Genomic DNA, 144,179 nt, shown 5'->3' on the forward strand with positions numbered 1-144,179 from the left:
AGGTTAGTCTTCCGGTGGAGTTCCTATCCCCTTCAAGGTCCACAATTCTTCCTCCTATTCTTCCATAAGAATCCCTAGGCTCCATCCATTGTTTGGTTGTAGGTGTCTGAGTTAGCTTCTGAGTGGAGCCTCTTAGAGGACAATATACCCCTGTCTGCAAGCATAACAGCATATCATTAATACTCTTAGAGTTTGGTGCTTGCCATGGGATGGGTCTCAAGTTGGGCCAGTTATTGGTTGGCCATTCCCTCAGTCTCTGCTCTACCATGCCTGTAATTCTTGTAGACAGGATAAATTTTGGGTTGAAAGTTATGTAAGTGGTTTGGTGTCTCTTTCGCTCTACTGGGGTTCCTGCCTCGCTACAGGAAGTGGTCTCTTTAGGTTACATATCCCCAGTGTAGTGAGTCACAGCTAAGGTCACTCCCACATTGATTCATGGGCATCTCTCTTATCCTAGATACTCCTCACCCTCGTCAGTTGCAGATTTTCATTCATTTCATCCATCTCACCTGTCCTTCTCTACACCTGATCCTGAGCACCTCATTCCCCTTCCCACCCCCCATCACTCTCAGTTCCTTCCCTCCATCTGCCTCTTATGACTATTTTACTCCCCCATTCTAAGTAAGACTCCAGCATTCTCACTTGGGGCTTCCTTCTCGTTTAGCTTCTTTGGGTCTAGGAAGTGTAATGTGATACCTGTATTTTATGGCTAATATCCACTTTTAAGTGAGTAAATATCATGGATGTCCTTTTGGGACTGCACCACCTCACTCAAGTTCCATTCATTTGTTTGCAAGTTTCATGATTTGTTTTTAATAGCAGAATAGTATCTTATTGTATAGATGTACCACATGTTCTTTACCCACTCTTCAGTTGAGGAATATCCAGATTGTTTTGAGTTTCGGGCTATTACAAATAAAGTTCCTATAAACATAGTTGAGCAAGTGTTTTTGTGAGATGTTAGAGCATCTTTTGGGTATATGCCCAGGTGTGTAATAGCTGAGTTTTGAGGTAGAACTAGTCTCAGTTTTCTGAGAAAATACCACATTGATTTTCAAAGTGGTTGTTCATGTTTGCATTCCTACCAGCAACAAAGCAGTGTTCCCCTTGCTAACTGTGGAACATTTTTGATATGCAGTAAAGTCCAGTGCACATGAGAAGACAGAAAACCCAAATCTTTTTAAAATGAGAAATTGTAGATATTTTTCTCATATGGAAACCTCCATCACCTGAAGAAGTATACCCTACATTAGAACCCCTTGATGTCAGGAATAGCCTCTTCAGTCTTGCATAAATGTCTCTTGCCTAGCCAGGGATTTAGACCATCAATGACATCCCTGTGCTATTAAGCACCTGTTTAGCCTGCTCAGGATTTTAGAGTGTGGTGAATATTATATCTGGCTTAGCATAAAAAAGAACTATACTTTGGGACATATACCTAGTGAGTGATTTATTCACTGCCTGTAATTGATGGGTGATGGTGGTATGCAGGAAGAAGAGCAGGACATATATGTGAAAATGTATAGACAGAAAATGCCTCTAAGAGTGGGGTGATAGAATCTGAAGAGAACACACCAAGTAGGTAGACATGGCCCCCAGTTGATGGATGGGGCCACCTACCCATCTCAAAACTTTTGACACAGAATTGTTCCTGTCTGAAGAAAATGCAGGGACAAAAATGGAGCAGAAACTGAGGAAAGGCCATCCAGAGACCACTCCAACTTGGGATCCATTCCATCTGCAGATACCAAACCCCAACATCATTATTGATGCCATGTTGTGTTTTTGACAGGAGCCTGGCATGGCTGTCCTCTGAGAGGCTCTACCAGCATACCACCAAGACAGATGTAGATACAGCTAACCATTGGACTGAGCTCAGGGACCCCTATGGAAGAGTTAGAGGAAAGATTGAAGAAGCTGAAGGGGATTGCAACCCCATAAGAAGAACAACAGTACCAACTAACCAACCCCCCCCCCCATAGTTCCCAGACACAAAACCACCAACCAAAGGGCATATGTGGCCTAGTCTGTGGCCCCCACTACATACTGGTCTTGTCTGGCCTCAGTGGGAAGGGATGTACTTGGTCCTGTGGAGGCTTGATGCCCCAGAGAAGGGGGATGCTAGAGAGGTGAGGTGGGAGTGGGTAGGTGAAGTGGGAGTAGGTGGGTGGGTAGGTAATAGAGCACCCTCTTAGGGGCAAAGGGGAGAAGGAAGGGGTATAGGGCTGTGGAAGAGGGACCAGGAAGAATGATAACATTTGAAATGTAAATAAATAAAATAATTAATAAAATAGAAAGAAGAAAAACTTCAATAAAGGACAATGTTGGGATAACTGGAAAAACTGATGACCTGGGTATTAAATAAAAGTATTGGTTCAGTAGAAAGAAAGAAAGAAAGAAAGAAAGAAAGAAAGAAAGAAAGAAAGAAAGAAAGAAAGAAAGAGAAACAAACTGTATAGGCAAATGATAGCCCTTAGAGAAGGCTCAACAACTCCTTATCTCTGTCCAAGCACACCTGGGTTGTTCTGACTCAACAGGACAGGTGTGTTCTTACCACGGGATTTCTTTTCCTTTTGGCTATGCCATTTCCTCTTGATAAGATTCTTCATTTTGGCCTCACAGAGTTCTTCCCCCCAGGGTCCAGTCTTATGAGTCATAGAGATTCCAAGTGGCAAATGATGTATAGACCCCAGCAGATTAGTGCTCTTTGTCAGTACCCAAACAAATACTGCTGTTGTATTCTGACCAATTTGTCCACATAACTTGAGGAGTTACTCACAGGGGATACAATTCTGTTTGGGGTGGAGTTTGGTGGTCATCTTTTGGAGCTGAAGACTGCATGTCTACATTGGGAAGACAGCAAAATAAAGAGCTTTTACATTCAGGGATAAGAAAGAGATGTAAGACCAGAATATGAACTTAGTCATATGTGAGGAGCTACAGGGATGGTGTGTGAGTAGAGACACAGTGTGCCTAGGTCATCATATAGTCATTGTTTTATGGTGAGCAAGAGATCAGAACTTGTTATTCTATCCTGCTCAGTGACCCTACTTTCTCATTCATTGGAGTGTTGGAGCTGGTGAATGTTGTAGTAAAATTTAGCTGGTTTACCTATATTCACAGAGTTGTGACAAGTGGATTTTAACCACATAAAAGGTTGGGTTAAAATGTCAAGAACCTCACCAATCTCTTATGGTCTATTGGCTCTAGCTTTCCCATTGGTTTGGTAGTAGAGAAGGCTAGAGGGATGGTAACCTCAGAGATAACAGGGCACATAGAGATATTCACCTACTCAGTGTTTCCAGGTTCTTCACACTGCCTGAAAAAAATTCTAGGAGAAGTCAAGAGAAAAGGATATGAGGATGGGAAGTCAGCAGGATACTGAGGTTTAAGAAGACATAAAACTGGGTAGAGGGAGGATGTGATAGGGTCCTGAAAGAAATTAGATTAGGGGAGTGTGGACCAAATTATCAAAATATACCATAAACATATATAAAATTCTCAGAGAATAAATAAAATATATTTAAAATAAGATTATTTCATGAAATATACAGAGGAAGAATGTGTCCAAATATTTTATAAGGCCAATATTACAATATCACACAGATAAGAAAACCAACCAAACATACACATACAGGCACAAATTGCAGAGTAATATCTCTGATGAGTAGACACGAAAGTTCTATTACTAATTAATTAATATTAATTAATAATAAGTAAATAATAATTAATAATTTGTTATTAATAAAATAATTACAAAATGAACTCAAGAACATGTCAAAATGAATATTAATCATGATTAAGTTGGCTTCATTCTAGTGATTCAGGAGTTGTTAGAAACACAAATAAATAAATAACTACATACATACACACACACACATACATACATACATACATACATACATACATACATAAATTTAATAACATAAATGTATTCTAAGATTGAAATGACTTGATTATTTCAACTGACACAGAAAAAGCATTTGGCAAAATCCAATACCTTTTTGTAATAAAGACCCAAAGCAAACAGAATGGTGGGAATATAACTCACTATTAACAAGCCTACATATATAGAAAAACTAGTACCATCCCCCTTACAAGACAAAGATTCCCACTGCCTTCACTCCTATTCAGTATGGTGCTTGAAGTCTTGCCCAATATACCTGATGAGAGAATGACAAAAATATGAGATATAAAAAGAAAAACCAAAGGAATCAAAGTTTCTGTATTCTATTTGCAGAATATCTCCACCAGAAAACTCCTAGATGACAAACATCTGCAGGAAACAAAATGAACAACTCAGATCAGTAATTTACAATAATGGAAGCAGACTGAGAAAGAAATCAGAGAAAGAGACTTCAATCCTCCAATTCACAGTGAGTTCACAAACAAACAAACATAATGAAACAAACTTAATCGAAGAAGAAGAAAAAGAAATCTCTGAGATACCAAAGAAACAAATTGAAGATTCTAAAAGATGGAAAGACTCCCACACTCATGGATTGCTGAAATTAACTTTGTGAAAATCACCACTTGTCTTAGTTAGGGTTTTACTTCTGTGAACAGACACCATGACCAAAGCAGGTCTTATAAAGAACAGCATTTAATTGGAGATGGCTTACAGGTTCAGAGATTCAGTCCATTATCATCAAGGCAGGAACATGGCAGCATCCAGACAGGATGAGCTGAGAGTTCTACATCTTCATTTGAAGGCTGCTAGTAGAATACCAGTAGGCTTCCAGGCAGCCAGGAGAAAAGCCTTAAAGCCCACCCCCATAGTGACACACCTACTTCAACAAGGCCACACCTACTCCAACAGGGCCACATCTAATAGTGCCACTATCTGGGCTGAATTTATACAAATCATCACACCATCCTCCTAAAAGCAATATATGACTTCAAGGATGTACCAATTAAAATCCCTGTGCCATTCTCCATAGATATAAAAATATTAAAGTTAATATTGAGACACCAAAGACCCTGGATAACCAAAGAAATCCAGAGGGGTAAAAATGCTGCTGGATGTATCACCATCCCTGATTTGAAGTTACACTACATAGTCATAGTAATAAGAAGAGCATGGTACTGGCACCAAAACAAGACACATAGATCAATGGAATTGCTTACATGGACTAGAGCAATCACTGGGTGCTTGTACTGGGGAGGTAATTTTCCTCAGTGATTAAGGAAAGGCTGAGTTGCCCATGCTCTAGTAAATAACTTCCCTCACTCATACTCATTCAAGAAAATTTATTTAAGTACAATGAGTCTCATATTAATGCTAATATTAATATTACATTAATATTAATAAATAATGATAATAATAGGATTGTCCGAATTGCTCAGTAGATAAAATTACTTACTGCTTAGTCTGACCATCTGGATTGTTCCCTGGAATCCATGTGATAGAAGAACAACAATTCCCACAGGTTTTCCTCTGCCCTCTGGACCTGGGCTGTCTCATACACACACAAAACAAATTTTTAACAAATTAAAAATATATGTTTTTGTTAAGGCTTGTTGATAAGAAGGATTTGAATTTAAGTAGAACCAAGAGTTGAATGAGAAAGGGTAATGGAAAGTTATTTTAAAAATCAGAAAAAATGAGTATATATGTTTATAAAAATATCAAAGAATATACATTTTAAATTGAGATGCTTTATTGTATTGTATAGAGCAAAATACTCACCTAAGGAATAAGTGAGGGATCTTAAGAGAGTAAACTTTACAGTTTTCTTGGTGGACTTTGTACAAACTCTTAGGAAAGTTGCAGAAAAGAGCAGGAGTTATTTATTGACTAGTATTAACTGCCAGCAAATACCTCATTTCAGTAGTGTGTCGAGTGATGACCAGAAGGTAGGAAGTCATTTCCTGTCAACACAGTCTGCACTGTGATCTCACATCAGGACAATATTTGATGTGTAGATGTGTAGACTGTGTCCTGCCTTCACATTCCTTGTGATTTGTTGTGTCTGCCCTTTCACCTCGACTTGTCTCTTTGGTGAAACCAGTTTCAGGCCTTACCTTGGAAGCTGCTGTAGTGTGCCACAGTCATACAGTATAGCCTTTTGTCCACACATCTTTACTTGTAAATGTTCATTGCAGTGAGTCGCTGGTCTGGTTTGAGGCCTCTGGCTTCTGCTATACCATCAATATTGGATCCTCATAGGGACCCTTCTTGAATATCCTATTGTTGCCCTGTGTCATGGAGATCCTCCAGCTTTGCATCTGCAGAACCAGCCCTTTCACAAGCTATAGAAGCTCAAAGATGGGATAGATATTGCAGGGTGGGCCTACTCAAAGTTCTCTGTGTCTGATCTGTGTCTGAGTGGCAGCCAAGTTGTTCAGCCTGCCAGCTCTCCAGCAATCACACCAAAAATCCCCTGTTCTCATGCCCATAGGGCTGACTTACCCTCACCTTCTCCACCAGCGTTAGGCTTTAGCTTTTTAAAAAGTGTTGTTAATCAAAATAGAAGTACAACACTTTCTCCCCCATACCTGTTTCCTTATATCAGCCCTACCCAATTACCTCTTATAGAACCCCTCCCATCTTTCCTCAACTTGATAGACACTTTATCTTTGATTATAAATGATATGTATATGTGTGTACACAGATGTGTGTGTGTGTGTGTGTGTGTGTGTGTGTGTGTAGGCATATACTGAATAGATACATACATACACACACACACATATACATGCACTGCTGAGTAATTTTCTGTTGTTAGTGTGTGTATGTTTTCAAAGCTGGTCAGTTTGCATTGAACAAACAATAAGAGAGCTCATCCTTAGGTCCAGTTAATTCTCATTCTCCAAGCAGTCATTAGTTGCCTGTAGATCTTCATCTACAATGAGACCCTGTGGAAAAATTTCCCTTCTACATTAACATGTCCATTGATATGGCAATTTTTCCACTCTTGGTTATTCAGAAATCTCTTGGGGAGACTGGTTCACAGCAGACTTCCTGGTAGTCTGGCTCTTTTAATCTTTCTGTTTCCTCTTCTGTAGTGTTGCTTGGGCTATAGGTGCAGAAGCTGTGATGCAGGTGTACCTTTTGGGGCTGGGATTCCCACAATCTATTGATCTCTGCATTGTATCCAGTTGTAGTTGTCTGTGATGATCTCCATTTGCTGTAAAGAGAGGCTTCTTTGGAGAGGGTTGATAGCTGCACTTGTCTGTGGGTATAAGGATAAGATTTGAAATACAGTGAGGAATTATGTTGGTCATTGGTTGTGAGCCTAGCCTTTAATGGCTGAAGCATCTCTCCAACCCAGTAGGCAGTTTTCTAAGTGCCAAGACAATACCAGCTCCAAGAAGCTGCCTAGACTTCCAATGCCAGGCATGATTCCTCTCCTGTTGAGTGGGTCTTAAATACAACTGAACAGCTTTTTGGTCACTGATATGTGAATGTTAAACAATTGATTGTGTCATGAAATAATACATCATATTTCATGGATAAGATATTATATTTGTGTTCATATGTTTGAAACAGAAGCACAGAGTGTCCAAGAACTTTATACACCTATGTGCCATGTATTTTCATATAACCTATATATAATTTAATTACAGTAACTATACAATGTAAAAGTTACATTAAAGCACATTAATACATTTAAGCATCATATTTTTATACAATCAAGATATGGATAAGTGTGATATTAAAGTAACAATACCTTGAAGTTTTAATGGTAGTAGCTTTGAAAGTAAAACAACTCCCCAAAAAATGGAAGTCATGGTAAAAATATCACATTGATTTTTGGTTTTTTAGTTTTTAATTTACTGTTTTTCTTTTATTAAAAGCTCACAGTACCCAAGATACAACTCACAGACCACATGAAGCTCATGAAAACGGATGACCAAAGTGTGGGTGCTTCAGTCCTTCTTGGAAGGAGTAACAAAATAGTCATGGGAGCAACTATGGATACAAAGTGTGGAACAGAAACTGAAGGAGGGGTTGTCCGGAGACTGCCCCACCTGGGTATCCATCCCATGTGCAGTCACCAAAGGCAGACACTGTTGTGAATGCCAGGAAGTGTATGCTGACAGGAGCCTGATATAGCTGTCTCCTTAGAGGCTCTGCCAGAGTCTGACATACACAGAGGCTGATGCTCACAGCCAACCATTGAACTGATCAAGGAGTTCTCAATGGAAGAGTTAGAGAGAAGACTGAAGGAACTGAAGAGATTTGTGGCTCCATGGGGAGTGCAACAATACCAGCCAACCAGAGATCCAGGGTCTAAACACCAGCCTGGGAGCACACAGGGAGGGATCCATGGCTCCAGCTGTATATGTAAGGGAGGATGGCCTTTTTGGGCATAGGTGGGAGAGGAGAACCTTGGTTTAGTGAAGGCTAGGATGTCCCAGTGTGAGGGAATTCAAAGGCAGGGAGGTGGGAATGGGTAAGTGGTGAGGGGCACACCCTCATAGAAGCAGGAGGAGGGGAGATAGAATAGGGGCTGTCTGGGGGAAGGAAATGGGGAAAGGAGATAACATGTGAAATATAAACAAATAAAATATCCAATAAAAAATATATTCTTTCCTCATACAACATATCCTAATTATAGTTTCCTCTCCCTCCACTTCTCCAAGGTTCCCATCCTCCTCAGCTCCCTTATAGATATACTCCATTTCTGTCTTTCATTACAAAGAACAGGGTTTTAATAGATAGCAACAAAACACAATTAAAACAAAATAAACAAAAGTGATCACATTGAGGCTGGACAAAGCAACCCAACAGAAGGAAAAGAGCCCCAAGAGCAGGCACAAGAATGAGAGACCTATTCATTCATACAATGAGAATTCCCATAGAAATAGTAAGCTGAAATCTATTGTAAATACTCATAAGACCTGGTGTATACCCATGTGAGCCCTGTACTTGCCACTTCATTGTCAGTGAATTCATATGAACCTTGCTTAGTTGATTCAGAGAGACTTGTTCTCCTGGTGTCTCTATCTCCATGAATCTTGCACTCTTTGACCTCCTCTTCTATGGGGTTCCTAGAGCTCTGAGGGGAGGGTTTTGATAGAGACATCTCATTTAGAGCTGAATTGTCTTTCCAAGGATTCTCTGTGTGTAATATCTGGCCATGGGTCTGCATCAGTTCCTGTCTGCTGCAGTAGGAAGCTTCCCTGGTGATGACTGAATAAGGTGCTGATCTATGAGTATGAGTATACTTTTAGGAGTCAAATTTGTTGATTTTTTTTTTTAGAGTAGTAGTTTTTGGTTTTACCCTAGGTCTCTGAGATATCTAGTCTCTTGTCCTTGGTCTTCCAAGCAGTGTTGAATATGGGTTTCATCTCATGGAGTAGAACATTGGTTGACTACTCCCTCAAATTCTGTGCCACCATTGCCTCAGCGTATTTTTCAGGCAGAACAGATTATAGGTAAAAGGTTTTGTGGCTTGGGTGGTGTTTTTGTGTCTCTTTTGGTAGCCTGCAGAATACCTTCCATCAACAAGAATACTAGAAAGTAGAAGTGAAGGCTCCATGTGGACACTAGTTTGACTTCTCCATGTTCAGTGAGTTATGTGTGTGTTACCCTTAGCAATGGGACCCTGCTGTCGGTTTGTGGAGAGTAAACCACTGTTTTGGCAACACCACTGATTGTTTAGGGATTCCCATGGAATACAGTCAGCCAACATCTCAACTGAATGCAACCCAGTTCCAATACTAGAAGCCCAATTTGGTGACAAGAGTTGGCCTGTTGGGACTCCATATCCTCCAGTATTAGAAGACCTCATTAGGATCACCACCATTTATGTTAGGAAATTATAAAATGAACTTGTAACTTGAGCTGATTGTGGCTTTTAAAACCCTGGAGATGGACCTTGTAAATCTTGTAAGTTTCAGAAGTTTTCTGAACCTTGTAAATATCTCTTATTACACAAGTTTTGGAGGAAGTTCCAGGGATGCAGTTCTTTAGGTTATCACCTAGGATGTTGTGGAATTTTTGGATGGAATGGCTACTTAGAGTCACTCATTCTCTTACAAATAGCCCTTTATCCAAGCTTAAGTAAGCAACACAAATAAACTCAATAGTTTGAAATTCTTAGCTTAGGTGTAATCATTTCTTTAATCTGCCCCTAGTGCTTCTTCAAGTACAATAAGCTCTTGTCTCCCTGTCTACAGAAAAAGCACAAAATGTTGGTCCTGCTGGCCTCAGAAATATAACTTGAGTTTTAGTGTCTTTACTGTCAACATTCCATCTAACAACATCATTTGTTTTTCAAATTCAATTCTTGGATCATAAGGGACCAGAAGTAGACCACAACTCTTAAAGTTATAGGAATTGAGGATTTAGGATCACCCAGAACATGGTCTTTTTAATTAAAATGCATGATTCTCTAGTAAATTATAGGCAAAAGAAAGTGAACTACTGTTTAAGAGAAATTAGGTCACAATTTCTTATTAAAATATATATAGGAATTGAATAATTACTGATTTAAAATATCTAGGTAAACTATATTCAAGAGTAGGCTATAGCTACAGAACTCAATTGTATGGAGTCCTGTAGTAAGAGGAGAGGGTGCTTGATGTCACGTATAGATGGATATGTAAATTTTATGGCAGGGAGTAGACTGAGTCTCAGTAGATTGAAAATTGTTAAGAAGATTATGACTAGACAGACCTACAGGAGTCTTGCTGTTGGCCATGTGAGGAGACATAACCTCGAGCATAGGTGGGGAAAGAAACTCCTGATCACGTAGGGAGGATCACATAGGTAAGGACAGAGGTTTGTGCTAAACTGACCTAATAGAGTTGTTGGCTGAAACAGGATGATACAAAGAATTGCACAGACATGCTTCAAGCTAGATTTAGAGACCTTAATTAAGACAATATAAGTGTAATTTAATAGACTTTGTATAAACACATCTCCCAATGACTTACAACAATAGTGTCTTACTCTCTCTAGCTTAAGCATCCATCACTGTTTTTTCTTTCATTACTAATTCTTTGGGTCAAATTTAGACCTTGTGCATATTTGATAGTGTAGTGGGGATACGCATTGTATCTTCTTTTTCCATTTACATGGAAAGCAACCAAATGTTCATGAAATATACAGAAAAAACTTTAGTGATAAATGTTCATGAGATATTATACAGAAAAAATTGGTGTTTCTATGTGTATCAGTTACTATTCTGTTGATATGATGAAACACCATGACCAAGGCAACTAATAGAAATAAGGGTTATCTCAGTGTATGAGATACCTAATCCTAATTCCAATGAATTAGGGATTATAATAAGGGGAGTATCATGGCGGAAGGTAGCAGACAGGACAACTGAAGCACTGACTGAGAGTTTATAGCTTAAGACACAAACAAGCAGAGAGAGCACACTAGAAATGAGTACTTTTAAATTCTTTTAAATGCTCAAAGACCACATTTAATGATGTATTTCTCAATGTGTGTGTGTGTGTGTGTGTGTGTGTGTGTGTGTGTGTGTGTGTATGTGTTTTAAATTTGGGAGAGGGCATGTGTGTGGAGGTCAGAGGATCAGAGGACAGCACATGGGAGTCAGTGGTTTTCTTCCACCATTGAGTAACTTCAGGCCACCAGGCTTTGTGGAAGATGGTTTTGCCTTGCAAGGTTTATCTTGCAGGACCACTGTTTATATGTTTTAATGGACTTCTAAGGGGCTAGTGTCACTGAGCCCTTACCTACAATACTTAAGATGGTAACTTTCAAGCAATTCATGCATCACAGAATGAGAGTGATAGGTCACACAGCATTTCTGGGTGGTGCTCAAACAAGTCTCAATCAGAACAATCTGTAAATTATGATATGTATTAAATATGTAAATTACAATTAAGTTTTGAGTGAATGGTAAAAATATTCATTGAAAACACTGTGGAAGTGGCAAGGTAGTTGTTTCTCCTGAAAAGAGAATGAATCCTATAATGAATGTGTGCTCTCTCTCTCTCTCTCTCTCTCTCTCTCTCTCTCTCTCTCTCTCTCTCTGTGTGTGTGTGTGTGTGTGTGTGTGTGTGTTATGCTATTGAGAAAACCACAATGATTTGGAACATTTCTGAGCCTGTTTAAAATAAAAAAAAATAGATTCTTCTCTCATACAATAGATCCCACCCACAGTTATCCTTCTCCTCACTCCTCCCAGCTTCTCACCACCTTCCCTCTGCCCAGGATCCACTTCTCCTCCATTTTCCTTCAGAAACTATCAGGCCTCCAAGAGATGACAGCCAGACAGGACAAAACACAACACAGTAAGACAAGACAAAAGCCTTCATATTAAGGCTGGACAAGGCAACCCCATAGGAGGAAAGTACATCCCCAAAGTAGGCAAAGGAGTCAGAGATACACTTGCTCCCACTGTTAAGAGTCTTATAAGAACACCAAGCTGACAGCCATAACTTATACACACAAGGCCCCATGCTATGCTCACTGCTTTAGTCTCCTTGAGCCCATGTGAGCCCTACTTAGTTGATTCGATGGGCCATTTTCTCCTGTTTGTAAATCTTGGATTGTAATAGTTATTGTTTATGGTGGTTTACCTGTGTTTTCTTCTATCAAAAACACTCTATGTTCTCCCTGTTTTACATTTTAACACTGAGGTTTAAGAAGTGTCCTAACTTAAACCTCAACATGAACATGAGTTTTCCATAAGCAAAACCCAGAAAGAGAAACTGAAGAAATTTTCATATTACTCATTTCCCTTATCCATTTATCAGCAAAGCCTTTTAGTAAATGATTTGTATATCACAAATCAATCACTAAAGGTGTGAGAGGATTAAGAATCTCTGAGTGAGGAGACTGGGAGGAAGAATCAGCAGTGGAAGCATCTTAGCAGACCTTCATCTAGCCCTTTCATCCCCTTTCCCACCCAAGGATTTGCCCTTGACTATCTGTTCTTTGTTTCAAGACAGCCTTACCCTAACTATTCTCATTATTTATTATTATTATTATTATTATTATTATTATTATTATTATTAATCCTTTTTATAGTCCAGTCTTCATCCCCCTCCTGCTCTGCACCCTGACCACTCCCCATCCCATACCTCCTCCCCTCCATCTCCAAGAGGATGTCCCCACCTCCATACCCCCACCACACCAGACCTCCAGACTCCCTGAGGCCTCAAGTCTCTTGAGGGGTAGATGTATCTTCTCTCACTGAGGCCAGACCAGGCAGTCCTCTGCTATATATGTTTTGGGGACCTCATATCAGCTAGTATACGCTATCTGTTTGGTGGCTCAGTATCTGAGAGATCTCAGGGGTCCAGGTCAATTAAGACTGTTGGTCTTCCCGTGGGGCCGCCCTCCTCCTCAGCTTCTTCCAGCTTTTCTAAACAACTTTTATGTAACTTTGTTTTACTTTTATGTGTGTTTTACCTGCTTCACTGGTGTGTCTAGTGCTCAAAGAGGAAAAAATATAGAACATTTTATCCCATGAAACTTTAGTTAAAGACAGTTGGGAGCTCCAAGTGGGTCCTGGGAACTAAACCAGGTCTTCTGCTAGATCAGAAAGTGCTCTTAACTGCAAAGCCATCTCTCTATCCACTCCCTTAAGTGTTTTTGTGAGACCCACCTGGATCCAACCCAGATACTGGGGAAATATTCTAGTGCCTGTATTTCCACCAAGAGACATTAGACTTGAATATGCTGACTCATACTGCTCCAGGGTGTTTCTTGTTTCACATCAAAACCATGATTGGACTGAAAAGCCGCTCAAAATTACCTAGAACCACTTTTTATTAAACAGGCCACAAAGCACACCATCAGGGTCCTAAATGAGCCAAGGACTTCAATGCTCATTTCCAACCTTTCTCTAAAACTGACTCTTACAAATCTTCCCCATAGTCCACTGCAGCAATGCACACTTCATCTTTCAATTTCGTAAATGCCTGGAGTCCTAGAGCCTAGGGCCCAATGGTGTCATCAACACAACCAATCATAAAGACATTATGACTTATGGGTGGTGCTTAGTAGCCAGAAACTAGGGATTTAAAGACTGAGTGGTGTGCAGCTCAGCTAGATTCTGGATCTCCAGGAACCTCTGAAGAGCTGAATCAGTGGAGTGCACAACACAGCCTTGGACATCGCAGGTAAGGCCCTGGCTCTACCAAAGCAGGTTGGAAACTGGAGGAGTGCCCTGGAGAAACTTCCTGGAGAGTGAGACAGAATAAGAAAATCTTACCATCAGGAACCTTGGTGTAGAGAAGCAGAGAAGGATGAGTGGAAGATCCAAAGAGCTAACCGGGCCACTCAGGCATGCAATTTAATGCTAAATCCCTGTGAGTGTAAGTCTGAGCCTTGTCACAGGGAGTGTCAGTTGGATCCCTGAACAATGGCAGCCCTACCAGTTAAGATCACTTTTTCCCATACCAACACAATTTAAATCCTCTGTGCAGAAGGAATACCAGGCAGCAGGCTTCTGACTTGGCATCTTCTGGTCGAGTTAAATAAAAGACCTAGAAAGTCTTGAGCTGAGAATCCTGGGAGTGGTCTCCTTTCTACCCAACTGCATGACCTTGTGAACCCCTTTCTCTATGTGGCAGTGAGTGTAAACTCAGGAGCCACAGTGACAGTGGTGGGTCAGAGGGATCAGCAGATGCTGTCATTCCTAGTTTCTCCAGGAAGGACAGACTAGACTCTTATCATTTAAGAGGGGAGACTCCAAGACACAGGATAGCCCCTGTTGTATAATAGACAGGAAGATAATGTTCAACATCCTTCAGATCTCGACATTTCATTAGTCTTTACAAATCCTAGGCTGACTCTGCCTTAAGTCCTCAGTTACAGCATTATCTTTTGGAATCATGAGGTATATGAACATCCATCTGAAAACTGAAGCTCACACTACTTAACTATTTCTATCCCTAGAGCCATGAACAGCTACTAACAAATACCTCGGTTCTTCAAGTAAACCACATCCTTAGCCTTTTCCACATAGTTTAGATAAATACTTGACATAGTTCAGTCTTGATCCACCATGGGTGCCTTAATTTCTCCATTTAAAAATAGTAGCTTTGAAATATTTAGACAGAGATTTCTTTTTTTTCCTCTAGGTACTTGAGACATGACTCCTACAGTCTTCCTAGTCATCCTGTGCCTGGGAGTGGCCTCAGCTGCTATAGTCTCTGATCCCAGTTCGGATGCTGAATTGCAAGAGCAGAAGGTAACATATGAGGAAACTGACAGGCTGGTTGATCACATGGGAAATATCCAAAGGGCTCTCAAAGAGAATACTCCTTGCTACTAGGAGGAGATAGGCATAAAAGAGGTCATAAGGGTCAGCCGTCACCAAGGAGTTGCTTAAAGATGTTACTGTGTATGCAAGGTAGCCGACATTTCTGAAATGCAGAGTACAGAGAATGGCTAGCTATAGTGTTCTGAGATCCCTCCGCATGGCTCTTCTTCACCTGCCACAGCACATCTACTTGGAGGGCTTGAGTGTAGAGTTAATGTGAAGTAAATACTGTCATTTGTGATTATTTCTAGGATAAAAAAGAACCCAAAACAGTGTCGTGGGATGAGTTAATAAAGGCTATCACACAGCGCAATGGAGAAAATGATGAGGATGTGGATGGTCTCAACATAGAAATGAGTGCCTTTGGTGAGCTGGTAAGTGTGACTGGGACATCTTAACTCTTGCTCTTCACCTCAGATCCTTACAGTTAGTCTGTTAATTATCAACATTTTATTTGCTTTTCCCATGAAGGCTGATGAAGAATTCATAAAAATAGTCACTAAGATTCTTCAACCAAAGTCTGGAAAGGAGAAAAACCAAACATCCGAATTTGAGGATTTGGAAGAGAGTGGGGATGAGTTTCCTGACCTGGATCAGGTAGGACAGTGTCACATTCCCACCCTCAGTTATCCACAAGGAATCCAAGGAGGAACTGAAGTCCTCATTTATGTCAGCTATGGGACAACATGCAGCCCACTGTCTGAGTATTCTGCTCTATGAATTGTTGACATGTGGTTGTGGGTGACTACCTTTCCTTCTTGCTCGTGGTACATGTACCACTTGCGGAGTTTTAGACTTGGCTACTGCTCTTGAAAGGCAGAAGTTCCAGGGGAGGTACTATGATAAAGCCACTGGGCTACGTTTGTTTCTAATTAATGAGACATGTGCTTTCCTTCCAGCCAGAGTAACACGAACAGCAGTATAAAGTTAGGCAAGGAGTGAAACAACCACTGTGCCATTGTCTAAGAGATGTCTGCCCCAACATGTGAACTGTCTGATGGTGAAAAAGAAGATCTGAACTGGAAGAGGAGGCAAACAGCAGCAGGGGCCTCCCCAACTAAGTAGCCAGCCCCTGACGTGTGGATCCCACACTCACGTCCCTTAAGATCCATACTGTCATATGAACTCCAAGGCATGGTCACACTAATAAAACCTTACCAATACCTTAACCCATGCTCTCAACTCATTTGTATTAATGACTCTCAAAATAATTTTTAAATTTTACTTTTAAAAACAATATACAAATCTATGTCTTTAAAATAAAGCTTTATTTAAAAGGCAGTGTTCTGGTTTCTTTCTGGTTTTGCGGAGGTAAAATTTTAGGTGGTTAACACACAGTGCTGTGTGAAGGCATAATTGACTATGTGGTGGTATTTGGAGAAGAGTGTGAGTGGTCTTTTTAATGTAGAATCAGTATTCTCTCCTTGATTAAGTTTTGTTTCCAGAGTCTTAGGTGCACTCCCTTAACAATGGTCTGAAAATCTATTTGGAAATTGCTAGAATTTAATGACTTTAATCCACATGAGTTTGATAAGTAAAAATTGTTTGCACTCAGTGCAAAGTGACCTCTCCTTATTCTGTTAGGCCTCGCTGCACCTGTGCAGGGGACCTCCTTCTACTTCATTTTATGAGATTCTAATTATATCATCTGCCCGTTTCTTTCCTCCTCACAAACCCTCTCATATACCTCTCCTTTCTCTCTCCCATTTTACTGCATCTTTTTTAAAATTAATTGTTGTTTCATGTATTCTGAAGTATGTAAAAGCAAGGTGCTAAAGTCAGTATAATGGTAATTTTACATACGTTTTCAGATCTGACTTTTTGATATCGAATAACCAATTGTTGAGTTCTTCCCTGGGGAAAAATATTTTTCTCACAGCATTCATGAGTTGCTAGCACTTTTATGATATATCCTAATAAATGTAAAATCATTAATGTGAGAATAATAAATAGTATTTATAATTAAATTATATCAAATATTTATGAAACATAGCAGAATTCTTGCTGTTTTTTGAGCAGTAAGAAGTTGTCCTAGGCAGGCAGTGGTGGCGCAACCTTTAATCTCATCACTTGGGAGGCAGAGGCAGGTGGATTTCTGAGTTCGAGGCCAGCCTGGTCTATACAGAGAAACCCTGTCTCAAAAAAACAAAACAAAACAAAAAGGTGGGGGAGGAAGTTGTCCTATGTCTCTTAAGTCTTGAGATTTCCTTAGTCTGTGCCTTGAGTCAGATTAGAAGTACTAAAAAGGTTTTCAAGATCTGTGAAGAATTGTGTTTGAATGTTGATGTCAGTAGAGTGCTTTTGATGGGATAAACATTCTCACTATACAAATCCTAGCAATCCATGAATATAACAGAGCTTACCAATGTCTTCTTGAATTTCTTCAACAATTGATGATTTTTTTGCCATCTACTCCTTTTGGGCATTATTTCTTCTTTTTATTGTAGATCTTTTTTCTTTTTATTGGATATTATATTTACATTTCAGACTTTATCCCCTTACCCCATTCCCCCGCACCCAGGAACCCACATCACATCCCCCCTCCTCCTGTTTCTATGAGGATGTGCCTATACCTACACTCCCTCCAACCTCCCCACCCTTGAATTTCCCCCCACTTAGTATCCAGCCTTCATGGGACCAAGGATCTCCTCTCCCACCTATGCCTGGCATGGCTATCCTTCCCTACATATACAGCTGGAGCCATGGGTCCCTCCCTATGTGCTCCCAGGCTGCTGGTTTAGACAAAGGGAACTCTGGTTGGTTGGTATTGTTGCTCTCCTCATGAAGCCACAATCTCTTTCAGCTCCTTCAGTCTTCTCTCTAACACCTCCATTTGGAACCCCTTGATCAGATCAATGGTTAGCTGTGAGCATCTGCCTCTAACTATGTCAGACTCTGGCAGACTTCTAAGGAGACAGCTATATCAGGCTCTTGTCAGCATGCACTTCCTGACATCCACATCAGTCTACCTTTGGTGACAGCACATGGGATGGATACCCAGGTGGAATGGTCTCCAGACAGCCCTTCCTTCAGTTTCTATCCCACACTTTGTCCCCATATTTGCTCCCTTGAGTATTTTGTTACTTTTTCTAAGTAGGACCGAGGCAGTCACACTTGGTCTTCCTTCTTCATGAGCTTCATGTGGTCTGTTAGTTGAATCTTGGCTATTTCAAGCTTTTGGGCTAATAATATCCGCTTATCAGTGAGTAAATACCATTTGTGTTCTTTTGTGATTTGGTTTACCTCACTCAGGATGATATTTTCTAGTTCCATCCATTGACCTAAGAATTTCTCAAATTCATTATTTTTAAAAGCTGAGTAATACTCCATTTTGTAAATGTACCACATTTTTTGTATCCATTCTTCTGTTGAAGGACATCTGGGTTCTTTCCAGCTTCTGGCTATTATAAATAAGGCTGCTATGAACATAGTGGATCATATGTCCTTGTAATATGTTGGAGCATCTTCTGGATATATGCCCAGAAGTGGTATAGCTGTGTCCTCAGATAATGCTATGTCCAATTTTCTGAGGAACTGCCACACTGACTTCCAGAGTGGTTGTACCAGCTTGCAACCCCACCAACAATGGAGGAGTGTTCCTCTTTCTCCACATCCTCACCAGCATCTACTATCACCTGAGTTTTTGTTCTTAGCCATTCTGACTGGTGTGAGGTGGTATCTCAGGGTTGTTTTGATTTGCATTTCCCTGATGACTAAGGATGTTGAGCATTTCTTAAGGTGTTTCTTGGCCATTCGAGGTTCCTCAGTTGAGAATTTCTTGTTTAGCTCTGTACCACATTTTAAAATAGGGTTATGTGGTTGTTTGGAGTCTAATTTCTTCAGTTCTTTGTATATATTGGATATTAGCCCTGTATCGCATGTAGGATTGGTAATAATCTTTTCCCAATCTGTTGGTTGCCATTTTGTCCTATTGACACTATCCTATTGACAGTGTCCTTTGCCTTACAAAAGCTTTGCAATTTTATGAGGTCCCATTTGTCAATTCTTGATCTTAGAACATAAGCCATTGGTGTTCTGTTCAAGAACTTTTCCCCTGTGCTTAGGTATTCTAGGGTCTTCCCCACCTTCTCTTCTATTAGTTTTAGTATATCTGGTTTTATGTGAAGGTCTTTTATCCACTTGCAATTGAGCTTTGTACAAGGGGATAAGAATGGATTGATTTGCATTCTTCTACATGCTGACCTCCAGTTGAGCCAGCACCATTTGTTGAAAATGCTGTCCTTTTTCCACTGGATGGTTTTAGCTCCTTTGTCAAAGATCAAGTGACCATAGGTGTGTGGTTTCATTTCTGGATCTTTAATTCTATTCCACTGATCTTCCTGACTGTCTTTGTACCAATACTATGCAGTTTTTATCACTACTGCTCTGTAGTACAGTTTGAGGTCAGGGATGGTGATTTCCCCCGAAGTTCTTTTATTGTTGAGAATGGGTCTCTCTATCCTAGATTTTTTGTTATTCCAAATGAATTTGCAAATTGCTCTTTCTATCTCTATGAAGAATTAATTTGGAATTTTGATGGGGATTGCATTGAACCTGTAGATTGCTTTTGGCAAGATGGCCATTTTTACTAAATTAACCCTGCCAATCCAGGAGCATGGAAGATCTTTCCATCTTCTGAGATCTTCTTCTATTTCTTTCTTCAGAGACTTGAAGTTCTTGTCATACAGATCTTTCACTTGCTTGGTTAGATTCACTTCAAGGCATTTTATATTATTTGTGACTATTGTGAAGGGTGTCATTTCCCTAATTTCTTTCTCAGCCTGTTTATCCTTTGTGTAGAGGAAGGCTACTGATTTGTTTGAGTTAATTTTATATCCAGCCACTTTGCTGAAGTTGTTTATCAGGTTTAGGAGTTCTCTGGTTGAAGTTTTAGGGTCACTTAAGTATACTATCTTATCATCTGCAAATAGTGAAATGTTGACTTTGTCCTTTCCGATTTGTGTCTTTTTGACTTCCTTTTTGTTGTCTAATTGCTCTGGATAGGACTTCCAGTACAGTATTGAATTAGTAGGGTGATAGTGGGCAGCATTGTCTAGTCCCTGACTTTAGCGGGATTGCTTCAAGTTTCACTTCATTTAGTTTGATGTTGGCTACTGGCTTGCTGCATATTGCTTTTACTATGTTTAGGTATGTGCCTTGAATTCCTGGTCTTTCCAAGACTTAACATGAAGGGATGTTGAATTTTGTCAAATGCTTTCTCAGCATCTAGTGAGATGATCATGTGGTTTTTTTCCTTTGAGTTTGTTTATATAGTGGATTACATTGATGGATTTCCAAATATTGAACCATCCCTGCATTCCTGGAATAAAGCCCACTTGATCCTGATGGATGATTGTTTTGATGTATTCTTGGATTCAGTTTTCGAGAATTCTATTGAGTATTTTTGCATCACTATTCATAAGACATATTGGTCTGAAGTTCTCTTTATTTTTAGGTCTTTGTGAGGTTTAGGTATGAGCATGATTGTAGCTTCATAGATCAAATTGTGTAGTGTTCCTTCTGTTTCTGTTCTGGGGAATAGTTTGAAGAGAATTGGTATTGGGTCATCCTTGAAAGTCTGATAGAATGCTGCACTAAAACCATCTGGTCCCGGACTTTTTTGTGGAGAGACTTTTCATGAATGCTTCTATTTGTTTAGGGGTTATAGAACTGTTTAGATGGCTTATCTCCTTCTGATTTAATTTTGGTACCTGGTATTTATCTAGAAAATTGTCCATTTTATCTAGATTTTCCAATTTCATTAAGTATAGGCCTTTGAAGTAGGATCTGATGGGTGTTTTTAATTTCCTCAGTTTCTGTTGTTATGTCTCCTTTTCAGTTCTGATTTTATTAATTTGGATACTGTCTCTGTGCCCTCTGGTTAGTCTCCCTAAGGGTTTATCTATCTTGTTAATTTTCTCAAAGAACCAGCTTGTTTTGTTGATATTTTGTATAGTTCTTTCTGTTTCTACTTGGTTGATTTCAGCCCTGAGTTTGATTATTTCCTGCTCTTGGGTGTATTTGCTTCTTTTTGTTCTAACACTTTCAGGTGTGCTGTCAAGATGTTAGTGTATGCGTCCTCCAGTTTCTTTTTGTATGCACTTAGAGCTATGAATTTTTCTCTTTGTACTGGCTTCATGGAGTCCCACAAATTTTGGTATGATATGTCCTCATTTTCATTAAATTCTAAAAAGTCTTTAATTTCTTTCTTTATTTCTTCCTTGACCAAGTCATCATTGAATAGAGAGTTGTTCAGTTTCCACATGTATGTGGGCTTTCCATTTTTTTGTCATTATTAAAGACCAGCCTTAGTCCATGGTGATCTGATGTGATGCAAGGGATTATTTCAATTTTTTGTATCTGTTGAAGCCTGTTTTGTGATCAATTATATGGTCTATTTTGGAGAAGGTCCGATGAGATGCTGAGAAAAAGATATATCCTTTTGTTTTAAGATGAAATGTTCTATAGATATCAGTTAAATCCATTTGGTTCATAACTTCTGTTAGTTTCATTGTGTCTCTGTTTAGTTTCTGTTTCCACAATCTGTCCATTGCTGAGAGTGGGGTGTTGAGATCCCCCACTATTATTATGTGAGGTGCAATGTATGCTTTGAGCTTTAGTAAAGTTTTTTTTATGTATGTGGGTGCCCTTGCATTTGGGGCATAGATGGTTAGAATTGAGAGTACATCTTGGTAGATTTTTTTCTTTGATATGAGTATGAAGTGTCCTTCCTTATCTTTTTTTATTATGTTTAGTTGAAAATTAATTTTATTTGATGTCAGAATTGCCACTCCAGCTTGTTTCTTGGGACCATTTGCTTGGAAGTTTGTTTTCCATTTTTTACTCTGAGGTAGTGTCTGTCTTTTTCACAAAGGTACATTTCCTGTATGCAGCAAAATTCTGGGTCCTGTTTATGTATTCAGTCTGATAGTCTATGTCTTTTAATTGTAGAATTGAGTCCATTGATATTAAGAGATATTAAGGAAAATGATGGTTGCTTCCTGTTATTTTTGTTATTAAAGGTGGAATTATGTTTGTGTAACTATCTTCTTTTGGGGTTGTTGGAAGATTAGTTCCTTGCTTTTTCTAGGTTGTAGTTTAGCTCCTTGCATTGGAGTTTTCCATCAATTATCCTTTGAATTGCAGGATTTGTGGGAAGATATTGTGTAAATTTGGTTTTGTCATGGAATATCTTGGTTTCTCCAACAATAGTGATTGAGAGTTTTGCTGGATATAGTAGTCCGGGCTGGCATTTGTGTTCTGTTAGGGTCTGTATGATATCAGTCCAGGATCTTCTGACTTTTATAGTCTCTGGTGAGAAGTCTGGTATAATTCTTATAGGTCTGCCTTTATATGTTACTTTGCCTTTTTCCCTTACTGCTTTTAGTATCTTCTCTTTGTTTTGTATACTTGATGTTTTGATTATTATGTGACAGGAGGTATTTCTTTTCTGGTCTAGTCTATTTGGAGTTGTGTTGGCTTTTTGCATATTTAAGGACATCTCTTTCTTTAGGTTAGGGAAGTTTCCCTCTTTAATTTTGTTGAAGATATTTACTGGCCCTGCAAGTTGGTAGTCTCCACCCTCATCTATACCTATTATCCTTAGGTTTGGCCTTCTCATTGTGTCCTGGATTTCCTGGATGTTTTGGGTTAGGAGCTTTTTGCATTTTGCATTTTCTTTGATAGTTGTGTCAATGTTTTCCATGGTATCTTCTGCACATGAGATTCTCTCTTCTATCTCTTGTATTCTGTTGGTGGTGCTTGCGTCTATGACTCCTGATCTCTTTCCTAGGTTTTCTATCTCCACGGTAGTCTCCCTTTGAGATTTCTTTATTTTTTCTACTTCTATTTTTAGATCCTGGATGGTTTTGTTTAATTCCTTCACCTGTTTGATTATGTTTTCTTACAATTCTTTAAGGGATTTTGGTGTTTCCTCTTTAAGGGCTTCTGCCTGTTTACCTGTGTTTTCTTGTACTTCTCTAAGGGAGTTATTTATGTCCTTCTTAAAGTCCTCTATCATTATCATTAGAAGAGATTTTAATTCTGAATCCTGCTTTTCTGGTCTGATGGGGTGCCCAGAGCTTGCTATGGTGGGAGAACTGGGTTCAATGATGCCAAGTAACTTTGGTTTCTGTTGCTTACATTCTTGCACTTGCCTTTTGCCATCTGGTTAACTCTAGTGCTACCTACACTCACTGTCTCTGACTGGAGCCTGTGTTTCCAGTTATCTTGCTTGTGTCAGAACTCCTCGGAGTCGAGATATCTCTGTGATCCTGTGATATTGAGCTCCAGCTGCTCTGAGTGCAGTGGCTCCTCTAGGATGTCTCAGAGTAAGGTGTCTTCATGGGAGCAGACCAGCTAGGTGTCTGTCCCTGCCACAAGGACCAAGAGAGGGGCAGAAGAGGAGTGGCATTTTGCAGGGGTGGGGTTTAGGTGCCTAGTGGGTCATAAGTGCCTTCTGCTCTCAGTTGTAGCTCTGGGGCATAGGGTAGTGGGAGAGTGTTCTTACCAGTTGCTCTGAGTGCAGCGGCTCCTCTAGGATGTTTCAGGATATGGTGTCTTCACGGGAGCAGACCAACTAGGTGTCTACCCCAGCCACAAGGACCAAGCAAGGGCTATTCTAGATCTTTCAGTTGTACTACTTAATTATTACAATAAGATCACTCAAATTTTTATGTAAGCACTTGGTGCTATGAGCTTAGTGCTCTTAGATCCACCTTCATTTGTGTCCCATAACTTTGAGTGTGTTATATAATTTATTTAAATATAATAACATTTTGATTTTTTTTATATCTATCTTGACCCATTTTTATTCACTAGTAAGTTGTTAAGTTGCCGTAAGTTTAAAAGTTTTCTGTTGCTTTTGATATCCAGCTTTCCTCCATGGTGCTCAGAAAGGATGGAGGTGTTATTTCAATTTTTTTTGTACATCTATTGAAAATTGCTTTGTGTCCAAGTGTATGGTCAGTTTTGGAGACTGTGGCTTAAAGAATGTCACAGAAAACTTTAACCAAAGACTACTATACCTTGACCACACACTTGAAGAGCTTCCTTTCATTTTAATTGTATTGCAGACCTAAGCTGTGTTGCTACTATCTGTGTATATCAATTCTCTACTTAGATTTTTATCCAGTTTGACTTGGGGGATCATATGCATTTTTTAAGGAAAGCATTCGTTTATCCATCCAATTCTGCCTGTAACAAACATTCAAAAATCTTCAAATCTCAATTATCAGTCAGACAAGAATTCAGTACACCTCTGGAGAACATCAGAGGAAAAGGGCCCTGCATCTACTGATTTATCCTTTCATTCGATAATAGAAACAAACTTTTGATCACATATAGAAGTTTATATCCTTGGTATTGTCTCAGCCAGAGCAACTGTAATTTTTTCTGACTTTTGTTAATTCTGTTTTGTAATCATATGCCCAGCTGTGCTTGCCAGAGTAATAGAGAAGTCCACACAGCAATTTCCTCATGTCCAGTCAAACCCTGCAATTGTCCTATCAAGTCCTTCAGGCTACATAGCTTAGTATGTGTCAGGCATGTGTTGTTTGGTTTGGGCAACTCTAGCACTTTTCCTAAACACTGTGAAGCCCTGAGCTGAGAACGATGTTCGGTGGAGAGATAAGTGTTTCAGACTACTCTGTTTTGGGGTGGTTATTTCATCCTTTCTGAAATGCTTCTGTTTGTTGTAAGCTGTGCTTGTCAAGCAAGACAGGCACAGACAGTGCTTGATGCTCTCCCTACAGATGCAGAATCTGAGGCAGGACTGTGAGACACACTAGCTGTCCCCACTGACTTCATCCTACCATAATTTTGTTCTCTAGCAATTGTTAACTATAGAAAACAAGACATCCTGTGAGTCCGGAAAGCCACATCCTGTATGATTCAGATTGTGCCTGGGGGTCTCCTTAGTCTCCACATGTTTCCTGTCTGTGATACTTAACTCACTAGTAAAGCTGGCTTGTGACCTCTGCTCTGTGGGCCAGGCTGAGGCTTCAGAAAAGAGCTAGCCCATACTCCAGGCAGGAAAGGGTGGAGCCACAGGCTGCTCTGCTCACGCACCACCAGCCTCTTCTGTCAGTTGCTCTTCGGAAGCCCTGGAAAGCATAGTTCTGGTTTCCATCTGTGAACAGAAGCTGCAGCACTTCAGGGGAGCAGAGACAAGCAAGGTACACAGGCTCTCCACCCTGCTAACAGATTGTCTACAAACTTCTTAGCTCTGCCCTAGTACCTGAGACTTCTGTTTCTTAGGTTTTATTTTTCTGTCCTGTTTTTACTTTGTTTTCTTGATTGTCTGTCTCTTAGGTTTTCCTTATGATAATAGAATTACGTCTTCACTCTCCTCCCCTTTCTCCCTCACATCCTCAGAAGTACTCTAATACTTTTTCAATTCTGTCCTCTTTTTTCATTCATTGTTATTACATACATATATGCACATACATATATATTGCTAAATATAGTCTAGACAGTGTATATAACATTACTTGTGTGTATCTTTTGGGGCTGACCATGGTGTTGGACAACTACCCATTCTCTAGGTTTTGGGGACCCAAATAGAGCTGTCTTTCTGCTCATCCTCTGATTGGGAATGGCCTCAGCTGCTCCATCCCCTGATCCAAATTTGGATGCCAAGTAGGAGAAATGGAAGAAGAAATTTGAAAAAATCTACAGTCCGGTTGGTAACATGGGCACAATCCAGAGGGATCTCAGAAAGAAGGGCTCTTGTTTTTGAGAGTCTGTGGGCAAAAATGTGACATAAAGACAAGCCATCACTAAGGATTTGCTTAGACACACATTATGAACTCAAGATGAGCAGCATTGAAGATCCTCTGGGTGAGGAGAATTGCTGGCATCAGTGTCATGAGATCACGTTCTATGGCTCCTCTGTCACTACACACCATTTCCTCAGCTTGTGTGTGGTGTTAAGATGAAAAATGCTATCTGTTGTACTCATTTCCAGGATGAAGAAAGACACAGAAGAGCAGTGTGGGAGGAGACTAAGAAGAAAATTGAGGCACACAATGCAGGTTATAAGCAGGGAAAGACCAGCTTCTACATGGGCCTGAATCAATTTAGTGACTTAGTGAGTGAAATATTGATAATTCTGTTTCTTCACTTCACTTCTTTACAGTTAGTCTCTTGGTTTTCAATGTATTCTTTGCTTTTTTATGAAGACTCCAGAAGAATTCAGGAGAAAATGCTGTGGAAGCTCAATGTGTAGAGGAGAAATGACTGGTGATTTGCCTGAGCCTGAGGATTTGGGGGAAAACAGCTCTCTGACACCTGGGAGGGATCAGGTATGACAGAGTCACACCACCCAACCTCAACTGCTCACAGGAAGCCAAGAAGAAATTAAAGTCCTCACTTGGGTTAGCTGTGAAACAACATGCAGTTCAGTCTTTGACTAAGTGTTCAGCTCTTTGAAATGTGGGGAGAGTTTTTATTATGTTGTGGCTGACAACCTTTTCTTCCTGATTGATGTACTGTAGTTTGGCATTGAACATGGTGAACATGAAGGCAAAATGTTCCAGGGTGGGTGTTGTGACAAAGCCACTGTACTGCAGCCATTCTAATTAATGTGATGTGTGGTTTTATTCCAGCCAGAGTAACAGTTGTGGCTTGATTGTAACATTAGCATACCCTAAGAGTGAAGCAAGCACTCTGCCATTGCCTTGGGAGTCTTCTGCCTCCTGATGGAGAAGCTCAACTGCAGGAGGCAGCCCAGCACACTGTCCAGCATGTGCTGTGTGCAGTGCGACATTGAATTCATGTAAGATTGACGTGGTGACGGTGCTGTGAACACACTCACCCTAATAACGCATTGCCAATTTTTAGCTGTGAAGTTCTTTAAATGAGTCTCATGAAGATCTTTAACTTTCACTTTAAGAAAATGAATATATACCATGATGTCTTAAAATTAAAGCTAGATTTTAAAAATCAGTATTCTGCTTCTTTCTGGTTTTGCTTCAATAATTTTTATGTGTATAAACACATAGTTCTACTTGAACTTATAAGGCATGGTGTTCTAAGAGAAAGGTGCATGGCTCTCTCATTATGGAGTCAGGTTTCCATTCTTAGTTGAGCTTGTTTCCAGGATTTTGGAGCCTACTTTTGACAATGATTTGAAAGTCTATATTAATTTTCTGGGATTTCCAATAGTTAATTCCCATAAATTCATAAAATATAAATGGCAACTGAAAAGAAACTCAGTGCAGAAATGTCACCTACTGCCCAACTGCCCTGTTCCTGAGCCATGAGTCTCATTTTATGCAGACATATCAGTGACCTGTATTATTTACTGTGACAGCATAGGATCCATCTACAGGATGAGTTTAGTCTATGCTCAAGTGACCCTTTCACAACCCAAAAGAGCCCAATCATGCAAAATAGTACAGAGCCATCACTTGCTGCAAATTATTTCATTACAAACCTCAAAACTCATCATATTCCCAGAAGTGTTCAAACCTTCTGAGCTCAATCTTTTTCTTAGACCATTAACCGTGACTACCTGCAAAATTAAACAAATAATACCACATTATAGGCTTCTGATAGATAAATGCATGAAGTATGAATTTCCAATCCAAAGGGGAATTATTGGGGACACAGTAAGGAATGGCAAGTCCAAGACAAGACAATAACTCATAGGGAAAAGACCATATACTAAATACCATGGCTGACTCAGACAGCTGAGTGTCTAAGCTATGATCCCTGTAGGCCATGTAGACTCTTTCTTAGTCTGACTCTTTCCGTGTGTTTACCTTTCTTTGGTGGATATCCACAGCTCAGGCCTCACCACCTCCTGTGAACTCCATTGCAAGTTAGAGTTCACCTTCCCAGTTCAATGAAGGGCCTGTCAATGAGTGCCCAACCTAAGTGTCTCTCTGAACCCATGACTCATTAAATTCAGATTTTTCATTTCTATAGAATCAGTTCTTCACAAAAATGCACTGCCTGCTTTTCAGACACCTCAGGCTAAAGCTTAGCACTTTTGGACCTTAAATTCATCAACTTCTGTGTGATGATACTAAGGACTCATTTCCTTCCAGTGTAGTTTTGCAGAACACCCTAAAGGCACAACAACCCACCCACCCCAATTCTCCTATAGTCAGAGGCAAATATTTGAGTCTATATGGCAGCCACTCTCATGTCCAGGATCTTAAATCTCAACAATGAACCTTACAAAGATATATGGATACTTACAAGAAAACAGAATATTTATTGAATTAGCCAGGTTCTTGTAGGTGTATTAGAAGTTAGACTAGAAGTATCCAGTCATGCCTCTCATGCTACCTTTCCTAGATTAACCTCTGAAATCCCTGCCTCTACTCTTCTGTATTCTCCTGCCTCATTACTTCTAAGGACAAATTGAGGCTGTGGGGTGTGCTCCACAATTCAAACCACAACAGTGAGTAACACCAGTACATTTATTACAGTTCCTCTCTGTGATGGAATGTTATCAAGGATTGCCCTCCTTTATACAGAGTACACATTCCTGGCAAAGAATACATAGCTGAATTATATGCACAAGTCCACCATTTCTAATTCAATAACCAGTTGGTGTGCTTTTTCTTGGGAAAGACTATTTTTCCTGGTGGGATTGAATCTTCACTGTCCTTTCTGAGTTTACTTTGGCTTCTCTACTAGTGTCATGCCTGTTCAGCTCATGTTTGGGCAGCCATTTTGGTGAGACTTCATGGGTATAACATTTGACATTTCTAGGAGACATGGTCTCACAGAAAACGCCTTGTTCTTCTGCTTCATTTTTTCTTTAAACCCTCTATTCTGCAATGATCTCTGATCCTTAAGAGTAGGTATTGTTTTGTAAGTGTATCAGCTGGGACTGGGATTCAAAACTCTGCACATTGATTGCTGTTCCTGTAATAGTCCCTGTCTTTTGGAAAGAAAAGTTCCCTTGATGAGGGATAAAGAAATACACTTATGGGACTGTTTAGATCTGTTAGTATATGATAATTATTAAAATATAGTTAGTAATTATGCTGGTTTAGTAAATTGTGATTGCAGATTCTCCTGCAATATTCATGACTTCACTAACCTTGGATAGCTAAGTGTTCAATATCATGCATGGATTTCTTCTTGAATGGATCTTAGATTCAATTAGGGAGCAGCTGGGTATCTCCAATATATATGTGCTATTACTGCACCCTTAGGGTTATCTTGCCATGATGCTATATTGCTGGGAGCCTCCTGGCCCAGAAAGGGTAGTGGCAGGGACACAGAGTAGGACTCTGGTGATGGCTTTAAAGTCTGAGGATCTCAGGCTTTTCTCAGCTCTCTAACTGTACTGAAATGCTGATAACTTCTAAAAAATCCTAAAAACATCTTGCTCTTTCAGAGGATAAAAAGCTGCTGGTTTAAGATTGATACCTGTAGCCTAACAGTTGGCGGGGGGTGCAGAGGCAGGGGGTTTGGGGGAGAAATTAAGTAATGTGGCCTTTGTTCTATCTCAGCAGGAAATGTTTGGCTCTAACTTTCAATCTGCTAGTCAGAAGTCACAGGAAGAAAAGTGGACACTTAGGAAGTGGTTATAACATTTATTACTAAGTTGTAAAAAGTTTCCTATGAAAGCTATCTAAGAAGAAATGCAGAGTTGAGGCTTAATAATGGTATGTATGTGTGTCAAGTTGACAAGGGGTAAGTTGGTTTTGTGTGTCAACCTGACACAAGCTGATTTATCACATAAAATGGACCACCTGTTGAAGAAATACCTCCAGGGGATCCAGCTGTAAGGCATTTTCTTAATTAGAGATCAAGTGGGGAGGGGTAATTGTGAGTGGTGCTAACCCTGGTCTGGTAGTCCTAGGAGGATCTATCTATAAGAAGGTAAGCTGAGCAATGCATGGGAAGAAATCCATTAAGTAGCAACCCTCTATTGCCTCTGCCTTAGCTCCAGACTTCATGTCTCTGCTCTGTGTGAGTTCCTGTCCTCCAGGATGCAGATACAGTGGAGGCAGTTGTCTGTTGGAGAAATATGCAAGGTGGAAATTTTTCTATGATAGTAGAGTTGACTGGGAAGAAGGCCTAGATGCTGCCTTGTGGGTAGAAATTACAGGTGGCGGGGTGAACAGATCAGGTGGAGAGCCCTCAAACAGATTCTCCTGAGGAGTTAGAGAAGGGAATGAAAGAGCTGAATGAATTTGCAACCCCATAGGAAGAACAACAATACCAACCAACCAGACTCCATGGAGCTCCCAGAAACTAAACAACCAACCACAGAACACATAGAGGGACCCATGACTCCAGCAGCATATGTAGCAGATGGCCTTGTTAGGCATCTGTGGGAGGAGAGGCCCTTGGTCCTGTGTAGGCTGGATGCCCCGGTCTAGAGGAACGCTAGAGCAGAGAGATGTGAGTGGGTGAGTAGGTGAAGAAAGACTAATGCAGGAGGAGGGGGGAGAAAATATGGGTTTCTGGAAGGGGGGCTAGGAAAGGAGATAGAATTTGAAATATAAATAAAAAGAATATCCAACAAAAATGGCAAAAAAATAGAAGCGGTTCAGGACCTACGGCTAAAATCTCAGGATCCTCAGCAATAGGTTCTCTCACGAGTGAACCGCAGATGCTCGCCACAGTCAGAACGCCTGTAAGTGCTGGGACTCGGAAGGACTGGACATACCCACTATGCCCTCAAGGAAGTAACCAACCCACGGTGCCAGTGGCTCTCAGGCACCAGATAAAACTCACAGAAGCCTCTACTGGCGTTTTCTATAGGCACATTAACAGATTTTTTCCACACTTTAACATTTGTCCCATATCGAGTTATAAAACAAAATGAAAAATAAATAAATATAACAATCTCCAAAAAAAAGAAAAAGAAAAGCAGAAGGATCTTAAGCTGGTAGGGCCAGGGGAGAGGAACAAATTCTAGTAAGGTAAAAATTCTTCTATGGGAAAAAATTCTTCGACACGAGAAGAATGAAAAATTTCTCTATCTGCTCTATCTTCTCCTCTCTTTGTCCTAAGTATACATCTTTCAAAATACATGATCACATGTTACAAAGTTCATCACAAGTTCACACAAAAAAATCAAATCATAAATTGAAATAGAAGTTTACAACAGAGAATGTTTACATGCATATCCATTAGGAGTAATTATCTGGCTGAACATCCATCACCTGTCACAGCTCCACAGGTTGGCGGAAGGTTTAAAACCATATCTAAGTTATTAGTAAAGTTTTGTATAGATAAACTCAGTCAATATTTTATCTTCTGTCCTGGAACCTATAATAAATCGTTAGTTCCCTTTTTATGACCTTTGGTTAATTGTTTACAACCTCCTGGAATGTGCTCTGAGTAGGAGAAAGTCTGGTTACATCTAAGAGCAATTAACTGATAACACTTGGGAGACTGGCAAGAGTTCTCATCACAGTTTTGACTATCAAGAAGGAACCTAATAGCAATCCCACTATAAAAGAGCTTAATAATCATTGATATAATTTTAGGAATTATTATAGGATTATCATTAAAAACTTAAGAAGTCATCTATTTGTCTATATAGAATCACTACAAGATAATACATCTTTATGGATCTGCAGAGATCTGCTCCAAAGGAATGTGCTTTGTTATATATGTTTAATATATGTTTATATATATATATATATATGCTAAATATATATTTATATATTAAATATTTTAGATATATATTATATATTTAATACAAATATATTTAATAAATATACATTTATATGTATTTATTTATATTTAGTGATTGTTATATATGTTTAATAATAACAGGGAAAGGATATTAAGAGCAGGAATCTTTCCTAAAATGAATCCCTTACAGCCTTGCTTAATAAGAGTGGACCTGTCACAGAAAATACCATGTGTTTTATTTGTAATTTATGGATCACATCCAATGGAATAACTATACATCAAACACATAGTAAGGGAAATGGATAGAAAATTTGGTGAGAAAGATACTCAGAGAATAGGTATTCTTACTAGAGTAGGTAAAACCCACTAAAGGAAAATTATTTCCTTCAATTCCAGTCTAGAGGATCTCTTGTATAGTTGGACCTTAATATTCAATTTGAGCAGGTCGATTATCTATCCTAGGGACCATCCCTCTGGGACTCAGGACGACTTCTCTGGAAAGCAGTTCCTTCTTAAGCTATGCTAAGAAACAAAAAAGAGTAATTATCTCTTTAATGAGATAAAGACTCCACTTTCCAGAATCTCTACTCCATATCCCAGTGGCTCACAGAGCTGCAGCTCACAAGCAGCTTTGCATTTCTGGATGAATCATACAAAGAAGTGTGACTTGTCCTTTTCATTTTTCAAGACTATTCTGATGAGAGTTTAAGCTTCTGGGTTATATTCTCAAAGCTATAAGTGCAGGAGCATAGACAGGTATCTCCTGATTGAGGTACATCCGGAAGACATGGAAGTGTCCTGGATTCAAAGACAGAAGGGCATATATCATGAAGGCACCTTTTTCCATTTTTATTGAGTCATTTTGTATAAACTCCTCATTGATAAGCGAGAATGTGTGTTTGGTTGTAGAATCACCAGAATTGAAAACATGTTACAAATCAATATTGTTTCTGGAAAAACAGTAGTATTTCTATGTACTTTAAAAAAAAAAATTTAAAAATAAAACCTGAATAGAAGAATTGTTGATAAAAAATCTTCTACTTTTTTACTCTTACTGCAGCACATTTTTGTGAAATTATTATTATATATTATAGGCTAAAGAAAAAAGTGAGGATGGCGTATAGATTAATCTTCAAAGGCATGCTTACCAGCCAAAACTAAACACCATTTTACAGCATATTCTGTAAAATCCTGGTTGCAGTATCATCCTAGTTAGGTTACTATTGCCATGATAAAACACTATGAACCGAAGTTAACTTGAGAAGGAAAGAGTTTATTTGGCTTATATATTCTGAATCACATTCCATTGAGACACTAAGGATAAAATACCCTATAGGCTTGTCTACAGCCCTATCTTAAGGCTAACATTATCTAAGATGATTCTATCGTGTGTCAAGTTGACATAAAACTAGACAGTTCAAGACAGCTCCTGAAATGCAATCTATTGATAAGAACATATATGCACCGACAATTATATAAGATTGCCAGATAGCCATAACTAAACTACTACAGATTTATAGTAGAAATACATTCAGACTAAAGTGCAGTGTCCTTCAACATGCAAAAGTTGCAACATAAAATATGAGCAGACACTGACAAGGCAGATCATTGTACTAACCCCAGTGCTCTCTGATGCTAAGGAACTGGGGTGATATTGCTATTCACAAAAGCATGACGCCATCCAACATCAAAGATATAAGAAGAAGGATTTCAAAAATTGGTGAGAAAGATATTCAGAGAACAGCTATTGTAATTTTTTCTGCCTGGGTTTCAAGCCCATTCTGATGAGATTGTAGGCTTCTAGGTTATTTTCTTAAAGCTATGAGTGAAGGAACGTAATGTGAATTTCTCCTGATTAAGGTGCATCAGGGAAATGTGGAAGTGTCCAGCCCAGAGGACCTCTGGCATAGATAGACATGTTTAGACATGACTTAGATTTTCATAATTTAACAGAGGAAGAGTCTTAAAGAAAACTGGTTAGTAGAATAGGAGAATCATGTCCTAACAATGGAGAAGTAAGAGTAACTGGGGGAGGAGATGAACCTTTTGAGAGGGTTGAGAGGAAGGGAAAGGAGACGCATGAGGATGTATGACCATGCTGAGTCTGTTTCTCTGATTCTGCTTTGTTTAAAACTTTTTGTTGATTCGGTCACATTAGTCATATTTCCTTCATCTTTGTGATCCAAGGCTGGTACCTTATGTGTACCTAGTAATGAATTTGTAATCTATTTTCTAATTGTCGGGATTATTTTATGTGCTATTGTTCTGTTCAGAAAATCTTAACCTACACTTATATCTGTGTGTACATTTGGGAGATTTGATTATTACTGATGTCACATTCAAATAGTATGTAGTATCTAGGCCACAAATCCCTACCTGCACATTCCTTCTGGATCTGTGGTTTGAGATTTTATCATTTCTTCCCTTCCTGTTTTTCTGTCAGTTATTACTTCAGAACAAACACCACCATTGGCATGCTAACCTTCTTTTAAGAATTTAATTGTTTTTATTTACTGATTGAGGTGTCTGTTTTATTGTTTGATTCTTTCATTGCTGGCTGCTGTGGGATTGAATTCAGTTTGCTGCTACCAGAAATGTAGAAGTTGGATACAGTTCTTCCTCCCAGCCCCATGGTCCAAGAAATAAGACTCATACTTAAAATATATTTATAAATACCTTGAAGATATACCTAGATTCTTTTCTGACTAGATATAACTTAAAATATCTCATTTATTTTAACCTATATTCTGTCCGCGTGACAGGTTACCTGTGCTCAGGTACCATGTGTTTGTTTTCTCACGTCTACCCTTGCCTGGCTCTATCCCAGAATTCTTTCTGCTTCCTGGATGTCCTACCTCCTATTTCCTGCCTAAGTCATAGGTCATAGGCTTTTTCATTGACAGGAGATGCATCCTGATAAAGTGTGAGGCATAATCTCCTCAGAGAAGTCACATTATATAACTATTGTACCTGGGTCATCAACCATGATTTTCTGTGCTCTGGGGCTATTAGTTAACATCGTTGTCATAGTCACCTGTACTAATGTGTGCAGAAAAATGAGCATAGAATGGAACTTTTTATTTCATAGAAAACAAGGAAGCCCTAAAGTTCTACTGATAAAGTCTAATGATACTCTAAATAGATATACATGGAGCATAAAACTAATGCCTGTTGTCAATGAAAGCTTACTTGAGTCACACACAGTAGAACAGCCTCTATAATACCATGGAGCTTACAATGGCTAGTTGTTCTACAACACAGAAGAAAGCCTATGTGTTCTTCCAATGAAAAGATGAGGCAGACAGTCTTTAAGGTTCCACACTAAAGACTTGGAAGGGGAATGATAGAGGAATCCAAGGTGTTTAAAGAAGACATGTAAAAGCAACTTGATAAACTTAAAGATAGAAATAAATGCTCAAGTGATATACAAGAAAACAAAAATATGTGACTGAATAAAATGGTGAAGACAATTCAGGATCTAAAAGCTGAATTTAGTAAAACACATACACACACACACACACAGAGAGAGAGAGAGAGAGAGAGAGAGAGAGAGAGAGAGAGAGAGAGAGAGAGAGATGCTTAAGAGTACTGTAGCTGAAATGAAGATCACATTGAAAACCTCAACAAGCAAACTAGAAAATTCAACAGAAAGCCTTAGAAGTAAAAGGTGAGGAAAAGACAGAGTGTCAGAACTGAAGATAAAGTAAAACAACTGGATCACTCAAGCAAAGACCATGATCTTCTTTAAACACATGGAAGGAGAATACAGAAATTGTGAACCACTATGGTGAGAGCAAATCTTTCATTACAGGAAAAAAAAAAAAAAAAAAAGAAGGAAAATCCAGGTCAAAGGCATAGAGCAGATCTCTGAAGAAAGAGACTGAGAAATCTCAAAGATGGAGAGATCTCTCATGCTCACAGGTCAGCAGTATTTATATTATGGAAATGATGATTCTGCAAAAAACACTTTACATTCGATTCCATCACAATCCAAAGCCCAACAAAATTGCCACAGCAAAATATAAGTTGTAAGTTCAGTGTCTATTAAAAAAAAAAAAGATCAGGTTAGTTATTGCTGAAGTTTAGGCTACAAGTTCTCATTTTCACTTCCTTCTTGGTCTGTTGTTTCAGATCAACCCCATTCTGTTTTCTGGTCAGGCTCAGTAGCACTGAGCTCAACTCAGCTGTGGGTTAAACTGAGACACTGTACTAGAATATAGTGACTCAGTGAACTCCAAGATATTTTAAGCAAAACCACTTTTTCTAATGTGAAAATCAAGAGTTGGGCTAAAATTCAACACAAAGTTACCTAAAAACTGTTTCTAGAGCCACTCAATAAACAATGTCAGAACTTTACATCTAGTTCGCTACCTTCCTTGACATTAGCAGTGTCTGTGGAAGCCCACAGCTTCACCCCAAGAGCAGAATGGCATAAGATTTCAGTACATGCCTGGAGTCCCAAGGTCTGGAGTCCCAGCTTACTCACTAACACAGGGAAGCACAAAAAGAGGATCTCAGGGGTGGGGCTTCCTATAGAAACTAGGAATTTAAAATCTGAGTACAAGAAATAAAGACATAGTGAGACTTGAAAGACCTCTGAAAACCTAGGTCTATGGAGCTCATCTGAGTAGCAGCAGACATTGCAGGTGAGGCCACCAAGCCTGTGAAGGGAGATTAAAAATCCACACTAGAGCCGGGCGGTGGTGGCTCACACCTTTAATCTCAGCACTCGGGAGACAGAGGCAGGCGGATTTCTGAGTTCGAGGCCAGCCTGGTCTACAGAGTGAGTTCCAGGACAGCCAGGGCTACACAGAGAAACCCTGTCTCGAAAAAAAAAAAAAAAATCACACTAGAGGAAGACACTGGATAGACCCTTAGGGAAATACCTCCAGAATGACATTATGTCTCCAACTTCTGCAGCCCTGATCATCTGGAGCAAGGGTAACAGTTAAAAAAATTAGGAGATAAGTGGGTCCCTTGGGGACCCAGTTCTGTGTCAGGACCCAGTGAGAAAAAGTCTGGGCCTGTCCACAAGGACTTTCAGGGCATCTCTGTTCATCACTACCATGTCCTTCTCTTCCTGTACCAGACAGCATCTTGTTTATTATCACTAAACATGCTCTGGTCTTATCTAGCATGTTCAGAGAGGAATGCCAGTGCTATTGCCTTGGTGCAGCTTTAACTGGAGTGTTGAGAACCTAGTCTTGAGAGTAGCCTGTTCTTATGCCTCATTTACACTGGTATTTCTGGCTTCCAATGTCTTCCCTATGTGACCCTGTTTTATATTTCAGAATTGGGTGGTAGTTTAGAGAAACAGCCTCAAGTGTGGGACAGAAAAGTGTGGAACTATTAGATGGAGTTGTTTTCAGGTTCTCTACAAGGACATTTGAGTCAAAGTTCATTCCAAAAGAGAAGGTCCAAGACACAGACCATTTCCTGCTGTGTTTTATGCAGGAAGAGTACACTAAGTGGGCCAAATCTTTGGATTCTCCTTTTCTGAACTTAGAATCAGACATCAAACTAGAAATTTTTGTGTCATTGACCTCACTGTGATTTGTTTTATCTTGAGTTAATTGTATCCTAAGTTATTAGTTAAAGTTTTAATCTTTTGAACCACAAGGAACATCAACCTCTGTGTGATGACCCAGCTTCATAATGTTCTCACACTGAACACAGACCAAAGGAAAAAGAGCAAAATAAAGAGAACAAGACCCAATTCGTGGTTTGATGTTACAAGAACAGTCTTCTGAATACTGAAAGAGAAAGTTGATTAGCTGTTTACAAAAGCAGGAAGTGTCTGTGGAGCACAGGCACTTACCTGAAAAAGCCCCTTTGGAAGAGAGTGTGTGACTCCGCAATTGAAAGCTTTCTAGTTAGTGAGTAGTTTCTTACTTTGAGTGTAATCTGGAAAAGTATTTAATCGTAGATGTTTGATTGACTGATTTATTGCTTTTGATATTTGAGAGACTGTCCATTTATTTTGTCCAAGGCTGGTTGACTTGTCTTATATGCTTAGTTACAATTTGCTGTTGGGTGTTCAAAAGCATGTAAGTGGCTACAGATTAACTCTTTGATTTGGTTTAAAAGTCAACTGGAACTCCATATGGGCTACTCTTTATGAATTAGGAAGACTCATCTGGATCCCTAATTTTTTTCTTCACCACCTGTATCATCACAATGAGATCAGATCCACCAATACTGTGGCTTCTTTTGCACACTGTAAACCAGCTGGTGTACAGTCTTTGGAGAATCCATGGCTTCTTTCATGGGGAAGACTGGTGATTACCAGAGAGTTCCCACCATCCCTTTAGCCTTTCTTGGCTGACTTAGAAATAAAGGGCCCAATTCTTGGCTACCCTTTATGACATAATTTCCTTATAGGTGTAGGTTTCTAAGCTTTGGGGTTTTACATCAAGAAGGACAGCTTTAAAAGCAATGGTTGGAAATTCTGTTATATCTAGAGAAATATTGAGAAAGAACTCAACCATTTTTACATAAATCTTGTTTTGGGTAAGGTTTTGGTAAGGTTAAAACCTAAAGTTAGCAAAATCACAAGTAATGATCTCAATAAGGCACTGGTTCTCAATCCGTGGGTCATGACTCCTTTGGGGGTCAAAAAAACCTGTTCACAGAGATCATACATACATCAGACATATTGTATTGTAATTCATAAGAGTAGCAAAATTACAGTTATGGAGTAGAAACAAAAATAATTTTATGGCTTCCTCATCATAAGGAAGTATATCAAAGCATCAGGTCCCAGGACTAGGAAGATTGAGAACCATTGTAATAAGACATTTGTTTTTGTTTTTGTAAACCCATTTTTAAAAATGTTACTATAATAGAATGCGTCCCAGGATCTGTACTCAAACCTGCTCTCACCTTAACTATGAATTAAAGGGAAAACACAGGACTAAAGTATGGTTAGTCACAAGGCAACACCAGATTATTTTAGTTTAAAACTTCTTGCTTTAAGAAAAGCATGCTAGGGCAAAAATCCACACAGAGTTAGCTAGAACCTTTGTTTCCTGCCCTAACTGCTTAGCACTCTTTGACGCCTTATCTAACGCACTGAGACTCGCTGCTCTGCTTTCCTTTAAAAGGTATACCTGTACCTCTTTCGATGCTGTCATGACAGCTCACACCTAAATTCACAGAACTGAGTAGGATTCCGCATCAGTAAGTGCTGAGGTGACAGTACACTACTGTGTACTGAGGTGCCTACACTGTCAATTGCAAGTCAACAGACACAGAGCCATAGACTTGGAATTTAATGCTTAGTTCTTGTGCAGTTGAGATGGATGATAGTAACCCAGTGACCCCTGAAGAACTAAGTTGAGTTAATTTTCAGTGTGTGGGAGGGCATCCTAGATCAGCCTCTCAGCCCTGCAGAAGCTGTTTAAATTGACACTGGGGAGGTACCCTGACATGGACCTTACAGAATCAGACAAAAACATTAGGAATGAGAATATCAGTAGCATTAGAAATTCTAGTATAGGAAACCAGAGAGTATGGGTAGGGCATTTCAGAAGGTAACCAGACCTCTCACAGGATTAGGATTAGGGTTGTACAGGATCACTTTAACTCTGGGCCCAGGAACAAAACATGATTGCTGTTTCTTTCTAAACCAACTTCAGCACCTATCTCTCCCTGCACCAACAGGGACGATCCTTTGAGCATGTAATCACAAGGTCAAATCTTCTGGATTCATCTGGTATTGGCAAAGTTGGCAGGTGGCATGCTCCTAGTTAGTCACTATCTGTACTGCTTAATAAAGATCTTGCAAAATGTGAGCGTAGAAGCCTGAAAATGGTCTGCCCATGTGCCTCTCCTATACTGCTGGATCTGAGGTCTATGTAATAAATACATACAAAACTGAAGGTAATGGAACAAAGCTGCTGCAGTGTGTTCTTTCTACTAAATGGAAAATACATTCTTCTTCCAGCTGGGGTGAAGAATGGGGCATGAAGGGGTACATGAAAATCCCCAAAGACTGGAACAACCACTGTGGAATTGCTACATATGCCACATACCCAACTGTGTGAGCTGAAACATGAAGCTAAGGAAGAAGTGGTCTGGGTACCACACTTACAGAGGAGGGATTCCCCTCCACAGAAAAATCAGTATCTACTATGTGACCTGAGTCACTGAAGATGTGGACATTTTTACATTTGTTAATTTCTACTCCTTACTTCTATAAAAGGCTTTACAACAGCAACTCCCTCCACGGCCCAAAAACTAAATAGATGAACTTTCATTTGTAAAACGATGTACCAAGTTACATCTTTAAAAATAAAGCTTAGGTTAAAATAACAGTAGAGCACCATTACACTCATACCTAAACCACAGAAAGACCCAACAAAGAAAGAGAACCACAGACCAATCTCTCTCATGAATATTGATGCAAAAATACTCAATAAAATTCTCACAAACCGAATCCAACAACACATCAAAACAATTATCCATCAAGATCAAGCAGGCTTTATCCCAGGAATGCAGGGATGGTTCAATATTCGGAAATCCATCAATGTAATCCACTACATAAATAAACTCAAAGAGAAAAACCACATGGTCATCTCACTAGACGCTGAGAAAGCATTTGACAAAATTCAACAACCCTTCATGTTAAAAGTCTTGGAAAGATCAGGAATTCAAGGCCCATATCTAAACATAGTAAAAGCAATATACAGCAAGCCAGTAGCCAACATCAAACTAAATGGAGAGAAACTTGAAGCAATCCCACTAAGATCAGGGACTAGGCAAGGCTGCCCACTCTCACCTTACCTATTCAATATAGTACTGGAAGTCCTAGTTAGAGCAATTAGACAACAAAAGGAAGTCAAAGGGATACAGATAGGAAAGGAAGAAGTCAAAATTTCACTATTTGTAGATGATATGATAGTATACTTAAGTGAACCTAAAACTTCCACATGAGAACTCCTAAACCTGATAAACAACTTTAGCAATGTGGCTGGATATAAAATCAACTCAAACAAATCAGTAGCCTTCCTCTATTCAAAGGATAAACAGGCAGAGAAAGAAATCAGGGAAATGACACCCTTCACAATAGCCACGAATAAAATAAATTATCTTGGAGTGAATCTAACAAAGCAAGTGAAAGATCTGTATAACAAGAACTTCAATTCTCTGAAGAAAGTAATTGAAGAAGATCTCAGAAGATGGAAAGATCTCCCATGCTCCTGGATTGGCAGGATTAATTTAGTAAAAATGGCTATCCTGCCAAAAGCAATCTACAGATTCAATGCAATACCCATCAAAATTCCAAATCAATTCTTCATAGAGATAGAAAGAGCAATTTACAAATCCATTTGGAATAACAAAAAACCTAGGATAGCGAGAACTATTCTCAACAATAAAAAAACCTCTGGGGGAATCACCATTCCGGACCTCAAACTGTACTACAGAGCAGTACTGATAAAAACTGCTTGGTATTGGTACAGAGACAGACAGGACGATCAATGGAACAGAATTGAAGACCCAGAAATGAACCCGCACACCTATGGTCACTTGATCTTTGACAAGGGAGCTAAATTCATCCAGTGGAAAAATGACAGCATTCTCAACAAGTGGTGCTGGCTCAACTGGAGGTCAACATGTAGAAGAATGCAAATTAATCCATTCTTATCCCCTTGCACAAAGCTCAACTCCAAGTGGATAAAGGACCTTCACATAAAGCCAGGTACACTGAAACTATTAGAAGAGAAGTTGGGGAAGACCCTCGAATACCTAGGCACAGGGGAAAAGTTCCTGAACAGAACACCAATGGCTTATGCTCTAAGATCAAGAATCGACAAATGGGACTAAAACTATTAGAAGAGAAGTTGGGGAAGACCCTCGAATACCTAGGCACAGGGGAAAAGTTCCTGAACAGAACACCAATGGCTTATGCTCTAAGATCAAGAATCGACAAATGGGACCTCATCAAATTGTAAAGCTTCTGTAAGGCAAAGGACACTGTCAACAAGACAAAACGGCAACCAACAGATTGGGAAAAGATCATTACCAATTCTACATCGGATAGGGGGCTAATATCAAATATTTACAAAGAACTCAAGAAATTAGACTCCAAACAACAAAATAACCCCCATTAAAAAATGGGGTACAGAGCTAAACAAAGAATTCTCAACTGAGGAAACTCGAATGGCCGAGAAGCACCTTAAGAAATGCTCAACATCCTTAGTCATCAGGGAAATGTAAATCAAAACAACACTGAGATACCACCTCACACCAGTCAGAATGGCTAAGATCAAAAACTCAGGTGATAGTAGATGCTGGCAAGGATGTGAAGAAAGAGGAACACTCCTCCATTGTTGGTGGGATTGCAAGATGGTACAACCACTCTGGAAGTCAGTCTGGTGGTTCCTCAGAAAATTGGACATAGCACTACCTGAGGACCCAGCTATACCACTTCTGGGCATATACCCAGAAAATGCCCCAACAGATAACAAAGACATATGCTCCACTTTGTTCATAGCAGCCCTATTTATAATAGCCAGAAGCTGGAAAGAACCCAGATGCCCTTCAACAGAGGAATGGATACAAAAAATGTGGTACATTCACACAATGGAATATTACTCAGCTATTAAAAATAATGAATTCAAGAAATTCTTAGGTAAATGGATGGAACTAGAAAATATCATCCTGAGTGAGGTAACCCAATCACAAAAGAACACACATGGTATTACTCACTGATAAGCGGAGATTAGCCCAAAAATTTGAAACAACAAAGATTCAACTACCAGACGACATGAAGCTCATGAAGAAGAAAGAACAAGTGAGGATGCCTAGGTCTTTCTTAGAAGGAGTAACTAAATACCCAAGGGAGCAAATATGGAGACAAAGTGTGGGTCAGAATCGGAAGAAGGGGTTGTAGGGAGACCATTCCGTCTGGGTATTCATTCCATGGGCAGTCACCAAAAATAGACGCTGATAGGGATGTCAGGATGGGAAAGCTGACAGCAGCCTGATAAGGCTGTCTCCTTAGAGGTCTCCCAGAGTCGGACATACCCAGAGACAGATACCCACAGCTATCCATTAATCTGATCAAAGGTTCCCAAGGGAGGAGTTAGAGAGTAAATTGAAGGAACCTTAAGGACTGGTGGCCCCATGAGGAGAGCAACAATACCAACCAGCAAGAGCTCCCCAGGGTCTAAACCACCAGCCTAGGAGCACATATAGAGAGACACATGACTCCAGCAGTATATGTAGCGGAGGATGGCCTTGTTGGGCATAGGTGGGAGACAAGGTCAATGGTACCCTGAAGGCTGAGCACTGAGGGGGGGGAATCTGAGGGTGGGGAGGGTGGCTGGGGGTAGGTGGCTAAACATCTTCATAGAAGCAGGAGGAGGGGAGATGGGATAAGGGGTTCCTGGGTGGTGTGGGAAATATGGTAAGGGGATAAAATTTGAAATGTAAATATTATATCCAATAAAAGAGGGGAAAAAATAGAAAAGCGAGTAGAACCAACCATCTTAATAAAATGTCAGCCCTTTAAAAAAAAAAAAACTATCTTGATACTAAAATTTGTTTTGAGAATTGTATATTGCAGAATGATCAGTCTTGGTGTATCTACTCAACAAGCAAGCTGGGCAGACCTGCTCAAACCTCTGAGGTCCGGGAATTCCATCTGGAGGCAGCGAAGACACAGCATCAGAGGATTGTCAATTTGCTCTTCCCCCCCCCCCACTCCTCTTCTAATATCTCAACGCCCATAATCAGCTTGAAGAAGCTAATGAAAAGTCAGCGCCCCTATTCCCTGGGCTAGGGGACTAAGGTGGTAAATGTTGGGCTGTCTCTCTAGGGAAAAGTAGTGGTTTTGTCAGAATAGAGAGGATTAGCTAGGGTTTATTGCATAGCCATAACCTATTAGTAGAAATCTGTATAATTAATATCAAGATGAAGATATAAATTCTTAAAAGGCACCAATTTACTTTGTTTACAAATTTTAAGGTTTTCATTGGCATGAGCTTCTTAGTGCTATAAGAGTGAGACGAATATTGTTACTCTCATAGGCATTGTACCACTATAACACATTTAGGAATACAAAGCTTAGACCCAGTCCTTCTTTAACTCTTTTTAACTGATTTGAGATGGTCAGCCTGTGAGTTAAGGGACTATAGCAAATTCATGACTTGGAGTTTATTATAAGGGTGTTCTCTATGTTTTATTTAGAAATAGCTGAGTGGAGTTAACAGGCAACAGTCCAGATTACCTTACATGGATAGCTGGTTTTCAAAACATCAGAAATCCTTAGAATTGACATGACAAACATTTCAGTATTAATGTTCATTTTCATTAGAGACCTGTCTGCTCCGGACAGCTTCTTATATTGAATTCTAAGAAGAAATTGAGCATCCTTGGAGTTACTCCAGTTGTGGTGAGACAGCCACTAGGCAAGAATTGCCACTTTCCTTCTACAGACAAATTACTGTCCAGAAAAGGACACACTTGCAGAATAGTCGACTGATTATATCTGCCTAGACAGAGTAATCAGCCCTTAATAATTCTGCAGCACTAAGGTCTGTCAGAAGATCCTGGACCAGAAGGCAGAAGAACAGATGCTCCAAAGTTTTGAAGTAGAGCGAGTGTCCAGGTGGTCAGAGGTCTCTATAAATTGGCTAAGTTTTAGAAACTATGATTTGTGCTTCCCACAATTATAGTTAACTCAGTCATTCTGGATTTCTGATGGGGTTGAAAACATATAGCTATTGACCTTAAGAGAAAAGATTTGAGTAGATGGTCGTCAGCTGACATTCATCCTAAAGCCAGGTTCAGAACTCAATGTTCTAGTTAGAATAGATGACAGAGGTGCTGGTTAGTCAACAAAAGGATGGACTGGGTATTAGGACTATCCTGTACCTCACTGGTACAAATTGGTATAATTATGCTCTAATTGTATTTTGAAAGAAAAGTTTCATTTTAACAGGAAGGGTGATGTGTAGGAGGAGCTAAGGTAGGAGGAGTACTGAGAGGAAGAAAAGGAGTAAGAAGAGGAGAAGAAGAAGGAGAGGAGAAGCTAGGTGATGAAAGAGAGAAAGAGAAGGGAGACAGGGAGGCAGATATTCATGTATCTCCACCAGTCAAAGATAGTTGTTATATCTAGGTTGGTCAATGGGTTACACCTCTGATTGAACAATTCCAAACTTATAAAGCCTATGATTAACATTCTTTTTAAAAAATGTATAAATGCAAAAAGGAAAAGGGGGCATGGGATATGGGTTTCCTAAGGGGGGTGGGGGGAAATGGGGATAGGGGATGCCATCTGAAGTGTAAATAAAATATCTAATAAAAAAAACTCAAAAAAAATAACAGTAGGGCTTCTCTTCTGTACTTCAGTACTTAATTCATTTTGAGGACATAATAGACCATGGCGATGATATCCTAGAGGAAGCAGCAGATGGATCTTCCAGATAGCAAGTAAGTATTGCACGTGCACTTTTGTTTTCTTTCCAGAGTTTTGTCTACCTATCAGGAATCACAGTCTAAATATGCTGTATGGAAGTCTCCAGGAATTAATTTAAAAAAAAATTTTTTTAAAAAAAAATTTGAAAAATAAATTTAAAAATTTATTTTTAACTTGTAAAACGATTTTGTTATTTTTGTTTTGTGAATTTTCATACATGAGTACTTTTTTATTTCTTTTTTTTAAATTTATTAGATCTTTTATTTACACTTCAGATGCCATCCTCTTTCCCCATTCCCCACCCCTTAGAAAACCCCTATCCCATGCCCCCTTCTCCTTTTTGTATTTATACATTTTTTTAAAAAATGTTAATCATAGGCTTTATAAGTTTGGTATTGTTCAATCAGAGGTGTAACCCATTACCCAACCTAGATATATTAACTATCTTTGACTGGTGGAGATACATGAACATCTGCCTCCCTGTCTCCACCCTATTTCTCTCTTTCATCACCTAGCTTCTCCTCTCCTTCTTCTTCTCCTCTTCTTACCCCTTTTCTTCCTCTCAGTACTCCTCCCACCTTAGCTCCTACTACACATCACCCTTCCTGTTAAAATTAAATTTTTCTCTCAAAATACAATTAGAGCATAATTATGCCAATTTGTAAAAGTGAGGTACAGGATAGTCCTAATACCCAGTCCATCCTTTTGTTGACTAACCAGCACCTCTGTCATCTATCCTAACTAAAACATTTAGTTCTGAACCTCAATAGTTTGAAATTCTTAGCTTAGTTGTAATCATTTCTTTAATCTGCCCCTAGTGCTTCTTCAAGTACAATAAGCTCTTGTCTCCCTGTCTACAGAAAAAGCACAAAATGTTGGTCCTGCTGGCCTCAGAAATATAACTTGAGTTTTAGTGTCTTTACTGTCAACATTCCATCTAACAACATCATTTGTTTTTCAAATTCAATTCTTGGATCATAAGGGACCAGAAGTAGACCACAACTCTTAAAGTTATAGGAATTGAGGATTTAGGATCACCCAGAACATGGTCTTTTTAATTAAAATGCATGATTCTCTAGTAAATTATAGGCAAAAGAAAGTGAACTACTGTTTAAGAGAAATTAGGTCATAATTTCTTATTAAAATATATATAGGAATTGAATAATTACTGATTTAAAATATCTAGGTAAACTATATTCAAGAGTAGGCTATAGCTACAGAACTCAATTGTATGGAGTCCTGTAGTAAGAGGAGAGGGTGCTTGATGTCACGTATAGATGGATATGTAAATTTTATGGCAGGGAGTAGACTGAGTCTCAGTAGATTGAAAATTGTTAAGAAGATTATGACTAGACAGACCTACAGGAGTCTTGCTGTTGGCCATGTGAGGAGACATAACCTCGAGCATAGGTGGGGAAAGAAACTCCTGATCACGTAGGGAGGATCACGTAGGTAAGGACAGAGGTTTGTGCTAAACTGACCTAATAGAGTTGTTGGCTGAAACAGGATGATACAAAGAATTGCACAGACATGCTTCAAGCTAGATTTAGAGACCTTAATTAAGACAATATAAGTGTAATTTCATAGACTTTGTATAAACACATCTCCCAATGACTTACAACAATAGTGTCTTACTCTCTCTAGCTTAAGCATCCATCACTGTTTTTTCTTTCATTACTAATTCTTTGGGTCAAATTTAGACCTTGTGCATATTTGATAGTGTAGTGGGGATAGGCATTGTATCTTCTTTTACCATTTACATGGAAAGCAACCAAATGTTCATGAAATATACAGAAAAAAACTTTAGTGATAAATGTTCATGAGATATTATACAGAAAAAATTGGTGTTTCTGTGTATCAGTTACTATTCTGTTGATATGATGAAACACCATGACCAAGGCAACTAATAGAAATAAGGGTTATCTCAGTGTATGAGATACCTAATCCTAATTCCAATGAATTAGGGATTATAATAAGGCGAGTATCATGGCGGAAGGTAGCAGACAGGACAGCTGAAGCACTGACTGAGAGTTTATAGCTTAAGACACAAACAAGCAGAGAGAGCACACTAGAAATGAGTACTTTTAAATTCTTTTAAATGCTCAAAGACCACATTTAATGATGTATTTCTTCAATGTGTGTGTGTGTATGTGTTTTAAATTTGGGAGAGGGCATGTGTGTGGAAGTCAGAGGATCAGAGGACAGCACATGGGAGTCGGTGGTTTTCTTCCTCCATTGAGTAACTTCAGGCCACCAGGCTTTGTGGAAGATGGTTTTGCCTTGCAAGGTTTATCTTGCAGGACCACTGTTTATATGTTTTAATGGACTTCTAAGGGGCTAGTGTCACTGAGCCCTTACCTACAATACTTAAGATGGTAACTTTCAAGCAATTCATGCATCACAGAATGAGAGTGACAGGTCACACAGCATTTCTGGGTGGTGCTCAAACAAGTCTCAATCAGAACAATCTGTAAATTATGATATGTATTAAATATGTAAATTACAATTAAGTTTTGAGTGAATGGTAAAAATATTCATGGAAAACATTGTGGAAGTGGCAAGGTAGTTGTTTCTCCTGAAAAGGATTTCTATAATGAATGTGCTCTCTCTCTCTCTCTCTCTCTCTCTCTCTCTCTCTCTCTCTCTCTCTCTCTCTCTGTGTGTGTGTGTGTGTGTGTGTGTGTCTCTGTGTGTGTGTGTGTGTGTGTGTGTGTGTGTGTGTTATGCTATTGAGAAAACTACAATGATTTGGAACATTTCTGAGCCTGTTTAAAATAAAAAAAAATAGATTCTTCTCTCATACAATAAATCCCACCCACAGTTATCCTTCTCCTCACTCCTCCCAGCTTCTCACCACCTTCCCTCTGCCCAGGATCCACTTCTCCTCCATTTTCCTTCAGAAACTATCAGGCCTCCAAGAGATGACAGCCAGACAGGACAAAACACAACACAGTAAGACAAGACAAAAGCCTTCATATTGAGGCTGGACAAGCAACCCCATAGGAGGAAAGTACATCCCCAAAGTAGGCAAAGGAGTCAGAGATACACTTGCTCCCACTGTTAAGAGTCTTATAAGAACACCAAGCTGACAGCCATAACTTATACACACAAGGCCCCATGCTATGCTCACTGCTTTAGTCTCCTTGAGCCCATGTGAGCCCTACTTAGTTGATTCGATGGGCCATTTTCTCCTGTTTGTAAATCTTGGATTGTAATAGTTATTGTTTATGGTTGTTTACCTGTGTTTTCTTCTATCAAAAACACTCTTATGTTCTCCCTGTTTTACATTTTAACACTGAGGTTTAAGAAGTGTCCTAACTTAAACCTCAACATGAACATGAGTTTTCCATAAGCAAAACCCAGAAAGAGAAACTGAAGAAACTTCCATATTACTCATTTCCCTTATCCATTTATCAGCAAAGCCTTTTAGTAAATGATTTGTATATCACAAATCAATCACTAAAGGTGTGAGAGGATTAAGAATCTCTGAGTGAGGAGACTGAGAGGAAGAATCAGCAGTGGAAGCATCCTAGCAGACCTTCATCTAGCCCTTTCATCCCCTTTCCCACCCAAGGATTTGCCCTTGACTATCTGTTCTTTGTTTCAAGACAGCCTTACCCTAACTATTATTATTATTATTATTATTATTATTATTATTATTATTATTAATCCTTTTTATAGTCCAGTCTTCATCCCCCTCCTGCTCTGCACCCTGACCACTCCCCATCCCATACCTCCTCCCCTCCATCTCCAGGAGGATGTCCCCACCTCCATACCCCCACCGAACCAGACCTCCAGACTCCCTGAGGCCTCAAGTCTCTTGAGGGGTAGATGTATCTTCTCTCACTGAGGCCAGACCAGGCAGTCCTCTGCTATATATGTTTTGGGGACCTCATATCAGCTAGTATACGCTATCTGTTTGGTGGCTCAGTATCTGAGAGATCTCAGGGGTCCAAGTCAATTAAGACTGTTGGTCTTCCCGTGGGGCCGCCCTCCTCCTCAGCTTCTTCCAGCTTTTCTAAACAACTTTTATGTAACTTTGTTTTACTTTTATGTGTGTTTTACCTGCTTCACTGGTGTGTCTAGTGCTCAAAGAGGAAAAAGTATAGAACGTTTTATCCCATGAAACTTTAGTTAAAAACAGTTGGGAGCTCCAAGTGGGTCCTGGGAACTAAACCAGGTCTTCTGCTAGATCAGAAAGTGCTCTTAACTGCAAAGCCATCTCTCTATCCACTCCCTTAAGTGTTTTTGTGAGACCCACCTGGATCCAACCCAGATACTGGGGAAATATTCTAGTGCCTGTATTTCCACCAAGAGACATTAGACTTGAATATGCTGACTCATACTGCTCCAGAGTGTTTCTTGTTTCACATCAAAACCATGATTGGACTGAAAAGCCGCTCAAAATTACCTAGAACCACTTTTTATTAAACAGGCCAAAAAGCACACCATCAGGGTCCTAAATGAGCCAAGGACTTCAATGCTCATTTCCAACCTTTCTCTAAAACTGACTCTTACAAATCTTCCCCATAGTCCACTGCAGCAATGCACACTTCATCTTTCAATTTCATAAATGCCTGGAGTCCTAGAGTCTAGGGCTCAATGGTGTCATCAACACAACCAATCATAAAGACATTAGGACTTATGGGTGGTGCTTAGTAGCCAGAAACTAGGGATTTAAAGACTGAGTGGTGTGCAGCTCAGCTAGATTCTGGATCTCCAGGAACCTCTGAAGAGCTGAATCACTGGAGTGCACAACACAGCCTTGGACATCGCAGGTAAGGCCCTGGCTCTACCAAAGCAGGTTGGAAACTGGAGGAGTGCCCTGGAGAAACTTCCTGGAGAGTGAGACAGAATAAGAAAATCTTACCATCAGGAACCTTGGTGTAGAGAAGCAGAGAAGGATGAGTGGAAGATCCAAAGAGCTAACAGGGCCACTCAGGCATGCAATTTAATGCTAAATCAGTGTGAGTGTAAGTCTGAGCCTTGTCACAGGGCATGCCAGTTGGATCCTTGAACAATGGCAGCCCTACCAGTTAAGATCACTTTTTCCCATACCAACACAATTTAAATCCTCTGTGCAGAAGGAATACCAGGCAGCATGCTTCTGACTTGGCATCTTCTGGTCGAGTTAAATAAAAGACCCAGAAAGTCTTGAGCTGAGAATCCTGGGAGTGGTCTCCTTTCTACCCAACTGCATGACCTTGTGAACCCCTTTCTCTCTGTGGCAGTGAGTGTAAACTCAGGAGCCACAGTGACAGTGGTGGGTCAGAGGGATCAGCAGATGCTGTCATTCCTAGTTTCTCCAGGAGGGACAGACTAGACTCTTATCATTCAAGAGGGGAGAGTCCAAGACACAGGATAGCCCCTGTTGTATAATAGACAGGAAGATAATGTTCAACATCCTTCAGATCTCGACATTTCATTAGTCTTTACAAATCCTAGGCTGACTCTGCCTTAAGTCCTCAGTTACAGCATTATCTTTTGGAATCATGAGGTATATGAACATCCATCTGAAAACTGAAGCTCACACTACTTAACTATTTCTATCCCTAGAGCCATGAGCAGCTACTAACAAATACCTCGATTCTTCAAGTAAACCACATCCTTAGCCTTTTCCACATAGTTTAGATAAATACTTGACATAGTTCAGTCTTGATCCACTGTGGGAGCCTTAATTTCTCCGTTTAAAAATAGTAGCTTTGAAATATTTAGACAGAGATTTCTTTTTTTTCCTCTAGGTACTTGAGACATGACTCCTACAGTCTTCCTAGTCATCCTGTGCCTGGGAGTGGCCTCAGCTGCTATAGTCTCTGATCCCAGTTCGGATGCTGAATTGCAAGAGCAGAAGGTAACATATGAGGAAACTGACAGGCTGGTTGATCACATGGGAAATATCCAAAGGGCTCTCAAAGAGATTAGTCCTTGCTACTAGGAGGAGATAAGCATAAAAGAGGTCATAAGGGTCAGCCGTCACCAAGGAGTCGCTTAAAGTTGTTTACTGTGTATGCAAGGCAGCCGACATTTCTGAAATGCAGAGTACAGAGAATGGCTAGCTATACTGTTCTGAGATCCCTCCGCATGGCTCTTCTTCACCTGCCACAGCACATCTACTTGGAGGGCTTGAGTGTAGAGTTAATGTGAAGTAAATACTGTCATTTGTGATTATTTCTAGGATAAAAAAGAACCCAAAACAGTGTCGTGGGATGAGTTAATAAAGGCTATCACACAGCGCAATGGAGAAAATGATGAGGATGTGGACGGCCTCAACATAGAAATGAGTGCCTTTGGTGAGCTGGTAAGTGTGACTGGGACATCTTAACTCTTGCTCTTCACCTCAGATCCTTACAGTTAGTCTGTTAATTATCAACATTTTATTTGCTGTTCCCATGAAGGCTGATGAAGAATTCATAAAAATAGTCACTAAGATTCTTCAACCAAAGTCTGGAAAGGAGAAAAACCAAACATCCGAATTTGAGGATTTGGAAGAGAGTGGGGATGAGTTTCCTGACCTGGATCAGGTAGGACAGTGTCACATTCCCACCCTCAGTTATCCACAAGGAATCCAAGGAGGAACTGAAGTCCTCATTTATGTCAGCTATGGGACAACATGCAGCCCACTGTCTGAGTATTCTGCTCTATGAATTGTTGACATGTGGTTGTGGGTGACTACCTTTCCTTCTTGCTCGTGGTACATGTACCACTTGCGGAGCTTTAGACTTGGCTACTGCTCTTGAAAGGCAGAAGTTCCAGGGGAGGTACTATGATAAAGCCACTGGGCTACGTTTGTTTCTAATTAATGAGACATGTGCTTTCCTTCCAGCCAGAGTAACACGAACAGCAGTATAAAGTTAGGCAAGGAGTGAAACAACCACTGTGCCATTGTCTAAGAGATGTCTGCCCCAACATGTGAACTGTCTGATGGTGAAAAAGATCTGAACTGGAAGGGGAAGCAAACAGCAGCAGGGGCCTCCCCAACTAAGTAGCCAGCCCCTGACGTGTGGATCCCACACTCACGTCCCTTAAGATCCATACTGTCATATGAACTCCAAGGCATGGTCACACTAATAAAACCTTACCAATACCTTAACCCATGCTCTCAACTCATTTGTATTAATGACTCTCAAAATAATTTTTAAATTTTACTTTTAAAAACAATATACAAATCTATGTCTTTAAAATAAAGCTTTATTTAAAAGGCAGTGTTCTGGTTTCTTTCTGGTTTTGCGGAGGTAAAATTTTAGGTGGTTAACACACAGTGCTGTGTGAAGGCATAATTGACTATGTGGTGGTATTTGGAGAAGAGTGTGAGTGGTCTTTTTAATGTAGAATCAGTATTCTCTCCTTGATTAAGTTTTGTTTCCAGAGTCTTAGGTGCACTCCCTTAACAATGGTCTGAAAATCTATTTGGAAATTGCTAGAATTTAATGACTTTAATCCACATGAGTTTGATAAGTAAAAATTGTTTGCACTCAGTGCAAAGTGACCTCTCCTTATTCTGTTAGGCCTCGCTGCACCTGTGCAGGGGACCTCCTTCTACTTCATTTTATGAGATTCTAATTATATCATTTGCCTATTTCTTTCCTCCTCACAAACCCTCTCATATACCTCTCCTTTCTCTCTCCCATTTTACTGCATCTTTTTTTAAATTAATTGTTGTTTCGTGTATTCTGAAGTATGTAAAAGCAAGGTGCTAAAGTCAGTATAATGGTAATTTTACATACGTTTTCAGATCTGACTTTTTGATATCGAATAACCAATTGTTGAGTTCTTCCCTGGGGAAAAATATTTTTCTCACAGCATTCATGAGTTGCTAGCACTTTTATGATATATCCTAATAAATGTAAAATCATTAATGTGAGAATAATAAATAGTATTTATAATTAAATTATATCAAATATTTATGAAACATAGCAGAATTCTTGCTCTTTTTTGAGCAGTAAGAAGTTGTCCTAGCCAGGCAGTGGTGGCGCAACCTTTAATCCCATCACTTGGGAGGCAGAGGCAGGTGGATTTCTGAGTTCGAGGCCAGCCTGGTCTACAGACTGAGTTTCAGGACAGCCAGGGCTATACAGAGAAACCCTGTCTCAAAAAAACAAAACAAAACAAAAAGGTGGGGGAGGAAGTTGTCCTATGTCTCTTAAGTCTTGAGATTTCCTTAGTCTGTGCCTTGAGTCAGATTAGAAGTACTAAAAAGGTTTTCAAGATCTGTGAAGAATTGTGTTTGAATGTTGATGTCAGTAGAGTGCTTTTGATGGGCTAAACATTCTCACTATACAAATCCTAGCAATCCATGAATATAACAGAGCTTACCAATGTCTTCTTGAATTTCTTCAACAATTGATGATTTTTTTGCCATCTACTCCTTTTAGGCATTATTTCTTCTTTTTATTCTAGATCTTTTTTTCTTTTTTATTGGATATTATATTTACATTTCAGATTTTATCCCCTTACCCCATTCCCCCACACCCAGGAACCCAAATCACATCCCCCCTCCTCCTGTTTCTATGAGGATGTGCCCATACATACACCCCCTCCAACCTCCCCACCCTCGAATTTCCCCCCACTTAGTATCCAGCCTTCATGGGACCAAGGATCTCCTCTCCCACCTATGCCCGACATGGCTATCCTTCTCTACATATACAGCTGGAGCCATGGGTCCCTCCCTATGTGCTCCCAGGTTGCTGGTTTAGACAAAGGGAGCTCTGGTTGGTTGGTATTGTTGCTCTCCTCATGAGGCCACAATCTCTTTCAGCTCCTTCAGTCTTCTCTCTAACTCCTCCACTGAAAACCCCTTGATCAGATCAATGGTTAGCTGTGAGCATCTGCCTCTAAATATGTCAGACTCTGGCAGACTTCTAAGGAGACAGCTATATCAGGCTCTTGTCAGCATGCACTTCCTGACATCCACATCAGTCTACCTTTGGTGACAGCACATGGGATGGATACCCAGGTGGAATGGTCTCCAGACAGCCCTTCCTTCGGTTTCTATCATACATTTTGTCCCCATATTTGCTCCCTTGAGTATTTTGTTACTTTTTCTAAGTGGGACTGAGGCAGTCACACTTGGTCTTCCTTCTTCATGAGCTTCATGTGGTCTGTTAGTTGAATCTTGGCTATTTCAAGATTTTGGGCCAATAATATCCGCTTATCAGTGAGTAAATACCATTTGTGTTCTTTTGTGATTTGCTTTACCTCACTCAGGATGATATTTTCTAGTTCCATCCATTGACCTAAGAATTTCTCAAATTCATTATTTTTAAAAGCTGAGTAACACTCCATTTTGTAAATATACCACATTTTTTGTATCCATTCTTCTGTTGAAGGACATCTGGGTTCTTTCCAGCTTCTGGCTATTATAAATAAGGCTGCTATGAACATAGTGGAACATATGTCCTTGTAATATGTTGGAGCATCTTCTGGTTTTATGCCCAGGAGTGGTATAGCTGGGTCCTCAGATAATGCTATGTCCAATTTTCTGAGGAACTGCCACACTGACTTCCAGAGTGGTTGTACCAGCTTGCAACCCCACCAACAATGGAGGAGTGTTCCTCTTTCCCCACATCCTCACCAGCATCTACTATCACCTGAGTTTTTGTTCTTGGCCATTCTGACTGGTGTGAGGTGGTATCTCAGGGTTGTTTTGATTTGCATTTCCCTGATGACTAAGGATGTTGAGCATTTCTTAAGGTGTTTCTTGGCCATTCGAGGTTCCTCAGTTGAGAATTTCTTGTTTAGCTCTGTACCACATTTTTAAATAGGGTTATGTGGTTGTTTGGAGTCTAATTTCTTCAGTTCTTTGTATATATTGGGTATTAGCCCTGTATCGAATGTAGAATTGGTAATAATCTTTTCCCAATCTGTTGGTTGCCGTTTTGTCCTATTGACAGTGTCCTTTGCCTTACAAAAGCTTTGCAATTTTATGAGGTCCCATTTGTCAATTCTTGATCTTAGAACATAAGCCATTGGTGTTCTGTTCAGGAACTTTTCCCCTGTGCTTAAGTATTCTAGGGTCTTCCCCACCTTCTCTTCTATTAGTTTAAGTGTATCTGCTTTTATGTGAAGGTCTTTTATCCACTTGGACTTGAGCTTTGTACAAGGGGATAAGAATGGATTGATTTGCATTCTTCTACATGCTGACCTCCAGTTGAGCCAGCACCATTTGTTGAAAATGCTGTCCTTTTTCCACTGGATGGTTTTAGCTCCTTTGTCAAAGATCAAGTGACCATAGGTGTGCGGGTTCATTTCTGGATCTTTAATTCTATTCCATTGATCTTCCTGACTATCTTTCTACCAATACCATGCAGTTTTTATCACTACTGCTCTGTAGTACAGTTTGCGGTCAGGGATGGTGATTTCCCCCGAAGTTCTTTTATTGTTGAGAATGGTTCTCGATATCCTAGGTTTTTTGTTATTCCAAATGAATTTGCAAATTGCTCTTTCTATCTCTATGAAGAATTGATTTGGAATTTTGATGGGGATTGCATTGAACCTGTAGATTGCTTTTGGCAAGATGGCCATTTTTACTAAATTAACCCTGCCAATCCAGGAGCATGGAAGATCTTTCCATCTTCTGAGATCTTCTTCTATTTCTTTCTTCAGAGACTTGAAGTTCTTGTCATACAGATCTTTCATTGCTTGGTTAGATTCACTTCAAGGCATTTTATATTGTTTGTGACTATTGTGAAGTGTGTCATTTCCCTAATTTCTTTCTCAGCCTGTTTATCCTTTGTGTAGAGGAAGGCTACTGATTTGTTTGAGTTGATTTTATATCCAGCCACTTTACTGACGTTGTTTATCAGGTTTAGGAGTTCTCTGGTGGAAGTTTTAGGGTCACTTAAGTATATTATCATATCATCTGCAAATAGTGAAATTTTGCCCTTGCATTTGGGGCATAGATGGTTAGAATTGAGAGTACACCTTGGTAGATTTTTTTCTTTGATATGAGTATGAAGTGTCCTTCCTTATCTTTTTTTATTATGTTTAGTTGAAAATTAATTTTATTAGATGTCAGAATTGCCACTCCAGCTTGTTTCTTGGGACCATTTGCTTGGAAGTTTGTTTTCCATTTTTTACTCTGAGGTAGTGTCTGTCTTTTTCACAAAGGTACGTTTCCTGTATGCAGCAAAATTCTGGGTCCTGTTTATGTATTCAGTCTGATAGTCTATGTCTTTTAATTGTAGAATTGAGTCCATTGATATTAAGAGATATTAAGGAAAATGATGGTTGCTTCCTGTTATTTTTGTTATTAAAGGTGGAATTATGTTTGTGTAACTATCTTCTTTTGGGGTTGTTGGAAGATTAGTTCCTTGCTTTTTCTAGGTTGTAGTTTAGCTCCTTGCATTGGAGTTTTCCATCAATTATCCTTTGAATTGCAGGATTTGTGGGAAGATATTGTGTAAATTTGGTTTTGTCATGGAATATCTTGGTTTCTCCAACAATAGTGATTGAGAGTTTTGCTGGATATAGTAGTCCGGGCTGGCATTTGTGTTCTGTTAGGGTCTGTATGATATCAGTCCAGGATCTTCTGACTTTTATAGTCTCTGGTGAGAAGTCTGGTATAATTCTTATAGGTCTGCCTTTATATGTTACTTTGCCTTTTTCCCTTACTGCTTTTAGTATCTTCTCTTTGTTTTGTATACTTGATGTCTTGATTATTATGTGACAGGAGGTATTTCTTTTCTGGTCTAGTCTATTTGGAGTTGTGTTGGCTTCTTGCATATTTAAGGACATCTCTTTCTTTAGGTTAGGGAAGTTTCCCTCTTTAATTTTGTTGAAGATATTTACTGGCCCTGCAAGTTGGTAGTCTTCACCCTCATCTATACCTATTATCCTTAGGTTTGGCCTTCTCATTGTGTCCTGGATTTCCTGGATGTTTTGGGTTAGGAGTTTTTTGCATTTTGCATTTTCTTTGATAGTTGTGTCAATGTTTTCCATGGTATCTTCTGCACATGAGATTCTCTCTTCTATCTCTTGTATTCTGTTGGTGGTGCTTGCGTCTATGACTCCTGATCTCTTTCCTAGGTTTTCTATCTCCACGGTAGTCTCCCTTTGAGATTTCTTTATTGTTTCTACTTCCATTTTTAGATCCTGGATGGTTTTGTTTAATTCCTTCACCTGTTTGATTATGTTTTCTTACAATTCTTTAAGGGATTTTGGTGTTTCCTCTTTAAGGGCTTCTGCCTGTTTACCTGTGTTTTCTTGTACTTCTCTAAGGGAGTTATTTATGTCCTTCTTAAAGTCCTCTATCATTATCATTAGAAGAGATTTTAATTCTGAATCCTGCTTTTCTGGTCTGATGGGGTGCCCAGAGCTTGCTATGGTGGGAGAACTGGGTTCAATGATGCCAAGTAACTTTGGTTTCTGTTGCTTACATTCTTGCACTTGCCTTTTGCCATCTGGTTAACTCTAGTGCTACCTACACTCACTGTCTCTGACTGGAGCCTGTGTTTCCAGTTATCTTGCTTGTGTCAGAACTCCTCGGAGTCGAGATATCTCTGTGATCCTGTGATATTGAGCTCCAGCTGCTCTGAGTGCAGTGGCTCCTTTAGGATGTCTCAGGGTAAGGTGTCTTCATGGGAGCAGACCAGCTAGGTGTCTGTCCCTGCCACAAGGACCAAGAGAGGGGCAGAAGAGGAGTGGCATTTCGCAGGGGTGGGGTTTAGGTGCCTAGTGGGTCATAAGTGCCTTCTGCTCTCAGTTGTAGCTCTGGGGCATAGGGTAGTGGGAGAGTGTTCTTACCAGTTGCTCTGAGTGCAGCGGCTCCTCTAGGATGTTTCAGGATATGGTGTCTTCACGGGAGCAGACCAACTAGGTGTCTACCCCAGCCACAAGGACCAAGCAAGGGCTATTCTAGATCTTTCAGTTGTACTATTTAATTATTACAATAAGATCACTCAAATTTTTATGTAAGCACTTGGTGCTATGAGCTTAGTGCTCTTAGATCCACCTTCATTTGTGTCCCATAACTTTGAGTGTGTTATATAATTTATTTAAATATAATAACATTTTGATTTTTTTATATCTATCTTGACCCATTTTTATTCACTAGTAAGTTGTTAAGTTGCCGTAAGTTTATAAGTTTTCTGTTGCTTTTGATATCCAGCTTTCCTCCATGGTGCTCAGAAAGGATGGAGGTGTTATTTCAATTTTTTTGTACATCTATTGAAAATTGCTTTGTGTCCAAGTGTATGGTCAGTTTTGGAGACTGTGGCTTAAAGAATGTCACAGAAAACTTTAACCAAAGACTACTATACCTTGACCACACACTTGAAGAGCTTCCTTTCATTTTAATTGTATTGCAGACCTAAGCTGTGTTGCTACTATCTGTGTATATCAATTCTCTACTTAGATTTTTATCCAGTTTGACTTGAAGGATCATATGCATTTTTTAAGGAAAGCACTCGTTTATCCATCCAATTCTGCCTGTAACAAACATTCAAAAATCTTCAAATCTCAATTATCAGTCAGACAAGAATTCAGTACACCTCTGCAGAACATCAGAGGAAAATGGCCCTGCATCTACTGATTTATCCTTTCATTCGATAATAGAAACAAACTTTTGATCACATATAGAAGTTTATATCCTTGGTATTGTCTCAGCCAGAGCAACTGTAATTTTTTCTGACTTTTGTTAATTCTGTTTTGTAATCATATGCCCAGCTGTGCTTGCCAGAGTAATAGAGAAGTCCACACAGGAATTTCTTCATGTCCAGTCAAACCCTGCAATTGTCCTATCAAGTCCTTCAGGCTACATAGCTTAGTATGTGTCAGGCATGTGTTGTTTGGTTTGGGCAACTCTAGCACTTTTCCTAAACACTGTGAAGCCCTGAGCTGAGAACGATGTTCGGTGGAGAGATAAGTGTTTCAGACTACTCTGTTTTGGGGTGGTTATTTCATCCTTTCTGAAATGCTTCTGTTTGTTGTAAGCTGTGCTTGTCAAGCAAGACAGGCACAGACAGTGCTTGATGCTCTCCCTACAGACACAGAATCTGAGGCAGGACTGTGAGACACACTAGCTGTCCCCACTGACTTCATCCTACCATAATTTTGTTCTCTAGCAATTGTTAACTATAGAAAACAAGACATCCTGTGAGTCCGGAAAGCCACACCCTGTATGATTCAGATTGTGCCTGGGGGTCTCCTTAGTCTCCACATGTTTCCTGTCTGTGATACTTAACTCACTAGTAAAGCTGGCTTGTGACCTCTGCTCTGTGGGCCAGGCTGAGGCTTCAGAAAAGAGCTAGCCCATACTCCAGGCAGGAAAGGGTGGAGCCACAGGCTGCTCTGCTCACGCACCACCAGCCTCTTCTGTCAGTTGCTCTTCGGAAGCCCTGGAAAGCATAGTTCTGGTTTCCATCTGTGAACAGAAGCTGCAGCACTTCAGGGGAGCAGAGACAAGCAAGGTACACAGGCTCTCCACCCTGCTAACAGATTGTCTACAAACTTCTTAGCTCTGCCCTAGTACCTGAGACTTCTGTTTCTTAGGTTTTATTTTTCTGTCCTGTTTTTACTTTGTTTTCTTGATTGTCTGTCTCTTAGGTTTTCCTTATGATAATAGAATTACGTCTTCACTCTCCTCCCCTTTCTCCCTCACATCCTCAGAAGTAATCTAATACTTTTTCAATTCTGTCCTCTTTTTTCATTCATTGTTATTACATACATATATGCACATACATATATATTGCTAAATATAGTCTAGACAGTGTATATAACATTACTTGTGTGTATCTTTTGGGGCTGACCATGGTGTTGGACAACTACCCATTCTCTAGGTTTTGGGGACCCAAATAGAGCTGTCTTTCTGCTCATCCTCTGATTGGGAATGGCCTCAGCTGCTCCATCCCCTGATCCAAATTTGGATGCCAAGTGGGAGAAATGGAAGAAGAAATTTGAAAAAATCTACAGTCCGGTTGGTAACATGGGCACAGTCCAGAGGGATCTCAGAAAGAAGGGCTCTTGTTTTTGAGAGTCTGTGGGCAAAAATGTGACATAAAGACAAGCCATCACTAAGGATTTGCTTAGACACACATTATGAACTCAAGATGAGCAGCTTTGATGATCCTCTGGGTGAGGAGAATTGCTGGCATCAGTGTCATGAGATCACGTTCTATGGCTCCTCTGTCACTACACACCATTTCCTCAGCTTGTGTGTGGTGTTAAGATGAAAAATGCTATCTGTTGTACTCATTTCCAGGATGAAGAAAGACACAGAAGAGCAGTGTGGGAGGAGACTAAGAAGAAAATTGAGGCACACAATGCAGGTTATAAGCAGGGAAAGACCAGCTTCTACATGGGCCTGAATCAATTTAGTGACTTAGTGAGTGAAATATTGATAATTCTGTTTCTTCACTTCACTTCTTTACAGTTAGTCTCTTGGTTTTCAATGTATTCTTTGCTTTTTTGTGAAGACTCCAGAAGAATTCAGGAGAAAATGCTGTGGAAGCTCAATGTGTAGAGGAGAAATGACTGGTGATTTGCCTGAGCCTGAGGATTTGGGGGAAAACAACTCTCTGACACCTGGGAGGGATCAGGTATGACAGAGTCACACCACCCAACCTCAACTGCTCACAGGAAGCCAAGAAGAAATTAAAGTCCTCACTTGGGTTAGCTGTGAAACAACATGCAGTTCAGTCTTTGACTAAGTGTTCAGCTCTTTGAAATGTGGGGAGAGTTTTTATTATGTTGTGGCTGACAACCTTTTCTTCCTGATTGATGTACTGTAGTTTGGCATTGAACATGGTGAACATGAAGGCAAAATGTTCCAGGGTGGGTGTTGTGACAAAGCCACTGTACTGCAGCCATTCTAATTAATGTGATGTGTGGTTTTATTCCAGCCAGAGTAACAGTTGTGGCTTGATTGTAACATTAGCATACCCTAAGAGTGAAGCAAGCACTCTGCCATTGCCTTGGGAGTCTTCTGCCTCCTGATGGAGAAGCTCAACTGCAGGAGGCAGCCCAGCACACTGTCCAGCATGTGCTGTGTGCAGTGCGACATTGAATTCATGTAAGATTGACGTGTTGACGGTGCTGTGAACACACTCACCCTAATAACGCATTGCCAATTTTTAGCTGTGAAGTTCTTTAAATGAGTCTCATGAGGATCTTTAACTTTCACTTTAAGAAAATGAATATATACCATGATGTCTTAAAATTAAAGCTAGATTTTAAAAATCAGTATTCTGCTTCTTTCTGGTTTTGCTTCAATAATTTTTATGTGTATAAACACAAAGTTCTACTTGAAGTTATAAGGCATGGTGTTCTAAGAGAAAGGTGCATGGCTCTCTCATTATGGAGTCAGGTTTCCATTCTTAGTTGAGCTTGTTTCCAGGATTTTGGAGCCTACTTTTGACAATGATTTGAAAGTCTATATTAATTTTCAGGGATTTCCAATAGTTAATTCCCACAAATTCACAAAATATAAATGGCAACTGAAAAGAAACTCAGTGCAGAAATGTCACCTACTGCCCAACTGCCCTGTTCCTGAGCCATGAGTCTCATTTTATGCAGACATATCAGTGACCTGTATTATTTACTGTGACAGCATAGGATCCATCTACAGGATGAGTTTAGTCTATGCTCAAGTGACCCTTTCACAACCCAAAAGAGCCCAATCATGCAAAATAGTACAGAGCCATCACTTGCTGCAAATTATTTCATTACAAACCTCAAAACTCATCATATTCCCAGAAGTGTTCAAACCTTCTGAGCTCAATCTTTTTCTTAGACTATTAACCGTGACTACCTGCAAAATTAAACAAATAATACCACATTATAGGCTTCCGATAGATAAATGCATGAAGTATGAATTTCCAATCCAAAGGGGAATTATTGGGGACATAGTAAGGAATGGCAAGTCCAAGACAAGACAATAACTCATAGGGAAAAGACCATATACTAAATACCATGGCTGACTCAGACAGCTGAGTGTCTAAGCTATGATTCCTGTAGGCCATGTAGACTCTTTCTTAGTCTGACTCTTTCCGTGTGTTTACCTTTCTTTGGTGGATATCCACAGCCAGGCCTCACCACCTCCTGTGAACTCCATTGCAAGTTAGAGTTCACCTTCCCAGTTCAATGAAGGGCCTGTCAATGAGTGTCCAACCTCAGTGTCTCTCTGAACCCATGACTCATTAAATTCAGATTTTTCATTTCTATAGAATCAGTTCTTCACAAAAATGCACTGCCTGCTTTTCAGACACCTCAGGCTAAAGCTTAGCACTTTTGGACCTTAAATTCATCAACTTCTGTGTGATGATACTAAGGACTCATTTCCCTCCAGTGTAGTTTTGCAGAACACCCTAAAGGCACAACAACCCACCCATCCCAATTCTCCTATAGTCAGAGGCAAATATTTGAGTCTATATGGCAGCCACTCTCATGTCCAGGATCTTAAATCTCAACAATGAACCTTACAAAGATATATGGATACTTACAAGAAAACAGAATATTTATTGAATTAGCCAGGTTCTTGTAGGTGTATTAGAAGGTAGACTAGAAGTATCCAGTCATGCCTCTCATGCTGCCTTTCCTAGATTAACCTCTGAAATCCCTGCCTCTACTCTTCTGTATTCTCCTGCCTCATTACTTCTAAGGACAAATTGAGGCTGTGGGGTGTGCTCCACAATTCAAACCACAACAGTGAGTAACACCAGTACATTTATTACAGTTCCTCTCTGTGATGGAATGTTATCAAGGATTGCCCTCCTTTATACAGAGTACACATTCCTGGCAAAGAATACATAGCTGAATTATATGCACAAGTCCACCATTTCTAATTCAATAACCAGTTGGTGTGCTTTTTCTTGGGAAAGACTATTTTTCCTGGTGGGATTGAATCTTCACTGTCCTTTCTGAGTTTACTTTGGCTTCTCTACTAGTGTCATGCCTGTTCAGCTCATGTTTGGGCAGCCATTTTGGTGAGACTTCATGGGCATAACATTTGACATTTCTAGGAGACATGGTCTCACAGAAAACGCCTTCTTCTTCTGCTTCATTTTTTCTTTAAACCCTCTATTCTGCAATGATCTCTGATCCTTAAGAGTAGGTATTGTTTTGTAAGTGTATCAGCTGGGACTGGGATTCAAAACTCTGCACATTGATTGCTGTTCTTGTAATAGTCCCTGTCTTTTGGAAAGAAAAGTTCCCTTGATGAGGGATAAAGAAATACACTTATGGGACTGTTTAGATCTGTTAGTATATGATAATTATTAAAATATAGTTAGTAATTATGCTGGTTTAGTAAATTGTGATTGCAGATTCTCCTGCAATATTCATGACTTCACTAACCTTGGATAGCTAAGTGTTCAATATCATGCATGGATTTCTTCTTGAATGGATCTTAGATTCAATTAGGGAGCAGCTGGGTATCTCCAATATATATGTGCTATTACTGCACCCTTAGGGTTATCTTGCCATGATGCTATATTGCTGGGAGCCTCCTGGCCCAGAAAGGGTAGTGGCAGGGGCACAGAGTAGGACTCTGGTGATGGCTTTAAAGTCTGAGGATCTCAGGCTTTTCTCAGCTCTCTAACTGTACTGAAATGCTGATAACTTCTAAAAAATCCTAAAAACATCTTGCTCTTTCAGAGGATAAAAAGCTGCTGGTTTAAGATTGATACCTGTAGCCTAACAGTTGGGGGGGGTGCAGAGGCAGGGGGTTTGGGGGAGAAATTAAGTAATGTGGCCTTTGTTCTATCTCAGCAGGAAATGTTTGGCTCTAACTTTCAATCTGCTAGTCAGAAGTCACAGGAAGAAAAGTGGACACTTAGGAAGAGGTTATAACATTTATTACTAAGTTGTAAAAAGTTTCCTATGAAAGCTATCTAAGAAGAAATGCAGAGTTGAGGCTTAATAATGGTATGTATGTGTGTCAAGTTGACAAGGGGTAAGTTGGTTTTGTGTGTCAACCTGACACAAGCTGATTTATCACATAAAATGGACCACCTGTTGAAGAAATACCTCCAGGGGATCCAGCTGTAAGGCATTTTCTTAATTAGAGATCAAGTGGGGAGGGGTAATTGTGAGTGGTGCTAACCCTGGTCTGGTAGTCCTAGGAGGATCTGTCTATAAGAAGGTAAGCTGAGCAATGCATGGGAAGAAATCCATTAAGTAGCAACCCTCTATTGCCTCTGCCTTAGCTCCAGACTTCATGTCTCTGCTCTGTGTGAGTTCCTGTCCTCCAGGATGCAGATACAGTGGAGGCAGTTGTCTGTTGGAGAAATATGCAAGGTGGAAACTTTCCTATGATAGTAGAGTTGACTGGGAAGAAGGCCTAGATGCTGCCTTGTGGGTAGAAATTACAGGTGGCGAGGTGAACAGAGCAGGTGGAGAACCCTCAAACAGATTCTCCTGAGGAGTTAGAGAAGGGAATGAAAGAGCTGAATGAATTTGCAACCCCATAGGAAGAACAACAATACCACCCAACCAGACTCCATGGAGCTCCCAGAAACTAAACAACCAACCGCAGAACACATAGAGGGACCCATGACTCCAGCAGCATATGTAGCAGATGGCCTTGTCAGGCATCTGTGGGAGGAGAGGCCCTTGGTCCTGTGTAGGCTGGATGCCTCGGTCTAGAGGAACGCTAGAGCAGAGAGATGTGAGTGGGTGAGTAGGTGAAGAAAGACTCTAATGCAAGAGGAGGGGGGAGAAAATATGGGTTTCTGGAAAAGGGGCTAGGAAAGGAGATAGAATTTGAAATATAAATAAAAAGAATATCCAACAAAAATGGCAAAAAAATAGAAGCGGTTCACGACCTACGGCTAAAATCTCAGGATCTTCAGCAATAGGTTCTCTCACGAGTGAACCGCAGATGCTCGCCACAGTCAGAACGCCTGTAAGTGCTGGGACTTGGAAGGACTGGACATACCCACTATGCCCTCAAGGAAGTAACCAACCCACGGTGCCAGTGGCTCTCAGGCACCAGATAAAACTCACAGAAGCCTCTACTGGCGTTTTCTATAGGCACATTAACAGATTTTTTCCACACTTTAACATTTGTCCCATATCGAGTTATAAAACAAAATGAAAAATAAATAAATATAACAATCTCCAAAAAAAAGAAAAAGAAAAGCAGAAGGATCCTAAGCTGGTGGGGCCAGGGGAGAGGAACAAATTCTAGTAAGGTAAAAATTCTTCTATGGGAAAAAATTCTTCGACACGAGAAGAATGAAAAACTTCTCTATCTGCTCTATCTTCTCCTCTCTTTGTCCTAAGTATACATCTTTCAAAATACATGATCACATGTTACAAAGTTCATCACAAGTTCACACAAAAAAATCAAATCATAAATTGAAATAGAAGTTTACAACAGAGAATGTTTACATGCATATCCATTAGGAGTAATTATCTGGCTGAACATCCATCACCTGTCACAGCTCCACAGGTTGGCGGAAGGTTTAAAACCATATCTAAGTTATTAGTGAAGTTTTGTATAGATAAACTCAGTCAATATTTTATATTCTGTCCTGGAACCTATAATAAATCGTTAGTTCCCTTTTTATGACCTTTGGTTAATTGTTTACAACCTCCTGGAATGTGCTCTGAGTAGGAGAAAGTCTGGTTACATCTAAGAGCAATTAACTGGTAACACTTGGGAGACTGGCAAGAGTTCTCATCACAGTTTTGACTATCAAGAAGGAACCTAATAGCAATCCCACTATAAAAGAGCTTAATAATCATTGATATAATTTTAGGAATTATTATAGGATTATCATTAAAAACTTAAGAAGTCATCTATTTGTCTATATAGAATCACTACAAGATAATACATCTTTATGGATCTGCAGAGATCTGCTCCAAAGGAATGTGCTTTGTTATATATGTTTAATATATGTTTATATATATATATATATATATATATGCTAAATATATATTTATATATTAAATATTTTAGATATATATTATATATTTAATACAAATATATTTAATAAATATACATTTATATATATTTATTTATATTTAGTGATTGTTATATATGTTTAATAATAACAGGGAAAGGATATTAAGAGCAGGAATCTTTCCTAAAATGAATCCCTTACAGCCTTGCTTAATAAGAGTGGACCTGTCACAGAAAATACCATGTGTTTTATTTGTAATTTATGGATCACATCCAATGGAATAACTATACATCAAACACATAGTAAGGGAAATGGATAGAAAATTTGGTGAGAAAGATACTCAGAGAATAGGTATTCTTACTAGAGTAGGTAAAACCCACTAAAGGAAAATTATTTCCTTCAATTCCAGTCTAGAGGATCTCTTGTATAGTTGGACCTTAATATTCAATTTGAGCAGGTCGATTATCTATCCTAGGGACCATCCCTCTGGGACTCAGGACGACTTCTCTGGAAAGCAGTTCCTTCTTAAGCTATGCTAAGAAACAAAAAAGAGTAATTATCTCTTTAATGAGATAAAGACTCCACTTTCCAGAATCTCTACTCCATATCCCAGTGGCTCACAGAGCTGCAGCTCACAAGCAGCTTTGCATTTCTGGATGAATCATACAAAGAAGTGTGACTTGTCCTTTTCATTTTTCAAGACTATTCTGATGAGAGTTTAAGCTTCTGGGTTATATTCTCAAAGCTATAAGTGCAGGAGCATAGACAGGTATCTCCTGATTGAGGTACATCCGGAAGACATGGAAGTGTCCTGGATTCAAAGACAGAAGGGCATATATCATGAAGGCACCTTTTTCCATTTTTATTGAGTCATTTTGTATAAACTCCTCATTGATAAGCGAGAATGTGTGTTTGGTTGTAGAATCACCAGAATTGAAAACATATTACAAATCAATATTGTTTCTGGAAAAAAAGTAGTATTTCTATGTACTTTTTTTAAAAAAATAAAATAAAATAAAACCTGAATAGAAGAATTGTTGATAAAAAATCTTCTACTTTTTTACTCTTATTGCAGCACATTTTTGTGAAGTTATTATTATATATTATAGGCTAAAGAAAAAAGTGAGGATGGCGTATAGATTAATCTTCAAAGGCATGCTTACCAGCCAAAACTAAACACCATTTTACAGCATATTCTGTAAAATCCTGGTTGCAGTATCATCCTAGTTAGGTTACTATTGCCATGATAAAACACTATGAACCGAAGTTAACTTGAGAAGGAAAGAGTTTATTTGGCTTATATATTCTGAATCACATTCCATTGAGACACTAAGGATAAAATACCCTATAGGCTTGTCTACAGCCCTATCTTAAGGCTAACATTATCTAAGATGACTCTATCGTGTGTCAAGTTGACATAAACTAGACAGTTCAAGACAGCTCCTGAAATGCAATCTATTGATAAGAACATATATGCACCGACAATTATATAAGATTGCCAGATAGCCATAACTAAACTACTACAGATTTATAGTAGAAATACATTCAGACTAAAGTGCAGTGTGCTTCAACATGCAAAAGTTGCAACATAAAATATGAGCAGACACTGACAAGGCAGATCATTGTACTAACCCCAGTGCTCTCTGATGCTCAGGAACTGGGGTGATATTGCTATTCACAACAGCATGATGCCATCCAACATCAAAGATATAAGAAGAAGGATTTCAAAAATTGGTGAGAAAGATATTCAGAGAACAGCTATTGTAATTTTTTCTGCCTGTGTTTCGAGCCCATTCTGATGAGATTGTAGGCTTCTAGGTTATTTTCTTAAAGCTATGAGTGAAGGAACGTAATGTGAATTTCTCCTGATTAAGGTGCATCAGGGAAATGTGGAAGTGTCCAGCCCAGAGGACCTCTGGCATAGTTAGACATGTTTAGACATGACTTAGATTTTCATAATTTAACAGAGGAAGAGTCTTAAAGAAAACTGGTAAGTAAAATAGGAGAATCATGTCCTAACAATGGAGAAGTAAGAGTAACTGGGGGAGGAGATGAACCTTTTGAGAGGGTTGAGAGGAAGGGAAAGGAGACGCATGAGGATGTATGACCATGCTGAGTCTGTTTCTCTGATTCTGCTTTGTTTAAAACTTTTTATTGATTCGGTCACATTAGTCATATTTCCTTCATCTTTGTGATCCAAGGCTGGTACCTTATGTGTACCTAGTAATGAATTTGTAATCTATTTGCTAATTGTCGGGATTATTTTATGTGCTATTGTTCTGTTCAGAAAATCTTAACCTACACTTATATCTGTGTGTACATTTGGGAGATTTGATTATTACTGATGTCACATTCAAATAGTATATAGTATCTAGGCCACAAATCCCTGCCTGCACATTCCTTCTGGATCTGTGGTTTGAGATTTTATCATTTCTTCCCTTCCTGTTTTTCTGTCAGTTATTACTTCAGAACAAACACCACCATTGGCATGCTAACCTTCTTTTAAGAATTTAATTGTTTTTATTTACTGATTGAGGTGTCTGTTTTATTGTTTGATTCTTTCATTGCTGGCTGCTGTGGGATTGAATTCAGTTTGCTGCTACCAGAAATGTAGAAGTTGGATACAGTTCTTCCTCCCAGCCCCATGGTCCAAGAAATAAGACTCATACTTAAAATATATTTATAAATACCTTGAAGATATACCTAGATTCTTTTCTGACTAGATATAACTTAAAATATCTCATTTATTTTAACCTATATTCTGTCCGCGTGACAGGTTACCTGTGCTCAGGTACCATGTGTTTGTTTTCTCACGTCTACCCATGCCTGGCTCTATCCCAGAATTCTTTCTGCTTCCTGGATGTCCTACCTCCTATTTCCTGCCTAAGTCATAGGTCATAGGCTTTTTCATTGACAGGAGATGCATCCTGATAAAGTGTGAGGCATAATCTCCTCAGAGAAGTCACATTATATAACTATTGTACCTGGGTCATCAACCATGATTTTCTGTGCTCTGGGGCTATTAGTTAACATCGTTGTCATAGTCACCTGTACTAATGTGTGCAGAAAAAAATGAGCATGGAATGGAACTTTTTATTTCATAGAAAACAAGGAATCCCTAAAGTTCTACTGATAAAGTCTAATGATACTCTAAATAGATATACATGGAGCATAAAACTAATGCCTGTTGTCAATGAAAGCTTACTTGAGTCACACACAGTAGAACAGCCTCTATAATACCATGGAGCTTACAATGGCTAGTTGTTCTACAACACAGAAGAAAGCCTATGTGTTCTTCCAATGAAAAGATGAGGCAGACAGTCTTTAAGGTTCCACACTAAAGACTTGGAAGGGGAATGATAGAGGAATCCAAGGTGTTTAAAGAAGACATGTAAAAGCAACTTGATAAACTTAAAGATAGAAATAAATGCTCAAGTGATATACAAGAAAACAAAAATATGTGACTGAATAAAATGGTGAAGACAATTCAGGATCTGAAAGCTGAATTTAGTAAAACACATACAGAGAGAGAGAGACAGAGAGAGAGAGAGAGAGATGCTTAAGAGTACTGTAGCTGAAATGAAGATCACATTGAAAAACCTCAACAAGCAAACTAGAAAATTCAACAGAAAGCCTTAGAAGTAAAAGGTGAGGAAAAGACAGAGTGTCAGAACTGAAGATAAAGTAAAACAACTGGATCACGCAAGCAAAGACCATGATCTTCTTTAAACACATGGAAGGAGAATACAGAAATTGTGAACCACTATGGTGAGAGCAAATCTTTCATTACAGGAAAAAAAAAAAAGAAGGAAAATCCAGGTCAAAGGCATAGAGCAGATCTCTGAAGAAAGAGACTGAGAAATCTCAAAGATGGAGAGATCTCTCATGCTCACAGGTCAGCAGTATTTATATTATGGAAATGATGATTCTGCAAAAAACACTTTACATTCGATTCCATCACAATCCAAAGCCCAACAAAATTGCCACAGCAAAATTTAAGTTGTAAGTTCAGTGTCTATTAAAAAAAAAAAAAAGATCAGGTTAGTTATTGCTGAAGTTTAGGCTACAAGTTCTCATTTTCACATCCTTCTTGGTCTGTTGTTTCAGATTAACCCCATTCTGTTTTCTGGTCAGGCTCAGTAGCACTGAGCTCAACTCAGCTGTGGGTTAAACTGAGACACTGTACTAGAATATAGTGACTCAGTGAACTCCAAGATATTTTAAGCAAAACCACTTTTTCTAATGTGAAAATCAAGAGTTGGGCTAAAATTCAACACAAAGTTACCTAAAAACTGTTTTTCTAGAGCCACTCAATAAACAATGTCAGAACTTTACATCTAGTTCGCTACCTTCCTTGACATTAGCAGTGTCTGTGGAAGCCCACAGCTTCACCCCAAGAGCAGAATGGCATAAGATTTCAGTACATGCCTGGAGTCCCAAGGTCTGGAGTCCCAGCTTACTCACTAACACAGGAAAGCACAAAAAGAGGATCTCAGGGGTGGGGCTTCCTATAGAAACTAGGAATTTAAAATCTGAGTACAAGAAATAAAGACATAGTGAGACTTGAAAGACCTCTGAAAACCTAGGTCTATGGAGCTCATCTGAGTAGCAGCAGACATTGCAAGTGAGGCCACCAAGCCTGTGAAGGGAGATTAAAAATCCACACTAGAGCCGGGCGGTGGTGGCTCACACCTTTAATCTCAGCACTCGGGAGACAGAGGCAGGCGGATTTCTGAGTTCGAGGCCAGCCTGGTCTACAGAGTGAGTTCCAGGACAGCCAGGGCTACACAGAGAAACCCTGTCTCGAAAAAAAAAAAAAAAATCACACTAGAGGAAGACACTGGATAGACCCTTAGGGAAATACCTCCAGAATGACATTATGTCTCCAACTTCTGCAGCCCTGATCATCTGGAGCAAGGGTAACAGTTAAAAAAAATTAGGAGATAAGTGGGCCCCTTGGGGACCCAGTTCTGTGTCAGGACCCAGTGAGAAAAAGTCTGGGCCTGTCCACAAGGACTTTCAGGGCATCTCTGTTCATCACTACCATGTCCTTCTCTTCCTGTACCAGACAGCATCTTGTTTATTATCACTAAACATGCTCTGGTCTTATCTAGCATGTTCAGAGAGGAATGCCAGTGCTATTGCCTTGGTGCAGCTTTAACTGGAGTATTGAGAACCTAGTCTTGAGAGTAGCCTGTTCTTATGCCTCATTTACACTGGTGTTTCTGGCTTCCAATGTCTTCCCTATGTGACCCTGTTTTATATTTCAGAATTGGGTGGTAGTTTAGAGAAACAGCCTCAAGTGTGGGACAGAAAAGTGTGGAACTATTAGATGGAGTTGTTTTCAGGTTCTCTACAAGGACATTTGAGTCAAAGTTCATTCCAAAAGAGAAGGTCCAAGACACAGACCATTTCCTGCTGTGTTTTATGCAGGAAGAGTACACTAAGTGGGCCAAATCTTTGGATTCTCCTTTTCTGAACTTAGAATCAGACATCAAACTAGAAATTTTTGTGTCATTGACCTCACTGTGATTTGTTTTATCTTGAGTTAATTGTATTCTAAGTTATTAGTTAAAGTTTTAATCTTTTGAACCACAAGGAACATCAACCTCTGTGTGATGACCCAGCTTCATAATGTTCCCACACTGAACACAGACCAAAGGAAAAAGAGCAAAATAAAGAGAACAAGACCCAATTCGTGGTTTGATGTTACAAGAACAGTCTTCTGAATACTGAAAGAGAAAGTTGATTAGCTGTTTACAAAAGCAGGAAGTGTCTGTGGAGCACAGGCACTTACCTGAAAAAGCCCCTTTGGAAGAGAGTGTGTGACTCCGCAATTGAAAGCTTTCTAGTTAGTGAGTAGTTTCTTACTTTGAGTGTAATCTGGAAAAGTATTTAATCGTAGATGTTTGATTGACTGATTTATTGCTTTTGATATTTGAGAGACTGTCCATTTATTTTGTCCAAGGCTGGTTGACTTGTCTTATATGCTTAGTTACAATTTGCTGTTGGGTGTTCAAAAGCATGTAAGTGGCTACAGATTAACTCTTTGATTTGGTTTAAAAGTCAACTGGAACTCCATATGGGCTACTCTTCATGAATTAGGAAGACTCATCTGGATCCTTAATTTTTTTCTCCACCACCTGTATCATCACAATGAGATCAGATCCACCAATACTGTGGCTTCTTTTGCACGCTGTAAACCAGCTGGTGTACAGTCTTTGGAGAATCCATGGCTTCTTTCATGGGGAAGACTGGTGATTACCAGAGCGTTCCCACCATCCCTTTAGCCTTTCTTGGCTGACTTAGAAATAAAGGGCCCAATTCTTGGCTACCCTTTATGACATAATTTCCTTATAGGTGTAGGTTTCTAAGCTTTGGGGTTTTACATCAAGAAGGACAGCTTTAAAAGCAATGGTTGGAAATTCTGTTATATCTAGAGAAATATTGAGAAAGAACTCAACCATTTTTACATAAATCTTGTTTTGGGTAAGGTTTTGGTAAGGTTAAAACCTAAAGTTAGCAAAATCACAAGTAATGATCTCAATAAGGCACTGGTTCTCAATCCGTGGGTCATGACTCCTTTGGGGGTCAAAAAAACCTGTTCACAGAGATCATACATACATCAGACATATTGTATTGTAATTCATAAGAATAGCAAAATTACAGTTATGGAGTAGAAACAAAAATAATTTTATGGCTTCCTCATCATAAGGAAGTATATCAAAGCATCAGGTCCCAGGACTAGGAAGATTGAGAACCATTGTAATAAGACATTTGTTTTTGTTTTTGTAAACCCATTTTTTAAAATGTTACTATAATAGAATGCGTCCCAGGATCTGTACTCAAACCTGCTCTCACCTTAACTATGAATTAAAGGGAAAACACAGGACTAAAGTATGGTTAGTCACAAGGCAACACCAGATTATTTTAGTTTAAAACTTCTTGCTTTAAGAAAAGCATGCTAGGGCAAAAATCCACACAGGGTTAGCTAGAACCTTTGTTTCCTGCCCTAACTGCTTAGCACTCTTTGACGCCTTATCTAACGCACTGAGACTCGCTGCTCTGCTTTCCTTTAAAAGGTATACCTGCACCTCTCTCGATGCTGTCATGACAGCTCACACCTAAATTCACAGAACTGAGCAGGATTCCGCATCAGTAAGTGCTGAGATGCCAGTAGACTGTAGGTCAAGTCCAGTTGCCTATACTGTCAATTGCAAGTCGACAGACACAGAGCCATAGACTTGGAATTTAATGCTTAGGTTCTTGTGCAGTTGAGATGGATGATAGTAACCCAGTGACCCCTGAAGAACTGAGTTGAGTTAATTTTCAGTATGTGGGAGGGCATCCTAGATCAGCCTCTCAGCCCTGCAGAGGCTGTTTAAATTGACACTGGGGAGGCACCCTGACATGGACCTTACAGAATCAGACAAAAACGTTAGGAATGAGAATATCAGTAGCATTAGAAATTCTAGTATAGGAAACCAGAGAGTATGGGTAGGGCATTTCAGAAGGTAACCAGACCTCTCACAGGATTAGGATTAGGGTTGTACAGGATCACTTTAACTCTGGGCCCAGGAACAAAACATGATTGCTGTTTCTTTCTAAACCAACTTCAGCACCTATCTCTCCCTGCACCAACAGGGACGATCCTTTGAGCATGTAATCACAAGGTCAAATCTTCTGGATTCATCTGGTATTGGCAAAGTTGGCAGGTGGCATGCTCCTAGTTAGTCACTATCTATACTGCTTAATAAAGATCTTGCAAAATGTGAGCGTAGAAGCCTGAAAATGGTCTGCCCATGTGCCTCTCCTATACTGCTATTACATATACTGCTATTACATAGATCTGAAGTCTATGTAATAAATATATAGCAGTATACTCTCATATACTGCTATTACATAGATCTGAGGTCTATGTAATAAATACATACAAAACTGAAGGTAATGGAACAAAGCTGCTGCAGTGTGTTCTTTCTACTAAATGGAAAATACATTCTTCTTCCAGCTGGGGTGAAGAATGGGGCATGAAGGGGTACATGAAAATCCCCAAAGACTGGAACAACCACTGTGGAATTGCTACATATGCCACATACCCAACTGTGTGAGCTGAAACATGAAGCTAAGGAAGAAGTGGTCTGGGTACCACACTTACAGAGGAGGGATTCCCCTCCACAGAAAAATCAGTATCTACTATGTGGGATACAATACCTGAGTCACTGAAGATGTGGACATTTTTACATTTGTTAATTTCTACTCCTTACTTCTATAAAAGGCTTTACAACAGCAATTCCCTCCATGGCCCAAAAACTAAATAGATGAACTTTCATTTGTAAAAGGATGTACTAAGTTACATCTTTAAAAATAAAGCTTAGGTTAAAATAACAGTAGGGATTCTCTTCTGTACTTCAGTACTTAATTCATTTTGAGGACATAATAGACCATGGCGATGATATCCTAGAGGAAGCAGCAGATGGATCTTCCAGATAACAAATAAGTATTTTACGTGCACTTTTGTTTTCTTTCCAGAGTTTTGTCTACCTATCAGGAATCACAGTCTAAATATGCTGTATGGAAGTCTCCAGGAATTAATTTTTTAAAAAGGTTGTTCTGTTTATTTAAAAATTTATTTTTAACTTGTAAAACGATTTTGTTATTTTTGTTTTGTGAATTTTCATACATGAGTACTTTTTAAAGTATCATTTATAGTATTTATATTATTTACATGCTACACACATTACTCTCACCTCCAGTTGCTCCCCTGAGCCCCCTTATGTCTATGATACCTTCTTTATTATTGTTGTTCCAAATACATGTGTCTATATGTATATGTATATATATATATATATATATATATATATATATATATATATATATATATACATATTCTGCTGATTCTAAGGTTTCTCACATATGTATGTTTAGGGATGACTACTTTGGGTTGAATGACCTTGTGAGGGGATCATGCTCAGAGAAAACTGATTCCCTCTCTTTTAGCAGCCATTAATTTCTGGTAGCTCTTCAGATAGAGGTGGGCTCTTGTGAAATTTTCCAGATTCATGATGGGTGTCAACAGATGCCATTGTGTAAATCTTAATTAGGAATGTGTCAAGCAAGGAGTCTGATCATTGCAGCTTTCCTTTTAAATAGCTATCAGTGGGATCATATATCCACTTCATATATTTCTGAAAGCCTCAACTCCAATACATACTAGTAGTTTCAGGGGAGTGAGACCACCTCAATATAGAAAAGTTGCAGAAAAGTTGCTAAAGATGATTTTTAACTCAGAATGGATTGTGTTCTAATGGGACCACAAACTCCTGTGGCATTAGTACCTCATACCAGTTTTGGGAGCCCTAGTTATTTTGAAGTACTTAGGGTATAGGGGAGGGAGTGTCTCTGAATCCAGGTACCATAATGTATGTAATCTCATATAACTAACACTGTAGCATTCATAGGTTTAGTTTTATCAATCACTACCAACACAGACTAATAGAAAATAATAGTTATACTAAGTTGGTAATTATCATGAACACAAAACAAGAAGAAAGCACACAGAATACCAATAAATGAGCTTTAATCTATAACTGAAAAGTATTAGTTTATGATTCTCATTAAAATGCAGCAGGAAAACTTTATTAAGGACCATGGTGGTAGGTATATGGGGTCATTGTCAGAACTGAGGGAGAGAGAGAATGCACAGAGCCACACTCAGATAGTGAGAGACATTATAGCCTGGAGCAAAGTGGAGCTCGATATTTATAAAAATATTGAGAGAAATCATAGCGTAGTTCCTGTGCACTCCAATGGGTGGCTGCAGACTTAAGAGTATACAGGTGACAGTAATAGGACTTGTTGGGTTTTTAAATGAGGACACATTGAGTGTGTAATGGGGTGGATCTAAGAGAAATGGGGGGATGGGTGATCTAATCAAAATCAGTGTGTGGAATTAAAAAAGAATTCATAAAAATATTTAAAATGTAAAAGAGGGAAGCATCAGGAGAGAGGAGCATTCTGGACAGTGCAGACAGGTTGTTGCTGCAGACAGGTCAGGATGAGCAGAGCTTACCTGAGATACGGAAAGTGGTCAAATAGCCAGAAGGAGTTTGTGCTAACCTGAAATGTCAGGACTGTGAGCTGAAGTGAAATGATACATACTATTACATGGATAATTTTTATAAAAAATTTATAAAAATCCAGATTTTCTTAAACTTTTTTAAAGCTGTATTGGTAGTATACATAACAGTTCATTCTGGAGGAGGGAGAAGGGGAAAAACACGTGTCACTAACATAATATCTCCCAAACTGGATTGATGATGGAAACCATCTTTCCCTGATAATTTTGAATAGCTTCTTCCTGTTGTCTCCCAGGAAATACATCCTGATATTGACATATGTGGCCACCATGACACAAAATGCTTTGTGGTGTGAGAAAACTCTAAATTCATTTTATATCTTCCTTCCCCACACCATCAACATAGTCTTAAATTCATTGAAAGCAGAGGCCTGTTGGAACCTGAACCCCAGAATTGATTTTGCCAGTCTATTGGGTGATCTAGACTTTGGAGTGACATCATTGAGTGTCCGCAAAGGGAGGGGACCTTTATAAAAGACTATGGATCTTCACATTCATAGTTCTGCTGTTTTCATTTCATTTCATGAAAGTCAGGATTGGTGTGTGAAAATTTGTCAAACATCTTAAACGTAAATGGATAACCCTCACTTTAAGCTTCTCCCCCTTTTCAATGCATCGAATGAAGATTTCATTGAGTTTTATGGTAGCTTTCTGATTTTGGCAGTCTACACAAGGGAAGTTTGGAAGTTCTATACCATTAATGATTATCTGTCCATGTCCTATCTAAAATAACATGAATATCTTTAATAATGATGGATACAGTTTGGCAAGAAGAAGAGGAAGAGGAAAAAGAGGAAGAAGAAGAAGAGGAAGAAGAAGACTAGATCATCCACATGCCAGAGAGTGTCAGAGCACTTGCACAAGTCTGCTCCAGTTCCATTCCTGATTGACCTAGACCTCCTGATGAGAAATAGTAGAGACAGTCTTCCTGTAAGACTAGCAGATCTCAACTTGTGGATTTTGACCTCTTCAGTGGTCAAACAACCCTTTCACAGGGGTAGCCTAAGGCCATCAGAAAACACAGATATTTACATTAAGATTCAGAAGAGTACCAATATTACAATTATGAAGTAACAATGAAATATTTTATGGTTGAAGGGAAGGTCACCACATGAGAAACCATATTAAAGGGTCGCAGGCAGCCTTAGCTTGAGAACAATTGCTTAAGACTCTTGTGAGACACAATCATAGCACACTGGACTTGAATATAATTAGTCACAATTCCAAAAATATTTTAATCAAAAATACTTTTTTCTAAAGTAAAATCAAAGGCTGAAGTTCAGCAGATTGACTTGGGAGCCACCACCACGTCCTTCCCCATGCCGCTGGCACTAAGGGATAGTAAGGTCCTTCAAGTTATTAACTCTGTGTCAGGTTCCAATGAGTACAAGTCTCGGCCTTGCACAGGGACATTCAGGAATTCCCTAAACCCTACTCCCAGTCACTGGGCTATCAGGCTCATCCTCTTGGATAGTACCACAAGATGGTATGCTCTGGTCTCAACTGGTTTATGCAAAGGAGAATTACCTGCGTTTTGTCCCTGGAATGCCCCTTCCTCAAGAGTGGAGAAACTGGAATTCTGGGAATACTCTGCCCTGTGCCTTACCTACACAATTGTGTATGGATTCCAGTGTTTTGGCCATGTGGCCATCTTTCATATTTTGGAACTAAGTAAGTCAGAGAGTCTACTAGGGCAGTCTTTCATGGGTCTCTAGCAAGGAAATTCTGGAAAGGTTTCATTCTGGAGGAGAGGTTCTATCTCCTTCTGTATACAAACAAGTAATGTGTCAAGTGGCCCAAACTCTTAGGGTTCCGTTTGTCTGTACTTGGGATTAGATGTCATGTTGGAAATGTTCTGTATAGGTGACCTAAGGATCATTGTTCCAGATACTAGGATGACTGTGCACTATAGTCCTTAGTTGTAGCTTTATGCTTCTGAACCATAAAGGACATCGACCTCCCTCTGAGGACACGTGCTCACACACAGAAAGGGAATGGAAGGCACAAAGCAAAATTAAAAAGACTAAGATCCAATGTAGCTATGATGTTGATGAAGAGACAAATCTGATTACATCTTTAAGGATGTAGGGCATACTTATAGAAAGTTTTGTCTGGTGTTGGTGGGTACTTATCTGAAGATGACTATTGGTATACTTTTTGAATAGGAAATGTGAATCCCCAAATGATTTATTGCTCCAATGAGCATCTCTTGTTTCTCACTGAATGTCTTCTGGAAAACACTCTTAAATAGTAGACAAGTGTTAGTAATTTTTGCAGTGTGGTGTTTCATATGCTTTTGAATTGACCCAAACTGGTAGAATTACCTTACATTCTTACACTTTGCTGTGAGTGTTTCTGACTATGTAGTGGTCACAGATTGACTCCTTGTTTTATTTATTATGACTCCAGAAGGCTGAAGATTTGATGCTCCAACATTTTGTAGTATAGGGACTATAGGGACTGTCCAGGTGTTCAGAGGTCTCTATAAATTGGCTAAGTTTTAGAAGCTATGCTTAGTGCTTCCCATAATTTCAGTTAACTCAGTCATTCTGGATTTCTGACAAGGTTGAAAACCTATAGTCTCATAGCCAATCCTGGCTATTTACTTTGAGAGAAAAGATCTGAGTAGGTGGTTTTCAGCTGACATTCATTCTAAAGCCAAGAAAAAAGCCAGGTTCAAAACTAAGTGTTTTAGTTAGGAGAGATGACAGAGGTTCTGGTTAGTCAACAAAACGATGGACTGGGTATTAGGACTATCTTGTACCTCACTGGTACAATTAGGAATAATTATGCTCTAATTGCATTTTGAGAGAAAAGTTTTATTTTAACAGGAAGGGTGAAGCTAGGTGATGAGAGAGAGAAAGAGAGTGGGGGCATGGAGGCAGATGTTCACGTGTCTCCACCAGTCAAAGATAGTTTATATATCTAGGTTGGGTATTGGGTTACACTTCTGATTGAGCATTACCAAGCTTATAAAGCCTTTGATTAACATTTTAAAAAAATGTATAAAAGCAAAAAGGAAAAGGGGGCATGGGATAGGGGTTTTCTAGGGAGGGGAAATGGGGAAAGGGGATGGCATCTGAAATGTAAATAAAATATAAAAAAATAATTAAAAATTAAAAAAATTCTATATGAAAATATCCAGAATTCAATTTTAAATTCACATAAATGTCCCAAGTTTAAATCATTTATCATTTTATATCATGAGATGTCACCACCTTGTTCTGCTCCTTTTCATTGGCCCTCAGCTGAGAATCTCCCTTCACTGTTCACATCAGCATTGTGTACACACTGCACTGAGGCCATGGAATAGTCACCTGAGCGATCAGCTCTGTGGTCAGAGGATGGGAAAGCTTATCTGGGACTATGAAGCCAGAGCAGTGACATATGCCATTTTATTTCAGGCTGTTGACATAGTTGTTTTACTTCTTATGTTTGATTGTTAGTCATCTCTGAGCATGCCAAACTGAAATGGTAACATTTATTACAGGTATACAGGTATGCAAAAAGCTTCTCTGTGTGTTTGTGTGTGTGTGTCTGTGTGTGTGTGTGTACACATTAGGATATGTGTTTATATAAATTCATACACACACACAAACACACACACAGTAATTAGTCATTAAGATACATGTTAACATGGTAATACTGATGACTTCAATACCCAACTTTTACCAACAGATATGTCATCTAGACAAAAGAACAATCACAAAATAGTTAAGACTAAATACATCATAGACTAAACTAATTTACTAGATGTTTAAATAACATAGGTGAACTGACTATTCAACTCAAACACTACAAAATAAATATTCTTCTTAGAAGCCAATAAAAGCTTCTCTAAAATGGATCACATAATGGGACACAAAGCAAATATCAACAAACTCAGGAAAATTGAGATAACTCCATTTATTTTGTCTGATCACAATGGAATAAAAGTTGAAATAGATAACAAAAGAAACTGCAGAAAATATGTACAGCAAGAAAACTAGAACAGCAAACCTTTGAATAGTATAAATCATTGAAGAAATTAATAAGGAAAATATCAATTTAATTAAATAATAATGGAAATGCAATGTATATAAACCTCCAAATACAATGAAAATAGATATGTCAGAAAACTCTTAAATATGTTATTGATGTGTTTCAAAGGTTTATAAAAGAAGAAACTGAACAAAAAATAGACATGAAAAATAATCAAAACCAAAGAAGAAATCAAAGATAAATTAAAAATTAAGAAAAAACTGAATTTGGAGGAAGATGAAAATCACTTACAAGCCCTTGCTCACTGCAAGGGTTTGAGAGGTGTCCAGGTGTCCAGGAGTCCTTGCTCTGCACATGGGTCCCTGCCACTGATACTGTGCTCTGCCTTATGCTTCTTCACTGTCTGTCAAAGAAGCAACTTCCAGTCAGTCATTTTCTCCAAAGACAAATGTGGTTCCCAAACTCAAGTTTCAAGAACATCACATGACTGAATACAGAAGTTATGAAAAATTTGCTAGCTTTAAAACTTTTCTGAATGTGAAATGACCAAAACCAATTTCAAAATCAGGCACATATTGAAACCAAGTAGTTTCTGTCACCCTTACCCATGGCTAACAAGGCAACTTCACTGTCTTCTTGGGCACCCTCACCTAGGAAAAACCATGCAACTTCACTGTTCTCAGTTCTAAACCCAGCATGGTCAGTATTCAGGGCACCTACAATGAAAATAAGTGGTGCCAAAATACCTTCTCTCAGATTTGGGGATGTTGTCTGTCATGGTTTGTAATGTTTTTATTTATACAAAATAGCTCCTCTTATTGAGGCATGATGGTTCAATTATTGTTTTAGTGACTTTCTGATGCTGTGATAAAATATTTACCAAAGCCAAGTAGAAGGAAGGAAGGATTTATTTGGCTTAGAAGTTACCATTCTTCATCATGGTAGCCAAAAGGGGAGCCTGGGGCAAAGATAGAAGCAGAGACCACAGAGGAGAGCTGCCTACTGTTTGCTCTCCACAGTTTTCTCATTCTTATTCTTATTCACACTATGACCAGATATGGCACTGTCAGCTGTGGGCTTGACCCTCCCACAAAAATCATTAATCAATAAAATGCCTCACAGACATCCTCACAAGCCCACCTGATTTAACCAGTTTCTCAGCTGTTGTTTCTTCTCATGTGATTCTAGATTGTGTCAAGTTGAAAAGGCTAATCAGGACAACTGATCCCATGTCACCATGACACACAAATACACCATTATTAAACTGCTGTGTCCACTTCCTTGTAAATCCCATAGTCTAATGTTAATAGTGATATCACAACAAAAATCATTGTCCAAATCTAGAAAATCTCATCATCTTTAAGAATTTCAACACTTTAAAAGTTTGATTTTTTTTAATATCTAACATCTCTTGGACTCCTATAAAATACAGAACCAGTTGCATAATTTCTTACTTCAAAACTGATGAAGAAGGGCACGATTACAATCAAATCAAAGCAATCCAACATTGAAGTGTAAGGGACTCAGGGTCCAACCTCTGAGACCCACTCATGATCTTCTGGGATCCACAGAGCTGAAGTGACTCCACTTTTCTGTCTCCACCATCTACAACAAGCACAGCTTGTCCCATACACTCAAACCATCTTCACTCCACATCTGCTGCTGTTTTGGGTGGTCATCCCAAAGAAGCAGCATCTACAAATGATTTATTTGTGTTTTGGGACCTTTTGTGAGCAAAGCCAATTAGTGTTTGTATAGCAACAAGCATGAAGGATTGCAGTGTAGTTGGTATTTGACAACAGCGAAAGAAGTCTATCACACTAAAGGCAGGATGTTGAGAAGCTGCACATCATCATCAACAACTAGTAGAACCAATACAAATGAATGCAATGAAGCCTAATGGATCATATGTGGTAAAAAGAACTCAAATACTCAAGTGGCGTGAAAGACTTCAGTTTAGAGATTCCACTTGTGTTGAGGTAAGCATTTCTACAACACAACTGCTTTTCAGTAATTCTGTTCCTATAAGAAGCCACTCAACCATAATACTGTGTGTAAACCCAATAAAAAGGCATTGGCTCAACAAGTTGGATGTTGGTACAATCCTGACTTCTTTAGTCTGCCATGGATTTTCTTTCTGGTGAATGTGTGTGTGTGTGTGTGTGTGTGTGTGTGTGTGTGTGTGTGTGTGTGTGAGAGAGAGAGAGAGAGAGAGAGAGAGAGAGAGAGAGAGAGAGAGAGAGAGGGAGGAAGAGGGAGAGGGAGAGAGAGGCCTACCAAGACAATTATGTCACAAAAAAACAAACCAAAATTATCCTTTTGTCTTTTCACTGTTTACATTTCTTGAGGTAACTTAGATGTTATTTCCTGTTCTTGTGAGGAGTTCCTTGGCTCTATTTTTTTTCCTTTTTTAGCCTTCATCAGTTTTTACATGGGTCAGGGTCTTATTGTATCATTGCTTGGAAATTTCAGGAACATTTCTTCTGCGATGATCATAGTTGTTCTTGCATAATTTTGTCTTGAGTAAGGAACAAATACTGTTATCTCAGTACAATGTTCTAATCAAGGAGATGTGTATTTTAATAGCTATGGGGAGTATTTAGAGGCATCTCATCATTTTTGGAGTCCCTCAGTAACTGGACATAGGTCCATTTACTTAGATACCCTTACTGAGATGAGGAACAAAGGGTAATATATGGGCTGTCTCTTGGCTCTACCATTCTTAGACTCTAGCCTCCCCATTATCAGTGAGCAGATAAAACATAGAAGTTAGTTTTACTAGTTGAAGTAGGAGTATTGAGTATTATTTTCATTTGTTTGTAACTTTAGCTAATGCTTAGCCACTCAGAATATTTTATAGTCTAAATGACTCATATTTCAGCCATGTGCTTATGCTATTAAAGAGTATAATTAATTCTTGAGTGTACAATCTCAATTCAGAAAAATCTAATAGATAGTTAGATAATGGTCTTTGGGGACTAGTTGCCATAGTAGGGACAGAATAAGAATATATACAAAAAACAACAGATGTACTTTGTGGCCAAAGCCTCTAGGTTGTGGTCAGAAATGCAAGCACATACTCATAAACACAGAAACTCACCATAGTAAATTAGATGATGTATTTCCTGAATATGTGGCATTGAAAGAGATACCTGCTGTGCTTGTTTTCAGAGATGACACTAATTTTGTTTATGATATGTATGAAAATGGTGATGTGTCCATGTGGAACAGCAGGGAGGGGATTCAGAGCTACCTTACTGTGAATGGCCTTCTATTGTATGAACTTGAAAACAAGGAAAAGCTTAAGGCCATTACAGTCATTGATGCAAAAAAACATATCATGTGAAATACCTGATTAAAGTCAATTATTCAGGAAGTTGCTAGAGATTTCAGAGACCACTTCCAGAAAGTTTTTCAGCCTCATCATATGAATGGAAATAACTATGTATACAACTTGCCAAAGGATGGATCCACAGCTCCAACTAGAGTTGTACTGAATACTTCAAACCAACAGTACTTTCTATTAGACAGACATACTATGGATGCCAGCAACATGATCTGGTTTACTAACAGCATTTTGGATAATATAGTATCAGCCAAAGGAGGTGTTAGCATTTTGCAGAGATTGAAAAGAACATTATTTTATGTTAAATCTACAGTTTTATCTGTATTCAAGAGCTCTCCATACATGGGCTATTTTCTCTTCTGCTGGCTTCTGGGTGTCATCAGTATCATGGGCTATATAATCTATAGAACTGACACAGATAGAGGCTATATAGCAGAGCAATAGGTGTCCAAAAGTGAAATGGAAAGCCAGGAACAAATAGAAGAGAGCAAAGAGCAGGAATCCAGCAGTGGAGGACCCTTAATGCCTACTGTGCAAGCATTATAATAATATAATAATGCCTATTGTGCAAGCCCAAAAATGTATTAGACAAGAAGAAAGAAAGACCAACAGATAAAAACAATATTTGATAGAATTTCAAAGTATTGAAGAATATTTATTGAATTTAGAGATTTGATCATTATCTATCTACAGAAGAGAACATTCTCTGTGTATTTTGCTAAGAACAACTACACTAATTAAAGTAATCCTTCCATAAGTGGGAAGATGTTTGGACCAAAGAGATGAAGGGTTTGTCCAAAACAAAGCCAGATGACTGTATTAGTAAACTTGTAGATGTCCATTCTGTACACAGTCCTCTATGTGCATGTTCTCTGACAAAGTTAAGAAATTTGGACAAAATATTAACTTGATCAGAAATGTGGAAGCAGGTGTAAGGCCCCCACAAAGGGAGGACATCACCCAAGCCTCAGGAATTTGCGGCCACCCAATAACTCAAAAGACACCGAACTTGATGTAATCAGCAAGAGGTATATTTTGATTAACATGTTGAGGTCAAGACCCATGACCCACACAGGGGCAGTGGGGTTTGAGCCCTGGGGCTTTGGAGACAGAGAGAATTTAAAGTCAAAAACCACAACTCGGGGGGAAACCACAGCCCAGGGGGAGTAAAGGAGAGTTATTGGAGAGTACCTGTGAAAAGTCCCAGCCCATTATTCAGTTTGTGACAGGGTCCAAGGAACAGTCATGGGGAACATTTTGTATGGGCTATTCTCTAAGAGCCTATTCGTAATCAACCATCTATCTTGTGGTCATCCAAGTTCCTGAAACACAGAGCTCATGACCAAGCTGACCTGTGTTGGGGACCGCACTAGCCCTACGTTAGGTGCCAAAAAATGTTGGGAATCGCACTAGTCCCACATTTGGGCGCCAAAAATGTCGAGGCCTAGGCTGGCCCACTTTGGGCGGCCTAAAATGTTGAGGCCCTCTCCACTCTGCACTTGGTGGCCACTGTATCCAGGCCCAAGCTGCCGCTCCGGTCCGTGGGTCAGGGTTCAGCAAAAGAGAGAGTGAGGATGGACTCGAAGAATGGAGACCAGACAGAGTATGTTTCAATCCCATTTATTCTTCAGTCTCTCTTCCTAGTCCAAGTCCTCAGTCTTGAGTTCCTAGTTCCTAGTTGTACTGCTCCTAGTTCCTAGTTGTACTCCTGTTGTTCTCTTCCGAGTGTCTAATGTCTACTCCTACTCCTAGTGTCTGATTCTCTCTAGAGCCAAGTGTCTTCTACCTAATGTCAAGTAATCTGTTACTTTCTCTGTCTGCCTCTATCCTTTTATATGTCTCACTTCTAAGCCACTACTTCAGGTCACGCCTTTAATCATGCCCTTAGGTCTTGTCTCTAAATCTGATCTCTAGGTCACACTCTTAAATCACACACCTTTAATCTCACTCACCTTTAATCTCACGCACCCAAGGTATCTAAACCAAGATTATCAGAGTGTGCTCAGCTGTTGTAGGCTATTGTAATCCAAATCTCATGTCAGGGTATATGGCTCAAGATGGCTGCAAAGCTGATAGCCGCTTTCTGCTAAAAGTCGGCCCCCAACAGACCTGCACTCTTGGTTCTGCTCTGCCTGTTAGGAGTTTTTGAAATTTTTTAACCCTTTCATTTCCCACTTCTTCTGATGTGAGAGTTTTAATCATAAAACTTGGCATAACATCAAAATCTGAACAGCACTTATTTTTTTTCTAACAAAGGTAACTAATCTATTTAGAGATGTCTTCGACTTTTACCACTGTGGGGGTGGTCAGGAGCACCAGGTATGGTCTTTTCTAGTGAGGCTCAAGTTTCTCAACCTGGTGGTGGCTGATGAGAACAACATCTCCAACCTGGAACTGATGAGGCACACTCAGGTCTCCAGTCTCATAAGCTTTTTTTAACTGCTCCCAGACCTCATGTCGGACCACCTCAAGTGTTTTCATGTGGGCAAACAGGGATTTAGAAAGAACAACATCAGAATCATATACTCTATCTATCTCAGTAAGTGGTGGAGACACACACACACACACATAAAATCTTATAAGGTGTTAGCTTAAATCATAACCCAGAACAAGGCAAAAGGAAGGAGGGCTGTCCAGTCATCTCCCGCCAGTCTCTAAGGCTAATTTAATTAAGGTCTCTTTAATAGTTCTATTTATAATTTTTAATTAATCTCTAGCTAGGTGACCAGTCCCTGACTTACCTGGACAACAAAGGCAGGTCTATTGTCAGACCCAATTATCTTGGGTATTTCAAACCTAGGGAAGTTTTCTTCTAAGATCTTCTTAGCCACCACATTGGCAGTCTCAGGAATGAGCCAAAATGTAATTTTGTACTTTGGACTAAGCTATAAATGGGCTTGAAGGTCTGTGTTACTAATTGGTTGGACTGTGCTACTCTGTCTTATGGCACCAATTGGAACCCTTTGCTTTTCTAAAATAATTAAAAGCACTTAAAGAAGAAATACTTTTCTGTCTGCTGAAATGTATTATATAGCTCAATATGAGATTCACAGGTCAGAAGGGTATCCACATACTTTTATTCTGTATATCCTGACTCAACGCATCCTGATACCTTTCCCCATAACTTGTCGGCTGCTGTGGAGTTTTGGTAAGTTTCGGTGAATCTTGAGTAACAGGAAGTAGCTGTATGCATCACGTGAATGCTCGCTCTACAGGATCACTCTTTTTCAGAAGTCTTCTTCAGAAAAACTGTTTGTGCTGTGAGTAGAAACTGTAACTACCACTAATAAACAGAATGTTCCCTAATGAAGTAAGAATGACTATCTCAGGGGAAATGACAGTGAATCACTGCTGCAGCTGTGTTCAGTCAATCAAATGACTGATCTGTGATCTGGGGCCTTTTCTAATGACATTCTTGTATTCACCACCAACTAGGCCAGCACTAAGCAAGGGAATCACAGTGTGTTTGTTATTTGACAGAAAATAAAAGAGTTAAACAATCCTACAGTTAAAGAAAGCTGTTGAGGGTCTACATATAAACAAGAAACTTTGAATATAAGCCCATGTGGGTCACACCTGGAAGAAAAAACTAATGAACATTCTAAAATGGATTATTTGTTGTGAAACACACAAGAAGAAGATATGTGCTTTATATTCATATAAAAATATAAAAAATAAAAAAGATATTCCCAGTTTCTTTGGAGTCCCACAGCAAAGACTTTGGAGGTCTTTTATTGGTGGTGACAAACCAAACTCCTTAAGTACTTTTATGATATTCTTGTCCAATGACAAATTTGCAGGCCTTTGAGGAATTGATACAGACGTAAGAAAGAATTTTCTGAATATGACTCTATTCACTCGGGAATTAAGGTAAACTATTGACAAATAAGACCTCAGAAAACTAAACTGGTTATGTAGAGCAAAGGCAGTGATCAATCAAGTGAAAGGAAGCCCACAGCGTCAGAGAGAGGTTTTGCCAGCCAAACATCAGAAGGAGAATTAATATTTAGAATACACAAAGAACTCAAAGAGCAAAGCGTCAGGAAGACAAATGACCCTACTGGAAATTGGGGAGAGTTTGACCAGAGTTCTCAAAATATGACATTTAAACTGGCTAATAAATACCTTTTAAAATGTCACTCAATATCTTTCTTTAGCAATCAGAGAGATACAAATGAAAACTACTTTGAGATTTCATCTTTCCTCAGTCTGAATGGATAAGGTAGGGAAAACAGCTAACACTGAATGCTGGTGAAGGTGCAGAGGAAGAGGAGCCCCCACTCATTCCTGGTAGGAGTGCAAACTGGTACAGTCACTATGAAAAGCAGTATGGAGAAGTCTCAAAACATTAACAGTACAGAGATCTACTGAATCACCCAGACATACTAACCCTTGGCTTATTCCCAAAGGAGTCAACATCCTACTCTTCATTTACTCTCTTTGCTGTGTTCACTACCATTCTATTCACAATATCTCGGAAACAGAAACAACCAAATGGCCTTCAACTGATAAGCGAATACGTGAAAATGTGTTACATATTACATAAATTGGAATTTTATTATATATATTATATATGTGTGTGTGTGTGTGTGTATATACATATATATATATATATATATATATATATATATATATATATATATATATATCAGGAACTTTCCTGCCCATTGTATTTGCAGTGGAGCTCTGAGATTGGGCAGTAGAAGAAGTAGGTGGAGCTAGGAGTTGGGAGGAGGGAGGAGGAGAGAAAGGAGGAGGAAGAGAGAAAAGAGAAGGAAGCAAGATGGCAGGAAATGTTACCCTCATGTCTCCAGCAGTCATTCATATCAAGGTTAAATAATTTGGGTTAACAATTCTAATTACATGGGCATCTTGTGGATTGAGTATTTGCTGGCATATAAATTCATTTGGTTAATCTTTAAGCATTAAGAGTCTTATTTCTACTGGGTACTGCGAGGATGGTGGTTACTTCCTGGGCTTTGGAGACTGGTCATCATGGAGCTGATCATCGGAGACAACGACCATGCTGACATCTCATGGGTCCTAGGCTGGTGCTTCTGGCCAGCCGGTGCCACAGTTAGAGTGGAAACATAGAATGAGGAACTTGCTGGAGGCCAAGGAGCTAGCCAGAGCTGTGCCACATGCCATCTTTTCAAATATCTCCCACTACATACAAATTATATATATATATAACACTACATAAAAATTATATATATATATATATATATATATATATATATATATATCCAATAGTATAATCCAATATAATACTATATATCCAATAGTAAAAGAAAAAATAAATTATGAAATTTGCAGATACATGAAGGGGATTAGAAAGTAGTATGCAGAGTGAGGTGATGCCACCTAATTCTCTCCTCTTTGTGGATATAACTTTAAATCTTTGGATGTAAGTATACAATGGAGAATACCAGGAAGTAAAAATGAGCCATCAGGACAGTAAGAGAAGGAGCCCCAGACAGGGGCATAGAAGGAGACAGCTACTATGTAGGGAAAAGAGGGGGGCGGATAGGAAAAGGGACATTAAGTGAGAAAAGAGGCCAGGGCAGCCAAAGGAGGCAGAAGGGATTACACTACAGAGAGAGAGAGAGAGAGAGAGAGAGAGAGAGAGAGAGAGAAAGAGAGACAGAGAGAGAGAGAGACAGAGAGAGACAGAGAGAGACAGAGAGAAAGACAGAGAGACACAGAGACAGAGAGACACAGAGAGACACAGAGACAGACATAGAGACACAGAGACACAGAGACACAGAGACACAGAGACAATGACAATGGAGATTAAATAAAGTTAGTTCTTTTGATGGTAATTCTCCTTCAAGATTTATAGACTATCAAGAACCTCAATGTCAGACATAGGAAAGCTCCCTTCAAGTTGTTGGGTAGGGGAATCCAAGAGACATCCCAGGGGACGTCTCTGGGACTAGCTGGAGACCTGATATGAGAGAGGCTACAAAGAGTCTATGGGGTTGACCTTGGTTGGGATTCCTATCAGTGATGGATGTGGAGACTGAAGTGGCCACCTGCTGTAGTCAGGCAGGATTTCTAGTGGGGGGAAGGAGACATGAACCCACTCATAAAATTTTCAATCCAAAGTTTGTCCTGCCTTCAAGATGTGCAGGGATAGAGATGGAGCGGTTACTGAGGCCAGCCAATGACTGCCCTAACTTGAGACCCATCCCATGTAAAACTATGCCAACCCTCACACTATTAATGATACTCTGGTATGCTTACAGACAGGAACCTAGTATGGCTGTCTTCTGAGAGGCTTCATCCAGCGAAGGATACATTCCTAAAGAGAATATGTTGTAAGGATTACATTGTATGAGCGGCCCAGAGCAGGCAAATCAGTAGACAGACATACTAGCATTCATGGAGGGCTAGGAGTCATGGGGACAATAGGTGAATGCTAGTGGGGGATTTTGTTTATGTTTTTGTTTTGTTTTTTGCCTTTTGTTTTCATTTTTGTTGTTTTGTTTTGTTTTGTTGCTAGTATGATGAAAATGCTCTAAAGTTAGATAATGATGATGGCTTCCCAACTGTGCAAATACAGTGTAAAGCTCTGAACTGTGTGGTTTAAATGGGGAATTTTATGAAACATAAATTATATCTTAACAAAGTTGTTTAAAAATAAAAGATAACCCAAACAATATAGGCTATTTTTGTTTTCCTTGGTTGACCCCAAAGCATGAAGGTTCAACACACTTTTGACACATGACAATCACTAAATAAGATCTAGTCATGAATTTGAAAGGGAGCAGGGACACAGGAGGCTCAGGGTAGGCAGAAGAATGGGTAATAAATGAAAGTATCAAAAACATGAGTTTAAAAATAATTGGGGAAATTGGCAGAAAACAGAAAATATACATGCGTCTAACACTTGGGAAATTGTGAGTCTTCCATAAAGAAAGAATGTGCTTGTCTTAGGTAATTATGTAGTTGTTTTGAGAAATAGAGATTTTAAGTGAATATCAGCCAGAGCAAGTCCATGTTCCTTCTTTGTCATCCTGATTACAAAATGTATCCATTCCTTTGTATCCTTTGTATCCTTTGTACCCTAGGGAAGAAGGATAGAAAGACCCCATGACTGACAGGATCCCATGTATGGTTCTTGGAGTACATACATCACAGGAATCAGAACCACAGTCAAACTTTCTGCAAGATTGAAAAGTTGATGCTGGGCGGTGGTGGCGCACACCTTTAATCCCAGCACTTGGGAGGCAGAGGCAGGCGGATTTCTGAGTTCAAGGCCAGCCTGGTCTACATAGTGAGTTCCAGGACATCCAGGGCTACACAGAGAAACCCTGTCTTGAAAAAAAAAAAAAAAAAAAAAAAAAAAAGATTGAAAAGTTGACACCCTAGTTAGTATGCAGTTTCTGTGTTGTTAGTATGTGGCCATTTACTGTTTGGAAAGCAGCTTGGGCTTTCTGCCGAAACCTATACCCTGATAAAGGTTGTATTTTCAATTTTTGCCCCATCCTCTTCCTCTTCCTCCTCCTCCCCTTCCTCCTTCTCTTTCTTCTCCTCTTCTTCCTCCTCATCCTCCTCTTTCTCCTCCTCCTCATCCTCCTCTTTCTCCTCCTCCCATTCCTCCTCCTTGTCTTCCTTTTTCCTCTCTTTCTCCTCCTCCTCCCCTTTCTTTTCCTCTTTCTTTTTCTCCTCTTCCTTTTCCTCTTTCTTCTCTTCCTCCTCCTCTTTCTCTCTCTCCTCTTCCTCCTCCTCCTACTTCTTATATTCCTCCTCTTCATTCTCTTCCTCCTCTTCATCCTCCTCTTCATCCTCCTCTTCATCCTCCTCTTCATCCTCCTCTTCATCCTTTTCTTCCTCTTCCTCCTTATCCTCTTTCTCCTCCTCTTCCCCCTCTTCATCATCCTACTTTTTCTTTTCCTCCTTTTTCTATATTCTCCAACACATTTCTAATGTACAGGCTCCATGGCATCATATAACACCCCGTGTTGTAATTCTGTAATGAATTGTTGCTACAGAATATACATACTTGTAAAAATTAAAAATAAGTCTTGTTGAGAAAGATTTAGTTTCGTCCTTCAGGATATTGCTGGAGACAAGCCAGGTGATTGGAGCTTACCCCTGGGAGCATGGTGAAGGAAGCAAGATCTTCATCAATTATGGAAGGCGATAAGATAGCCAGCTGGAATTCTTGCTGAGCTGGTTTGTCAGGCTCAAAGGTATGATACAAGGAAGTGGAAGGTCAGAATTAACAAGACTCAGAGGTCTGAACTGAGATGCTCTGAGCACTATTTATCAATTCGGTAAAGTAGTTTCAGTGACTTATAAACAGGTAATGTGTTACTCCCTGACTTAAGTTTCTTTGTGTGTGTGTGTGTGTGTGTGTGTGTGTGTGTGTGTGTGTGTGTGTGTGTGATATGTAAGTTTCTTGGCATAAGTTTTGATTTTGTGTTCATTGGTAAGTGTAGGGGGAGACAGTTACCAAATCTATCTTCACAAGACACAGAAGAAGAAAACAAATGTCACAAACCAATAATGAGGAAAACATACTGTTGCCATGGAATAGAACACTAATAACCATAGGCATCAGCTAAATAGGCTTTGGGGGTCCACTTGATCACTTAATGCTTCTATGTTTTCGTGATGTCACAAGGGCAGTTACATTTCAACATGCCTGCCGTAGGAGGCAAACACTTAACCCTGAGGAAGGGGTGAATCTTCAACCAAACCAAATATGAGATGGTGGAAGGCAGGCTTGAGAGAATAAAGAGGGGTATTACTGTTCAATGAGGACATTAATTAATATCCTTGAGATATAAAATGCTGTTTACACATCAGTGTGACTGCCTCTACTGCCAAAGAACTGAGCACATACAGTGGCTTAGATGAGAAATTTTACCTTAAAAATATTGTTCCACATAAAGAGAGTGACAGTTCAGATTGCTGCTTCTAGATGGGGATTGGCTTAACCCCAAGCAGAGATTAGCACATAAATGCAAATGCATAATGATTCCACTGTTGTCAAGCAAGTCAAAATATGCTTAAAAACCACATGAAATCACGATGAACTAACTGAAAGATCTCTATCATGAATATGTATTTAGATAATTATATTAATGTAATTAATTATATGTAATTAATTATATTAATGTAATTAATTATATTGATGTAATTAATTATATTAATGTGATTAATATAATTATAATATAATAAATATAAATATAATATAATTAATATAATTATCTAATTATATATTTATAATATTGGGAAAATTACAAACTATTAGATTTGGGGCTGTGTTCCTTACTTCCTGACTTGTAAAAGCTAAAATTTACATGCATACCTTTGTCTACTACTATTTTTATGTCTAAAACCTCTTCAGTTCTCTTTGTCTTAAATTCTGATATTAAAGCTCATGAAGGTAAGTTTGCTAGAATTAGATTTCAGAATGAATTTTGTTTAAAGATTTACTTATTTGTTTTATGTAAGTGCCCACTGTAGCTGTCTTCAGACACACCAGAAGAGTGCATCAGATTCCATTACAGATGGTTGTGAGCCACCATAAAGTTTCTGGGAATTGAACTCAGAACCTCTGAAAGAGAAGTCAGTGCTGTTAACTGCTGAGCCATCTCCCCAGCCCCAGAGTGAATACTGAGAAAAGGAAAGAAATCAAAACACATAGAAAATGGAAAGCCATTTTTCAAATATCTGTCACTTTCTCCATTTACTTATGACTGTTTGCAAATGACTCATATTTCATGACTTATTTGATAAAGCAAAGGAGGAGGAATTGTTCCTGAATGAGGGGACAGGAAAGAAACATTTCAAGTGCCAAGCAGCATCGGGAGACCTGGTACCCTATCTGATCCTTTTTCATCTGGGATAACCTCCTTGTCATTCCTAATTGGAGATGGTCTTCTGTTAAGACTCCCATGACATCTAACTGTGTTCTAACCAACACTGAAGTCAGTGCTCTGAAGCATCTTTACACACACCGGGTATAACCTTAACTTAAACGAGAGACAGTGCTCTAGAGTATAGAGACTCAGCCACGCCAGGATATTTTAACCAAAACCACTTTCTCTAAAGTAAAAATGATGCTGGGCTAAAATTAAACACAGAATTATCTGGAAGCATTTTTTTTTCTTGATAAACCCTCCAAACACAATGTCAGGACTCAAGGTCTCAAGGATGAATTGTCACATTGCCTGTCAGTAACAGCCCACGAATTGCCCCACTCTATGACAAGATGGGATCAGTTGTGGCTACATTCCTAGAATGTCAAGGTCTACAGGGCCAGTTTACTCTCTGACACATCCAGTCACAATAGAACAGGACTCAGGGGTGGGGCTTCCTAGGCAAAGGTCTAAGGGAGATGCAGCTAAAACAGATATATAGACCTCAAGATCCTCTGAAACTCAAGCCTGAGGAGATCATCTGAGAAGCAGCAGACATCCCAGGTGAGCCCACTAGGCCAGTGAAGGTAGAGCGGGAACTTACAGTTGAGGACAGCCCTGGATAGAGTCTCTTGAGAAAGCAGGCAGATCCCTCAGTGGTAACAATATCTCTTCAACCTCTGTAGTCTCAGTGTAGGGGAACAGGGGACGTTAGGAAGAATAAGCTAAAGGTTAATCAGGGCCCCCAAGGTCTCAACTCTGTACTAGTCCCCAGTGAGAAATCTGGGCCTGGCCAAAGAGACATTCAAGGCATCCCCTGTTCACAAGAGCTGTGTCCTTCATTCCTATGTCAATTGCTTGCTTCATGCCCCTGGCCTGGCACTCTCTGGAATGTTGAAGGTGTGGTCTTGAGAGTGGCTTGCCCTGTGCCTCACTTACACTGGTGTTTTTGCCTTCTTAGTCATGTGAACTCTCCATATTTTAAAAGTGAGAGTGACGTTTCCAGTACCATCCCAAGTATAGGACAGAACTGGTGAATGTTATCCTTCAGTACTTCTTTATGGAGGATATACCAGGAAGTTTTGATTCCAGAGAACTTCAAGACACAGTGTATCTCTTGCTTTATATTAGTTGGGAAGGATATATTATGTGTGCCCAAACTCCTGAACTCCCCTTTGTGTGTACTTGGGGTCAGATGTCATGCTAGAAAAGTTTTGTTTAGGTGACCTCAGTACTTTTGGTTCAAATATTAAGCTAAATACATTCTAAGTACTTACTTCAAGCTTAAAAATTCTGAGCCATAAGTGACGTCAATCTACTCTGGTTATAAAAGTTCACAGCACTCACACAATGAACAAAGATCAAGAAAACAAAAAAAAAAAATTAAAATAGTAAGATCCAAGGAAGAGTATGATGTTGCACAAGCAACTCATTGACTAGTGGAAGAGGCAAACCTGATTCTCTGTTTAAGAGGGCAGATAGAGCTGAAGAAAGGCTTTGCCTGGTGGGCATAGGTACTTATCTGAACTTAAGCATGGAGTCCCTTTTGAAAAGAGAATGTGAATCCTCAACTGACTAATTGTTTCAGTAGATGTTGCCTATTTCCCATTTTGACTGTCTTCTGGAAAAAAATATTTAATATTAGATAAGGAGTATTAATTTTTGGTGTTTAAATTGGCCAAAGCTGGGAGAATTATCTTATATTTCTGGTTATGCTTTGCTCTTGAGTGTTTAGAAAATGTAGGTGGTCACAGATTGGAGATATATATAATATATATATATATATATGTAATGTGTTAATGTAATAAATATAATGTAATATATAATAATATATTAATGTAATATATATAATATATGATATATAATCAGAAAAGAGCTCAATGATTTTTAAATAAATATTGAATTTGCTAAGAATATTTACTCAAATAGCTAAAGCCTAACAAAACTGGCAAAATCACAAGTCACTGTGTTGATTGCACATACAGTTTTATTTTTAAGTCAAATTTTGTAAACGTTGACATGAGCAAAGTGATATCAGGCAAATTCCATTTATTTAAATATAAGCTTGGTATCAGCACATTGAACTTTGGCCCTCAGAAAATTTAGCAACCTTTAATCATCAACTCTCTGTCATCCTTAAGTCTCATCTGCCTCACAGACTCAGTACCGCCTGGCACATTTACTCAGACTTTTCCCAACCCGCCTTTAAGCTTTCTTTGTATTCCTCTCATAGTAGAGCTTTCTTAGCAAAAATTCTTTATTGTATAAAATCCATTCTTTTCTAAAACATGATCTTTTTCCCTTTTGCTCTGCTCTTTTAAGCAAATACAACCTCATTTTTATGTCCTTATCAGCACAACTTTCACCCACCTACTTTTTTCTCTCTCTCTAAAGTGACTCCCTATTCTCTCGTTTTAAAAAATTAATATAATTTTACAATTTCCTCTCTTCTCTTTCCCTCTACTATGTCCTTTCCCTCCAAATTCTCCCCTGTCCCTCTTACTTTCTCTCAAATTCATAGACATTTCCTATTTATTATTATACTTACATACATTGCATAAATATATAAGTATAACCTGCTGAGCCGATTTCATGTAGCTTGTATATATGTGCTTTCAAAACTGTGCCTAGAACTCTAAGACTGACCCACTTTTATGACCTCCCCTGCACAGGTAACTGACATTCAGGATCTCAGCCATGACAATTCACTAAGGCAGTGAACTGAATTTTTCAGTCCCATTCCAAAGTAAAGGAAATAGGAACTAGTGAGTGTTGACTTTCTCTGATTGTCTACAGATAATGTTCCAGCAAGATTTCTGAAGGGAATGAGCAGAGACGAGACATCTCCAGGAAACAAAATGCTATCTTGTGACCCCTAACGATTGGCATTGCATTTTTCTCTAGTCGGGATCATATTTAGCACTAGTGATATTTTGCTCACATGACCTCAGTACCAATAGCACAAAGCCAGAGCTAACTATGTGTAAAGTCTTTGCTTTAAATTTCTGAACTACAAAGTTCATCCACACCCTATGATGACCTAGGCCAGTTACTATTCATTGTAGTGAATAAACAAAATTCCTCTGTGTTCCTGCTTTAAAACAAACAGATCTTTAACTTTTCTTATGCTACATTCTTTAGAAGAATAGTTTTAATAATTTTACTGGACCATTATGGTAGTAATTTCTAGGTATGGATGTATGAATAAGAAGGATTGTCCTGTGCTGTTGCCATTCTAGCAAAAGCTACAGAAAACACAACAGCGGAGACAATCTACTGTCTGAAAACTCACATTCTTATTGATTTATTTGTTTAACTCTTAGAGCACTACATGTACGCATATAATATGTTGTGGTCAAATTTACACCATTCCTTTGTCTCCAATTCCTCCTCTGTCTCCCTAAAACAGTTTTTCTTCCCAACTTCCTGCACTCTTTTTATTATTGTTATTATTATTATTATTATTTTATTAAACCTGCTAAGCCCACATAATATTGCACATGTATACATGAGTATAAGACCATTGACTGAAGCATAAGTAAACTCTCAGGGGCCATATCCATAAAGAAAACGTACCCTTCTCTGAAGGGAGCTATCAACTGCCAATAGCTTGACAGCCAGGGGTGAGACTTCATGATCTTCCCACTGTGCATGTTGATATTTTTCCAGGATGGATCTTGTAAAGATCATGTGTTTAAAGCCATAACTCTGATTTCATGTGTCCAATACCCTCTCGTGTCTCAACACAGAACTTTTTATTACACATGCTCACTCTCTTTTATAATCGCTTACACACCACTACCACCACCCCCTCATGAAGTGATACCTAAGCCTGAGCTAGCAACCATGAGGGAGAGCCTGATACAGTTGTCTCTTCGTGTATGGATTACCTCACTCAGAATTATTTCCAGTTCCACTCACTAACCTATGAACTTCATAATTTCATTTTTCTTTATAACTGAATATATTCCATTGTGTATATGTATAAATTCTTCATTATCCATTTACCAGTTGATAGACATCTAAGCTGTTTCTATTTTCTGGTTATTATGGAAAACCTATTTATTATGGAAAAGCTATTATGGTAGCAATTGCCCCAGCCCCACAGGGCATTGAACTAAGTTCCAGAGGAATGGAAGAGAGAACTGAAGAACAGGGGTATGTAAAGAACGATGGCTTGTCTAGAGTCTGATCAAACTGTAATTTTAATTTTTTCTCAAAAGAGTTATATACACATAGAAGCAGGATGTGGGAAGGAGGATGACTTAGGGTCTTCTTTGTTTATGGCGAGCACAGGTGTTGTCAGGAGGAGCACAGATATCTTCCAGAACAGGATATTGTCTGGGTGAAAAGTTCACAGAAAGAGCAGGGCAGAACAGGTCACTATGTACCTGTCCGTAAGATCTATTGTTGATTTGTTCTTATCTAAGCTGGTACTTTCCACGAGGGCTACCTGTCTACAAGATGTATAGCTATCTGTTCTAAGGTTAGTGCTTTCCCACAGAGACCAAGACTTTGTGTCAGTAGGCATGTATAGCTGACTTAGGCCTTTAATGTATAAGCAAGGTTGCTCCCAACAAGCAATGACCATGGATGAGCAAGTACCTCAGTGCTAGGACCTAGAGCCCATGGTTATATGCACAGAAGTGCTGTTGCTGAATCATAGGTTAGATCTATCTCTGGCTTTTGAGGAAATTATACTCTGGAGAGAAACTGGAAGCAATCCCACTAAGATCAGGTACTAGACAAGGCTGCCCACTCTCACCCTACCGATTCAATATAGTCCTGGAAGTCCTAGCTAGAGCAATTAGACAACAAACAAAAGGAAGTCAAAGGGATACAGATAGGAAAGGACAAAGTCAAAATTTCACTATTTGCAGATGATATGATAGTATACTTAAGTGACCCTAAAACTTCCACCAGAGAACTCCTAAACCTGATAAACAACTTCAGCAAAGTGCTGGATATAAAATCAACTCAAACAAATCAGTAGCCTTCCTATACTCAAAGGATAAACAGGCTGAGAAAGAAATTAGGGAAATAACACCCTTCACAATAGTCACAAATAATATAAAATATCTTGGAGTGAATCTAACCAAGCAAGTGAAAGATCTGTATGACAAGAACTTCAAGTCTCTGAAGAAAGAAATAGAAGAAGGTCTCAGAAGATGGAAAGATCTTCCATGTTCCTGGATTTGGCAGGGTTAATTTAGTCACAAATAATATAAAATATCTTGGAGTGAACCTAACCAAGCAAGTGAAAGATCTGTATGACAAGAACTTCAAGTCTCTGAAGAAAGAAATAGAAGAAGGTCTCAGAAGATGGAAAGATCTTCCATGCTCCTGGATTGGCAGGGTTAATTTAGTAAAAATGGCCATCTTGCCAAAAGCAATCTACAGGTTCAATGCAATCCCCATCAAAATTCCAAATCAATTCTTCATAGAGACAGAAAGAGCAATTTGCAAATTCATTTGGAATAACAAAAAAACCCAGGATAGCGAGAACCATTCTCAACAATAAAAGAACTTCTGGGGAAATCACCATCCCTGACCGCAAACTGTACTACAGAGCAGTAGTGATAAAAACTGCATGGTATTGGTACAAAGACAGTCAGGAAGATCAATGGAATAGAAATGAAGATCCAGAAATGAACCCACACACCTATGGTCACTTGATCTTTGACAAAGGAGCTAAAACCATCCAGTGGGAAAAGGACAGCATTTTCAACAAATGGTGCTGGCTCAACTGGAGGTCAGCATGTAGAAGAGTGCAAATCAATCCATTCTTATTCCCTTGTACAAAACTCAAGTCCAAGTGGATAAAGGACCTTCACATAAAACCAGATACACTGAAACTAATAGATGAGAAGTTGGGGAAGACCCTCGAATACCTAGGCACAGGGAAAAGTTCCTGAACAGAACACCAATGGCTTATGTTCTAAGATCAAGAATTGACAAATAGGACCTCATAAAATTGCAAAGCTTCTGTAAGGCAAAGGACACTGTCAACAAGACAAAACGGCAACCAACAGATTGGGAAAATATCATTACCAATCCTACATCCGATAGAGGGCTAATATCGAATATATACAAAGAACTCAAAAAATTAGATAACAGACAACCAAATAACCCTATTAAAAATGGGGTACAGAGCTAAACAAAGAATTTTCAACAGAGGAAATTCAAATGGCCAAGAAGCACCTTAAGAAATGCTCAACATCCTTAGTCATCGGGGAAATCAAATCAAAACAACCCTGAGATACCACCTCACACCAGTCAGAACGGCTAATATCAAAAACTCAAGTGATGGTAGATGCTGGTGAGGATGTGGAGAAAGAGGAACACTTCTCCATTGTTGGTGAGATTGCAAGGTGTTACAACCACTCTGGAAATAAAGTCTGGTGGTTCCTCAGAAAATTGGACATAGCACTACCTGAGGACCCAGCTATACCACTCCTGGGCATATACCCAGAAGATGCTCCAACATATAACAAGGACATATGCTCCACTATGTTCATAGCAGCCTTATTTATAATAGCCAGAAGCTGGAAAGAACCCAGGTGTCCTTCAACAGAGGAATGGATACAAAAAATGTGGTACATTTACACAATGGATTATTACTCAGCTATTAAAAATAATGAATTCAAGAAATTCTTAGGTAAATGGATGGAACTAGAAAATATCATCCTGAGTGAGGTAACCCAATCACAGAAGAACATACATGGTATTTACTCACTGATAAGCAGATATTAGCCCAAAGGCTTGAAATAGCCAAGATTCAACTAACAGACCACATGAAGCTCATGAAGAAGGAAGACCAAGTGTGGATGCCTCGGCCCTACTTAGAAGGAGTAACAAAATACTCAAGGGACCAAATATGGAGACAAAATGTGGGACAGAAACTCAAGGAGAAGCCATCTGGAGACCATTCTACCTTGGTATTCATCCCAGGTGCAGTCACCAAAGATAGACGCTGATATGGATGTCAGGAAGTGCATGCTGACGGGAGCCTGATATAGCTATCTCCTCAGAAGTCTACCAGAGTCTGACATATCCAGAGGCAGATGCTTACAGCTAACCATTGATCTGATCAAGGGTTTCCAAAGGAGAATTAGAAGACTGAAGGAGCTGAAAGGGTTGGTGGCACCAAGAGGAGAGCAACAATACCAACCAACCAGAGCTCCCTAGGGTCTAAACCACCAGCCTGGGAGCACATAGGGAGGGATCCATGACTCCAGCTATATATGTAGGGGAGGATGGCCTTGTCGGGCATAGGTGGGAGAGGAGATCCTTGGTCCCATGAAGGCTGAACACTAACTGGGGAGGAATTCGAGGGTGGGGAGGTGGGAGTGAGGACAGGTGGGGGCACACCCTCATAGAAGCAGGAGGAGGGGGGATGGGATAAGGGGTTCCTGAGTGGTGGGGGGAATGGGGTAAGGGGATAAAATCTGAAATGTAAATATAATGTAAATAAAATAATTTTTTTAAAGGAGGAACATATAATGTATTTTAGAAATACCTCCCTTAAATGAGCAAAATCAAATGTTTTATTCCTTAAAGAAAATCTTTCAAGAACCACATATAGAATAGCTAAAACATGAAAGTAATAAGATACAGCATATTAAAATCTTAAATATGTTTAAATAACTACACGTACTTCAAGTGCTTTTTCTAACTACTTGAAATCTTTAAGTCACACTATTACTTCTGAACCCCAAAACAGAAACAAACATGCATGCTCAACACTGCTCCTTCATAAGAAAATAGAAAATTTAAAACACTGAAAGGTAAAATCAAGTAGCCAACTCAACTGCCAGGGCCATGGGCTCTGCAATGGCTTCCAAGGAAACAAGGGAATAGAGTCGCCCTGCTTCTCAGTGAAGCAGTCACAGAATCAAAGCAGTGCCATCATGGACTGTCCCCCAGTTACAGCTGGGAACAAAAATAGTATGACTGACTTTCTACCATGCACTCTTATTTGAATTTTTAAATTTTAAAATAAATTAAATGAATAAAATCCAATAAATACTTATTACCCGCTATTTATTCTTCCTTCAAGGAGCCCTATATGTTATCTTTATATATTTTACTCCCAAAATAAACATAGTAGGTCCAATATATTCCAATATAAGTAAGGCAATCACACTTTGGTAAATAACCTGTACATGGTTTGGTTTAAAGACCAAACTGCAATCAGTTTTTCTGCTGAAATTCTTGCTATTTAATGAGTGTAATCCTCTGTAATGGGGGTGATGGGGGATTTTTTTTTTCTTGTCTATAGTCCATTTCTTCATCTGTATAAATAAAAGATTTCTAAGGTGTTTAACTTGTTATGGCAATAAAAACTATTCTGCTACAAAAAAATACAGATTACAAGCATAGGAGGAAAACATTACTTTATTATGATACAGAAACCTGGAGGTGATTGTTATTTCCAAAGTACAGGGCAGAAGGGTGAGTCTTGTGGAGAACACTGGAAACAATTAGACATTTACGCACATTAGTTCTGACTCTCCTCTAGCATCTGTACCTTTCCTTCATATAGAATGTATTGAAAACATTCTGCACTGTACTTCATAAAGATAGCAATTCATAATTCCACGCATTTGGTGAGATTCTTCATCAGTTTCTAAAATACATTTTTTTTGGTTTGGTTCTGAGACAGCAGCTTACTATGCAGCCTTGGTTGGCCATGAACTTACTCAATGGACCAGAAAGACTGACTGTGAACTAACACAGCTCTCTGCCTGAGTTTGTTGCCAACAGCATGGTCTGAGAAAGAAACACAGCTTGTGTCTAGGAACTCGGAATCTTGGCACACTAAAAATAAAGGGAAATGATCTGTACAACAGCCATTTCCACCTCAAGGGGCTTAGGTATGGGCTTCTCCCATTGTTGTTCTTTTTTGTTGTTCTACCCACATTTCCTTGTTTTTGTTCCCCCCTGATGATCTATTAACAAAACTTTGATTTCCCTATAAACACAGTTTAATAATTGCATAGTATCTTTTTTAATTAATTAATTTATTCACTTTACATCCCAATATCAGCCCTCATCTCGTTCCATCCCCCTTCATCTCCTCCCATTTTCCCTCTCATTCTCCTCTGAGAAGGGAGACACACACACACACACACACCACCACCACCACCACCACCAGCACCATCATCATCATCATCATCATCATCATCATCATCATCATCATCATCATCCTATCCCTACCATCCCAAACTCCTCCACCCCACATCTACACCCAGCACATCAGTCACTGCAGGGCTAGGCACATCCTCTCTCGCTGATTCTAGACTAGGCAGCCCACTTAGAGGAACAGGATCCACAGGCAGGCAACGAACTCAGGGACAGCCCTGCTGCAGTTGTTGGGGAACCTGCATGAAGACAAAGCTGCACATCTGCTACATATGTACAGGGGGACTTAGGTCCAGTCCATGCTCACTCTTTGGTTGGTGATTCAGTCTTTGGGAGCACAAAAGGGTCCAGGCTGGTTGACTCTGATGGTCTTCCTATGGAGTCCCTATCTCCTTCAGGTCCCTCAATCCTTTCCCCCGACACTTCCTCAAGACTCCCCAAGCTCCATCTAATGTTTCATTGTGGGTCTCTTCATGTGTTTCAGTCAGCTATTGGGTAAAGCCTCTCAGAGGACAATTATGCTAGTATCCTGTCTGCACGTATAATAGAATATCATTAATAGTGTCAGGGACTGGTTCTTGCCCATGAGGTGAATCTCAATTTGAGCCAGTCATTGGTTGTCCATTCCCTCCATCTCTGCTCTATTTTTGTCCCTGCACAGAATATGTTTCAGGTCTGAGGTTTTGTGGGTGAGTTGCTGTCCTTATCCCTCCACTGGAAGTCCTGATTGACTGGAGGAGGTGGCACTTTAGGCTCCATGTCCCCTGCTGTTAGGAGTTCCAGCTAGAGTAACCCCCATAGCCACCCTGGGGCCTCTCCCACCCCAGGTCTCTGGCACATTCTAGAGCTATTCCTCCCCCCACCCACATCCAATTTGAGTTTTCTCTCTCCTGTATTCCTACACCTGATCCCCACTCCCCACTCCGATCCCCATTCACTCTCCCATCCAATTCCCTCTCTCCATTCACCTCTGATATCTATTTTATTTCCCCTTCTGAGAAAGATTCAACCAGCCTCCCTTTGTCCCTCCTTGTCATCTGAGTTCTTTGGGTCTGTGGAATGTAGTATAGTTATCCTGTACTTTATGACTAATATCCACTTACAAGTGAGTATATGCATGCATGTTCTTTTGGGTTACCTCACTCGGGATATTTTCTAGTTCCATTCATTTGCCTGAAAAATTCATAATGTTCTTGTTTTTAATATCTGAGTAACATTCCATTGTGTAAATGAATATTTTCTTTATTCATTCTTCAGTTGAGGGACATCTATGTTGTTTCCAGTTTCAAACTATTATGAACAAAGTTGCTATGAACATAGTTGAGCAAGTGTCCTTTTGGGAAGGTAGAGCATCTTTTGGGCATATGTCCAGGAGTGGTATAGCTGGGTCTAGTGGTAGAACTATTACCAATTTTCTGAGAAACTGCCAAATTCATTTTCAGAATGGTTATAAAAGTTTTTCTCCTACCAGAAGTGGAGGAGTTTTCTTCCTGCCCCATATCTTTGCCAGTTTTGGATGTGGTTGTTGTTTTGTCCTGTTGAATGTGTCCTTTTACTTATAGGAGATTTTCAGTTTTATGAAGTTCCACTTATTAAGATTTGATCTGAGTGCCTGAACATATTCAGGATGTTGTCTCCTATACCAATGAATTTCTCTTCTATTAGATCTAGTGTGTTTGGTTTTATGTTGAGGTCTTTGATCCACTTGGACTTGAGTTTTGTGCAGGGTGATAAGTATGCATCTATTTCTTAACCATGAACCATATGAATCTCCTAAAGTCTGTAAGAAAATTCTTTATCCAAATTAACAAAGAAAAAATGAAAGAAGACCAAGATTATTAAAATTAAGGATAGAAAGGGGAAAATTACAGCAGACACTAGGGAAATTCCTCAGGCCAGGGGTTGTTTATTAAAATTTTATATTTTCCCATACTGGTAAATATAAAAAAAAATGGGTAGGTATCTAGATGCATGTGACCTATCAAAGTTAAATCAAGATGAAATAAATAATCTATATGAACTCAACAATTGACATTGATTCTGTAATTAAAATCTCTTAGCTATAAAGAAGCCCAGGGCCTGATGGATTCAGGATAGAGTTTTACCATTTACCTCCCACAAAGAGTTAACACTGATTTACTAATTCTCCTCAAATTACTCCATAAAATATAAAGGAAGGAACATTTTCAAACTATTAAATGAAGCCAGTGGTACTCTAATACCAAAACTAGACAAAGGATAAAGCGAGAGAGAAAGAGAGAGGGGGGGGAGGGTTTAGGCTAATCTCTCTAATCAACTTGGAAGCAAATATTCTCAGCACAAGTCAGGCTAACTAAATTCTAGAATATATCTAGATGATCATATATCACAATCAAGTCAGCTTCATCTCAGACATGTAGAGTTCATACATATATTTAATTAATAAGTATAATTCACCACATAGACTCAAGGGGAGAAACTACATGATCAACTCATTAAATACATTTAACAAAATCCAGTGTTGCTTCATGATAAGATTCCTAGAGAATTTACGGATACAGGGGATATAGCTCAACATAATAAAGAAATTTCTGTGCTGGAATGACTTGTAAAGCACCATTACTGTCACTGACAGTATTAGCCTTTGTATGGTTATTTGAGGGGGTGCTTTCCAAGGACCCCTTCCTGCTACTGTGAACACAAGGAATAGGAAAGCCACTCCACACAGGACATCTCTCTCCCCACTGTGAATAGTTGTTATGGACAGAAGACCTATGAGTATCCCTGAACACAAGTAATCTAATCTGCAGCTCCAAATCTCCCAGTAGAACTTCTCTTCGTGGAATGTTTTATAAGAGCAGTGAGTTGAGGATCCTCATCTGCAATGTGCTGGGTTCTGTGGTTCCAGCTCATGTTCTCCAGGAGGTGGATTGCAATGAATGAATCTCTTTCCCATTAACTTTGAAAGGGTAGAAAGTGCAGGTACCACGCTGAGAATTCTGCAGCTAATGTCAGAGATTTTGTGCAAATCCCAGGAAGCAAGGAAGCCCTTATGAAGGCAGTGGCTAAAGTGGGGCCCATCTCTGTTGCAGTCGATGACAGCCATGGTGCCTTCCAATTCTATGACAGTGGTAAGTGTCTTCCTTCTAGTAATCCATGAATAAATGTTGTACCACTGCCACGGCAAATTGATCTTGTGATTTCTTACATAGTATTTGATGTGAATGTTTCCATTTGTGGATTTTATATTCTATATGAGGAATGTTATATATTTTTTCTACTTTATATTACTTAAACATAATTCTGGGAGACCAGTTTTTAATTTTTTTTAATTAGCCTTATGTTCCATATGGTATAATTTACTTGAACTTTCTCCAGTTATTTGATCTTTGAGATTTTATTCAGATATTTCATTTATGTAGATATTCTTATAAAGGACTTTTCCATTGAAATATTTTTTTCTGTTTTCTGTGGGTTTTGCTTGGACTAACCTACAAGTAAGTCAATAAGATTTTCTGTGTGCAACCATGCAACTGTTTTACCAAAGGATTTATACTAAATTTTATTTCTGATGTATCTATCTGAGAGCTTCTAGTCTTATCCCTGATAAAAGTGAAGTCTCTTGTTTAGTCTTACCTTATGTATGTCATTCCAGTAAACTGAAGAAATGCCTGTCTTACTGTTGATGACATGGTCACTGGGAGGTCCCTGGAGCCTCTCACCTCAGCTTTGGTTTATTTTTTTTAGGCATCTATTATGAGCCACAGTGTAAAACGATTCACCTAAATCATGCTGTTCTGGTGATCGGCTATAGCTCTGAGGGAGAAGAATCAGATGGCAACAGTTATTGGCTGGTCAAGAACAGGTATGAATTTCAGAATATATTTATATTTATAATTCAAAAGTAAGCTACTGTACACAGTATTCAGATATATATGCCAGCAATCTATATCCCATAGAGGTTGAATGCAGAAGTTCTAGTGTATATAATAACATAATAATTCAGCCATGATATGGGGTAGAGATTAATACAGAATTTGAACTAGTTTATTTGTCAGTCCTGACACATTCTAGTTCTGTACCACATGTAGATAAAAGACATCCTGTCCTATCTTTGTGGTGTTTTTCAGAGTCCTGTGTGATTCAACTATTGGTATCCAGGAGACGAATTGCTTATCTTTTCTGAATCTTTCTATTACGTGTGTTTTCTGGCTTGATACTTCAGTGAATTTATTTTAGTGAAGCTGCTGCACTGTGTTCTTTCTATTTAATGAAGAACATGCTCTTCTTTCAGCTGGAGTGAGGAATGGGGCATGAAGGGATACATGAAGATTGCCAAAGACTGGAACAACCACTGCGGGATTGCTACATTCACCACATATCCCATGGTATGAGCTGCGTCACAGGAGAAGGAAGGAGTGGAGTAGGGATGGAACAGACTGAGCAGGGTTTCTCCTTTCAGAGACCAGCCTCTGCTGTGGGGGTAGGGAGAGTGGCAGCTGAGTCACCAAGGATCCACACTTGATGCGAATTAAACTCATAAACATTCGTGCCATTAACAGCTTTGTAGTCGTGACTGTTATAAAAAAAATACAAATTTTCGTTTTAGAATACTGTACAAATTTACATATTCAAAATAAAACTTAATTTCAAAACAAGTGTAGGACTTCTTTTTTTAGTTCACTACTTAATTGAATATGAAGACATAATTGTGTGTGTGAGAGAGAGACAGAGACAGAGAGACAGAGATTAAAATGATGCAGAAGTATCTTTAAGGGAGTTGGTTTTTTGACACAGGGTTTCTCTATGTAGTCCTGGCATTCACTCTATAGACAAGGCTAGCCTCAAATTCAAGTAATTCACCTGCCTCTGCCTCTGCCTCCCAAATCCTTGAATTAAGGCCCATCCCAGCGTCTACTCCATCTGTGAACTATGAGAGAGTGTGAAGGGGCTGGTTCTGCTGACCCAAAGCTACAGGATCTTTGTGACACAGAGCAACAACAGGATATCTGAGAGGAGTCCTAGTGAGCATCCAGTATAGACGGTATAGCAGAAGCCCGAGGCCTCTAACCAAACCAATAAATGAATGACTCATTGCAATGAACATTTGCAAGTTAAGATGTTTGTATAAAAAAGTATACTATGTGACTCATGCACACTGCGCTTCTATAGCAAGACGGTTTTTGTTTGTTCTGTTTTGTTATCTTTTGTTTTCTTTTGGGAGGTTACAAGTATAGAGGGCATATATGAAAAGACAGGGAGATGAGTGGGATTTGGGTGTATAATGTGAAATTCAGCAAGAATCAATAAAAAGTTGTTTTAAAAATAAATACCAGAATACTTGTGCCCTCTAACTTTGGATAAGGACATTCACTCAACCTGTGTCCAGCATGGACTATGTAATATTAAAGAGCATATGTGATTACGACAGTCTAAATTGAACATTTATCTGAAGATGGAAGTAAAATAAAATTAAAATTAAAATTAAAATTAAATAAAAATGATGCTGAGGGCAGAATGGAAATCAATGTGTCCATACAGAAACTCTTATGCTGTTGTTCATTGGATCGAGTGGTCTAGCTCTCTAAGAACAGGTCATGTCAATACCTGAGCATCCTTCATGATGAGGGACATCATCGGTAGCCTGCTAGGGTGAAATGCCTCTTGTCTGGCCAAGGCTTTAGAGCAGTGGTGAAACACCCCTTTTTCCTTTGCTATAGTTTTATGAAATAAGGGTGTCTATTGTGATCTACAGATGAACACGTAGGATTCTGTGTGTAACAAATCAGGTGATGAAATTACTCCGTGCTTTGTAGTTGGTGGGCTGAACCCACAACAAGAGTCAATATAGAATTGAAAGTACACAAAGAGAGGGCAGACCTGAGTGACCTACATTTCAGGCCCATCCCTCTCTGTCTCTGGCCACCTGGATGTCAGTGACAGCCAAGATGAAGCTTCCTTTCCAGAAGACTTCTTTTTCTCTTGACTAGGCATTTTACTGTTAATTGAGCCTTCCTGTTTGGGCTCAGGAAATTGATCTCTTCTGATCTACCTGGGTCCAGAATCATGAGCTATAGAGTGGCTGGATTTGTTTTATAGAACTTGTGAGTGACCAAGCCAGTGCCACTAAAATATGGTTCTGTATACTCTGGCCACCATATCCTCACTGTTTATATATTGACAAGGGCTGAAATTCTCTCAAGGGTGGGGGTGGGCATGAGTGTTTGGAATCAAAAAATGAATCCCTAGATTAGAAAAAAACAGCAAGATAAAAAGTTAGATCCCTTGAAACAACAACAAAAAGTTCAAGACTATATATAGTGAATTTATTCCTAAATACAAAGGCACAAAGATAAGGTATAGGTATAAGGTATAGGTAGATTTAACATGTACCTATGTAACTGTGTCAATGTCTTGTTTTACTTTATCACAGTTAGTGAACAAACTTCTCAATGTGTGGAAGCCACTCAGAGGCAAGTATCCTACAGCACTTAAGTGGTTCACCTTTGCTTACAGTGTTGTGGGAAAGTGATGCAATCCCAGAAAAGAGAGATGCACAGTTACAAGTTCCCCAGTGATTCTTTTTTAGCTGCTGGCTTTGACTCTTAAAGACAAGTCAAGGACGTCTCAAGATGAGATAGATAAATAGACATCTTGACCTGCCCAGCATATCCAAGGTGTTGATACAAGCTCAGAAAGAAGTCATGGAAGAGTCCAAAGTACTGGACTGAGAGGAAATTATATTATAAAGGTATAATGTGTGATGACAAACATTATTTTTAGAGGATAATTTACTGTGTTTGAATGATTTGTAAAAAAAAAAAAAAAAATTGTCTTTAGCCTATAAGCCGTATAGAAGTTGCTCTTATCTTGAAAAACAAAAATGTTCCCTCTCAGCTAACTTATCCCAACTTCCCTGAGCAGTTGGGTTATTCTTATAAACTGCTGATTGGAAAATCCTTCACTGTCTCACCTTTTCTTACAGGATAATGGGCCACATGGCTGACAGGCTAACTGCTAAGTTCCACTTGTGTATAAAATGCTTCCTTGCTTAGGATAACTCAAACATCTGACCCACATCTGTTACAAAATATTAATCTTTGTCTGCATGAAGACAGGATATGAGTTAACATGCCCTCAAAATTGTAATTTTATGGGCCTTTGTCTTTAAAGGCCTTGGAATAACAATAGCCAAGGCCTTACCTAGAGAACGTTGAGTCTCTAGTTGGGTCCCAACTACTATTTTTAATAAAAAGCCTCTTAATAAAATCATATTCTTTGCCAGATTAGTGACCTATTTGGTGATTCTCTGAACCATATCAGATACATAGCAAGCAACGTACCCACGCAAGGACTGGGTGTGGGATCCTCAAGAAAGAGTCCACCTCACAGGATTTTCCTGATGAGCTTTGCATTAAAAAATCATGACTGAGTTGATTTTTTACAAGTGAAGAGAAGTGTTTAATTCATTATCATGGCAGCATGGTTGGGTGAAGGCCAGAGGCTGGGTGGTGGCTGTTGTTGTTTTGTCTGGTTGTTTTGTTTTGACATAAGGTCAATTTCATGATTGCTGATGCCACACTGAGATAGGACATGGAATTCAGGCTACAAGTAACTACTGTCACTCTTCTTGATTTGTTGTTTTAGATTCTACTCTCTTACTCCTTCCTGTTTCCTGGTTAGTTACTATTTTAAGACCAGTATACTCAAGTGTTTGCCTTCTATATTGAAATGTGTTTATTCTTGTTTGTTGACTTTGGCTTTTGCTTTATCTTTTGTTTCCTCTGTTTCCAGCTTCTGGGGGATTGTGGCCAGGCCACTGGCTTGCAAAGGCCTTCCTTACAGTGGCTTCTAGGGTTTTGAATGGAAATAATTACTCAAGCTGATAAGCACTATGTCCACTGCTTGTGTGGAAACTATTACCTCGTTGCCAAAGCCACATTGCACATTTGATGCTTCTGGGCCCAGAAACCACATTTATCTATGCTGTGGGGTTATTTGTCAGTATCATTCTCATGGTTACCACCAATTAGCATTTGAAGAGCACCAAGCATGGGAATCACAATGCAACTGGTTTTGTGAGAAAACAACAACAACACACATGTCAAATATACCACAGTTAAAATAAGATGTGGAAGAAATACATATAAACATGAATCATAGAACTGACAACAGTAAGAGCAAACCTACATATGTCACGAGTCACATAATAAACTCATCAACATTCACCTTGAATCTTCCAGTGGCTGTTATAAAATGGGGGAAAGGACACAATCATCCAAAATAAAATCTAAAGAGAAGGATGCCCAGTGTCACTGGAGTTTCACACTAAAGGCTTAGAAGCACTTTTATTGATCAGAAAACCAAACTCTCTAGTGTTTTTCTCATGACATTGTCCTTTGGGTATTTAAGGATTTGGGGAATTGACACACTCCATGAAAGATCACATAGAGTTAACACAACTTTTATAAAGCAACAGCACATTCATCTTACACGTTTGAATCAGAGCAAGGCCATTTTCCCCCATTTTCATCATCCTGATTCCCAGTTGTTTTCTCCTTCTTTAGATCCTTTATATTTACTTTTTTCCCTGAGATAGAGGCAGAATAGAAAGAAACTATAATGGACATAATCTTGTCTGTGGCTGTTTGAAGCACATGAGAGTGACAAGCAATTCAAATTCTCCACAAAATTTAAATACACCCTTGTTAGTATGCAGCTTCTGTGTTTTAGTGTGGATCTATTCATCATTTGGAAAACAAGATGGGACTCTACAGACAAATAAAACCTGACATTTCACTCTACCTCTGTTTCTTTCATCTCCTCTTGCACATTTTGAATATGTGTGCAACAAGCCAACTTATAGGGTAGGCAATGCAAAAAACATGCGAAAACTACAGAGTTCAATTTTTAATAATCTGAACTCATGGATATGATAATACCTTTGGATTTTTGTGTTGGAAACTTGGAAGCAAAGATCGTTGAAGCAACTTGTCTAAGCACTCAAATATTTCATCTGTTTTTCAATCACAGGATGAAATTGTGACTTTCCCTTTCTTTTTTTTTTTTTTTTTTTTTTTTTTTTTTTTTTTTTTTTTTGGGTTTTTCGAGACAGAGTTTCTCTGTGTAGTTCTGGCTGTCCTGGAACTCACTTTGTAGACCAGGCTGGCCTCGAACTCAGAAATCCACCTGCCTCTGCCTCCCAAGTGCTGGGATTAAAGGCGTGCGCCACCACTGCCCGGCGACTTTCCCTTTCTATAATTACTATGAAAAATAAATGAAACTAAATCTAAGCTTATAGTACATGCCCAGATCATGAGTTCTCAGCACAGAAAAGTAACTTTTAATATCATATTTTAAAAACAATCAGCATTTTGATTAATGTAATTTTGAATAATACCCTGAATTTGGGATAATTATATTTTAGATTAAGACAAATATTGAAATTGAACTAATAAAGTACACCAGAGTTTACTTACAAAATAAGTTGTCTTATAAGGTAAAAGAGATGGACACCCACCCAGTACATGTTGGAGTATGCTTGAGACCATCTCAGAAGAAATAATAGTCACTTTCATATCAGGAAATTAAATTATGATAGTATTTGCCCTTTAAAATTAAGTTACATTTACAATGTTATTTGTTGTGGCATCATTTGGAAATAAGAAATAGAATGATGTGTCCATTGTGGGGGAAAAAGGGGGGGTTATTAAATAGATAAGAATTTTGTCTGAGATGAAATGGTATTAAATTGACTAGTGGGAAAAAGACATCCATAAGACAATATGAAATCTGAAATAGAAGCGTTTACATGATCTGATACCGCCTATAGTCAGGATCTTTGCCTCTACCTTGGTGGTGGGACAGCATGATCCTATTCTCCCCCATGGAGCACCCAGCCTTAGTCTCAACATCACTCCCAAAGGACACTGTGTAAGGATCTTTATTACCTTTTGATAGAGAACTTTTATTTTATAATGGCTTTACTAATTCCTTGAGAATTTTATACATCATACTTTTCATTTCCTTTCCACATTTGCTCTATCCATACTATTTCATACCCACCTATTTCATTTTTTAATCCTATCAGTTTTAATCGTGTGTGTGTGTGTGTGTGTGTGTGTGTGTGTGTGTGTGACCATCCACTCAAGTATGTTAGCCTGACCAAGAAGCATATCCTTTCCCTTCAGGAAACTAAGTACTAGAAGTCTTCTCTTGGAAGCTATCAATTACCAATAGCCTTTCACCTAGGGGAGGGTCTTCATGCCCATTTTCCTTCTCTATGCCAGGATTTTGTCTGTCCTATGTTTATGCTTATAGTCTCAATGCTGTCAGAACTACTGTGCATTGGTTTGCGCAGCTGTCCTAGTGTATATTAAAACACTGTTGCTTTGTAGTAATCAACCACCTCTGTGTCTTGTACTATTTCTACCCACTCTTCCTCAATGATCTCTAAGCCTTTGGAAAATAAGGGTGTGATAAATGCCCCATTTAGAGCTTAGAATTCCCCACCCTTTCTCTTAATAGAGCCTCCAAACACAACGACAAGATTCAATTCCTCAAGGCTGGTTCAATACCTTCCCCCAAAAGAGACACTCTGCACTTGCCCCTCTCATTGACCCCATAAAACAAAGTGGGATGAGATCTCAATATAGACTTCTAGTACCTGGAGGTTCAATCTACTGACACAGCCAGTTACAATGAGGACAGAATTGAAGTATGGAACATTCTTGCTAGAGATTTGAGATCTAAATTCTGAAAGATTTGAAGCTGAGACTGATCCCTGGATGCTACCAACCTCTGGATATCCATGTCTGTAGAGCCCACCCACTAAGCTGCAGACACTGAAAAGAGACCATTGGTTCTGTTAAAGTAGACTGGCAATTCACACTGGAGAAATGCCCTAGAAAGACTCCTTGGAGAAAGCAGTCAGATCTTTCAGAGATGGCAACATTTCTTCAACCTCAGAATGTCTGGTGTAGGATACCAGTGAAGGGTGGAAAAAGAAGGCTAGGTAATCAATCCCACCCTAAGTGTTCAAACTCTGACCCAGATCCAGTAAGAACAAGTTTAGGCCTGGCCACAGCAAATTCCAGGAGCTCTGGAATCACCATTCTTCAAGTTCATCTTTATTGTACAAATGTGCTTGGCAATATTCATTCCAAGTTATTCTCTGAGGCTATTGTGAATGTCATTGTATCTCTCATTTCCTTCTCAATGTGTGTGTTTCAAATGCAGGAAGAATACTGATTTTTATGTGGTGATTTTGTATTCTAGTACTTTGTTGAATGGATTTATCCAGTGTAAGAGTTTTCCATAGAGATACAATGAACCTGACAGAGGAGGAGGTGGGGAATACCTTTATATCCATTGATACAGGAAAAGACTGTGAACAGAACCACATTAGTACAGACACTAATATCAACAATTAATTCACAGGACCTCATGAAACAGAGAAATTTCTGCATTACAAAAAAAAGGATACTTTCATTCAGGAAAAGCAACAACAACAGAATGAAAAAGGTGGGTTTTTTTTTCTAACTATACCTCTGATAGAGGACTAATATCCAAAATACATAAAGAACTCAAAGTTTATACATCTAAAAACAAATAACCCAATTTTAATAGGAAATAAATATTTAGAAAAAGAATTCTCAACAGAGGAAACCGAAATAGCAGAGAAACACTTAAAGAAATGTCAAAGACCTTTCAGGGAAATGCAAACCAAAACTACTTTGATAGTTCATCTATCAGAATAGCTAAGATCAACAAAACAAAACAAGTGGAAGCTTATGCAGGTGAGGATGTGGGGTAAGAGGAACACCAATGCATGGTTGGTGGGAGTGAAAACTCATACAACCACTATGGAATATATGTGGTGGTTCCAGAAAGATGGAAATCTATCTGCCTCAATAAGTAGCTATACTTTTCTAGATCATTTACCAAAGGATGCTTCATCCCACCACAGACACAGCTCTTCAACTATGTTTATTGAGTGCTGCTCTGTTCATAATAGCCAAACTTTTAAAACAACCCAGATGTCCCTAAATAGAAGAGTTGATAAAGAAAATGTGGTATATTCACACAATGCACCACAATGCAGTATTATCTGGCTCTTTTAAAATGACATGAAATTTGTAAGCAAATGGGTGGAACTAGAAAAAAATCATGTTGAGTGAAGCATCCACAAAAACAAATATGGTATATACACATTTATATGTATGGATTAGCTGTTAAGTCAATGATAACCAAGCTACAATCCATAGAGCCACACAGGTTAGGTATAGAGTCAGGGGCTGGAGGGATGGATAGATCTCTCTATGTAAGGAAAATGGGATATCAGCAGTTATCAAACTGAGTCACAATACCTTGTGGGATTACATATCAGATATCCTGAATATCAGATATTTACATTTTGATTCATAACAGTAACAAAAATACAGTCATGAAGTAGCAACTTGTTGCCTGTGCCCTAGACAGCTCTCTGCTTGACCCTATCTGTCCTTGGGGCTTGGGGACAAATTGGCACAGAGTCAATGACACAGACTACAGGAACAGGTGAGAATGCTACAGCAAGCTCATCTGAAAACTGCTGCAAGCTCCTTTAATACCCTCCCCCACCCCCCATTGGTCCCGAGAAAGTGTCTATTCTAAACAGCAGTTCCTGGCTGTTTATAGCTGTTTATAGCATTATTTGCACTAGCAATCCTTGGTCTCTCAGCCAGTCCTCAATTAGATCCTCCTGCAGGAATGCTGATGTCACAGGCAGCCCTCAATTAGGTCCCCCTGCAGGAAATGCTTTTGCAGCTGCACAGCCCCCAGCGTTTACATAGAGGCAGCCCCGCTGTTCCTGCTATAGCAACTAAATAATTTTATGGTTTTGGGATAACCATAACATGAGGAACTGTAATAAAGGATAACAGCATTGGGTAGGTTGAGAACCACTAGAATAAATTTTTATGGATAGCCAGGGGGAAAGGAGATACAGGAATAGAAGGATCAAGCAGGGAAAGGATGAAAGACTGAGGTGAAGGAGGAAATATGGGGAAACATCTGAAATTAAGGACCTTCCAAGGGATAGTATGGAAATCTAATATAGTAAAAGCTTTCTAAAATATACACATAATACACATATGAAGGTGATCTAAGTGAAATTGCCAGATAGTTGAGGGGACAGAGCCTCAATTGGACATCACCTGTCACCAAATGAAGCTTCCAGGTCCAGGACTGGGTTATCCCCCAAACAGCCCAAGATCTTGCCAAGGCTATAGGTTGCTGCCCAAAAATGATAGCAAGGCTCTATTGCTGAAGACAACACCCACAGAGCTCATTGAACACAGAGAATCAAGCTGGTGCCCACCTAGAACCCTCACCCCTAGAGCTAATGGGGTGTGGTTCTTGTTACCAGAAGGTTCTCTGCATGCTACCAAAAGAGATACATAAACACCAACACAACTAAAAACACTTTGAGCTACAATGATGTCCTCCCTGCAAGATATGCTACTGCAAAGGTGGCACAAACCTTGTGAGGATAACGAACTAATATCTGATTTTTCTTAAGGTCATCCATACCCAACACTGCTTGGGTAACCAAGAACTTAAGACTAGATAGTGCAAGGACCTAGGGGATAACTAAATACTGCTTTCTACTAAAGATGTATAGCAATAAAATGACCCCTAATGACATTCTGCTAATCCAAAAATTAGCTCCTTGCTCAGCCATCATTAAAGAAGTTTCCTCCTGCATCAAGTGGGGATAAATACAAAGACGTGCAGCCAGACAATAGGCAGAGAGTGAGAGACCTTGGAACAATCAGCCCTAAACAGAATGTTTCCATCAGATATCTGGTCAGGTCTTGTGAAGTCCCACAGAAGAGGAAGCAGAATAATTGTAAGAACCAGAAATGATGGTTCTTACACCAAATAAACAAAACACAACAGGACCAGAACGTATATAATTGACAGAGACTAAAGCAGCATGCATAGGTTCTCCATGGCTCTGCACCAAATGTGATCCTAGCATTGAAAGGAAAAGTGGACAGAAACCCTTATCCCTAACCCAGAAGTTGTCCCCAGCGATGACCACTTGCAAATGAAAATTTAGTTTTCTCCAAGGGAATCTCACTGGGAAAACAAACTGGTCCTAACTAAGAGTAGGCTGCATGCTCAGTAGTAGAGAGCCCACCGAAAATAAAATGAGCAGCATCTTTGGAGTCTCCATGTCTCACTGTGTCAGTGCTTTTTCTTTTTTCTCTTTCTTTTAGTTTTATCTTTTTAAAGTTATTTTTATATTTTGTTGTTGCTGCTGCTGGTTTGTTTGACCTTTATATCTGAGATGTTTTCTCTGTGTAGCTGTGACTGTCTTGATGGTAGCATGTGAATTTTGTTATTGTGAGTTTTTTCCTTCCTTTTAGTTTTGAAAAAACTTTCCTTAACATTTTTAGGAGAATTACATAGGCTCTCTGTCCAGTTTTATGTTGTTTCATCAATATTCAAATTATATTTCATTATTTTTCATTTTCTTGCTTTATTAGTCAGAGTTTCCTCGAAAAACAGCACAGAGAGAATGAATATATTTAAATTAGAATTTATTAGATTGGCTTACATGATACAGTTTAAGAAGTCTGTCAGTGCCAGAGAGACTGAGAATCCAATGGTCACTCAAACCATGAGGTTAGAAATCTCAGCAAACCCAATCTGGTACCTAAAGTCTCAAGGTTTTCTAGAGAGATACTGGTCTTTAGTGTGCTTTGGAACCTCGCTGAAAAAGCTAGCTCTAACGCCAGCAAAGGCATGCAGCAGCAACAAGACAGATGAATTTGCCAGCAAGAGTTCAAGCAGTGGTTCTCAAGCTTCCTGATGCTGCAACATTTTAATACATTTCCCTAGGTGGTAGTGACCCTCAATCATAAAATTATTTTCATTGCTATTAATTAACTGCAGTTTTGCTACTATTATGAATTGTGATGTAAATATTTGATATGCAGGATTGTGATATGTGACCCCTGTTAAAGGGTCATTTTAAGCCCAATAGAGTCACAACCAACAGTTTGAGAACAACTGTGCCAAAGCAAAGAGACCAAAAGCCAAGTTTTCTTCCATCTTTTTTTTTTTTTTAACTTCTGTTACCACAGAGAGGTGCTGGCTCCATTTAGGATGAGTCTTCATGATCCTGGAAATCCCTAGTGACTTCTGTTAGTTGACTCCAGATCCAGTCAAGTTGAAAACCACTATTAATGGTCAGATTTGCTCAAATTTGTCTTGTTTGTGTTTGGTTTCCATTTATGTGAGCATTTCCTAGTCCTTCACTTCCGGACTTTATATTGTTTTTTACATGCAAAGTAAGTTCCTTTTTTTGATCATAGTAATTATTTGCTCAACCACTCAATAGCTTCTGATTGTGCATTCTTTTACATTCAAACATTTTACCATAGGTAATATTTATTCCTACTGTGTTCATGTTTTCTGAACAGTTTTTGTATTATTTATTCCTTCTTTTTGCTGTTAATCTTGTGACTTATTTTTTGTTGTTGTTGCACTAACTTGTTTGGGATAAAACTAGTCTCTATTTTTGTTATTGCTATTAATCTTCACTGCTTGTCATTTACATGGTACTATGTGCATATACTTTAAAGACATTTCACTGCAAATCCTCCTACCCCAGAACTTTCTTTGTTCTTCTCTTAATTCACTGTGTTGCCTAAGACAATTTCACCTCCACTTTCATGTCACATAAAAATATACAATTTTATGTATCTGTATAAAATTTGTGAAGAATGAATTAAAGAATCCATCATGTACCCATAGTTCAGCAATGAGTGGTAGAACCCATGATCCCACCCTGACCATTGATCTTGTACTGGCCCCATGCAGTAGGTGACTCTAGAGTAGAGAGTACAATGTCTGTGAATTAAAATTGAGATTTTTTTAAAAGATAGATTTAGAAACAATTTTGTCTGATTCACGTGGGGAATCTCACCTGAAGTTCAGAACAAAGATAGGTAGAGAAAATTTGTCTGTGGCTCTAGGCACAGAACCACAGACAGACAGGTATACTTTTAGCCAAGAGAGCTAAATAAATAAGCCTCCATTGTGGAGCAGTTACTGATTTAAGTATAAAGTTAAAATATAGGGATCATTTGCTTTTAGGAAAGATTTATAAACACATTTGTCTGAATCATGTGGGGATTATCGCCATGGTTTGGAACTTAGGGAAAATTGTCACTGACTCTAGAGTAAAGAGTACAGTGTATAAGTGGAAGCTGCTCTGGAGTACAGAGCCAAACAGACAGATGATATAAATAAAAACTGTTCTAGGCAGAGGGCTTTACAGAAAGATAATGTAAATCAGGTGTGTTCAGATGATATAAAGTTGTATTGCCTCACAGGAGACTTGGGTTCAGGAGAATTAGGTACTTGGAGTAGGAATTAGGCATTGAGGAAAAAGACACTTGGACTAGAGAACTCAGAAGAAGAATTATTAGTTATTAGGCACTTGGCACTTGGAGAAAGAACTTGGAACTTGGAGGCACTAGGGACTAGGAACTAGGGACTGAAGACTTGGGACTTGGAGAGAAGAAGAGAGACTGAAGAATAAACGGGATTGAATCACACTCTGTTTGGTCTCCATTCTTCACATCCATTCTCGCTCTCTCTCTCTCTTGCTGAACCCCGACCCACAGACCAGAGCAACTTGGGGCAGTGCATGCTCTAACAGTTTAGCCCCCAAGGCTTTTGGCAGTGCGGGTTTCAATACTGACAGAGTGGTCCGTGACATTTTGGCTCCCAAATGTAGGGCAGCTCGGGCCACAACATTTTTTGGCACCCAACGTGGGGCACAAAGAATGAGAGACCCAGTGAGGGGCGTTACTGGAAGAAGGATCTGTCAAAAATTCAGAAGTGAAACGAAGGTGATCACTGCTGGGATCTGTCCCATCAAGAAAGGTAAGCATGTTAATGAAAATGGGGCAAGAAATAAGTCAACCTGAACTCAACTCTTTGTTTTTATTTTGCTGTTTGCTGCTCACATGTGTTAATTGTCCACTTTTGTTTCATTGTTTGAATGCTGTCTTTCATGTTCAAAATAAAAAGAAATGTATTTATCCGAAATTAGGATCTAGAATACAACCAAGGGTCAATGACGATTTGTCAGAGCCAGATTGTGCTAACCTAGAGGAAGAGGTAGCCGAACATTACGACCCTGAATGCCCTCTTCCCAAAGCCCATCTCCCAGTGCGCCTCTACCTCCAAGTGCTCCCACAATGGAAATGGTGGTTATATATCCCATAAGGGAGTTACAGGGAAAAAAAATCTGTTCTTAAACAACAAATAGAGTTAGAAAAAGAGTATCAGGACTTAATTAATCAGCTACAAAAATTGAAGACAGGGAAGAGGTCTCAAGAGATAAACTGTGAAAATCCTCCAGCTCTTTGCGTTTCTCAACCAGGAGTCCAAAGATGTTCTCTATCCCCTAGCTTAAGATTAGCCACAGATCATCCAGAGAAAAGAGACGCTGAGGCTTTCCCTGTATCAGAGACCAGAGACAATCAAGGGGTTGCTTGGGGACATCACACAGGATTTAATTTTCAAATTATTAAGGAATTTAAAAATGCAGTATCACAATATGGTGCCACTGCTCCCTTTACTCTTGCAATTTTAGAGTCTGCAGCAGAGGAGTGGCTGACTCCTAGTGATTGGAATGTGTTAGTGAGAGCAGTTCTTAATGGTGGTGACTATCTTATTTGGAAATCAGAGTATCATGAGAATTGCAAAGAAACAGCTAGGAAAAACATTCAGGCAGGTAGTGGTTGGTCCTTTGATGCCTTAGTAGGAGAAGGGCAATTTGCGTCTAGTGATAACCAGATGCAATATGATCCAGGCTTATTCGCTCAAATTCAAAATGCAGCAATGAAGGCTTGGCGTAAACTCCCAGCAAAAGGGGACCCTAGTGCATCCTTAACAGCAATCAGATAAGGACCTGATGAATGATTTTCTGATTTTGTTCATTGATTAATGACAATAGCAGGGAGGATTTTTGGTAATGCAGAGGCAAGAGTAGATCATCTGAAACAACTTGCATATGAAAATGCCAATCCTGCCTGCCAAGTGGCCATTAGACCCTACAGGAAAAAGACGGAAATTACAGGGTATATCAGACTCTGTTCTGACATAGGTCCCTCCTACCAACAGAACTTAGCTATGGCTGCTGCCATGCAAGAACAATCAGTAAGAGATTTTTTGCTAGTAGATACCAAAAAGCCTGTTTTAAATGTAGCAAGCCTAGACACTTTGCAAGAGATTGCAAGGCAGAAAATGAGTTAACCCAGAGACAGCCCAGAAAACTGCCTGGGCTCTGCCCACTTTGCAAACGTGGAAGGCATTGGGCTAGTGAATGTACGTCCAAAAGAGATGCACAAGGAAACACCCTTTCCCATAATCAGGGAAACGGGAACAGGGGCCAGCTCCAGGCCCCGAACCAACGCAAGCCAAAACAGGCTTATGGAGCAGTCAGTTTCTTACCAGCAAACACCAATCCTTGTCTGAACTTAGTCGAGCAACACCAGGAAGTGCAGGACTAGACCTCAGTTCTGCCACCCACATAGTTTTAACCCCAGAAATGGGACCTCAGGCCTTACCCACTGAAGTGTTTGGACCACTTTATCCAAATGTGTCTGATAGTGGGAAGAAGCAGTACTACTATGCAGGGACTACAAATTTTTCCTGGAGTTATAGATAATGATTATCAAGATGAGATTAAGGTAATGGCACAGTTAATTCAGAAAATAGTCACCATTCCTACAGGAAGGAGGATAGCTCAACTATTGTGACTTCCATTGTACCCTACTAATCACAAATATAAGAATCCTAAGAGAGGGGATCAAGGCTTTGGTCCCTCTGACACATACTGGGTACAGCCTATAATTAAACAAAAACCTATGATGACACTATGGCTGGATGGAAAGGCATTCCAAGGCTTGGTTAACACAGGAGCTGATGTGACTATCCTAAAACAGAGTGACTGGCCTGCCACCTGGCCTCTGACACCAACCTTAATAAATCTAAGGGGTATTGGCCAAAGTCAAAATTCACAACAAAGCTCTAAGGTGCTGATGTGGAAAGATAAAGAAGGTAATACAGGGAATATACAACCCTATGTCATCTCAGGCCTTCCCATTAATCTCTGGGGCAGAGATCTGTTATCCCAGTTGGGATTGATTATGTGCAGCCCTAATGAAGTAACCACGGCTCAAATAATAAACTCTGGATTTTCCCCCAGGGAAAGGATTAGGAGAAAGGGACAATCTAACTTAGATCAGGCCATAAAGGCTCATGAGTTACATCACCTTAATTATAAAACTTTACAAATTATGTTTAAAATTACCAGAGAACAAACTAGACAGATTGTTAAACAATGTCAATCATGTGTTAAACTTTGACCACTTCCTCATTTGGGCGTAAATCCAAAGGGACTGATACCAAACAGTATCTGGCAAATGGATGTTACTCATTATAATGAATTTGGCAATCAAAAATATATACATGTATGTGTAGATACATACAGTGGTTTCATTCATGTGACATTACAATCTGGAGAAACAAGCAAGCATGTGATCACTCATATGCTTGCTGCAATTGCTGTATTGGGTGTGCCTAAACAGATAAAAACTGACAATGGCCCGGGTTATACAAGCTCCAGTTTCCACCAATTCTGTGAAAAATTGGGAATACTACAAAAACGGGTATTCCATATAATCCACAGGGCCAAGGTATGGTAGAAAGGACACATCAAACCATTAAATGTCAATCTGAAAAAATTTAAAAGGGGGAATGGTACCCTACCAAGGGATCCCCCAGAAATATCCTTCATCATACGCTCTTTATTTTAAATTTTTTAACTTTGGATTCTGAAGGAAAATCCGCTGCAGATAGATTCTGGCAATGTGTTACTAACTGTAATCTCTCTGACCTATGATTGCTCCATCAACTCCATCATGCTAATTCCTGGTGTTTTTTTTATGTCTATATGGAGTTCAAATCCACATGTAGACACACCCTGTGATAGTTCTTTGACTTTCTTCTAAGGCACAGAGAACAATGTAAAAAGGGACTGAGAAGAATACAGGATCTAAAAAGATCCAGAGAAGAGATGTGAGGTATTTTTAAGTCATGATACCACCATGGCAAATGTGATCTCACAGTAGTTGTGGCTGCCTGCATGGGGCCAGTACAAGATCAATGGTCAGGGTGGTATCATGGGTTCTACCACTCATTGCTGAACTATGGGTACATGATGGATTCTTGGGGAGAGACAATCACTGCCTTCAGTTGTGTGCTGAATGCTGAGTCCACCAGACTCCAAAACAAAATGAACAGGAACAAACCCCATAGAAAGACCAGCAGTCTCAACTAACCCAGATCCCTGAGGTCTCTCTGACAGTGAGTCATCAACCAGGCAGCATACATGAGCTGGCCCCAGGCTCCTGACACATATACAGCATGACTTCCTGATCTGGACTCAGTGAGAGAAGACACGTCTCACCTTTGAGAGACTTGAGGCTCCAGAGTGTGGAGAGGTCTGGCAGGGGTGGGGTAGGGACATTCTCTTTGAGACAGGGGGGAAGAGGGATGGGATGAGGAACTGTGGGAAGGTGGACCAGGAGGGGGATAATGACTGGACTATAAATATAAAAGCAATTAGAAAAGAAATGGATTAAAAATATTTATTTATTCCCTTTACATCTCAATAACAGCCTCCCTCTCCTCCCAGTCCCCACTTCTCACAGCTCCACCCTCATTTCCCCTCCCCTTCTCTGAGAGGAGGGAGGGTCCCAGGAATTAGCTTGACGGAGTTGATGGAGCAATCATAGGTCAGAGAGATTACAGTTAGTAACACGTTGCATAGCAGAACGTTGGTAAGAAGGCAGACGATGCACATGCCCAGTACTAGAACCTAAGTAGTCAGATGATGCTTATGGTAAATCATTTAATCTGGTTGCTTGACAATCTGCAACAAGATATGTGATTTTTCATTGTGGAGCATAATTTAACATGAGCTGTAAGTACTGATATAAAATGTTTAATATGTGTTATATAAGGCATCATTTGATATAAATACAGAAAAGGAACTCATGGACATTTAAATTTTTTTCTTTACACAAAAAAATACTTGGATAGAAGGCTAAAGACCACTGTGAAGGGTAATGGGGTCCCATGTGACTTATCTGCTTTGCCACATGACACCATTTCAGAACCAGTTCACCTAAGGAAAGAGAACAGCGATCTCCCCCCGCCCCCTTCAAAGAGACAGGAGGAAATGCTGCTTGCCATTTTGTTGGGTCAGCACATGCTGTGTCTGTGGAGCCAGTCCATCAGAGGCACCATCCATCAGCCCTTGTAAGTCGGTGTCTATTTGCTAAGGCCTTGCCCATGCCAGTGCTGAGGCCTTGGGGCAGGTCTGTGACTCAGAAGTGTTTCATTCTCCTTCTTGTTTTGGAGAACAGTAACACCAAAACTGAGGCAGAACAGCAGTACCCCAAATTCCCACACTGAGAAGGTGGGTACATCCTGAAGCCTGCACAAGCCAGCCCAGTTAGCCTATCTCATGTACCTGACAATAAGCCCAAGGAGCCCAAGTCTAGTCCATAATTATCTGCAGGAACTTCTGCTCACCACATGGTAGCCAGTAACTCTTAGGTACTCTGTGAGGCATTCCCTCATCCAGGTAGACACCAGCATAGATTCCAGTGTCCAGTAAGGGACGTGTGCTTTGGAAAACCAAAGTTCACTTCCCTTGGAGAAAACAAATATTTTTCAGGATCCACATAAACCCCTGGCCTCTGTAGCTCTCACAGCACAGTTGCCAGAAGAGGTCGCCACAGGACAATGTACTGATTCTGAGCTAGCACCTCCCTGAGACAAGGGATCTACACCCTAGTCCCATGAGACATTTTCACACATCCACCCCATTTTATTCATTAAAAGATGGGTTTATCAAATATCTGCCATCCCCATTACTCTTTTTCCTCCTCTTCCTCTTCCTCTTCCTCTTCCTCTTCCTCTTCCTCCTTAACTCTTCTCATCCTAAATTTCAAGTCTCCAGGATACTGATCTGAGCACCTTTCTACCCCAGTACCCAGTGCAACTCTCCACTCTGCACGTACAAACTCAGTTTTTAGATTGCATACACAGGTGTGGTTCTGTGGTATTTGCCTTTCTATGCCTTAACTCAGGGTCCTCCAGGCCTATTAATGATACTTGTAATGATCAGATCTGTTTTTTAAAGGAAAAAAAATGTATTACGTGGTATAGATATACTGCATTTTCCTTACATATATCTTAGTCGACAAATAGGTTCATTCCAATTTTTAGTAATATGAGTAGTAATGTCATAATAAGGAGAGTGGTTTTGTAACTGTGTTGTTCTCACTGAGTTCTTAAGTTTTTTGGAATACAACTACATTTCTATCTCCTAAAAAGTTAAATATTTTATGTTTACCTTTCTCTTTTAAATTCACAGATGAAATTGTATGCATCTTCCATGAAAAAATGTCATGGTCTGCAATGTTTCTGCAAGTTGGAATAAATAAATCAAGATAGTTAATGCAAACAAAATTCAGTTGTTCATTTTTACTTAGCACTGCATCCTTGTACATTATGACGTTGCTGTTCCTGCTATCATGATCAAGGCCACCTTTTCTATTTACTTTTTCTTACTCTTCCTACACCCACTTGTCTCCTTCCAAATACATAGAAACCCTCCTTCTGCATTCAAGCCCTTCTCCCACACTTAGGTTCTACATAGGAAAGAATACATTTGACCTTTGTCTTTATGGCTAGATAAATCTGGGTGTACATATAGCACATTTTCTGATCATTTTTCCTGTTCATGGCTCCCATGACTGATTCTATACGGGCTATTGTGAGCAGCACCATCACAAACACTAGTTTTCAGGCTTCTATAGATCAATGGGACAAAATGACAGCCTACAGATTGAAAACCACCCCTACATCTGACATAAGGTTAATGGCCAAAATGTACAAAGAACTCATTTAGAAGTTAGACTCCAGCAAACCAAACAACCCAATTTTAAAAATGTGGTACAGAGCTAAATGAAGAGTTCTCAACAGAAGAACCTCTAATGGCCCAGAAACACTAGAAGAAATATTTAACATCCTCAGTCATTAGAAAAATGGAAATCAAAACAACTCTGAGACTCCACCTCACACCCATCAGAATGGCTAAGATTAAAAACTCAAGAGACAGCTGGCAAGGGTGTGGAGCAGGGAGAACAATCCTACATGCTGGTGGGAATGCAAACTTCTACACCACTCTGGAAATCAATTTGGTGATTTCTCAAAACAAAAGTGGGGGAGGGGAATAGTTCTACCTCCAGACCCAGCTATACCACTCTTGGACATATACCCAAAAGATGGTTCACTATCCCACAAGGACACTTGCTCAGCTATGTCCAGAGCAGCTTTATTTGTAATAGCCAAAAACTAGAAACAACCTAGACATCCCTTGACTGATGAACTGTTGAAGAAAATATGGTTCATTTACACAATGGAATACTAGGAATTCTACTGAGCCATTAAAAGCAAGGACATCGTGAATTTCTCAGGCAAATGGGTGGAACTAGAAAATAACCAGAGCACAAAAGGATATCAATGGCATATAGTCACTTATAAGTGGATATTAGCCATAAAGTACAGGGTAACCATGTTATAATTCACAAACCCAAAGAAGCCAAATAACAAGGAGAGCTCAACGAAGAGCTCATTGAATCTTTTTTCAGAAGGGGAAATAAAATAGATATCAGAGGTGGATGAAAGGAGGGAACTGGGTAGGAGAGGGGATAAGGAGGGGAGTAGGGCAGGGTGGGAGTCACGTGTAGGGAGAGCAGGAAATAAAGAAGAGAAATTGACAGTGAGCGAGGTGGAGAGCATCTTCAGGACATGCCAGAGACCTGGGAATGAGGGAAACACCAAGAAGTCTATGAAGGTGACATTAGCTGAAACTCCTAGCAGTGGGAAAGATGAATTCTGAAGTTGCCATTTCCTCTATCCTCCCAGGCAGTGGAAGGATAAAGACAGAAACCCATCCACAAAACCTTAGACCTAAAATGTATCCTGCCTACAAGATGTGAAAGGGACAAAAGTACGGCAGAAATTGGCGGAATGGACAATCAATGACTGGCCCAAACTGAGACCCATCCCATAGGCAAGAACCAATCCCTGACAATTGTAACAATACTCAGTTATGCTTGTAGACAGGAGCCTAGCATAACTGCCCTCTGAGACGCTCCATCCAGCAGCTGACAAACACAGATGCAGAGACCCACAGCCAAACATTAGATGGAGCTTGGGGAGTCTTGTGAAAGAGTTGGGGGAAGGATTGAGGGGCATGAAGAGCATGGGGACTCCACAGGAAGACCAACAAAGTCAACAACCTTGGGGACTTCCAGAGACTGAGCCACCAACCAAAGAGAGAGCACGGACTGGACCTAGGCTCCCTGCACATATATAGCAGACGTGTAACTTGATCTTTACATGTGTCTTCCAACAACTGATCGGGTGCTATCCCTGAATCTGTTACATGTCTGTGGACCCCTTCTTCTAGCTGGGCTGCCTTGTCTGACACCAGTGAGAGAGGCTGTACCTAGTCCTGTAGTAACTGATGTGGATGGGTGGGGAGAAAGGAGGTTGATGGAAGGGTGGTATGTTGGTGGGGGACCCTCCCTCCTCTCAGAGAAGGGGAGGGGAAATGAGGGTGGAGCTGTGAGAAGTGGGGACTGGGAGGAGAGGGAGGCTGTTATTGAGATGTAAAGGGAATAAATAAATATTTTTAATCCATTTCTTTTCTAACTACTTTTATATTTATAGTCCAGTCATTATCCCCCTCCTGGTCTACCCTCCTACAGTTCCTCATCCCATCCCTCTTCCCCCCTGTCTCAAAGAGAATGTCCCTACCCCACCCCTGCCAGACCTCTCCACACTCTGGAGCCTCAAGTCTCTCAAAGGTGAGACGTGTCTTCTCTCACTGAGTCCAGATCAGGAAGTCATGCTGTATATGTGTCAGGAGCCTGGGGCCAGCTCATGTATGCTGCCTGGTTGATGACTCACTGTCAGAGAGACCTCAGGGGTCTGGGTTAGTTGAGACTGCTGGTCTTTCTATGGGGTAGCCCTCATCCTCAGCTTCTTCTAGCCTTTTTCTAATTCAACCACAGGAGTCCCCAACTTCAGTCCAGTGGGTGGGTGTAAGTATCTGTGTCTGTCTAGTCAGCTGCTTATTGGGTCTCGTGGAGGACAGCCATGCTAGGTTCCTGTCTGTAAGCACACCATAGCATCAGTAATAGTGTCTGGTTTTGGAGCCTCCCCTTAAGATGGATCCCAAGTTGGGCCAGTCACTGGACCTCCTGGGCAGTCTATGAAATTGAGTAAAACACTGCATGCTTTAGTAGAGATAACCCTTAGGATAACTGTGTTAATCTTTATAGCATTCTTTGTTAGGTTCATATAGCTGATGTACAGTCATCAGAAGTATTAGCAAGGGCACCTTGCACCGCTAGCAAATGACATCATGTATACAGTTATCCCAGGTCAGTAAATTAAATCTGTTTTTAAGGGATCCATTGCCCCTAGGTCCTAAATGAACTTGGAAGACAAAGGATAAATGCTAGCTGTCTCTTAATTCTCTGATTTCTTAGCCCAGGCCTCCCAGTCTTGACTGTAAGCTGCTCCACATAGGTGGGTTTTACCAGTCTTTAGGTGGGCATAGTGGATTTTAACTTTTTAACTTTGCATGACATTTAATATAACATGACATACAGCACATGTAGTGATCAGGCATGTGCTTGTCTCTGGTCACACACATGTGGTGTCATGGATATAATTAACACTGGAGTTTGCATATCACTGAGGAGTAGTTTGAGATAACAACCTTGAAAAACACAGTTTGTTTGTGTAGAAGAAGCAGGGATTAGAGAGAAGCCAGAAGTTCAACCAACAGGTATCAAGCCTCTATAATATCAACTTACCCATGCTTTAGTAAGCTTTAAAAGGCATAACAGTAAGGGTTGATGCATGTCTTCTATGGTTGTTTGAGGATATATTTTGTTAGAAGTTCATCTCAGTGGTCCAAGCAGGAAGAGATGCTGGAAGTGGGATTCCATCAGTGAGGTATGCTATTAGGGGGGTTACCCCTCAGAGTCACCTCTTTCACAAGTTTCATAATGTCCCAGATAGCAATGGTAATCAAGATGTGAGAAGGCACCGCACCTTAATGTTTGGCTGCTAGAATTATTTTTAGAGTTCCTTCCATCCCAGCTATGTTGTGTGCTTCTCTGATGTGAAACCACTGGATATCCAGGGGTCACATATTTCCCAGCAGTGCAGGTATACCTTAGTAACAAATTCTCCCTTAAATGTGCTAGATGTAACATTTGCTTGCTACATTGTACCCCAAGGCCCCTCATGTAGATAAATCTCTTGTTGGATAGCTAGTGTTCCTGTGTAATCTTGTTTCATCTTCACCAAGAAAACCATTATAGACAGACACACAGACTAACATTATAGGCAGAGCCAGACTAACAGACAAAATAACACCTAACACAATTACACTAAATCAACACAAATTGCCATGAAAGTGAAAGAATGTATAACACAATTGAGTGCTGAGAAATCTAGGTCAAACAGTCTATTAATAACAAATCATGCTGTTTTAGTTAAAATAAGGGGTCACACTTGAAAAAGTCTTAAGTTTCTGGTGTGGGGGTAAGAAGAACTTGTGCAACCTAAAAAGAGGAGGCCTCAGATCCCACTGCTTGAGAGCAACAGTAAGAAGAAAAATAAGAGAAGGAGGAAGTGAAGTGGAAAGAGATGAGAAAGAAGGAAGAAGAAAGAAGTAGAGGAGTGGGGTGAAGAGGAAGGAGAAGAAGAGAAGAATAGGAGGAGGAAGAGGAGGAAGAAGAAAAAAGGAAGAGAAGGAGGAAGAAGAAGAAAGGAAGAGAAGGAGGAAGAAGAGGAGGAAGAAGAAAAAAGGAAGAAGGAGGAGGAGGAGGAGGAGGACAAGGAGGAGGAGGAGGAGGAGGAGGAGGAGGAGAAGGAGAAGGAGAAGAAGAAGAAGAAGAAGAAGAAGAAGAAGAAGAAGAAGAAGAAGAAGAAGAAGAAGAAGAAGAAGAAGAAGAAAAGAAAGAAGAAATAATAACCATCCAGACCATCACCAACATCATATGCTTCCCCTCAAAGTCAGATTGTGAACCCTCAAAGCCAAAGTCAAGTCAGATTGTGAACCCTCAAAGTCAGATTGTGAAGCCTAAGGATGGGTAGGCAGGCACTGAAGACATGTTGCCTACTGTGAATTTTTTAGTGAGTTTTTTGATGACCCAACAGCAGAATAAAATGGAACTAAAGTAGCCATTTCCTTCCACAAAAGGAACTATGTGTGACGGACACCCTGAAACTGGCAGACCCACAGCAAAATAAAAGGCCATTTCTGATTCTGAACATCTTCAATTTCCACCTACAAAGACCAGCTGCTTCTTGCCAAGGGCTTTAGACAGGGAGTCGTGCTGCAATAAACAAGCAGTAAGCTTTGGGCAGTGCACCTCAGAGCCAAACTATTCAATGATTTGCAGTCTCGGGGTTGAACACCACACTAAAGTGAAAGTACAAAGGAACAGTGTAGCCCTGACTGAGCACTGATTTAAGGGTCCTCTGCTAACCTTTAGCCAAGTATACGTCGGAAGTGTTGACACTGTGGCGATGGGGCAGGTCAAACCAGACATCCTTTTGTCTTAACTCTGTCTTTCCTATGAGCCTGGGATGTCCTCTCAATCTATCAGACTCTTGGGTCATAGGATCATTTGAAGTAGAAATTATCCCATGGATATTTCCATGCTGTCAGCTACTCCATGCCAAAAATGTATACAAACCATCCTAGTGTGAATGCAGATACTCTATACTTAAGTAGCTTGGTTTTCTACATGGTCCCCACTTCTCTAAGGATGGAAGTGGGTGGCAGGAATTTGGGGCAAGAAAATAGGTCATTAGGTTGGGAAAGTAATAAGACTAAAGGTTGATGATGTCATTAGAGATCAAGAGAGAGTTGAGACTAGAAAGTAAATTTTGTCCTATATAAGAAGTCATAGACATGGAGTGTAATTTAATGTGTGCATCAGTCATTATATCAACTTTTTTCTGTGCTGGGCCACAGGATCCAATATCATTCTACCCCCACCTTGACTACTTTTGGGACTCTTGAAGAAGTGAAAGTCCTAATAGCATCCAATGGGTTCATAGTCATAAAAAAAAATCAATTGCAGTCCCAAAAGACTTCTGGTTGTAACGAAACTCGATTCTTTGTAACCTGCTGGATCTAGCTCTCCAGTAGTAGTCATGCAGTGGTCATGAAAGCCACAGGGTCTCAGAGACAGAAGGCATTTCCACCTAGACGTGGTATTACCGGAGACTGAACTCAGTGAGGAGACAAGGAAAAAGTTTGGGAGCACTTTGTGTGTCTGTACGTACAAATTCAGGTATGTTCATACATGCATGTAGGGTATGTGTGCATGAGTATGTGTAGACCAAAGGTATTCTCCTCAGTTTCTCTCTATTTCTCTCTATTTTTCTGAGACAAGTTGTCTCACTGGACCTAGAGGTAGCTAACTCAACTAGTCCAGCTGGCCAGATTGGTGCAAGGAAGTGCCAGTCCCTCCTGTCACTCTCCTGTTACAGGTCTGAGACACCACACCCAGATATTATCTGAGTACTGTGAATTGGAATTCACTCAGATCCTCGTGCCTGAGCTGCAAAGCACTTGGTGGACTGAGTGTGCTCCCTAGAAAAATCACACCCCTCCGGGGGTGAGAAAGGGCATCTCAGGGAGTCGACTGCACAGGGTTGGAGGAAGAGAGCATTACTGTAAATTTAGAGAATGTGTTCTATGGGTGGGCACTCTTTCACTACAGTAACTTAACAGAGTCCCTTACTTCTTATTTATGTCAGAAAGCAGGTTAAAAGATCAGATGTGGGCTGAAGAGATGGTTCAGAAGTTAAGAGCACTGGTTGCTCTTCCAGAGGATCCAGGGCCAATTCCCAGAGTGCACAGCAGCTAACAACTGTGTGTAACTCTACTTCCAGGGGATCTGGAACCCTCACATAGATATACAAGCAGGCAAAACTCCAATGCCTATAAAATTTAAAAAAAAAAAAAAACTTTTAAAATGTAGGTCAGATACCTTCTTCCATTTAATATGAAGCTCAACTGGACATACGTCCACCCCCCCACAAAGAGGTACTACAGAAATTTAGGCTATGAGTCTTAATTAGTCTTTTATTTATTTATTTTTATTTTGAGACAGAGTCTCACTGTGTAGCCCTGACAGACTTGGAACTCACAGAGATGCTCCTGTCTCTGCTTCCTGAGTGCTGAGATTAAATGTCCACCCATCACTATGCCTGCTAATTTTACATTCATCTTGTATTTCATTATCTTTCTTCCTTTGGTAAAATTGGTTACCGTTGTTGTTGGTTCTGTCACCTACGGTGTTAAATGTCTTTTTGTGAAGCAACATTTTATGACCACTGTACTTGAGCCTCTTCAAACAAATTACTGACCTATGATAAGGGCCATTTGCCTGGATCCTTATCTTAGACACATTCAGTTAATGTTTGCAGTAGCATCATCCACAAAATAACACTGCATGTGGTACCTTCAGAAGATAATGAATAAAAAGAATTTGACTGATAACGTTCCGGGCCTCACCTCAGAATCTGCACTTGACACACCTTTGGCTCCAAGACACCCTGGGTCACAGGTAGCGTTGCGCTCATTGGCACAAACAGTGCAGCTTCCTCATGGATGAAACAAAGACCCAAACGGAATGTTTCCCCAAATCCCCACTTCCGTGTCATCAGATGCCATATTTAGAAGACTTATTTGGACACAGGACCAAAATTTTCAGAAGCTTCTTAAAAGATCATTGAGCAGCAATTGATCATGCTTAGAAGAGTTAGGGGTTTCCCAGAGAGCAGAAAAGATCACGTGCATTAAAACAATGGGGACTATGATAGTTTCACAAATAACTTCTAGAACACAAATACAGCAAGAGATATCTTTTTTGTTGTTGCTGTTTTTGTTTTTTGTTTTTGTTTTTGTTTTTTTTCAAGACAGGGTTTCTCTGTGTAGCCCTGGCTGTCCTGGAACTCACTCTGTAGACCAGGCTGGCCTCGAACTCAGAAATCCACCTGCCTCTGCCTCCCAAGTGCTGGGATTAAAGGCATGCGCCACCACCGCCCGACCAGCAGGAGATATCTTAAGGAGGTGATCTTGTGATGGGCTTTAGTTAATACGCGTAGATGTCTCAAATGGAAATTGAAGTCGAATCAAGACCGTTTTCCCCCCACAATTGCCATCCTGCTTCCGTATTGCCTTCTGTATTCCAGTGCCTCCTTAATCCTAGTATTTCTCACAGAACAGAGGCAGAAGAGAAAGAATATCTGCATGTTATGTCCTGATGATCGCTGCTCAAAAGCCCAGCAGGTGACTGAAGAACACATGCAAGCTTCTTGAAGACCCATCAAGGACCCCAGTGTGCATGCGCTGTGTTGAGTGTGCTGCCCTCCAGGATTTCAAACGCAAGAAGGGCTACTCCAGAGACCACGGCCCCACGCTAAGCTTGTAAGTATCCCAAGATGCCTCCTACCGACATTCTCTCAATATTCAGGCACCATGTCATCACACAAACAACCCACGGGTGCCATCAAACTCTGGGAAACTATACGGTGCCGTGATTCGTTGTTGAGGATTTCATACATGAGGACTGTAATCTACATTGTATCCTCTTAATTAAATTACCTGTGTCCATTTTTATCATTCCCCCGTCATAGCACCTGTGCCCCACTTCGCCCCCCCCCCCCGCCCTGCCTCTCTAGAGCACCCTCTTCTTCCACCATGGTATCTTTATTTTCCCAGTTTCCCCCAGTTACTCCAGTTCACATCTGAGGATTCCAAGATGCACAAGTAGGAGAGAGTGCACAGCATGTGGTTTTCAGGATCTAGGTGATCTCGTGCAAGTATGTCTTTTGTTTTTGCAAAGTTTGCAGTTTCATTTTTCTTTACAACCATTTATAATTCCATTGTATGTCTGTACAACATATTCATTAACCCTTCATCAGATGATAACGTTGTGTCCATTTCCTATTTATTGCGTATAGGGAGGCAGCAAATATGTCTTAGGAAGCATTTGTGGAATAGGAAGTTGAACCTCTCAGGCACGTGCTGAGGCATGGTATGGCTGGGTCACTTTGTAAATCTTCTTTCTGGCTTTTGAGAATTCTCCACACTGATTTTCAGGTTGGCTGCGCCAATCTTTGCCAGAAGCCAGTCTGTCCTGGAATGGTGTGAAGCAGGACACAACATTGGAGGTGAAGGTAGCTTTAAAGACTGATGGTTTCTGGCCTCTAACTATACTTAATGCTTGCTAACGGCTTCTAAAAACTCCCAAACACTGTCTTGTCTATGGTTAAAAATCGATGGCTTAGGTGATTAACACCTGTTGCCTAGCAGCAGGGGAATTAAGTAAACAAATTTATTGCTACCACTTCCTTCACTGGCCTGGCTGCTTAACTCTTTGTAAACCAGAGAGAAAGGAAAAGAAAAGAATTAAGATGCTTTATACAGGGAAATATGACCCCAGACACATATACATTCATATTTACATTTTCATTCACTTTCTCATTTACACATTAACACATTCATATTTTTTGTTGGGCCCAACTACCTGTCTCATACACTTCACAAGTATGCACACATGCTTACAGACATACACACACACACACACATAATCTACCCACATGCATACAAACAAATAGACATATACACACATACTTTTGGATGGATGGATGGATGGATGGATGGATGGATGGATGGATGGGACAGGGCTCCTCAACCCAAACCATTTGTACTGGCTGATTTTGTGTGTCAACTTGACACAAGAAGCTGGAGTTATCACAGAAAAAGGAGCTCCAGTTGAGAAAATGCCACCATGAGATCTAGCTGTAAAGCATTTTCTCAATTAGTGATCAAGGGGGGGAGGGCCCATTTTGGGTTGCACCATCCCTGGGCTGGTAGTCTTGGGTTCTATAAGAAAGCAAGCTGAGCAAGCCAGGGGAAGCCTGCCAGTAAGTATCATCCCTCCATAACCTCTGCATCAGCTCCTGCTTCCTGACCTGATTGAGTTCCAGTCCTGACTTCCTTTAGTGATGAAGAGCAAAATGGAAGTGTAAGCTGAATAAATCCTTTCCTATGCAACTTGCTTCTTGGTCATGATGTTTGTACAGGAATAGAAGCCCTGACTAAGACATCATTCAACCAACAACTTTATTTCTTTTCTCTGTCCATTTTATACCGTTTTGGAAAGAAAGGGTTTTTTTTTTTTCCTTTTCTTTTTTTACAAAACTACCTCATAGATAAAATGTTACACACAAAATGGGAGTTACACAAGGATGTTAATGTTAAGTTCAAAGCAGTGTTTCATTGTAATATGCTAGTTATAAGTTCAAAGCAACAGTTCTCACGTGGCCTTGTCTTGTTGTAGTGCACACCTGTGGCTGTATGTTCTCACGTGGCCTTGTCTTGTCGTAGTGCACACCTGTGGCTGTATGTTCTCACGTGGCCTTGTCTTGTCGCAGTGCACACCTGTGGCTGCATGTTCTCACGTGGCCTTGTCCTGTCGCAGTGCACACCTGTGGCTGCATGTTCTCACGTGGCCTTGTCTTGTTGTAGTGCACACCTGTGGCTGTATGTTCTCATGTGGCCTTGTCTTGTCGTAGTGCACACCTGTGGCTGTGTCCTTGTACCTAAATGTTTTTTCTTGAACACAAACTTGTCCCAAGTCTATTTCTCTTTTTAGTGTAATCATGAAAGCTCACTGTCTTTCTCGTTATGCCGCCTTTACTTACTATTATGAGGAGTGGGAGTGGGCATATTCTATTCCTGATTTTAACTTCATTACATCTTTCTAGCAAAGCATCTAAGACCATCTCTTAAAACTTTCTTCCTAAAATTATTTGAATCAAATCAGGAATTCTATAAAATCAAATTCATCTAAATATTAATTCATGAAAGTTTATCTTTATACTGATCTGCAGGAAATCTGATCAATAGGATGCGCTAATGCCTAGGGGCTATTATATTAACTTAATAATGACAGGAAAGCCTATCAGCTGCAAGAAGCAATCTTGAGATGAAGTCTCTTTGGGTCTTCCCAAAGCTCACCCATGGCAGACCATTGAAAAAATGGTGGGCCGCCTCCAGGAAGGCCACTTGCTAGCCTTAACCTATCCTAGATGGCTCCTGACAAATTTTCTTCCTAAAGCAGTGAATACTGGCTCCTTTTTCCCATACCAAACTTCTTGTCATTTGTTTTTGTTTTTGTTTTAATCTCAGTCAATTGACTGGAGTTAAATGAAATCATAAAGTAGTTTTAATTTGCATTTTTCTAATTGCTAAGTATTTAGGATACTTTCAAAAAATATTTCTTCTTTTGAGAACTATCTGTGCGTATCCAGCCCATTTTTTAAAAAATTGGGTCATGAGCTCTCATGGTTATGAGATATCGTTTGTCAATTGTTGGCCTTAATACTTTTAGGGACAAATTCCTATTCAGAAAGCCCTTTCCTCTCCCCTCCTGCCTGCAAATGTAAAATGAAAAAGAAATCTGGACAGGCTTGAGTGGTTTCAAACTCTAAACATACCTAGTGCTTAAAGCCAAGGGAAAGAAAATGAATGTCAACCTGAAATGCTGTCCACGGGTGTTCTAGGATCACTATTCATAACAACAAAACTATAGAGAAAACAAATATCATCACCTCCATAAAAGAATGGATAAACAAAATGTGTTCTCAAATAAATGAATGTTTTCCTCCATAAAAACATACAAAGTACTGACGCCTGTCACAGTGTGAGTGGGTATCATCTGTCCTGCCACAGTGTGAGTGGGTATCATCTGTCCTGCCACAGTGTGAGTGGGTATCATCTGTCCTGCCACAGTGTGAGTGGGTATCATCTGTCCTGCCACAGTGTGAGTGGTATCATCTGTCCTGCCACAGTGTGAGTGGGTATCATCTGCCCTGCCACAGTGTGAGTGGGTATCATCTGTCCTGCCACAGTGTGAGTGGTATCGTCTGCCCTGCCACAGTGTGAGTGGGTATCATCTGTCCTGCCACAGTGTGAGTGGGTATCATCTGTCCTGCCACAGTGTGAGTGGGTATCATCTGTCCTGCCACAGTGTGAGTGGGTTTCATCTGTCCTGCCACAGTGTGAGTGGGTATCATCTGTCCTGCCACAGTGTGAGTGGGTATCATCTGTCCTGCCACAGTGTGAGTGGGTATCATCTGTCCTGCCACAGTGTGAGTGGGTATCATCTGCCCTGCCACAGTGTGAGTGGGTATCATCTGTCCTGCCACAGTGTGAGTGGTATCGTCTGCCCTGCCACAGTGTGAGTGGTATCATCTGTCCTGCCACAGTGTGAGTGGGTATCATCTGCCCTGCCACAGTGTGAGTGGGTATCATCTGTCCTGCCACAGTGTGAGTGGTATCGTCTGCCCTGCCACAGTGTGAGTGGGTATCATCTGTCCTGCCACAGTGTGAGTGGGTATCATCTGTCCTGCCACAGTGTGAGTGGGTATCATCTGTCCTGCCACAGTGTGAGTGGGTATCATCTGTCCTGCCACAGTGTGAGTGGTATCATCTGTCCTGCCACAGTGTGAGTGGGTATCATCTGCCCTGCTACAGTGTGAGTGGGTATCATCTGTCCTGCCACAGTGTGAGTGATATCGTCTGCCCTGCCACAGTGTGAGTGGGTATCATCTGTCCTGCCACAGTGTGAGTGGGTATCATCTGTCCTGCCACAGTGTGAGTGGGTATCATCTGTCCTGCCACAGTGTGAGTGGGTATCATCTGTCCTGCCACAGTGTGAGTGGTATCATCTGTCCTGCCACAGTGTGAGTGGGTATCATCTGTCCTGCCACAATGTGAGTGGGTATCATCTGTCCTGCCACAGTGTGAGTGGGTATCATCTGTCCTGCCACAGTGTGAGTGGGTATCATCTGTCCTGCCACAGTGTGAGTGGGTATCATCTGCCCTGCCACAGTGTGAGTGGGTATCATCTGTCCTGCCACAGTGTGAGTGGGTATCATCTGTCCTGCCACAGTGTGAGTGGGTATCATCTGTCCTGCCACAGTGTGAGTGGGTATCATCTGTCCTGCCACAGTGTGAGTGGGGTCATCTGTGTTTTGCACTTTAGCTTTGTAGGCTCCATGTCAAACTCTCTGTCCATTAGAAGGTGACTTCTGTTCTGGGTGATGATATGGATCCAATTTCATTCTCCTTAAAGGTGAACAGAGAGGATTCCCTCCTCTGCATGGAATCCTGCTGCTCAGGAAGCACGACTTGGCTTCTTAAGAACTAAACCAGATCATACTAATCTAGGGTGATAGATTGTGAGACTCCAGTTTGTGCAGAAACTCTGGAATCACATGCCAACCATGATGAGGGCCAAAGGTACCCTTTGATTGCAGGTGAAGCAAGTACAGGGAGTGAAGGGGATTTGGATTGTGTTGAATCTGCATCAAGAGAATGCCATGAAAAAGATCCTTCCAGAAAGGTTCCAGGAAATATGAAGAGAAGCCATTATTTCCTCATGCACTCGACTGGTTTCCTCATTCCTAAGCTACTTGCCTTCCCAACAACTGTTCATGTCACCTCCTTAGAAGAACCATGTATAGAATCACTGTATAAGAAATTATGACAAGGCTCTGTCCCAGACATTTCCCAAAAGACCTGGATGTAAGGTTGAGGACCCATCATTTGTTTCACTGTGGATTCAGGCCTATTCCTTAAGCTAGTAAGTTTTACAATCTCTAATCCTTCTTGGAAAACCTCAGATTTTTCTAGAGATTCTTAAGGACTCCTTGGCGTAAACAGCTTCCAGGAAAACCAAGAGTGGATGGAAGACAACTCTCAGAGCACCTTCCTGGTGAGAGAACCTCTTCTCACACCTCATTCTTCCGGAAGGCTATTATCAAGAGTTCCCAGGTCAGCCCACTGTGTCAAGGACAATTGCAGAGATCAGACTCAGAGAAAATGCAGGAAATAAACATGACAGAGGCAAATTTTCTCAGAGCCAAAACATGTATTGCTGTGGACTTTCTTTGGGTCTAATGCCATTTCTGAAAGGTACATCAACTTTGAAGAGTAAATTGTGGCTATGGCTGCTTGTATCAAAAGGTGATGTTTTTCACTCAGTCTTACAGAGCTATACATTGTATCTGTAATTCTTACCTGATGAGCCTGAGGCCTAGCCATACCTGCTGTTCATCCCTAGTGTCTTCTATAGCTGAGAGTGGAGCTGTCGATGATCCAAACCCACTGCAGGAGATGAGCCAGCACACGGGGTACCCTGAGAGTGTTCGTCACCAGGGCTTCTCATTGTGCTTTATACTTTCCTTTCAACGATGAAATTGCTGTCATAAAGGTTTAGAAAGAAACTCTGGAATATTCTGTAATTTGAGTATCTAAGTTCAGAAACGTCAGCAAGATATTATTTCTGAAGTCTGTTTTCCACCACAGTCAAAATAACTACAGGAAAAAGGGAAGATTTCTGCTTTTGCACAAAGCAAAAGACAAATTAAAACATCATACAGAACTAGGAACTCCTGGCCAGAGTGCTATGCCTCCCAACATGTTGTTTGGGACCTGCCTAGTCAGTAAGAACACAGGATCCTTCTCTAACTGGTAAGCCCTGCACATAATCCTGGGAGAAAAAGGCAGAAAGGTCAAAACCATCCCCAATTTTCTACTTTCCATCAGTGTCTGGAAATGTAAAGTGAAACAGTAATCTGTGGACATCTAGGGTAGGTCCTCAAAAAGATAATCATAGTTGTTTCCCCCAATACTTAAACACAAGAAAGGAGACAATGCATGGCATTGCAAAATACCATGCACAAATGTTTTGCAAGCATTTTTCATAATACCCCCCAAAAAAGGGAAAAAAGAAACACTTTTCCCATATAGAATGGACAAACAAAATGTGTATTCATATACAGGAATATTTTTAGCCATGAACACACATAAAGTACTGACGCTGGCTATAAAATATATGGATTATAAGCCTCTCCTTGAAAACACTAAGCACAGAAGACTGCATAATTTGTGAATTTTTAGGATATGTACAGAGAAGGTAACCACATAAAGAAAAAGATAATTTATGGGGATGTAGAGGAGGGGAATTCAGAGTAACTATGACCAACAATCCTGGGGCAATTGTTGACATGCTGTAAGTGTACTGGATCTAATAATGGATGCATAACATAGTGAACATCATTTACCCACAGCACACTCTAAGAGAATAAATTGGTTATGTGCAGTGTGCACACACAAATAATGATATATAGAGATAGAGATAAATGATAGATAGATGATAGATAGATAGATAGATAGATAGATGATAGATAAATGATAGATAGATGATAGATAGATAGAGATGATAGATAGATAGATAAATGATAGATAGATGATATGGAGATAGAGATAGAGGTAGACAGACAGACAGACAGACAGACAGATGATAGAATATAGAAATGCAGAGATATAATGTAGTATATACAGAGTACATACAAAGGCAAGATTGAAACCCATGCCATCAGGGCCCATGCTAAGGTGAGTGAAGATCTTCCTATGGAGACAGCCATGTGCACACATACCTGAGCCAGGTGTTCCAGGGAAAGAGTAACCCCCTCCTCTGAAACTGGATGCTCTTGCCAGTGGAAACTTTGCTAGAAGAGATTGCCGCTGGAGATTGGGTGGAGCTGGTGTTGTGGTGGTGCTGATGCACAAGGCGTCCCCATGAGCCACATTGAGGCTCCAGGCAGCTCTGAGCTCTTCACACCTGCTCCACCTGTTATTCTTGCAGAACCACTGAGACAGTGCTTCACGGACAATGGGTCAGAATCACATGCAAGGCCAGGGAGCAGTGAGATTGCTGAGCTTCATGCTGTATCTGATTCTGTAGACCAGGGGAAGGGTTCAAGAAGTGTTCTAGCAAGCACCCCATACTGCACATGCTGGTAACTGGGAACATCACTTCAAAAAGCATTTTTTATTGTACATAAGCAGCCTTGAGCGAACCAGTTTAGAGGTGAGAGTGGTTACTGTGGTGGAGATGGAGATGAAGATGGTGTTATACATCTTTTTAAAAAAAAAAAAAAAAAAAAAAAAAAAAAAAAAGTAATTCCCATGCAAATCAGACCAGGCAGAGATAAGAAACAAAAGCAAGCTTTTGCATCTCCACTTGTGTCCTTCCTCCCAGCCTTGATCTCCTGTTTTGCATGTTCATCTCTGGAGGTCTGAGAGCACCAGGCCCTAGGGGATGAATAACCAAGTCTCCAAGCAATCATGGCCTTACTTGATGAGGGTACATGGGTCAATATTAAAAAAAAAAAAAAAATAGGACTCAGCAGGATGTGGTCTGTGTGTGGGGGGGGGGAGTTTATGGGACAATAATAATTAAAACAACCCTGAGTTTGAGAGGAAGTGGCTAGCAGAGGAATTGGGGAAATCTTAGGAGGGCCTCTTGTGAATGTAGTGGGGAGATGTGATCTGGGCCAGCATCGTATCACAGATGTTGTATGCACAGGCGTCTCAGTGACTGATGTGAATAACTCTCTTGCCCAAAGTTTCTTCTGTACATCACCAAAACTTGATGTTTTTCCTTTGGTGCAATGTTCAATTTGGAGCACTTTGGGTATTGTAGGGAAGCTGTCACAGTTTTTCCCCTGTTATAGGAGTCGAGATTGACAGCAATCCAAGTTTATTCAGTTATGTGGAGTGGGTAAGATTTTATGAGTTAGCTTCTGGTGTTATGAGGAGAAACTCGTAGCAAGCTCAGTCTCACAGCAATGATTTTGATACTTTGGCTCTTACAGTCATTTGTCCACCTTTCGTAAATGTTTCCTGGACCTTAGGTATACGAGTGGTTTGTACATGTATTCATTTTGACTGGCATTTTGATTGGTTAGGGTTTTCTGGACTGTGTGTGTGTGTGTGTGTGTGTGTGTGTGTGTGTGTATGTGTGTGTGATGTGTGTGTGTGTGGTGTGTGTGTGGTGTGTGTGTGGTGTGTGTGTGTGTGTGTGTGTGTGTGTGTGTGGTGTGTGTGTGTGTGTGTTTGTGTGTGTGTGTGTGTGGTGTGTGTGTGGTGTGTGTGTGTGTGTGTGTGTGGTGTGTGTGTGGTGTGTGTGTGTGGTGTGTATGTGTGTGTGTATTCAAATATATATGCATGTAAAAACAATTTATAAATAAAGAGGCCATGAAGTTAAAGAACAGGGAGAGATATATGTGAGGATTTGAAGGAGAGAAGTGAAGGGGAAAATGTAACTAAATTGTAATATCAAAAAATAAAAGTAAAAAGAAAGATTGATATGTGAAATAGATAATCTGTTTAGGCAAATTTAAATGCTATGTGGAACTTCAGTCAAGAATATGCAAGTGTCCTGGAAAGCAGAGTGTGAGCTTAGGTTTGATAAGGAATCCACAGCCCTGCTTCTGGGCGCAGTGGGAAAGCGCAGCAGGGTGTGTCTGCTCAGGCTGTCCTCTCAGTGTAACAGTCCCTCTTCCCAGGTGTGGGCAAACCCTCTGGGATGAAGGTCTGCTGTCCTGCTCCCTGACAGGCCAGTGTAGAGCAGCCCTGCAGAGCAGCTCAGGGAAGAAATGCTGAGTGGGAGGTTAGAGTAATACCTCTAGGATGCATTGCTTTGCAGGAAATGAATTATTGTTTCCAGAATTAAGTGGGGTTGTTTATCCACCCAAGCCACAAAAGGGGGACCACATTCTTGAAGAGGAATTTTTGCTATTGATTTGTAAATGTAACATAAAGCTGATAAGAAGAAAACTTAGAATTTGATCAAAGTATAAATATTTATGAAGTGAATCCCGGATCTGCACTTCACTCCCAGGCCACAGCTCAGCCTGCCTCCGTGGAGGCCTGCTGACACCCAGGACAACCAGGTGAGACAGTCACACCTGAAGCCCCTGACTGCTAGGCCCCTGTCAAGCCCAGCAGCCTTCAATTCTACCCCTTACCCTCTGCCTCTATCTTCAGATTCACACATCTACCTGCAATCCCATATCTGTACTTCACTCCTAGGGCCATACCTCTGCCTACTCACCTGGAGGTCTGCTCCCACCCAAGACAACCTGAGCTCTGCTGCCATTAGGGTCTACCAGCTCTATCTGCAGACCTAAAGATCTGCTACCATAAGGAACTACCAGGCCAGCCAACACCAGAGACAACCAGATGGCTAAAGGCCAGTGCAAGAACACAACTAACAAAAGCCAGGGTAACATGGTACTATTAGAACCGAGCTATCCTACTACAGAAAGCCCTGGATAGCCTAATACACCTGAAGAACAATACTATGACCTTAAATCCCATCTTAGGAAGCTGATAGAGACCTTGAGACTCCATGGACCCAAAGAAGCTAAACAAGAAGAAAGACCCAAGCAAGGATGCTTAGAAGGGGGAATAAAATAGTCATAGAAGACAGATGGAGGGAAGGAACTGGATGGGAGAGGGCATGAGGAGGGAATAGAGGTTCAGGATCAGGTGTGGGGAGACCCAGGAGAGAGTGCCAGAGGGCCAGGAGAATTAATGGAAATCTGCAGCTGGTGAGGAAGTGGGCATCTTTAGGATGTGCCAGAGACCTGGACTGGGGGAGGCTCCTAGGAGTTTATGGGGGTGACTTTAGCTGAAACTCCTAGCAGTTGGGATATGGAACCTGAAGTGGCCACTTCCTGTGGCCAGGCAGGACCCCCAGTGGACGGATAAGGACACTAACACACCCACTAATACTGCCTAAAAAAATGCAGGGACAAAGATAGAGCAGAGACTGAAAGAATGGCCAATGAATAACTGACCCAACTTGAGTCCCAGTCCATGGGCAAGCACCAATCCCTGCTATGCTTGCAGAGAGGAGCCTAGTGTAACTGTCCTCTGAGAGGCTCCATCCAGCAGCTGAAATGATGACACCCATACCCAAACATTGGAGTGACGTTCAGGGAGTCTGATGAGAGAGATGGGGGAAGGGTTGAGGGACACATATAAGACAGTGAGCATGACACTAAGGACATTGAACTGCATGTCTGGAATTGTTAGAATTTCCTCTTAGGTATACTGTATCACAATGAAAAAGTCACGTGTCTGATATATATATATATATATATATATATATATATATATATATATATATGGTATTGATTGAATCCAAATAAGAATTGAAATAATAAATACAATCACAATGGTTGTTTTAGTAAAAGAACTCAGAACATGCTCAACAAAGGTTGTTCAAGAAAGATGACTGTATTATTTTCCCAAAAGATGTTTTCTACAATATACCTTTTATAAAAACTGAAGGTTGAATAAACTTTGGGTTATTGTTCCTCATTTGTTCAATGTTAAGTGCTACTATGTACACATTATAGATTTACGTGTTTTCTTCACCTAAAATGTGTGCAAACTCTTTCACATTCCCAGCATCAGTGACTGTGAAAGTAACATCCTTAAAGTCAACCCTAAGGCAGCAATT

The 144,179-nt window shown here is 39.9% G+C and overlaps 3 protein-coding genes and 1 pseudogene across 4 annotated transcripts; all 4 read left to right on the forward strand.

The window, feature by feature from the left end:
* Positions 1-13,994: 13,994 nt before the first annotated feature.
* LOC117713741 (trophoblast-specific protein alpha-like) lies at positions 13,995-16,478 on the forward strand. The gene is made up of 5 exons (XM_034510198.2): positions 13,995-14,052; positions 15,016-15,125; positions 15,449-15,571; positions 15,669-15,794; positions 16,097-16,478. Exons 2-5 carry the CDS (start codon positions 15,027-15,029, stop codon positions 16,103-16,105), a joined length of 357 nt encoding a protein of 118 aa, XP_034366089.1. The 5' UTR covers positions 13,995-14,052; positions 15,016-15,026; the 3' UTR covers positions 16,106-16,478.
* Positions 16,479-25,742: 9,264 nt separating this feature from the next.
* On the forward strand, positions 25,743-27,143 carry LOC117713869 (protein CTLA-2-beta-like; annotated as a pseudogene). Its single transcript, XR_013112005.1, has 4 exons — positions 25,743-25,878; positions 26,164-26,286; positions 26,378-26,500; positions 26,804-27,143. The product of XR_013112005.1 is annotated as a protein CTLA-2-beta-like (transcript).
* A 22,725-nt stretch (positions 27,144-49,868) lies between these two features.
* On the forward strand, positions 49,869-52,327 carry LOC117713742 (trophoblast-specific protein alpha-like). The gene is made up of 5 exons (XM_034510199.2): positions 49,869-50,015; positions 50,979-51,088; positions 51,413-51,535; positions 51,633-51,758; positions 52,061-52,327. Exons 2-5 carry the CDS (start codon positions 50,990-50,992, stop codon positions 52,067-52,069), a joined length of 357 nt encoding a protein of 118 aa, XP_034366090.1. The 5' UTR covers positions 49,869-50,015; positions 50,979-50,989; the 3' UTR covers positions 52,070-52,327.
* A 7,718-nt stretch (positions 52,328-60,045) lies between these two features.
* Positions 60,046-106,986, forward strand: LOC117713744 (testin-2-like). The gene is made up of 6 exons (XM_034510200.2): positions 60,046-60,148; positions 60,434-60,556; positions 60,648-60,770; positions 105,506-105,668; positions 106,285-106,402; positions 106,832-106,986. Exons 1-6 carry the CDS (start codon positions 60,062-60,064, stop codon positions 106,929-106,931), a joined length of 714 nt encoding a protein of 237 aa, XP_034366091.1. The 5' UTR covers positions 60,046-60,061; the 3' UTR covers positions 106,932-106,986.
* The last annotated feature ends 37,193 nt before the right edge of the window (positions 106,987-144,179 follow it).

This window comes from Arvicanthis niloticus, chromosome 8 (assembly GCF_011762505.2).
Source record: "Arvicanthis niloticus isolate mArvNil1 chromosome 8, mArvNil1.pat.X, whole genome shotgun sequence".
Lineage (NCBI taxonomy): Eukaryota > Metazoa > Chordata > Mammalia > Rodentia > Muridae > Arvicanthis > Arvicanthis niloticus.

Bases quoted from the DNA above. Each gene is read 5' to 3' on its own strand.
- LOC117713742 (XM_034510199.2), top strand. From the start codon at position 50,990: ATGACTCCTACAGTCTTCCTAGTCATCCTGTGCCTGGGAGTGGCCTCA. The intron at 51,089-51,412 runs GTAACATATGAG...GATTATTTCTAG, and splicing joins CTGAATTGCAAGAGCAGAAG to GATAAAAAAGAACCCAAAAC. The intron at 51,536-51,632 runs GTAAGTGTGACT...GTTCCCATGAAG, and splicing joins TGAGTGCCTTTGGTGAGCTG to GCTGATGAAGAATTCATAAA.
- LOC117713741 (XM_034510198.2), top strand. From the start codon at position 15,027: ATGACTCCTACAGTCTTCCTAGTCATCCTGTGCCTGGGAGTGGCCTCA. The intron at 15,126-15,448 runs GTAACATATGAG...GATTATTTCTAG, and splicing joins CTGAATTGCAAGAGCAGAAG to GATAAAAAAGAACCCAAAAC. The intron at 15,572-15,668 runs GTAAGTGTGACT...TTTCCCATGAAG, and splicing joins TGAGTGCCTTTGGTGAGCTG to GCTGATGAAGAATTCATAAA.
- LOC117713744 (XM_034510200.2), top strand. From the start codon at position 60,062: ATGGCCTCAGCTGCTCCATCCCCTGATCCAAATTTGGATGCCAAGTGG. The intron at 60,149-60,433 runs GTTGGTAACATG...ACTCATTTCCAG, and splicing joins TTGAAAAAATCTACAGTCCG to GATGAAGAAAGACACAGAAG. The intron at 60,771-105,505 runs GTATGACAGAGT...TAACTTTGAAAG, and splicing joins TGACACCTGGGAGGGATCAG to GGTAGAAAGTGCAGGTACCA.